The sequence below is a fragment of the Ctenopharyngodon idella genome, chromosome 5 (genome assembly GCF_019924925.1).
Source record: "Ctenopharyngodon idella isolate HZGC_01 chromosome 5, HZGC01, whole genome shotgun sequence".
NCBI lineage: Eukaryota > Metazoa > Chordata > Actinopteri > Cypriniformes > Xenocyprididae > Ctenopharyngodon > Ctenopharyngodon idella.
This window is the reverse complement of record NC_067224.1, coordinates 13,751,890-13,884,357: the sequence shown is the minus strand read 5'-3', so window position 1 is coordinate 13,884,357 and position 132,468 is coordinate 13,751,890. Positions and strand designations below refer to the sequence as shown.

The window sequence follows — 132,468 nt, the reverse complement described above, 5'->3', positions numbered from 1 at the left end:
TGTATATGACTTTCTTCTTTTTGATGAACACATTTGGAGTTATATTAATAAATATCCTGACACATCCAAGCTTTATAATGGAAGTGAACAGGGGTCACAAGTATGAAGCTGAAGAAAGTGCCTCCATCCACTTCCATCCATACTCCACACGGCTCTGGGGGTTAATAAAGGCCTTCTGAAGTGAAGCGATGCATATCCATATTTAACAAGTTGTGAAGTAAAATATCTAGCTTCTGCCAGACGGGTTTTTGTGCGCCAAACCCCCTCCCCCAAAATAACGACTTTATTCAACAATATCTAGTGATGGACGATTTCAAAACACTGCTTCATGAAGCTTCGAAGCTTTACGAATCTTTTGTTTTGATTCAGTGGTTCGGAGTGCGTATCAAATTGCTAAAGTCACTGCCCCCCAGTGGTGAACCATTGAAATTTCGAAACACTTATCACGTAACAAAGCCTCGTTTACTGAAATCACGTGACTTTTGCGCTCCGAATCCCTGATTCGAAACAAAAGATTCGTAAAGCTTCATGAATCAATGTTTTGAAATCGCCCATCTCTAGATATTGTCATGTCATTATTTTGTTGTTTTTTTGGCACACAAAAAGTATTCTCGTCGCTTCATAACATTAAGTTTGAACCACTGTAGTCACATGAACTGTTTTAAATATGTCTTTAGTAGCTTTCTTGGCATTGAAAGTGTTAACTGTCCTGCTGGCTATGCAGGCCTCACTGAGCCATCGGATTTTATGAAAAATGTCTTAATTTGTGTTCCGAAGAACGAAGGTCTTACGGGTGTAGAACGACATGAGGGTGAGTAATAAATGACAGAATTTTCATTTTTGGGTGAACTAACCTTTTAACTGACGTGATGCCAGTTCTGTTTTTTTTTTTTTTCGTAAGCTGAATACGGAAGGTGATCTGGTGGAAGCTAGATATTTTACTTTATATATGTTATATTTATATATTATTACTAAATATATGGATTTTTTTTTTTTTACATAAACGCTTCGCTTCAGAAGGACTTTTAATATTTTATTTTGTCAGTTTCTCAGTCTCAATGCTGTCAAATGCTTGTTCTTCAATACATGACAAGTTGATTTAATTAACTGTAGTCATATGAGCCAGAGGGAGGCTCATATGGCTAGAGTTAAATAAATCAGCTTGTCATACTGACCAAACAGCTCAGAGGAACACACAGTCAGAATGTGACTCAAGTTACATGAAACATGTGGAGAGATGCAGTGAGATAATGATGCTGTTGAAAAATCTATTCTCTCTATATAGGTTTGTCAAGGGCTTCATATAGGAAACCAGTGGTTAATACATTTCAGCCATGTGAACAAAAACAGACAGTGAAGATAGAGTATTCTGTATTTAGATATATTCAGAGAACCTATTCTGTCATGTGCATAACAGCTGTGTGATTGTAAGTATGTGGCATTTTTCTAATTCTTGACATTATTTTCATTGTCGTTAATAAAATGCTGACATCATCTTTGAGATGGAAAAAGGAGAAAAAAAACATTGTAAGGATCTGTGTTTGATGACTGAAACATTTTATTAAATCATTTCATGCTTACTGAGCTTCAGGACATCCTTCAGGAAAAAAAAAAAAAGATAGCGAGAGAATTTTGAAACATGATGTGCTTTCTTGGAAAAACTGAGCGATGTCATTTGCTCTGGCAGCTGAGCAAATTCTGTGGGACGGGGATTATGCGGTCCACTCATTTTGACTGCCCCACAAGAACACAAATGGACAGAGAAAGGTATTTTTGCAGCTTCACTATGCAAATGTGTTAGAAGACAAAGTGCATGTATATTTGATGAGGAACAAGGCAGGCTTGTCAGTTTTCTGTGTGAGAGACAGAGCTTGAAGTGCACTGAAGAAGAAGAAGCGACCTCCGGCCACACTGAAAGTAATACGCCATGTCTGCAGACAGACAGTTTTTAGAGTTGAGATTAAATCTGTTTATAATTCCAAAATTATTAGATTATGATTTAAAAATTGAGACTTATCATAATCTTAGGGCGACCCAATTGATACTGTGGGGTTGTAATAAATGGTAAGGTGTTATTTAGCACTGATTAAAGGCCATACAGAAGGGCCATTTAACTTCCGCCCTGGGCAGCAACGGTCCTGCAGAATTTACTTTCATCCTGAATCATCTTGAAATCTGCCTGTAACCCTGAAGACCATAACTAACTATTTCAGATGTATTTGAAGAGGGTTTAAGTTTAACTGAATTGAAATTTAATTTATGGTTTAAAAAAAAACCTGACAGTGGTAGTTGCAAAAATTTGACTGTAAACATACACTTATGTTTCAGGCATTACAGAATGTAATTTTGGTCCCTCTATATTTTACACTTTATGTTTTTCATAATCTTGCATTATTCACTGTAAAAAAAATCCTCATAAAATTTTACGGTAAAAAAACGGCAGCCGTGGTTGCCAGAACTTTACCGTAAAAAAATACGCTAGCAACATTTTAGGTTTTATGGTACAGCACTTAGGTTACTGTCTATTTTACAGTTCAAACCGTATAATTAAAAGGTTTATATTGTAATAATTACGGTTCATAACTGTTTATTTTACACACTGTAAAAAAAATCCATTAAATTTACGGTAAAAAACTGTATTTCATTAACTGATATAGTGTTAATTTACCAACCTATTGAAGTACTAATATCTGTTTTTTTTTACCTTTGTTATACACTGACAACCACCAAAAACAGCAGTGATGAGAGTTACATGATGAATCAAAGTTCATCACAAGCATCTTTTCCACAAGCTGAGAAGGACAATACTAATATATAGAAGGTGCACACAGTGTCATTCACACAAACACTAAACACCATCATGGTAACACACATGAAATGTTAAAAATGCAATAAACATTAATTTAACAACATTAGATGTAACATAAAACCCTAATGTACATAAATGATTAGAAAAAACTAAGAAACCGTTATTTCAACAAAAATACATTACATGTGAAGTGTCGCAGGGAATTGTGGGAATGTCAGTTTATGGTTTTTCACTGTAAATTATACAATGACTTATTTTTCACTTCCAAAAACTGTAAATTTAACGGCATTTTACTGTAAAATTACATTAATGTACCATTAGATCTATTACAGTTATACACCGTATATAGTACGGAAACTTTCTGTAAACCAATTAACTGTTTTCCACCATAGCATTTTTACAGTCTTTTACTGTTAAAATCACGGTCATTTTTTAAAGTGTTTGCAATTAATTATTATTATTATTATGTCCACCATTTAGAGATAAAATTACATTGTTTTGTCTAAAAACATTTTTACCATATGGTAAAGTAAATTACAGTTAATCACTTTACATTTTAATGTAGCAGTTTTGCATCAGTTTTTTCTGTTTTTTCTAATATTTTTAGTGACACTCAAATATTTTAACAACCAGATAACAATGCCCTGGAAACCACTGAACACCCAGGCAACATGGTGGTGATTTCTGCAAAATTGTCCTGTACAAAAAAAGGCAAAAAGCACAAAAAAAATATAAATTATTTAAAATAATTTTAGATAAAAAAAAATACATAATGTTCTTTGCTTTATCCGCCCGTAAATGTAACTTCTAAGTCTTCTAAACATTAGGAGACTGGAAACAGGTGCATTAGCCCATAGTACCTATAGCAGTGATACTGAGTTGTTCAGAAAGGAGAAGAGAGGAAAGAGGGTGATACTGAGCACACCTTTACCATTATTCCACATGAGGGACAATTTACTGAAGCATTTCATATCTGTAAGGAGCGTAAGAGCAATCTTTTATTTATTGCTTCAGAAATGCAGCAGGTATAGAATCATTTGCTGAAAAAGCACTCATGGCTTTCTATCTCATACTAGATCATCCATCAACCATAGTACTTCAAAGATCTGTTAACGCTCAGTATGTCAGGAGGAGTTTCTGTAAATGACATCCCGAATCAGATACTGTAAGTCTAGACCCATAACATATTATTATTATTATTATTATTATTAATATATCTAATATCAGAAGAAATAAATTTACATTGCTGTTTGTCAATTTGAATGCAGTTTAGTCATGTCAAGTGGTCAAGGAAAGGATAAAAGAGGACTGGAAGTTATGTTCTGAACTTTATGCTTCTTTAACTGAGCTCTTTTTGGGAAATGGGTTACAAGCTCCAGTATTTCTCTTTCTCTCTTCTGATTTGTGGACTCTTTATTCCCAGTGGCTTTTATGAGGCTTTCATGCACCCAAAAGGACACAAAAGCACCATAAAAGTTTCATTTAAAAAAATAGTTCATATGACTCCTGCCCTTCTTCTGCCATGATAGTTTTGTGTGAGGAACCACAATTTAAGTTATTCACTGAAAATCTGTCCTTGACACAGTTATGAGAGTTCATGACAGAAGTACTTGATTCATGAACAAAGCATTATTTTGAGTCGGATCTTTTCAATGAATTGTTTAGTCTGATTGAAAACAGTGACCACTACATGATCCAGCTTTTATGTTTCACAGAATAAGTCAGAAGGGTTTTGAACAACATGAGGTAAGAAATGATAGAATGGCAAAGCTTTCCCACACCTCTGCTAAAAAAAATTGATATATTTTATTCCATGATTTATGTCATTAATTAAATGTTAACATTTATCTTACTTCATTCCAGTGCTACATCAAGGAGTACAGGAGTGAAAGCACTTTACAAGCACTTTTTGAAACCTTGTGTTGTGCATGTAGCATAGCATAAAGCATAATAATACAAGATGTGAAATGCAGAAGATCAAGCAGTATAGTCTTTGCCTACCTTAAACCACACAGCATACTGTTACTGTTTCTTCTAAGCAAAAGACTCGGTTGAGAGTTCACATTTGAGTTCAGTATGTTATTCTGTGATATCGCACCCTGCTGTTCACATATATGCATTTTAGTTTAATAAAGTGTGCTTTTCAGGAAATGAAAATTTATTTATTTATTTATTAATAATTCAACACTGTGTTGGAATGGTTGATATTGTGGCTTTATATATGGTCACTTGCATGTGTCATCATATTATTAACAAATTTTCCAAAATCAAGCTCAGATGGAGTTATGAAGTTTTACTAGCGACTGTCGAAGTGTCGCTTATTAGAACGGCTGCATTTGAGGCAGTAGTGTTTATCTGAAGCAGTAAACGTATTATGTTTTCATCAACTTACAGGTTATAAATTTTATTGTATCTGTGTGGGCACTCAGTTTTTTCTATCATTTGGCCAAAATCTCTTGTTACAAAAGATGAAGTGCTGTGCACAGGCTAAGTAGACAGTATTGGCTATGACTCAATGCTAGACTAATATGAAATTAGATTTGTGCCAAATGTTTTGAATGTAACGTCTCTCAAAGAGCTCTAAAATACCTCTCTGTCTGAAAAGGCAAGTACTTTTTTTTTTCATTTCTTTTTTTTACAAGGGTTTTTAACTTAAAATACTGATTTAGTCTCTGATAAGGATGAGGATTGATGATTTATGATGATGATGATGGCATTAGCCTGTGCTGTTCATGAGAGCTTATCTCAACAATGTAATGTAGCAGTAGATGAAACAAAACTCCTACCTTTATCTCTAAAATGAAGAAGGAAGCCGCTTGCAGCTGCTTCAAATGCTGGTCCTTTCAAAAGAATGCTTATACTGACTGTATGTAAAGTAGATGAAAGTCACAATCATTCATGATCCAATTTGTTCCAGTTTGATGTATTTACGGTCAAAGAGTTAATGTCATCTAAAAGAACTTAGCCTGCATTTAGTGGCTATTCACTGGTGATTGCCACATGACTTCACACCAGATGATGGCGCCACTGTCCATGAATCCATATCTCCTATCACAACATCGGGATTCTTTGATGAACAGAAAGTAAAAAACAAACAAAACAAACAAACAAACAAACAAAACATGCATGTATTTAAAATAGAATTTTTTTGTTGTTGTTTTTTTGGAACAATGTAAAAGTCTACTGTCACTTATTAATTTAATGCATAATTGCTGAATAAAAGTATTCATTTAAAAATTTATTCATTCCTTACTGACCCTAAACTTTTGAAAAGTATGCAATTGTATTATATATCCTTATATATATATATATATATATATATACACACACACACACAGTATCTAACAGAAGTGAGTACACCCCTCACATTTTTGTAAATATTTTATTATATCTTTTCATGTGACAACACTGAAGAAATTACACTTTGCTACAATGTAAAATAGTGAGTGTACAGCTTGTATAACAGTGTAAATTTTCTGTCCCCTCAGAATAACTCAACACACAGCCATTAATGTCTAAACTGCTGGCCACAAAAGTGAGTACACCCCTAGGTGAAAATGTCCAAATTGGGCCCAAAGTGTCAATATTTTGTGTGGCCACCATTATTTTCCAGCACTGCCTTAACCCTCTTGGTCATGGAGTTCACCAGAGCTTCACAGGTTGCCACTGGAGTCCTCTTCCACTCCTCCATGACGACATCACAGAGCTGGTGGATGTTAGAGACCTTGCGCTCCTCCACCTTCCGTTTGAGGATGCCCCACAGATGCTCAATAGGGTTTAGATATCCTCAGCTTCTTTAGCAAGGCAGTGGTCATCTTGGAGGTGTGTTTGGTTTCGTTATCATGTTGGAATACTGCCCTGCGGCCCAGTCTCCGAAGGGAGGGGATCATGCTCTGCCTCAGTATGTCACAGTACATGTTAGCATTCATGGTTCCCTCAGTGAACTGTAGCTCCCCAGTGCCAGCAGCACTCATGCAGCCCCAGACCATGACACTCCCACCACCATGCTTGACTGTAGGCAAGACACACTTGTCTTTGTACTCCTCACCTGGTTGCCGCCACACACGCTTGACACCATCTGAATCAAATAAGTTCATCTTGTAGAGCAACAATTATTTTTTTTCAGATCCTCAGAGAGTTCTTTGCCATGAGGTGCCATGTTGAACTTCCAGTGACCAGTATGAGAGAGTGAGAGCGATAACACCAAATTTAACACACCTCCTCCCCATTCACACCTGAGACCTTGTAACACTAATGAGTCACATGACACCAGGGAGAGAAAATGACTAATTGGGCCCAATTTGGACATTTTCACTTAGGGGTGTACTCACTTTTGTGGTCAGCGGTTTAGACATTATTGGCTGTGTGTTGAGTTATTTTGAGGGGACAGCATATTTACACTGTTATACAAGCTGTACACTCACTACTTTACATTGTAGCAAAGTGTCATTTCTTCAGTGTTGTCACATGAAAAGATATAATAAAATATTTACAAAAATGTGAGGAGTGTACTCACTTCTGTGAGATACTGTATATATACTTTTGAAATACCAATATATTTCCCTAAATATCTATAGGGTATAAATATCACTTTGTGTCATTGCATTGTTGGAAGAAAAGTGTCAAACACCAACTTCTAACTCAATACATCAAAGAAGATGATGTAAACTCTTTGAGCCAGAGAGACATGCATTACCATTAAGAGCAATATGGAGCACTAGTGAGGATCTGTCCCAACCTGCCCTAAGCCCCCCGCAGCCTTAACTCAGCTAGCATGTAAGAACAGGTCTCAAGGCCTGCCTGAGGTGAGAAATAGAGGGTGCTCGAGGGACTCCTCCCTCATCTCTTGCCATACGGCGTATCTGTTATTACTATGCGTCCTGGCAGGCAACTCATATCTTAACAGTTGATCATTCGCACTATCCCATCCACCCATCCCCTTATGCAAACACATGCAAACTACCAGCAGACTCCATCTGCAGTAAATTATAACTGTCCCTGAAGGGTAAATCTATTTCCTCAGTGATTTTGGACTGTTTTGGACCCTTTCTTGCTGATCAGAATGGAGTTTTGTCTGCAGAAATGAACCCAAATACAATTGTTATGACTCTGATGTAGTACAAACACAAGTATAAGTGATAATGACTGTGAAGTTAGCACCTCTAGGATTTGCTTGTGTTGTGTGAGGTAAATATTGACTTAAAGGACTGAATGGCTTGTCCTGCTCCTGGACACCACTCTTCCTCTGTGTGTGTCATTTTGGCTGAGATAAGAGTGAACAGATCAGTAAATATACCAGCAGACCATGTGGTCTCATCCAGATGTCTGTAAAACCCCCATTTTACCATCACACTAACTGAGCACACAATGTACTGTAAATCAACATAAATATGGAAATTGTATTGCAAAAACCTCTATTCTCAATCAGTATCTTGCCTTATTAAAATAACCAAAAACCTTAAAGCAATAGTTTAAAAGGCCACTAAGGGCTTATACAACGTGCTTTCCTACAAATTATATTATAGGCTAAAAGTTATAAAAGAAGAAATCAAAAGAAAATAAGTGTCTTTGTTGACTTTTAAAAAGGAGAAAAATAAAAAGCCCATAATACTTTCCCACAAATCAAGATTTAGATTTAGATATCAAATAATTACAATTGTATATCATAATGAAACAATAAAAGAAGAAACTAAATAAAAAATAAAAATGTATATATCCATATCTGTGTATAGTAGAACTGCACTCACAAAGAATCATTAAAAGATTGCAATCTTAATTCAAACATCCACGCGATCTTATTCCTAAATGATTATGATTCGCCTGCATCTATTAAACTTTTGTCAAAATCACACCAGAACATTCAAACAGTCTTTGATTAAAACCTGTGTTCATGCTGCCGCTGATCCAGAGAAAGCAGTATATCATGTATAGGTATGAAAAAGCTTCACAAACAGTCTTTTCAACATCACAGTATGGTTATTTCTGTTACAAATATTCAAATTATCATAGAAGTACTGGGATAAAAATGTATAGTTTAGATATAAACAAGTCATCATGGCAACTACGGTAGAGATAAAAATAGAGAAAATCACCTTTCGAAAGTAACTTGGCGCTTCAAATAACAATTGTATCGATCACTTAGTTACACCAGTAGGTGGCGACAAGTGACTGTAAAAATTGATTTGTCATTGAATCATTCATTCAAAAGAGATTCAAAAACACTGTCTATGCAGTAGGAAGGTGGAGCCTGACAGAGCTAAAGGGGTGGAAGGACGAGGCACAGCCAAAGGCCTGGAAGTCTGTGGTGTAGGCAGAGTGATGACTGACCAAAGTGAAGCCGGAGGGACGAGGGAGCCATAAGGATGATGGTCTCAGGTGGAGCTGAGGGGACGAGGAGCCAAGGTGGAGACAACTTGTCGATGGACCGAGGCGGAGTTACGGGCTCGGCGGCCTGAGGCAGAGTCAGGTGATCCAATGCCAAGATGAAGCTGGAGACCAGAAGACCCAAGGCGGATCCATGCAGCAGAGTGGTACAAGCAGAGGAGGAGCCGAGGAACTGAAGGGGGCCAGCGGAGGCGGGAGTGAAGAACTGGCTGTCGTAGGTAGAGGAGGCAGAAGAGGGAGGCTGGTGGGGCTGGTGGATCAGCAATGAGAGACTTGGAGCTGGGCAGGACCAGCAGAGACGCAGGAGACTTGGAGGTGGGCAAGACCAGCCGCGACGGGAGGCTTTTAGAGAATAACCTCTTCTATTAATTTTAAGGTTTTATAGGTAGAGGACGAAGGTGAGGGAGGCTGGTGGGACAATCAGCGACGAAGGAGACTTGGAGCTGGACTGGACCATTGGCGATGCAGGACGCATGAGATTTAGAGCTGGGCAGGACCGGCTGTGGTGGGAGGCTTTGGGGAATAACCTCTTCTACTTCCTCATTAAACAGTACAGAGGCCAGGTACAGCTCACCCTTAGTGGTGAGAGTATGGGTGGGGCTCCAATCCATCCCCTGATACTCCACGAGGACACCCACAGGAACGGATGATGTTGCCTGCTCACATTCCTGGTCAGACTTTCCGTTGGGCTCAGGCTTCAGGACAATGATTGGTTCAGGTGTCGGCTCTGACACTGGCATCAAGGTGGGCTCAGGCTGTCTGCATTAGTTGGTGGCTGGCTGGGCTCTGGATCTGGAGTGGGGCTGGTGACGCCTTTTTCTGCAGTGCAGACAGTGAATGAAGATCCACAATTCACCATCACCCACTCCAGATTTGTGGTGAAATTTTACTGAGGACCTACTCGCTGATCAAGGCTGGTGTAGAAAAATACGCAGAGCGACCAGTTCGAATAGTGGGTGAGGAATGCGAGATCTAAAAATTCCTTCTTGTGGTCCTTGAGGGAGCTCTCTCCTCGCTCCAGCAAAAGGAGGCACACGACAGGCAGTGTAAATCCATGTTTTTTCCTGATTTAAGGAAATTTCAAACTGGATGACTACAAAATCAGTGTTTAAGGCCAAACACAGTTAGGGAAAAAAACGGAAAGAAAAATTGCCATTCCGTCAGTAACACTCGAAGCAAAACTGTCACATACTGTACAGGTAAGAAAGCTGTTGCCATAGCGTTCCAATTTTACCAATGCTGTTTAAAGAACAGACAAAGTACAATAACATTTTCAGTACTAAACTTACTCTTACAATAACTGTTTTGTTAATAGCCTGTTGTTGATCTGACTGTCCTGGGGCGGGATACAAAAATGTGGAAGTATAATCTGTAGTTTTCACGAAAGTCCTGAAGTTGCCAAAAGTCTGACTTTTGCTGACAAATAAACTGTAAATTCTTGGTCCAGGTAACACAGAGAAAGAGTAAATATAGTCTTTTACATATACTACTGACATTGTAACAATAGAAAGTGGGTTGAAAATCGGCAAAGTTACACTTTAAATGGCTCTTTCTCTCTCATATGTGTCTTCGGAAAGTCTGGTGAATTGGTTTGTTCAGACAGTTCTTGAATAGATAAATAATAAAAAGTAAATTAATAGATTCCAAAAAGATTTGTACGTTTTGAGTCCTTACATTTCATTTGATGTCTTTTTTTTTTTTTGTATCAAAATGTCTTTGACTAAGTTATATAAATTAGAGAGTATTCTAGTTTTCTATATATAAATATGTATATATATATATATATATATATATATATATTTAATGTAAATGTATCTTTTTGGGATTGAAGAAACCACATTGATATACCTGGCCATCCCTAGCATGTGGCGGGTCCCAGTGCAGGTAGAAGATGTGCAATGGATGGCCATGTTCATACTGTTACAAATAATATCATTGGATAGAGTCCTAAAGTGTGGTTTCACTAGGTGATTTCTGTTGATGAATGATAAATAACTGAATGTTCTTTTTTTAGTATACTATTTCTTTAAAAAAATATATACATTTATCTGAGAAGCACTTCATACAATATTATTTTCAGAGAGTTCATCTTGAATACTTTGTATTTTTCAAATAGATTTTTTTCACTTCTCACTATAAACAATTATCTATAATTTTGTAATATTATTTATCATTTCTAACAGACATATTTAGCAAATCCAAAACAGACTGTCAGAAAAGAACAATGTTTTTGTAAAACTTTTTCTTTGCACAGTTATCAAAATGTTCTCTCTCTTTTCTTTGGCAGTGAGTAAGAGGGAAATCGATCCACTGACATTAGAGGCCGTCTAACAAGGATAAGAAATATCTTAATAAAGAATCATAATCCTTTCCTAATCCCTCATTACAGCAGGAGCACCATTCACAACTCCTGCCTCCATCATGACAGCAGCTCCTCTCATTCTCTCGCTATTGTTCTGATTCTTAAGCACATCTCTCCACAGGTCCAGAGCTCTTTGTCTTTCTTCAGCGTTAGTTTTACTTCATCTGCTCATTGCTCTATGAGACCAGATATGTTTTAGAGGGAAATATTGAGCTTTTGTGTGGTGTTGGGTATAAGATGATTAAAATGAAACATAAGACATATGTTTAATGACTCCAAACCTGTAGGGATATTTTTAAAAGACACTGGTGGGTTTGGTTTCAGGGTGAGAATGATTAAGCCCTTAAAGAAAGTGCTCAATTAGCTAGTTAGTTAGCTGTTGTCCTATCCCAATGCAGCAGATTACACATGAACAGTAAAAGGTTGATCTCAAATCACTGCACATGCCCTGAGATGCTTAATGCATGTGGGTTCCTTTGATTTATTAAGTGTAACACAATTTTCTATATTTTATAAATGACAAAAAGCATATAAAGGCTTGTCTGCTGGACTTTAAATATAACAAATAAAATCTGAGTAACATACGCCTAAGTTAAATATAAGAAGAGTGATTACTGCTGGACCAGACAGAGGAATATAAGAATGCTTGTAATGAAATGTGATGAAGAAAATCAGAAGAGCATTGTTGCTGAAAAAAGGTCTTCTTGAATAAACAAAAGGAGTGGGGGAGTTAGTAACCAGTCCATTGGAAAGCAACCCAACCCAAACCTATAGCCATGTGTTTAATTAAGACTAGTCAATAAGTATCTTGTGTTTTTGTTTTCCTTCCTCCTTATGAAGGTGCATTCATGTGTGATATCAAAAAAAAGAGCTGCCTGGATTCAGACTCACTTAAATATAAAATATTCTTTGAGAAATCTCAGTTGTTTTCTGTCTAATATTATGCTTTTATTTTGTTTGACATTGTCAGCAATAATTCATACAGAAAATCAGAGATGAAACTACTTTATTTGATTTTTTCCAGATTAACAGGTCATATGCATTGTTATGGACTGATATACTGGATTGTGCCTGTTATAAATTGAAAAAGGACTAGTTCACCCATAATCACCAAAGTCATCATTTACTCACCCTCAAGTCATTCCAAACATATAAGTTTCTTCAAAACGGGATATTTTGCAGAATGTCCTGAGTGTATTTACCCTTTTTAATGACATAACATTGAGAGCCAACTGAAAAGTCATTTTTGCCATTTAATCATAAAATGGTCTGGTCTGAGATAAAAACAATCTTAAAGGGATAGTTCACCCAAAAATGAAAATTCTGTCATCATTTACTCACCCTCAAGTTATTCCAAACCTGTAAAAATTTCTTTGTTCTGTTGAACATAAAGGAAGATATTTTGAAGAAAGTTTGTAACCAGGCCACTTTGGGGCACCATTGACTTCCATAGTAGGAAAAAAAATACTATGGAAGTCAATGGTGTCCCAAAACTACTCAGTTTCCCACATTCTTTAAAACATCTTCGTGTTCAACATTACAAAAAAATGTATACAAGTTTGGAACAACCTGAGGGTGAGTAAATGATGACAATTTTCATTTTTGGGTGAACTATCCCTTTAACTCCAGTCCTTAAAACTTCAGGGTTACAGTGCAGCAGATCTAACAGATGTCGTTTGACATTTACTGAACAGTTAAAGCTAAGGTGACAGTTGCTTCTGAGGCATGTGAAAACAGGGCTAAAGTAATTGTTACTGTGCCTTCAAAGAAGATTAGAGAATTGATTATAGATAGCAGGGGCCCATAACCGCCTACAACAGTGTGTTTAGGTCAGATCTGTTCAAGCATCGTTGGCTCTGCAATAACACCAAACACAGTCATAAGAAACTAAATTTAAGCAACAAACTATGTGACAATCACAGCTATTGGAGTTCAGAACATTAGACTGTTTAAAGGATTAGTTCACTTCTGAATGAAAATTTCCTAATAATTTACTCACCCCATATGTCATCCAGGATGTTAATGTCTTTCTTTCTTCAGTCGAAAAGAAATTAAGGTTTTTGAGGAAAACATTCCAGAATTCTTCTCCATATAGTGAACTTCAGTGGGGTTCACTGGGTGGAAGGTCCAAATTGCAGTTTCAATGCAGCTTCAAAGCGCTCTACACGATCCCAGCCAAGGAATAAAGGTCTTATCTGGAGAAACGATCTGTCAATTTCTAAACAAAATTAAAATTTATATACTTTTTAACCACAAATGCTCGTCTTGCACTAGCTCTGCGATCTGCACGCGTGACGTAATCATGTTACAAAGGTAATGCGTGACATAGACGGAAGTACCAATCCAGTGTCTACAAAGCGAACGTGCAAAGATTAAGCCAAACGGCCTTTACAAAAACCAGATCATTTTGAAGTTGGAGGAGAAAATTAGATGAATTTTTTTCACCCTGCAAATTTTTTCGTACTTCCGCCTACGTCACGTGTGACCTTTCAATGTAATGTGTGGCACATCCAGAGCAGTGCAAGACAAGCATTTGTGGGTAAAAAGTATATACATTTTCATTTTTTAAAAGAAATAACAGATTGTTTCGATCCCATTGAAATTTGGACCTTCCACCTGGTGAACCCCACTGAAGTCCACTATATGGAGAAGAATCCTGGAATGTTTTCCTCAAAAACCTTAATTTCTTTTCGACGGAGGAAAGAAAGACATGAACATCTTGGATAACATGGGGGTGAGTAAATTATCAGGAAATTTTCATTCAGAAGTGAACTAATCCTTTAATGGGTCATTTTGTTTGTGAATATAATAACAATTTAATTTAATTAGTTATTTAGAACCTTAAATATTTATTATTCATTGTATGCTAACAATTTTTCAAAACCATACTTTTTTCCCCCATGTGTAGCCCTGTAGGTGGATTTTTGGAATGAATGAATAAATATGTATGAAATCATATGGTTTAATTAAAAATATAATGAAAGCTCTATTCCATAATATTTTATAATGATTAAAAAGCTTAATAAAAGCCAAATCATTGTATTTTCATCTGTTCTTTTTCACATACATTCCGCAACTGCAGACAGAATAAAACTCAATCACTAGTCACTCAGTCATTGCACATTTAACCAGGTGTATTTAATGAATGGAAAGTACCCCTCCTTTTTGATACTTTCTCTATTCATCCGTATCTCCTGAACTCTCCAACCTTCAGTCATCCTGCAAGTGTTTGCCTTGTGTAAAGAGAAGAGCAGGTGCAGATCAGACTCCTTTAGGCTATTTGTGTTTGTAAACGTGAAGACTTAACCGCAATCACCGTCTGCAAGTGGCGGTGAACTCTGTGTAGTCTAATCAGAGATGATAGCGCTGGCAGCAGACGCCAGGCGCACGTTACACCCTGAGGCTCTGATCAGGCTGCCCTCTGCTCATGTAATGAGGCGTGGCGGAGAAATCTCACTGAGTCATGCCTTGCATTTTCTGTCTTCTAAACCGAATAAAGGAAACAGGGTGTACAGTTTAAATTATATCTGCTACATGTTATATTTTTTTTAGTAGCTTTAGCCTTCTTGATTTGGAATCACGTACAGACGAGTATATCTCTGAATGACTGCAGTATTTGGTTCCTGATTTTGCACGTATCTAATGTGAAGAGGGATCAGATGTTCAGATATGGACAATTATAGATAAAACAAGTCAGACCAAAACATCCAACACAATTGCATAATCCAAGTGTGTTCATCAGCACGCAGCTTGTTGCTTAACAAAATAACTTTACAAAGTAATCTACTTTTTTCTTCTCTTACAAGAAAATGTTGTTTCTGCTGATTTGTGCATTTCTCAGTTATCATTTTAGAACTAGAATTAATCTCTGTATATAGAAGAAACGGTTACACTTTATTTTAAGGTGTCTAATTATACATTCAAGTACCAATTAATATTAATTAACATGTAATTACTATTGGGATAGAATTAAGGTTTGGTTTAGGGTTAATTGCATATAATTATGTATAACTTATTGTTCATAAAAAACATTTGTAACAAAGTCACTGTAAAACAGTGTTACTGATCTTTACCATTAAAAAGAAAAACTTATAGACATAATTTAAAAAAAAAAGAAAGAAAGAAAGAAAGAAAGAAAGAAAGAAAGAAAGAAAGAAAGAAAGAAAGAAAGAAAGAAAGAAAGAAAATAATTGTAATTTTCAAGCAATATTCCTAGGATAAGAAGTTGAAACATTACCTGTAAATGACCTTTTTAAAGCTACAGTCAAACCAAAATTTATTCAGACACCTTGAACATTTCATTCATTAATACAGTTTATTCACTATAGTTTAAAAAAAAAAATGGTAATAAAATATGACAAGATCTCAGAGTTACACTGTGTCAGAAAAAAATTTATCTTAATTATGTCAGATAACACTTACAGGGATATTTCACCCAAAAATGAAAATTTGATGTTTATCTGCTTACCCCCAGGGCATCCAAGATGTAGGTGACTTTGTTTCTTCAGTAGAACACAAATGATGATTTTTAACTCCAACCGTTACGGTCTATCAGTCGTACCGAACAGTATTTATATAATTTTTTACCTCTAAAACACCACTATGTCCAACTGCAACAGACCGCAACGGTTGGAGTTAAAAATCATCATTTGTGTTCTACTGAAGAAACAAAGTCACCTACATCTTGGATGCCCTGGGGGTAAGCAGATAAACATCAAATTTTCATTTTTGGGTGAACTATCCCTTTAAGCAAAACATGGTCAGCTCAAAGTGTAATAATTTTTGGTTCCAAATTTTTATCAATTTTACTGGTAGTCCACTGTATGAAAATGTTTTGGGTATAATATGTCACAGTTTACTTTATTTTGCTATCGTCACTTACATAAATCCTGTACCCACTAGTAAAAATATATCAAAAATATCAAAAATGTCTGAATAATTTTTGGTTTGACTGTATATATGAACAAAGCACAAGATTACCGGTAATGACCATGTACAAGGATTGGATGCGCGTAAATAAGAAGTCTCCTTTAGACCAATCATAAAGATTAAACCGAGATGATACGAATATTCTGCTGCATTCAAATATGCATACTCCCCTAATCCCTGCTATATAGTATGTAAAAGAGTACACTGTAAAAAAGAATTGTTGGTTTAACTTATTCTGTTTAATCAACAGAAACTCAAAATATTGTTATCTGAACCACATTAATTAATCAAGTTGATTTGACAAAAGAAAAAATGTTGTGATAACAAATCATGAAAATATTTTTTACAGTGTAGCATGTCCAAATACATAGTATTCATAAAACAGGCAGATGAATTGACGGCAGCTGCATTGACACTTGTCCATTTGCATCTGCAAATGCGCCTCACACCACCTCTTGAAATGTTTTTTGCGATGTGATTGCAATCTGTCTCAAATGTGTTTCGGAGGGCATTAACACTGTCATTTCACAATCGCATAGCTATTTGATCAGCGAAAATGCATGAAGTGGCCAAGTGTAAATAGGCCAATGACAAAACAACATGATGAATATAGTACATGGCATCCACTGTAAAAAGCTGTATGGTTTTAGAAAGCTGTGTGATTTTAGAAAGTAGCTGACTGAGTGAGAAATCCTCTCCCAGTGTATAACAGTGTATAACTTTAAAGAATATTAACAGCACATGGAGGTGCATTTCCTCAACCAAAATGTTTAGCTGTTTGTGTAAAGACAAGCTGTTCTCCAGTAGGGTGCAGTGTATCAACCACTAACAATAGGAGAAAATTCAGGTACTGACTGTCCTCAGGAGCAGTCAAGGAGGTCTATAATACCCAAAGGAAGCTGTCCATTAGCATTTGCATTCATCTCAATGAAGTGCACGATTTGATATCTGACATCTTTGCTCATGAAAATTTATGTCAAATAAATGAGACTTGTGTAGCTGTAGCTAAAAATCAGCTTCTGTCTCTTCTATCAGAGGGTGGAGTGAAGTCAGGGAAACCCAATCTCACTGATTTACTAAAGGATGGAGGTCTGGTGGAAGTCTCTTTTGTCTACATGATCTATGCCCGGTGATCCTGCTTTGCCAAAAGACAATAGAGTCAGATTGCAGTGTGTAACATGCCCTTTGATAAACCACACAACTTGAATGTGCCCCAAATTTTCTTCTTCAAAGGCAATAATGGCTTGTCTGAGGAAGAATGAAACATGGAGTGACTTCATCTTATTTCAGAGGTGTTGTCGCTTAAAATCTAGTGGGACTTACAGAGATGGAAACTAATTCCCTCCCAAAAGACTGTAGGCCAGAGTTCTTGCCTGCTGAACACTCACTAAAACCATATTTATTTCAAAGGCATTTTCTGAAAAATGGGCTCACTCAAGTGTTTTAGCTCTTTTTTGTTTGACTATACATTGTAAATCTCTTTTAGCTATTCAGTCAAGGTCTGGTGTCTAGCACGTTAAAAGAGAGCAAGAACAACAGGCTGAAAGGTGACACTGTAATAGAAGCTCAGGAGTTTATTCAATAATTCACAGAAGGCTACAACAATAAACACATAACTGATTCATGCACATTTTTAATTAACTAATTAATTAACTAATTAATTTTCAGCTGATTTCAAGTGTTTACGAGATTAACAAGATCTATAAAATTCTTTAAAACAATCTATAAAACAGATCTATAAAACATGACTACTTGACTACTATGGTCCAGAATACTTTAGATACCAGCTAACAGAGAGCGTTCTTAGAACTTTGGCTAATGTTTTGGTAAGGTTCTCTCAAAGTTATGAACATTATTCCAGTAATGTTAACAGAATGTTCGTTCAAAGTTATCTAGCCTGTAATAATGTTCTCAAAATGTTAGCACAAAAACCTTACTTATAACACAGTTCATGGAATGTTTTTTTTTTCCTGAAACGTTTTAGTTCGGCATTTGTCATTTTTAAAATGTTACTCCTTCACCAAAACAACAACAACAAAAAAAAAACATTTTGAACGTACAGAGAACATTCAGAAATAACATTTTCATAACTTAATATGAACATTAGCAAAACATTCTTAGAACATATTTTTGTTAAAACTGACCCTTTTTTCACTGTTTCACAGTGAACGGCATCAAGATATCATAAATCCAAATGGAATTTTGCTGGCAGGTCAATTTAAGACGCTAATTGGTTGTAATTTAATAAATGTTGACTGTTGAATGTAGATTGTACACATGACAAATAGCAATAAAGCTTGCAAGAAAATTGCCATAGAATTTTTAGCACACAAATACAAAGCAGCAGTCAAGTCAAGTCAAGCCACCTTTATTTTTATAGTGCTTTATACGATACAGATTATTTCAAAGCAGCTTTATAGTAATCAACAGGAAAGTAATGATTCTATGATCATGCAAACATTTCAATTTGACTGTAAAGCAGCTCTAAATAGAAAAAAAAGTGTCATTGTTCAGCTAAAGTCAGTTTAGTGTTGATTCAGTTCCACTGTAAAGATCATGAATTATTAATTATTGTCATCGGGACAGTCTCATTTAAGAAAAGTAACTCTTCAATTACAAAGTAAAAAAGAAATTACAGTATTTTACATCTCACATTGTATAACAGTCAATTTTATTACGGTTACTTTTCTTAAATAAAACATCCTTGATGACGTATGCAGCCTACAAGTGTGACCTCGCAGCCATACACACACACACACACACACACACACAAGAATCAGAGTCTGAATCAACATAGCATTCATTGAATGACTCACTGAATAAGTCGTCTGATTCATTTGTCTGCGTCAGTAATGTACACAGCATTCAGTGACCGTGGCCGTAAATTTTCATTCTTATGACAAGGAAAATAAAAACTGCTCTGTAAATGAGGGTGCGTTTTTCCCCATATTTCGATTTAAAAATATTATGGTGGGTCTTGAGATTGATTGTACTTGTCTAGGTGGGTCCTGGAATTAAACAGTTTGGGAACCCCTGCTGTAGTAGACGGTTGCATGGTTATAATCAATCTTGCAATTAAAGAAAGTCATTACTACTGTGCTGTTTGTAAACGTCCAAACTTGTTGAAGCTATATTTCTCGTTAATTTAGCCACCGTATCAAATAAATACCTAGGGATGTGTTTGTTTTCTCCTAAGATAGTCAAGGAGATCTAACAGTTTTTACTGTGTTTCTATATGCATTAACACTGTCCTTCCAAGCAATGCAAAATACCTCTAGTTTTGTTTTGTTCCAGCTGTGATTTCATTTTCCGGGTTGCTCTCTTGAGGGTGCGAGTGTTCTCATTATATTACTGCATTGGACTGTTTTCCTTTAAGTGCAAAGGAGCAACTGTGTCTAAAGTGCTAGAAAAGAGAGAGTCGATGGTTTCTGTTGCAACATCATGTTCTTCTGTTCTTCTAAGATATATGGTATTCTGAGGAGTTGAAACAAATCAGGAAAATTATTTATAAAGCAATCTTTAGTGGTAGAAATGATAGTTCTACCATATTTGTAACAATGAGATGGTTTTGCAGCCTTGGCTAAATGTAGTATACATGAGACTATATAATTTTCTGAGATGTCATCACTCTGCTGCAGAATTTCAACATCATTGTATGATTACGACATTGAGTGGGTTCTGACACGTTGTCACATGTTGTACTTAAAAATAAAAGTTTTTCATATGTGTTTTTCGCATACAGACAACAACATTGTCAAAATGATCCCCATTCAAACAGATCCACAAAAACGTTTAAAAATGCTGTATTAAGCATGCCAGGCCAGTAGTTGGCGATGTCACATTTGTAAAAAAGAAAAACTATGCACCTATAGACTTATACATGTACATGACGTCATCGTTTTCACAAATTCGCATTCACACGAAAACACTAATGGTATCGTTTTCAAAAGTTTGAGTATTCAGGCCCCCAAAATGCAGTTGTTGTGTAATTGAATGGCCAAAGTGCATAAAAAGTTTTCATGTAAACGCCCACTTACTCCAATAGAGTTTAGAATGTCTACAGGTGCTGGTCATATAATTAGAATATCATCAAAAAGTTGATTTATTTCACTAATTCCATTCAAAAAGTGAAACTTGTATATTATATTCATTCATTACACACAGACTGATATATTTCAAATGTTTATTTCTTTTAATTTTGATGATTATAACTGACAACTAAGGAAAATCCCAAATTCAGTATCTCAGAAAATTAGAATATTACTTAAGACCAATACAAAGAAAGGATTTTTAGAAATCTTGGCCAACTGAAAAGTATGAACATGAAAAGTATGAGCATGTACAGCACTCAATACTTAGTTGGGGCTCCTTTTGCCTGAATTACTGCAGCAATGTGGCGTGGCATTGAGTCGATCAGTCTGTGGCACTGCTCAGGTGTTATAAGAGCCCAGGTTGCTCTGATAGTGGCCTTCAGCTCTTCTGCATTGTTGGGTCTGGCATATCGCATCTTCCTCTTCACAATACCCCATAGATTTTCTATGGGGTTAAGGTCAGGCGAGTTTGCTGGCCAATTAAGAACAGGGATACCATGGTCCTTAAACCAGGTACTGGCAGCTTTGGCACTGTGTGCAGGTGCCAAGTCCTGTTGGAAAATGAAATCTGCATCTCCATAAAGTTGGTCAACAGCAGGAAGCATGAAGTGCTCCAAAACTTCCTGGTATACTGGCTGTGTTGACCTTGGACCTCAGAAAACACAGTGGACCAACACCAGCAGATGACATGGCACCCCAAACCATCACTGACTGTGGAAACTTTACACTGGACCTCAAGCAACGTGGATTGTGTGCCTCTCCTCTCTTCCTCCAGACTCTGGGACCCTGATTTCCAAAGGAAATGCAAAATTTACTTTCATCAGAGAACATAACTTTGGACCACTCAGCAGCAGTCCAGTCCTTTTTGTCTTTAGCCCAGGCGAGACGCTTCTGACGCTGTCTGTTGTTCAAGAGTGGCTTGACACAAGGAATGCGACAGCTGAAACCCACGTCTTGCATACGTCTGTGCGTAGTGGTTCTTGAAGCACTGACTCCAGCTGCAGTCCACTCTTTGTGAATCTCCCCCACATTTTTGAATGGGTTTTGTTTCACAATCCTCTCCAGGGTGCGGTTATCGCTATTGCTTGTACACTTTTTTCTACCACATCTTTTTTCTTCCCTTCGCCTCTCTATTAATGTGCTTGGACACAGAGCTCTGTGAACAGCCAGCCTCTTTTGCAATGACCTTTTGTGTCTTGCCCTCCTTGTGCAAGGTGTCAATGGTCGTCTTTTGGACAACTGTCAAGTCAGCAGTCTTCCCCATGATTGTGTAGCCTACAGAACTAGACTGAGAGACCATTTAAAGGCCTTTGCAGGTGTTTTGAGTTAATTAGCTGATTAGAGTGTGGCACCAGGTGTCTTCAATATTGAACCTTTTCACAATATTCTAATTTTCTGAGATACTGAATTTGGGATTTTCCTTAGTTGTCAGTTATAATCATCAAAATTAAAAGAAATAAACATTTGAAATATATCAGTCTGTGTGTAATGAATGAATAAAATATACAAGTTTCACTTTTTGAATGGAATTAGTGAAATAAATCAACTTTTTGATGATATTCTAATTATATGACCAGCACCTGTATAAATGTCAATCCCAGGGTATCTTTTTTATTATCTACATGGATATTAAAATCATCAACAATTAAGACTTTAACAATTAAGACAGAAACAACCCAACCCAGGATTATTGGGAAAAACATTCCTGTGGTGACATTTCTGCAAAATTTTGTGCAGTTTTGCAAAACAGATGAATTTGGCAGTCACATTTAAAAATAACATAGATCTACAATTAAACTAACTGATATATATCAGTTTTGGGGGTAATGTATTACAAGTAACGCGAGTTACGTAATAAGATTACTTTTTTCAAGTAACAAGTTTTTTGTTAAAAAATTTACAACAAAATATCTTATTCTTTCTTTCTTTTTCAAATAAGTAAAGCAAGTTAATTTGTTTTTCCATTTATTGATTGACGTCTCCTGTAGAGGTGATGTGTGCGCTGTCTAAACCTGTCGGTTATTGTAGTTCTAGACTAAATGTGACCATGCATTTACTCATCTCACTTACACAAAAACTTTCAGTATTCCTCAAAATGAATAAACCATGAACAGTGAACAGTGAAATGCAAGAAGTCAGAATATTACGCAAACCTGCAATAATTAATGTTAAATAATACAAATGTACTTTAAATTTAATCTCACTCTATTAACCAATGTCTTAGCTGCTGACCTTCAATGATTCAATGAACTAATCCAACCTTATTAATAAGCAAAAATGACTTTAGATAAACATCACATTTGTGTTTCATCTTTTTGTTGTTATTGCTTAAGAGTGTTGAACTGTCTTCTCCTGCGTCCTATTGTTCTGCAATGCAGAATGGCAGCATAGCTGAAAGGTTTATTTGAGCTGTGCCCTCTACTGGAGTTCAATATTCTCTTTGTAAATCTCAGACATATTGCAAATTGTTGATCCACCTTCCATTTTGTCTTTTCCCCCAAATTTTCACAAGTATTTCTGAACTCTTAAGTCCACCCTTTCCACACTATCTCTCAACTCCAGTGTCTGCTTCCTATGAAAGCATGGGAAATGTCTTGGTTGTAGTTTTTTTTTTGTCTTTCTCATGGCCTCCACCCAGTCATAGTTCAGTGACACACTTATTAGGTTCAGAGGTTTATTACTCAATCACTGTGTCAAGCAGTCCATCGCCTATGGATACACATCTTAAGGCCTTGGATTGGCCTGGCATCTCAGCAGACATGCAGTTAGATAGTGTTTGATGACTGTCGACAGCTTCTCTCAGGCTTCAAAGAAAATGTGATGGCTAAAGATGTGTGACTGCTCACACCATAATCTATTTAAAGAAAGAACCGATCCAAATCTTTTTCATCCACCCTCACAGGAGTGAAGCATTTTCCAAGGACTCTGTAATACAGTGCATTAGGAGATAAAGGCCTTCTCCACACAGCTGCTTTATGCTGACAGCTTCTTGGAAAACTTTTCTCCCTCTATTTCCATCTGTCACTTTCTCTTGCCTTCATATTTAAATTAATATTGCACTGAACAATGAAAAATCATGTCATTCCATTCCAATGACTAATTTCTGTTGAACACAAAATAAGATGTTGAGCAAAATGCTGCTCTTTTCCATTCAGTGAAAGTGAAGGAGACTGGGTCTGTCAAGTCTTCAGTGACAGACTGAAATCCAAGTCATTATTTCACTGAAAATCTTAACCGTCAGTTAAGTCAAACATTATTATTGTTTCACATGCTACTTTGTGATGTAATGAACTTGAAAGATTTATGCGAGGATTTGAAACCTACAATGGATTTTATGGGCAAAAATTTCTACAAATAAAGAAAAAAAAAAGAGATCTGTTTCTAATACTGTGTCAACACCAGACGCAAGTGGCACGACGTGACATGACAAAAGCAAATAGAACCCATTATAATCAGCGATGCTGTCTACTCTGATGCGACACAACAAATTCCCGAAAATAAACTGATGCCCCATTCTATTGCTGACATACTTCAAGCGCTCACACTATTTCTGACACGAAGAACAAATGGATTTGGCAGCTCATGCTCGTGCACGTTTCGCGACAGTTTCAAAGTGAAATGTCCAGTGAGTGGCGCTAAAAGCGTGTTTAGTTTTTCCGGAACAGATGAACGTGAATATGGCAACGTTTTATTATATTGGAGTTTGTACGTATCACTGCATTTCTGAATTGAAATGTCCGGTGAGTGACGCTAAAAGCTTAATGCTCCATCACGTTTAATAAAGTCAACCTACAATAAATCCTAAACCTACCCGATAGCAAAAGCAAATGTGACATAAAAATGCAATCGTAACCGTGGCATTTTGAATTGTTTTTGAACTCTCGTCTTTGAACTCTTCTACCGTGACTCGTCTTTCACAGGATTTGTACCCGAGCTCTTCGCATCGCAAGTACAATTCTGTACCAGCTGAGCTACTGAGCAAGGTTGTTACATCACTAAAACTGAACATCTGGAGCTGGGTAAGTGATGCAAACTCCAAAATATATTCGTTTACAAATCATGCACTATGGTAAAAAGTGTTTTGAGGTCATTACATTATTGTATAAGGATCTGCGTAAAAACAAGTCTTTATTAATCCATAATCTAGACCTGTAATCATAAATGTGTGTGAAAACGATTAAAAGTGCTTGCTGTTTTACTGCCTCTAGTGTTCAATTCTGTTAGAAACTGCAGTGATATGTACGTATTGGTATGTATTTTGCATTTTGCAAAAATGTTGACACAGGTACGTTTTTCCAGTGAGCCTGTGTTGGGATTTGCAATGGTCACTTTGTTGCATCCAGCACGGTCTAACACAAATCTATATATAAAAAAAAAAAAAAAAAAATTGTTTTTGTAGTTTTATTATATTTTGTGGTACTGGTTTCTTCTTTTTGGAGCTTGACAGCCTCAGTGACCATATACTTTCATAGTATGAAAAGAGCAGCCTGGACGTTCTGCTAAATCTCTCCTTTTGTTTTCCAACGAAGAAAGTAAATACATATTTGTATCTGCATCTCTCTGTTAGAACAGCCTGTGAATGTCAAATGGAGTAACATGTCTCAACAAGTACATTAACTTCAGATCTATTCTAGGTTTCTGTGGGTGTTGCATATGCAATGTTAAGCTGAGCTTAGACTCACTGCATGGATATTTGCTCTTATGTCCTTTTGGCTTGATTTGATACTCTCAAAATGAACTTTTCACCTTTTCATGTGTTTTTCCATCCCCAAATCTCTCCATATTCCCAGAATTATGACTACTAAACATAGACATGTCTTTTTAGGGTATGTTTACGAGATGATAACGGGATATGTTTTGTATAATGTGTGTGAATTTTACTGCAGATTCTTTGGAGCTGTGGTTGATGGATAATATCTTTTCCATAGTGGTCTTTGCAGGATGGGGACCCAGACGTCACATCTGCCATTGCTGCTCTCAAGAGGGCCCCAGGGCATGGGAACCTCGATCCTCCCTGTGGTCTGGGACTCTGCTCTGTCCCTCCCACCCGCACTAATTCAGCATGTTTCTCTCTCTCTCAGTCTTCCTGTCTCTGCCACCACATTGCTCTATGCCATTCTTACATCACTCACTCTTCTCTCTCGCGCGCGCTATCCATAGCTCTTCCTTTTCCCTGTTCTGTGCTCTTTTTTACCACCCCCTACCCCCACAATGGTTATTTTATAAGCATTTATTTGAGGCTGTGAAGTGAAAAATGGGAAAAACTAGGGTTACTGTGGGGCAGAGGTGATTCTCTCACAGGCTCCCTGGTGACTACAGGTGAAAATTAGTTTGTAAATTGTTCTATTTCAAAAACTAGTGTCAACATGGGCAAACAAAACAGACATCCTGTTGAATACAATGATTGTACAACTTCCACTCCATGCTCTTCAGTTCCCTGTCACATTTCTCTTCCTGCATTTGACCATATTTATTTTGTTTCCTTTTAAAATAATAAAAGAACAGAAAAAAATGGCATGTTTTTATAAACAAATAATGCAAGTACAAACCCAAAGACATCAACTGATCAACTTGACATCAACAGAAAACTTGAGAACTTCTTAAACTGCCTAAACCTGGCATTGTTTTATCCCATTCTTTAAACCTTTCCTTTATGCTTTCTATCATTATCTCACTGTATAATTGTCTACATGTTGCTGTTAGTTTCTTTCACATTTAAATTTAAATTTACATTACATGTTTTCAGTAACAACCACTCTGTAATCAATTGTAAGGAATGTTCTCTTTTCTATTTGTAGACAATTTCCCAGAAATCTTGCAACATATTTTTTCTTCAGACTGATTAATCAGGGCATGGTTCATGGTTCAGGTCCTTTTTTGTCATTTTTCTGTTTTTATTTGGCAGATGTAGTAGAGAGTGGCAGGAAATTGTTGGGGAAAAAAGAGGGAAAATTGCATTGGGAATTTTAAATGTCACATGAATTAGTGAGTGTCTGGTTGTGATTTTTTATCCATGCCTGTTGATTTTTAAGTCAGTGTATGCTGAAATAAAAAAAAAAAAACTTTTAGCAGATAATCAAAAAAAGTTTCTTTTACATAAGACAGCTGACATCCTTGTAACAGTATATGACATAACAGTGCAAATTAAATTAACAATGAATGAACACATTCTTGATGCATCTTAGGATTCAAAAACAAAGGTTAAATAGAGCCGGCAATGGAGTCCACTACAACAAATGCTTTTAGGGGCCATTGTGCCCTCCAGTTAGTAGATGCTGTTAACAACGTCAAACACGCCCTTGAGGACAGTAAAAAAAAAAAAAAAAAAAAAGCTTTTACCAGAAATGTGACCCTTCAGCTCCTGCCTTTAGTTTTATTTGTGACTAGTGTGTCATGCAATTTTGTATTTGTATTTCCATATTGTATTTCCCAGACATCCTTTGTAATTTCCTTTTGGACAGATACAGTCAATTGATGGAAAACTTAGATTTAAAAAATTTGTCAATGCACTATAGTCAGCCCACTTCCAGCTTATCATTGAAGAGAACAATATACTTATTCATCCGGAGAACAAAAACAAGCAGGAAATCAGCCTAGTACAGGGAAGAATACAAGATCCAGAGCTCTCCAGTGTAGATACGTTTTAATTCATTAATTCATTAAAGTAGCAAATAAAACATGTTTGAATTAACTTCATCACATATTTTCCCCCCTTAACACAGTCACCTCTGGCTTAGTAAACAGTAAATATCTGATACTCTTTTTATTAGGCTATAGAAAGAAGTTCAACTTTAAGTGCCGGCACTAAAGCCCTCAGCTCAAGCTCTGCTCACCTGTCGCTCTTGTTAAAAACAACAACTGGATGTCCATCTAAGGCCACAACAATCTCTCAGCTTGTCAAGGCTGTTCCTCAGGGGCCTTCAAATGAGGCTGAACACATGGCCCTCCACGTACAACCACCCTTATCTGTCAGCAAACACATACATGGATTAGCCTGTGCTTTTATCCAAAGCTTCTACGGATGCTGTCATCTAACAAAATATCCTTTCACAGCTTCTTAAACTCCACATGAACAGAATCATGAAGACACAACAAACATTCTGAGTTATTGTTCACAATTCTTAAACTAAAAATGTTCAAAGGTAAATCAAAGTTATGGAAAGCACCTGTGATATGCTGTCCTTTAGATTTAAAAATAAACTTTATGTATAATAATTACAGTCAAAGTCTAAGAGGCAAGAAATGACAACAGAATCAATGTTACTGGCTTTTTTGTGTCATTGTATTCGAAGCCGAAGCAAATATAAAAATTAAATATATATCTGGAAAAAAATATACTGTATTGAGTTGGTACCCACAATTAGAATAGCTGTAAAAATCTTGTTTAGTTCAGAAAACATGTTCAGTTCAGTTTATTTACAATGCTTAATGTGTGCATACAGTATACATAAGCGTTAATATTGTTTCAAGTATTTACAGACTTCATGCCATAAAATCCTCAGTGAGCAGCTAAAGGTGACAGTGTCAATGAATAGCTCCCTTAAAAGACATAACAAAACACACACACACACACACACACACACACACACACACACACACACACACACACACAGAGATTAAAGATTTAGAGTAAAGATTTACTGTTAAAACTGTGACTGCCAATAGAAAATAAAATATGTAAATGTGTTAAAATTATGTTAAACATATTTATTGAAAAACTGTAAATGGTTTAACATCACATTATATGTAATTTTACTGTAAAACACTGTCACATGTATGGAAAGGAAAAACTAAATTACCCAATTAACAGTTAAAAGAAACAGTAAAAGGACATTCCCAAAAGTCCCCAACATGACACATCACATGAGATTATATTTTATATAAATATTTCTTTTCTTGTTATTTTTGTTATCAGTAATGTACATTTGGTGTTTTGTGTTACATTTTTTATCATTTAGATTATATTGTGGCTCATATTGTGGCTCATGTGGCTTTTGCGTTGCCATTGCTGTGTTGTCATCAATACATTTTAAAGTAAAAAGCAGATTTTGGCAGTTTGATACACTGGTAAATTAACATTATACAGGCACCAAAAATATACAGGTGCCAGTGTGCCATCCTGTAATACCTGAAACATTGTCACCATAACCACAGCTATTGTTTGTTTTTTTTTTACTGTAAATTTAACAGGATGGGTTTTTTTTTTTTTACAGTAAACAATGACATTTTGCAATAAAATTTTTTAATTGCTTTAAAAGTCTCAGGACTAATTTCGAGATTCAGAAATGTCACTGGAAATTTTCATAGAAATCTTGTTGCAGCCTAAGGCACAGAGAAAGTTCCCTGATATATGTTTTTCTGCATGAATTTGCATTTTACAATATCTGTTCCGATGAGACCGTTTTGAACAACAAACACAGTTTTACATATAATTTGACATTATCTCTAGACTTTTGAAACCACAACACACATTCACAGAGAAAACATCTCCGGGCTTCTGGATGTTTACTGTAAATAGAAAGGTTGGCTAGTTGTCATTTTCCACTAATAACACTTAGTTCCCAGGCTCTGGAGGAATTTGGCTCAGTTGCTGAACTAGTTGAACTAAGCTGGGAAAAGAGATATCAGGTTGGATAATAAACACTGTTTGCTGCCTCTAGCTGGCTTTCTTTGTTTCACAGAGAAGCCGTTTGCTCTGATGGTGTATAAGGGTTGGTGACAGGTGAGGCAAATCTGAGAGCGGTTCACAAAGACACACACACACACACACACACACACACACACACACACACAGCTAAGTCAGGAAAATGGAAAGCAGCTCTGACAGAAACACTTTGTTTGTTTGTTTGGTTGGTTGGTTGGTTGGTTAGTGTGGGGGCTGATGCAGATGCCGTTTTTCTCGATCAGTCACGTCATTAAGATCATGCTCACGTCATTAATATTATGTTACTCTAAATCAGATGAAATGTCACACTGTAAACCCAAATAAGTTGGCAAAACTCAAAGAAATTGAGATAATCAGTTACATCAAAAATTTAAGTTAAGGGATTCAAGGTTGATGTAAGCAGAACTGGCAGATTTTTATTTTGTACTCATACATTTTGATTGCTGTTAACTTAAAATATTTGAGTAAGCTCATTCATTTATTTAAGTGGAACCTTGACTAGCTATAATTAGCTAGTTCAGTAAAAGCTGACTTGTTAATTGGTGACACAATGCTTTGATAGCATTAGCATAGCATCACAATTGCTGAATCAGTAAGGCAATATAGACAATTTAACCTGTTCTCAAACCAAGCTCATACTCCATGTAATTAACATTACTTAATGTGTCAGTTTTGTGAACTCAAAAGAAAAATAAATTTCTAAATATTCATAAAAGTTAATTGGATTGAACTGAACTAATTTGTTTAATTTAAGTTTGCCCTATTCAAATGAATTATTTTGTGTGTTAGGATTTACAGAATATTCTATTAAATCTTTCTATAGTGGGGTCCAAAAGTGACTGAAACTGAAGAGACTGACAATGTTACTATTTTGCATTAGTTTTTTATTTTTATTTTTATTTTTTTAGTTACAAATTATATTATCAGTATGATAATCTGAGTGAAAAGTTGAACTGAAAAATCATCATGAATTTCATATGTCTTAATATGTGATTTGTCTCTCTTTGGCTTTAATAATAATAACTTTAATAAATAATGATACATTTCAGCTGCTTAAACTCCATAGATTTGTCAAAAAATACTTTTATACTTTAAAAATTACTTTTAAAAGTAACGCATTAAAATATAACATAAAAAGTATCTACAGTATCTCACAGAAGTGAGTGCACCCCTCACATTTTTGTAAATATTTTACTTTTCATGTGACAACACTGAAGAAATGACACTTTGCTACAATGTAAAGTAGTGAGTGTACAGCTTGTTTAAATTTGCTGTCCCCTCAAAATAACTCAACACCCAGCCATTAATGTCTAAACCGCTGGCCACAACAGTGAATACACCCCTAAGTGAAAATGTCCAAATTGGGCCCAAAGTGTCAATATTTTGTGTGGCCACCATTATTTTCCAGCACTGCCTTAACCCTCTTGGGCATGGAGTTCACCAGAGCTTCACAGGTTGCCACTGGAGTCCTCTTCCACTCCTCCATGACGGCATCACGGAGCTGGTGGATGTTAGAGACCTTGCGCTCCTCCACCTTCCGTTTGAGGATGCCCCACAGATGCTCAATAGGGTTTAGATACCCTCAGCTTCTTTAGCAAGGCAGTGGTTGTCTTGGAGGTGTGTTTGGGGTCGTTATCATGTTGGAATACTGCCCTGCAGCCCAATCTCCGAAGGGAGGTGATCATGCTCTGCTTCAGTATGTCACAGTACATGTTGGCATTCATGGTTCCCTCAATGAACTGTAGCTCCCCAGTGCCGGCAGCATTCATGCAGCCCCAGACCATGACACTCCCACCACCATGCTTGACTGTAGGCAAGACACACTTGTCTTTGTACTCCTCACCTGGTTGCTACCACACACGCTTGACACCATCTGAACCAAATAAGTTTATCTTGGTCTCATCAGACCACAGGACATGGTTCCAGTAATCCATGTCCTTAGTCTGCTTGTCTTCAGCAAACTGTTTGCGGGCTTTCTTGTGCATCATCTTTAGAAGAGGCTTCCTTCTGGGACAACAGCCATGCAGACCAATTTGATGCAGTGTGTGGCGCATGGTCTGAGCACTGACAGGCTGACCCCCCACCCCTTCAACCTCTGCAGCAATGCTGGCAGCACTCATATGTCTATTTCCCAAACACAACCTCTGGATATGATGCTGAGCACGTGCACTCAACTTCTTTGGTCGACCATGGCGAGGCCTGTTCTGAGTGGAACCTGTCCTGTTAAACCGCTGTATGGTCTTGGCCACCATGCTGCAGCTCAGTTTCAGGGTCTTGGCAATCTTCTTATAGCCTACGCCATCTTTTTTTGAGCAACAATTCTTTTTTTCAGATCCTCAGAGAGTTCTTTGCCATGAGGTGCCATGTTGAACTTCCAGTGACCAGGTATGAGAGAGTGAGAGCGATAATACCAAATTTGACACACCTGCTCCCCATTCACACCTGAGACCTTGTAACACTAACGAGTCACATGACACCGGGTAGAGAAAATGGCTAATTGGGCCCAATTTGGACATTTTCACTTAGGGGTGTACTCACTTTTGTGGCCAGCGGTTTAGACATTAATGGCTGTGTGTTGAGTTATTTTGAGGGGACAGCATATTTACACTGTTATACAAGCTGTACACTCACTACTTTACATTGTAGCAAAGTGTCATTTCTTCAGTGTTGTTGTCACAGACAAGCCAGGCTCTACACTCTCACAGACACAGCGCACGTCATCACCAGAGTTTTAATCACTCACACCTGCAGTCCATCAGCACCCTCATCACCAGCAGCACAAAAGGCTCACCCTCTCACTCAGTCACTGTCTGGTCTCGTTTGCACATGGTACTCACCACTCTGCTTACCTCAAGGACTCCTCTGAAGATACTTACCCGTCTCCAGTGTGTTCCCTCGTGTTCTCCTGTTCAACCGTGAGTTCGTCAGTGTCTGCTCAAGCTCCAAGTCTGTCTGTCTGCCATTCCTGCAACACAAGACAAGTATCAGTTCCTCATCTACATCTGCCAACGTATCTACCTGCATTCACTTACCTGCACTCTGTTCACTCTTCTGGTTGTTCAATAAACATCATTACCTTTATTCCTGTGTCGCTGTCCCCTTCTGTACTTGTAACAGTTGTCACATGAAAAGATATAATAAAATATTTACAAAAATGTGAGGGGTGTACTCACTTCTGTGAGATTCTGTAATTGCGTTACTTAGTTACTTTTTATTGAAAATAATGTGTTATACATTACTTTTGTGTTACTTGTCCTCACCTGGGCTGATCTTGTTTGTTTGTTTTTTTAAAAACAAAAGTTCTATTTTTGGCAAATGTAAAGACCCTTTCACACCAAAAGTGAAATGAATGAAGGCACCCATGCACACACTATAAGATAATTGGGCCATTTTTGGGCCCAATTCTCACCTTCCGACAATCCTAGGTAAAGTCCCTATTATCTTGATGGTTCTACAGATTATCTTATCAGATTTATCCTGTGGTGTGATGTGTGTTAAGAGTGCTTGAATCTGCTCTGAAGAACGTCGGGGTTGCACCGATCTCAAACCATAAATATCCAACATGTTGAATATTTACGATCAGAAATCCTGTTGTGTGGGGAAACCCCAAGGACAAACATGCACAAACTCTGTAGACTGTCACGTGGAACGAAACAATACCCAATCAGATAGCGAGCTGATGGAAGACAGAACCATAACATGACTTCATTCAAAACTTTTTTTTTCTGCAAATTTTCTGTGAAAAGCAGTCCAGACACTATTATCACCATTTCTTCTTGTCTGTCATGTGTGTTTACTCTAAAGTCATGCTTGACTGCAAGCGATTTTGAGAGATTTCCCATGTTCACAGGCGGGATTCTGGTTGTTTGTGAATCGAATGTTAGTGTGTGGTTTGCGGTCTTGGTCACATCACGGCACTCCACCCACTATAGGAACAAAACTGTTAAATCTATGATTTTTTATCATCATGTATGCGGTCTCTCACATTTTGAAAATCTAATAAGATTTAAAAATCTTTTAGTGTGGCCAGAATTAAGCCTTAAGCTGAAGAAAATGCAAATTCATGCCTGTACAGTACAGGGCGCTGCTCAAACAAATCTTTCAGTTGACTGAATTGGTTGAATTGGATCATCGAAGGTCAGCAGCAAAGACATTGGTTAATAAAGTGAGATTAAATACATAAAGGCCTGGTTTTACAGACAGGTCTTAGATTAAGCCAGGATTAGGCCTTATTTCAATTAGGACATTTAAGTATCTTTTTATAAATGTGCCTTAGAAAAAAAAAACATGTCAGTGCAAGTTGCTTTCAGTTAAAACAGCTCAGGTATTTTAGTCTGGGACTAGGTTTAAGCCTTGTCTGTGAAACCGGGGGTATGTGTATTTGTATTATTTAATATATTTAATTATTGCGGGTTTGCGTAATATTCTGAGTTCACATTTCGCTGTTTTTATTAATTTACTGAATCTGTTTATGTGCAAGTGAGATGAGTAAATGCATGCTCACATTTAGTCTAGAACTACAATAACCATCGTGTTTAGACAGCGCATACAACAACCCAATTTCTCTCAACGTGGGGACAGGAGAGGTGTCAGTCAATAAATGGGAAAACAAAGTATATTGCATTATACTTATTTGAAAAAAAAAAAAAATTGTTGTAAAATGCATTAAATATATTGCATTACTTTACTAGTTACTTGAAAAAAGTAATCTGATTACATATAACTTGCGATACTTGTAATGATTTTCAGTGGAAGAACTTCTGACCATCTGTACAATCACATGATCAATGTCACTAATTTACTTATTTGATGACCTAGGAATAGTGCAGAATCTGAAATACTTCATATGAATTTTACATTTTCTTTTTGTTTACAATTTTTCAAAATCTTTGTTTTAAGGTTTAAATGAAAAAATAAATAAATAAAAAATCCATCAGATGTTTGAATGCTAAAAAATATTTTTGGATTAGCTTGCATATACAACCTTTCAGGGATTCCAAACATGGGATTTTATTAAAATTTTTGTTTGTTGTTTCAGTGACAGAATATTTCATGGATATATGAATTACAGATAATATCAATAGATATTTGATCGCTATAATAAATTTAAATTGTCATATGCATAACACATTAAAGTATTATTTAATAAAGCCTAAAGTGTTATTTGACTTTTTCCCCAAAGAACTCTTTCATGCCAGAAAGGTTCTTTGTTTTGTTTTTTTGTTTTTTGCATAAAGAGTTCTTTGGAGTTGAGTAAAGAATCCTAATGAACCTTTTATCCTAAAGGTACCTGTGTGTTTAGTGAGAAAGAGGTAGACAATTGAAAACAGAGGCTTTTTACATGGACATTGAATAGAAGATGTTGTAATACAGAATGATTACACAGGATTAGTGAACGTAAATTAGCCTTTTGTCTCCGTCCACCTTTCTCACAGTCACACTCCCTCCCACATTCTTTATTAAAGATTTTCCTCTGTGGTTTCCCATCTGAACAACATTTCCTTCACAAGACTTCACACACTCCCTGCTGAACATGAATAGACCTGAATGGTGTCAAAAACTAAAATTGACATTGTTTGCCCAGCATCTTCATGGACATTTGAGGAGCCTGTGAAAACGTTAACTGCACCGCCACAGGAATATCTGAGAAACGTGGCTCACGTGTGATAAGAATTAGATAACAGAGACTTAAGTAAACAGAGAAGACTTCATAGGCAATTCAACAAGAACATTTTACATATGCTGTGCTTTTTTTGAACCATGACATCAGTCTTATCATCTAGTGAGACAGGGGCATCTTTGATCTTGCCATAGTGAGTGATAACAGAAGGAAAGAAGAGGAAGTTGCATCACTGATTCCTCATGGACCAATGATATGTTTTGGACAAAGCAGGTATGTTTTATCCCATTTAGCTAGGCTAGCCTAACAACCAAAATCTTTGCGATAACGTCTCATATTCCCTGCCCAAATGTCCCTGGAGTATCGTGACCTCAGATGTCAACAGGGAACTACATCAACAACATCTGAATTGCAGTAACATTATACTTGCATAATAACACTCAGGGGTTAGCAAAGTTTATAGACAACTGTGTATGTTCACGTCTGTTATTTGTTATTTATACACAGAGAGCAATAAGTCAAACTGCATAAAATTACAGTGAAATCAAATTTAGCTGAAGTCAATAGGGAAAACAAGTTAAAGATAGGGCCATTTGAATGTCATCTCTGTTATGGGGCCATGTGTCACCCAGTCCCAGCAGTGGAACTTTATTTAAGCTTCATTCCCATGAATGAACTGTAGTTATTTACCCAGAGTTCCAGACTGCATGGAGCCAATGTGTTTTCTCTGATCAGTGATCTTTTCAGGCTCCTATGACATACAGACCTCAGGCTGACTCGCTACTTCATTCAGTTCTAAAATAATGTTGAACTTTGAACATATTGTTGAAAACTGCTTGTTATAATTGTGAACTGGATTCCGTATTTATACCATGTTTATACCACTGGCTACGTTTTATATTAAGTGTCTGTGAAAAGTGATTTATTGGATTATTAGAGAAAATTGAAGATTACTGGAGTATGTTTTACAAGAAAATACTTTTTCAGTCTTTCTACTTCAAAATCCCATGTTTAATTCAATATATTACTTGTCGTTTCTTTGTAATTAATTGTGAAATTTACTAGCAATTTCTGAGTGAAAATTGTTTCTACATAATTTTTTTCAGTGCTAACATTTAAATTAATAATATAATACAATGCACTTATTATGCACACACATGTATTTACATTGTACATACCTGCGTGTAATTGCATTGTACAGTATGTAACTACATCTGTAATAAATTTCTGTAATTACATCTATGATTACACTGTTGACCATTCGCTTACGCCTTAACCCACCATTAAACCTACCCATACCACCAAACCTGCCCCTAATCTGACCTGTATCCCACCTCAATAGCAGCAAAAGTGTTTTTCATAAAGTACATTGTATAGACAATTTTGTTTGTTTGGTTCATGTAAGTACATTAACACAAGTTAAAGACACCTAATATAAAGAGGAACCATACCACTTAATGTTTTAAGTTTTTAGTTTTAAGTTTTAAGAAACAACAGGCCATTTGTGTGTGCATTTGATTTTGAGATATCGTATATATCTTCTCAGGACACGTTATTTACAGTTGAGCAGATGTTTTGGTTTCAGGTGGACATCAGAGCCAGAAGTGATGTTAATTCTCATGAGCTACTGCACCAATTATTTCTGTTCTTTAGCGCCACTCCTGGAGATTTACTTGCCTGCAAGGTTTATTTTTGTAATCAAACACACCTGAGTCAGGCCATCAGGGTTTTGAAGTTCATCTGATACAGGCATGGTTGGAGCTGAACTCTGCAGTAAGGAGAAAGGCCAGGATCAGGGCAGTGCAACCTTGCATTAAACTGAGATCAATTCTACATTCTAAGAAAAGTATGTATAAATAGGGCCTAATGTACTGTGTTAATTTTCCATATTGATTTTTCACAGGTGTTTTACCCGTATTTTGAATTATGCATTGTATTGTGTTGTGTTTTAGGGTTACAAGAAATAAAAGAAAAGAAAATGTTCTGGCAGAAAATTGCTATTGTGTATCATTATGTGTAGTGAGTTGGCTCACCTGATTTGTTTCACGCTTCAGCACTTCCGTTAAGGGAACATAGTGAGCATCGATGCTCCCTGGTTTTCATGTTGCATTGTGGGACTTTTTAGGGAGTGAACGTTTCTGTCACCGTTCTGTTATGTTTGGACTTTTAGTTTGTTTATCTTCAGTCACATGTTTCCTTTGTTCTAGTTTCCCACCACTCTTTACTGTGATTATTAATTCAGTTCAGCTGTGTGTCATTAATTACCCTCGTTTGCCTTACTATTTCAGTTGCAGTCTTTTCAGTGTTCAGCTGTCCAGTCACGTCTATGTTAAACGGTTGTGTTTGTTTGCCAGCCTTTATTTAAGTTGCCTTTCGTGTGGATTATTGAAGTCTTTTGAATCTGTTCTTCATCTTGTGCTCTTCCTGCAACCTAGTGTGACAGATGACCGGACCAAGACGTACAATAATGGACATTGTGTCCATCAACATTGCCTCAATGAGGGACTTTTCTAAGAAACTATTGTTTTTATTCTTCAAGGAAGCAGAAGTCTGGAGGCTTGATGGAGAGATTTAGGTATGGACTGGATGAAGATAACCTCTTCATCATGCCCCAGGGTGACCCCTGCTGGACCCTGGAAAAGTACATCAGTTTTGCGCTGTGGATGAATGGATCCGCATTCACAGTGTGTGAAGCGGAGGACAACATCAACCTCATCCAGCCCTACTTCGCAGATGTCTCGCATCTGAACCCACAGCCCAGCCCGTCACCACCCTGATTGACAGTGCCTGAGCCCCCCACAGTCTGGAAGCTTACATCTGCCGCGACGAGTAAGCCTGTGCCCAAGGAACGGAAGGCAGAGCACACCATCACCCTGAAGTCAAAGCAGCTTAAAGAATCTGACCAGGGTGTGAGCCGGCAACACCGTTCATTGCCATGGGATGGAAGGGAGATAGAAGTGAGCACTGCCCACACCCCCACCACTGAGAGTGAGTACCGGCTGGACCTTATGGACAGTATGGACTTCTGTGAATAGATAAATTCTCTGTATCCCTTGATCAAGCGAGAATCAGTTTTGTCTTCTTCAGTCTTATTTACCCTGCCCAGCATCCCTCTCCCACCACCACTTCAGATTGCCATTCGCAACACTCTGTTCTCGTCAGGCTCCCTCAGTACGTTGGGTCCACCTGGGTTAGACATCGCCACACCTTCGCTGCGGATTTGCGGGCCTTTCGCTGCCCTCCACCCCTTCGGCTCCGGAAAGCTCTGCCCTCCCTCAGGCTCGACCTCCACCCTCAGTCACACGTCACTATGGCTTTTTCGCTGCCGTCCTGGTCATTAGCATCCCCTCATTCCCTTGGACTTCCGTCTGTGACATGGGTTTCAGTCCCTAAAGCTTCTTTGCTGTCGATAGTTGCTCTCATCAGCAGGGATTCCCCCATGGCTCCTCCCTCCATCCACTCCGCCTTGGACTAGCTGACCGTCAACTGGCTCCTTCCTTCATCTCAACCATGGTTTCCTCCACTGTCATCACCACCCTGGTTTCATCTGCCTGCCTTCTCCAGTCCTTTGCATGCTCCTCGTCCACCTCGTTCAGTTTCAGTGCAATAGAAGGATTTTGAAAATGGCCGACTCCCTTATCAGTTCCCTGACTATTGACTAACTAGAGAGCTGATTAAGATGCACCCAAAACCGGCCTCTTGAGCAATATTAGTAATAAACGAGACTGTCCTCCAAAAAAACACGACCCTATAGGTCGTTTTTCAAGCACCTTATTACGACCTATATTTACGTTTTAAAGTCATGCGCCCTCTAGCTGGCGTAAAAATAATGACAGTGTCGTGTTACGTCTGTCGTCATGAAATGACGTATGACTGTCATTACCAATCAAAATGCGTGTTCATTTAAATGCATTGTGTGGACTTTTTACACCATTTGTCCTATTTTCATTTAGCAAAGCTCATTTTTTTATTAACGACTACACCCACCCCATCCCTAAACCTAACCTTAGTGATTTATAGTGCATATACACTTTATGAGCACGTGCAATCCCTGGGATCGAACCCACAATCGCATGATCACATGACTGCATATTGTTATATATTGCAATGCTCTGCCAATTGAGCTACGCGAAACCCAAAATGTGACGCAGATAAAAGGGAACAATGCATTAAAATTAAAACGTCCTGTTGTCGATAGGGGCGCAACTTTAGTAAACGCTCCTATGGGTCATATTTCAGGGAAGTGACAAACGACCCATATGGTCGTATTGGTTGGAGAGCATGTTGTAATATACAAATCACCATGTTACCCACACAAATGAAAAACACAATCAGGTTAAAACACTATGAAAAAATACTTCAACTAAAACAATTTTAAATATGATGGCTCACACAGGGATTCATACTTTTTACATATAAAAAGTTAATTTAAAATATAATTTAATATATATAAAATCTAAATTCTCATTAATTATTAGGTAATTAATATATTTTACTTCTGAAAATATTTTTATTGCAATATTTTACAGACATTTTTACTATAATATGGTATGGTAACTTAGCTAACCAATCAACAGATGTTTACTGTAGCATTTTTGTTAAAATAACATTACTGTAAACATTTTTACAGTGTATTTTTAGAATATTAAATCTCAATTTTATTACATGATTGTAACTTGACCAAAAACAATCTTGTCTTGTGTTAGCATAAGTCAGAAGAGGACTTTGATAAACCTGTATAAGATCCATTTAAAACTGTGAAGCGCATTTTAGAGTCACTGATTTTGGTCGATCAGCTTTTTCTGTAAGAGCTGTTAATAACTGGAATAATTTACAATTAATATTAGACATTGTACTACTTTTGCACAGTTTAAATTAAATTTGAAAAAATGGTTAAAGAAGAGTCAGGTTTGTGATCATTGAATATTTAATGTAATATTGATTTTTTTTTTTTTTTTTTTTTTTTTTGTATTTGTATTAAGTGATGGGTTATATGTCATATATTTTGTATTTGTAGGGGTATATTGCATTTGTGGGGGGATTTTATTGTAGGCCTATATATTGTTATATCGATAATTTGGTCTTAGTTCACTCCTGCCTCAGGACAGCAGATGAAATTTAGCTTTGTAGATAATTCTGGGGCAGTTTTTATACTGTCCAAATAAATAAGTCAGAAGAGGACTTAAAATAGTCTCAACAGATTTCGGTTATGCTGGTTTTACATTAGTCAGATTTGTTTTACTGATAACAAAAGAAAAAGCTTCTAAATCTGAGCCATGTACTGGGTTCACAGTCAAGAAATGTAGTTAAAACATAATCTTCTTTATTAGTCCAAAATTATACTCAACATAGTAACAGGTGGAAATCTGTCAGAAAAGATTGCTATCATGCATTTACAAATCAGAAAGTGAGATATACTGACCTCACATTTTGATCTTTAAATGATCAAGGATGCATGCAGAGATTGTTGAGAATTAAGAGAAATGGGGCGACGTGGGGTCTGTACCACAAACTTTCACACAACCTCCAACAAACAAAAGGGGGAAGTACCTCTGTGTGACTGGCCCAAAGAAACTTCCTGTTTGTGATTATGTAGCCAAAAACAAAGCGTGTAAGGGAACTGTCCTGCAGTTACAGCTCTATGGTGCATTACATGTGTGCTGGGTGTCTGTCTGCACGCTGTATCTCTGTACAATGCTGGGAAGCAGCTGTGGCCTCCCTAAAACAGACAAGCATTTAGAACAACCAGCTGGTAAACATGTCACAGGCATTTGGGGTTGAAATGTTTGGGCTGAAACTTTTGAATTCTACATTTTACTATTTGGTTCACTCATATCTTCCCTCTTGCAACGCAGGCTCTACATCTACCTTGTCTTAAAATGTTCTCATTTCAAACAATAAGACGCCAAACATCTATTGTGAGACGAATCCAGAGGAGCAGGATGCATAAATCAATCGCTGATTCACTAAGGAAGCTATTAGACTACAATAGAACCACAATAGGACATTGTAGCAATTTTTGGTGGGCTGTCCTCCAGCAACACCAGGAACACTTATATGAAGATCCCACAGACAGCCTTGAAGCTACAATGGCAGGATTCATTCAGTAAAATTAGAGACGTCAGCTGACATAAACCTGATACTAAGTGTTGTCATTGCATGCTGTATATTAACGTTCAAAATTTTGGGGTCTGTAAGATTTTTTTATTTTTTTAAAGAAATTAATACTTTCATTCATCAAAGATACATTACTGTAATTTTTATGACAGTAAAGACTTTTACATTGTTTCAGAAGATTTCTATTTCAAATACATGCCGTTTATTTACTTTCTATTTATTAAAGGGGGAAAAACAGCACAGTTAACACAAAATATTAAGCAGCACAAATAAGAAATGTTTCTTGACCACGAAATCATCATATTAGAATGATTTTTGAAGAATTATGTGACACTCCAGACAGCAACATAGTGTCGACCCAGATCCGGCCCACATCTGGTACGTCACACGTACCACATGTTGGTCGGATCTGGGTCGACACTATGTTGCTGTCTGAACAGTTATTTTATATTGTATTGATATTTCATATTATTACTGTTTTGCTGTATTTTGGATCAAATAAATGCAGTCTTGGTGAGCACAAGAAACTTCTTTTAAAACATTAAAAAAATCTTATAGAGCCCAAACTTTTGAACAGGAGGTTGTCTATGACAAACTTCTCATAAAATCAATAGGATGTCCATGTTGAAGCCATACAACAATGCAAAAGAATTGCTTTTATGGTCCTTGTCCTATAAAACAGACATCAGTATGGCATCAGATTTCTCAATGTTAAGCGAAGTAGACTGAAAATGTAATCCATAGTTCTGTAACAGCATCTTTGAGGTTCCTGCAATTTAAAGTATTGAGTTTAAGTAAATACTGTAAATAACACCCTGTCTTTTGGCACAAACAGTAATAAAGCCTTTTGCACATTCTAAAGCTATTTACACCTCTGACCCTCTGTGAAGTGTGAGGTGATTAGTGGCATTTTGCCAGCCTAGAGTGTGAACACAGCAAGAGAGACCATCACCTATTTTGTCCACGTTCCCCATCCGTCTATTGGTTTTAACCAAGGTTTCTCAATCCATTCCTCCAGGACCCCCTGCATGGCACATTATTACGCCTCACTAATTTTACACAGGCAACTACTAACAAGCTGATGATTTGAATCAGGTGTGCTAAAGCTGCAGTAATGGACAGAGAAACCCAAGGTCTAAATCAAGACAAAACACTAAATCCCTACTAGTCTGTTTACCTCTAATCATCCGCTGCAGCAATAATACAATAATTTACATATAATATGTCTGCTAAGCATCAAATATAATCAGTTTATTTATGAAAATACAGAGGCAAGTGGAAATGAACTGTAAACTGGTCTGATATCTTTGTCTCAGTGTTTTCTTTATGCAGGACATTCACACTGAGTGCTTCATCTGTCTTTGACCATCACAATGGCTTCTCAACCACACTAATATAGCTTCCTCAGTGCTTAAAGGATTAGTTGACTTTCAAATGAAAATTACCCCAAGCTTTACTCACCCTCAAGCCATCCTAGGTGTATATGACTTTCTTTTTTCTGATGAACACAATCTGAGATATATTAATAAATCCTGACGCATGCAAGCTTTATAATGGCAGTGAACAGGTTTCACGAGTTTGAGCTGAATAAAGTTCTTCCATCCATCATAAACGTGTACTCCACATGGCTCCGGGGGGTTAATAAAGGCCTTCTGAAGCGACGCAATGCGTTTGTGTAAAAAAATTATCCATATTTAACAAGTTATGAAGTAAAATATCTAGCTTCCGCCAGACTGCCTTCTGTATTCAAGTTATTAAGAAAGTGTAAGCCGGCGTCGCATCAGTTACACTTTTTCCGTAAGTTGAATAGGGAAGGCGTAGGATGTAGCATAAGCTTTTTGAACTGCGAGAGTTTTACACTTACTGCGTACGTTGTATACGGAAGGTGGTCTAGTGGAAGCTAGATATTTTACTTCATAACTTGTTAAATATGGATATTTTTTTTACACAAATGCATTGCTTCGCTTCAGAAGGCCTTTATTAAGCCCTCGGAGCCGCGTGGAGTACATGTTTATGGATGGATGTGGATGGAAGAACTTTATTCAGCTCATACTCGTGAACCCTGTTCACTGCCATTATAAAGCTTGCATGCGTCAAGATATTTATTAATATTTCTCAGATTGTGTTCATCAGAAAGAAGAAAGTCATATACACCTAGGATGGCTTGAGGGTTAGTAAAGCTTGGGGTAATTTTTATTTGAAGGTGAACAAATCCTTTAAAGGGGTGATTCAGTGTTTTTTTTTCTAGGCTTGATTGTGTTTTTGGGGCACAGTTTAACATGTCTTAATGCTTCGTTTTTTAAAAAACGCTGTATTTTTCATATATTTTACCTTTATTCTACACCTCTGTTTCCACTGTGATATGAACGGCTCGTTCGACTTCCTGCTTCTATGAAGCCACTCCCTCCGAATGGCTTCGCAATGTGCTCAGATTGGTTAGCTGGCCCAGTGTATCCAGAGCCATCGTGATTCGCTGAAGCGTCCGGAAACGCCACGCCCCTAACCATTAGTGGTTACCGGTTACGTGGGCTTTGGTGGAAATGTAAATAATGGCGTCTATATTGCTGTATCAAACTGAGCCCGAATCAGACCCAGATGAAGAGGGTCAAGCAGAACCTCTGCAATTGCGGCCTTTAAAGGACGTTTATGAATGGTATTTCATTTAGTATTTGTGTCAAAGTGTTTAGATATGCGGTCACTGCTGTTTGTTAGCTTTCAATATACGGTTTTATCCTGATTAAAGCTTTACTGTAGCCGAATACATGACTGAGTAGTAGCATTTTTGTAAAGGTATCGTTTAATTTATAGTACGAACAACTGTTTCTCTATGAACATAGAAGTTTGTTGGTGTTTGATGGAGAAGTATGCAATAGAATTTAGCTAACTGGCCAGCGAAGCAAAAACGCATTGGTCTTTGTTTACGTCTTTGATGCAACCAAAAATAGCAACAGAACTATACGTTTAAAAGACATGTACAAACAATAAAACGTACTTACAGTTTGAAGCCAATAAACAGCAGCTTCTGCTTTTAAAGTAGGAACAGCTTCTTGCAGTAAAGGTCTTTGTGCAAATCCAGCATTGAACTCGTGTAGATTCTGGAAGCTGTCTTCAGCGGCGCATCCAGTGTAGAAAATATCACAGATTGTAATGGGTTCTATTATCTTTTGACGCGTCGCTCGCGTCCGGTGTACACAACTCTTCTGCTTCCATTATGCTGTGCGACATGGCCTCGCCCACTTTGTTGCGTGTTCCCGGGGGGGTGTTTTGCAGGGTTTATGATGTCACCCACCCGGGAAGAAGCTCGTTGTAGTCCAAACCAGTCGTTTTTGTAGGCATTAAACTGCCATAACTTTAAAAGACAATATCTCTGTTTGCGTTGAACTTTCAGCACTGTAACTTTGCAGATACTGTTTATGCTCAAGCAGCAACATTACACACTAACTAAAGTTAAAAAAAGTGAAATTGCAATGAACCACCCCTTTAAGTTTCATAAATAAGCATTTACTATGAATGTTGATAACCAAACAGTTTTGGTTACCATTGACTTCCACTGTCTGAAGGAGGAAAAAATATCTTAAGTAATACGGCTTTGGAACTACACGAGGGAGAGTGAATGATTACATAATTTTTTATTTCTGGGTGAACAATCCCTTTATAGATTTTTACATGATTTACATTTATGCATTAAAATCACTATGGTACCATATGGCCTTTTAACATTCCTTTTATTGTATAAAACTTGTCATATTGTCAGTTTAATGTTTTTATTAATAATATATCATTGTTGCTAATAAACAGTATGAGTCCAAAACAATTGTGGGAAACATTGATTTTTATCTCTGATATACCACCTATGAGCAGTACTTCACACGAGAGTTTTCTTTCCACTACAATACAATAATTACTTTGCAGTATGTTACTTCCATATTGACTTATTTGTCAACAAAGCCCAGTAATGTAAATGAGATTGTATCTTCGTAAAATTAAACCCACACTGATCAGAAGGGTTGTAGTGGCGATATTTGTCTGCATGTGTTTACAAACAATCATACTGTCAGACATTTTTGGAGTGCTATTGTGAGGAAAAATATTATAAATGTTTTCAAGTGGCCCATTATACCATTTGAGTGGCTTGCTAGCCTCACTTTCACATCTAATGGATTATGATGGATTATCCGGACACATAAAACCTCCATAAATATCCAATTAGAGGGTCTTTAGTCATAGAAAACTGTAGTAGTGCACAGTGCCGACTGGAATGTTGTGGTTTGTGGGTTTCACTTGATCCCCCACAGATATGCACAGAAGTCCACAACAGACTTTACTCACATGAGAAACCCTACTATTTTGTTTAGGTGTGAACGCATATTGAAACTCTCTGCAATTTCCCCACAGAGATAATAAAAGTCACTACTACTGTTTTTTAGCATTACAAATGAAAAACATAACAAATAATTTTAATAGACTCACAGAGCACATTTTGTTCAGGACTTTTGGGTTTTTTGAGCTTCATGATTTCTGGTTGATTTTGAAATAAAAAATGGGGGTATTTAACATTTCCCTGAATCACATTTAGGGAGGCCTTATCTGTGTCCTCTGAAATGATTCATCAGAATTAAAGAATCACATTTGAAATGATTCTTTAAAACTGAGCTGATTAGTGTGTAGTCTGATTAGTGTTAGAAACTCATGGAATTAAGACAAGCTGCTTACTTGACAAAATGAAAAACGCAAATCGAAACGCAAACAAAAGTCAAACACTGCAAGAACATGCAGGTGCCAGATAGGATGTCAGTTCTCACGCTTCTGATGCCAGCTTTGAGTGTGGGAAGTGTTTTTGCATGTCCACACACAACTCCAATTATCTCCTTATCGTGAGCACCTCCTCTATAGCCTCTTAGTTTTCCCTGGCCCTCAGGTCACACTACATCTTGAGACATTTCCCGCACACCCTCACCTTACCTGAAGCCTTTTGACATACAGAAACAAATACGCAAACACACACAAACAAAGGTTTATAGGACACCACAAGGATTTGAAACACAAAACTGCCTGCGGGTGCTAAAATATGCAAGTCACGCCCTTTGCTTACTAACTCTACATCAATCTTCTTATGTGTTATTATATTAAACAGGATTCAAATGAAAATGCTGTCATCGATTACTCACCCTCATGTTGTTCTTTCTTCAGCAGAACACAAAAGAAGATATTTTGAAGAATGTTTTGGTTGCCATTGACTGAAAAAAAAAAAATCAATATCTTAGACATTTTTCTAAATGTCTTTCTCGAAAGAACAGTTTATAACCATAATTTCCAGAAGATTCAATATTTTAGCTGTTGTGTACATGCTAAACAGGACAAAGATATTGGAATGTGGCTTATTCAACCTAATCTCATGAGAAAACGTAACTATTTATGTTTTGGTGGTGAATTAAATCAAATCAACTGTTCTAGCAAGTAAACTAATCATTAATAATGTTTCTTTTCACTGCTTTTAGCTTTAGGAATGGCTCTTGGACATCAGGACGATGCTTTTACACTCATACACCAACTAGTTTTTTAGGTTATTGGACTGAAGGAACTACAGTTTTTTGGATCCAGTGGCTACAGGAAGTAGTCTAAAACAACGAGGCATTATTTTTCCAATTTGAATCTCTGTTCCAATTGTCATTGCTAAGGAAATTTTCCAATCCACAAACTTTAAATCTAGCCCAGCAGTGGTGTAACAGATTCAGCGTTTTCTCTTGAGAATGATGATGACTCACATTGAAAGGCTTCACCGCACCTTACACAATAAAAATAATGAAAGTCCCCTTTAAAGGCAAGCCAGTCAGTGGTTATCTGGTTCTAGTCATGTAAGAACATCTCATTTCTACTTGAGTGGGAAAATACTAAAACTGTTTATCAAAATTAGGTCGAGCTCATGCATGTACGCATTCGAGAGCAAACAGTTAGGCAACGTTGCAATTTCCCCCATTGTTTTTATATGATAAGTCCATCTACCTGTTTAATAACAATACATTAATTCTCTGCATTAGGAGGTATTCTGAAAAAAAAAAAAAAAAAAAAAAAAAACTTTAGAAAGTATTCTAAAAAAAAGTTGATTAAATGCATGTGACTGAAAGGACACTGTAAATTTGTATACTGTATGGGGTCTCGAGCAGGCTTACTACAAGCCAGATCATTCACAATCTGAGAGTCTGTAGTTGATTCTGTCATTTTTCTCCCCCTGTCACTCCCAACATTAGCTATATTCCTCCTGTGGTTGACAGCTATGGAGCACAGGGACTTTCCATTTGTGTTTCGATAAAAAAAATGAATAACCTTTGTGTTTTGTGATTCATTACTGCATGTTCTGGCTTTGTATTGCACAATTCTTTTAAAAAAATAGATTGCAGCAGCCTAATTTTGTAGGTCCACAGAGATGCAATTAGGACCTGACTAGAGTTCTCACCTCTTAATGAAATTAAAGACCTTTTCCCTTTTGAGCTTTGTTGTTATTTTCATTCTTATAATATTGGCTAGTGTCAAAAACAAACTTTTTTCTTTAGGGGCAATATTTGAACCATGGTTTTTCAGAGGCATTCTTAACTCGAGGGCTTATAAAACATACAGTAGCACATCCTGCATTTATGTTAAATACTTCAACTGAATCAGTTAATTAAAACTTGTGATGTTACTGATAACATCAAATACAGCTCTCTGCTTCTCTGTTTAACAACAGTCACATCTGAGATGGTTGAACGCTACAAGCCATCTAGTGTCTGCAGAGGCACGTTAATTCCCAAACTGGAGAGAGAATAGAATAGGATAGCCTATATAATGTAACTATGGGGGTATTTTTGCCCCCAAATTGTAAATGTTTGGAGCATTTTTGTCCTAAGCTTGCTTTTTTTTTTTTACCCTAAAGTTGGATACCTTTCTGAACATAAAAATCTGGCTCAGAACTAAATCAGTACATAATAAAAATGTACGATTCGACAAATAAAATGTCAAACCCCCAAACCTCATCATGCAAATCAAATTGAGAAAAATCTGTAGCCTTAAACTGTTTCTATAAGAGATGGACAATAATAAGTCTTTGTTAGAGTTTCTGTACTAAAAGTAATTTTCTCATCAATAAACAAGCAGAATGAAAACTGTTTAGTGTAAATGGATGACAAAATATCCCATAATAATAATAATAATAATGTTTAGATTGATAAATAAGATATGAATTGGTAAATAAATTAATTAAAATTGTGTACTAAATTAAAAAATAATTACACTTTTTAAAAAAAGACTCATTTAGCAGATTTAATCCCCCATAGGTGCTGGTGTAGGCTTTAGATAAGGAATACATAAAAAAAAAAAAAAAAAAAAAAAAAAGAAAAGAAAAAAGTTATCTTTCGATGGTGACTGAAGTTTTACTATAGGCTAATTTAAACAACAGCACTGAGTAGCTCATTCAAATTTTGGAGCTGAGATTTTCCCGCTTACATGTTTTGAAATCCACAACCGAGTTTAAAGGGAGGGCGTGTTTTTCCCACTGCCATTTCAGAAAGTTTGTCAAGTAAATGAATAGCTAAGGCTACAGCTCGTGAAGTTGTGTGGCGGAAGGAGCCTCTGGATGAGAGCAGGAGAATGAAGACTTGAATACATGATTTCATTCACTCAGCTGAGACTGCACGAGCAGCACCGGAGCTCTCGAGGACAAGCCACAAGTGCCATTTTTTGGATCTATTCTTTATACTTTCGTGATTTATTTCCTTTTCTTGAACAGACCAATGTTGGATATATGTTAAGCCTGCGTGGAATCCCACAACTATCCATAAGAAGGAATGCATCTTTTCCTCGTGAAACTAATTCTTCTGATATCACTCATTACTTTGACGCAAGGTACGTTTTATTGGAAGATGCTTTCTTCATTATCCGATAGTAGCAATTTCTACTCGATCAAACATTATGATTAACACGATTACTAATTAACTGCTTAAGATTATTTCTGATATTTACTGTAAAATGAAACACTTTGTTCGAGAAAAAGTCACTTGTTGCGCACTGATGTCAGTACGCAGCCTACTCACTTATTTCAAATCACAGAAAGCAGGCATGTTCGGGCATCATCCTTTGATATTAGGTAGACTGAAGTCTAACTTCAGTCTACCTAATATCAACTCCTACATATCACAAATTATGTAGGCTATCAAAAGATGTTGGACTACGGTTTCTAACTTGTAACTAGTGTAACTTTTACGCAAACTATACATATTCATCTTTTTAGTAAACTCGGGATATTGTATTTTTCGTACGTTACTCGTTATGATTTAGATTTGAACGCATCGAAAGGTGTTTTTGAATATCTGTCACTCCGCATGGCGGTTCATAAGTAGTATTCGGGGCAAATGTTTGAGTGAAGTTTCAACACTTTTGCAGTGAGATGCTACCTAACGTGCATTTATGGCAAGCCGTTTGTATTACTTGCCACTAACTAGCATATTAATGTTAGTAGCCTACTAATTTTTAAATACTAAGTAATCCATTATACTTTTCAATTTCATTGGTAACTATTTCCACCATGCTTATTCCAGTTTCGACAATCATCAATTCAGTTGCTCACAATTAGCCTACATATTCATTACATACCCTACTGATACTTATTCCATTGCTTTTAGTCACTATCTTAATGCTGTATATGACCAAAAAAAAAAAAAAAAAAAAAAAAAAAAAAAAAATATATATATATATATATATATATGTATAATAAAATAAAATAAAAAATACAAATCAATTTAACTAATAAGATAAGAAATAGTACTAGTATAGGCAATAAATACAAGTAACAAAATAGATATTAGTTGGTTTTAAGTAATAAATGTTAAAGCAGCTTGCCATAGTACATTCCCAGAACAGCTGCAGAATGAAGAATGCTGTCCAGTCCCTCTGTCCACAAACATCACTTTAAGGTGTTAGGAGTCACACTTTCTTTCTGGATTCTACCCAGTATCTTACTCACTTTTGCACAGTTTGGAACCAAATTGACAATTCAAGATTATGTAATAAATATATTATTATTTAAATATTTAATTTTAAAAATCAAGCTTTCAATACTAGTATTTCTAAATCAAGGTTGACACTACTTTGGGCAAGATATAATAGATTGAGATGATATCAAATCATGTAACACTCAATAGAAATTAATTACCCTGTTTCTGTGTTTCCAGGCCTGGAATGTTCGGAAAAATGCCAAAATGAGGGTACATGTGAACCTACTGCTGATGGGAGAGGAGAATGCAAGTGAGTAATTAGAACTCAATTACATAAAATTGCTGTGTCTGAACCAAACTGATACCCTGGAGGAATTTAATACAATGTTTTTGAATAGCACACATCACTAATATGAGATTTCCTTTTGATCCGGTCCCAAAAGTTTTGAATGCCGTATACAAACAATTGCATACCAGAACACATGCGATCAATTTGAATTCCAACCTTGCAAACAAAAGCAAAGTGTGCTTCTCTCCTTGAAGAACATGGCCTCAACTAATGAACGACATACACAACCTCTGATGAAGAGAGTCTAGGGCATCACCCTCCAACCCCCTCCGGCTGGTTGTGAGTACGGGCCACTTCTCCAGCCCAAGTCTCGGAGACACCCGAGGCCCTAAATCTTATTTCGCTTTTCTTTTATGAAACGACAGCTGGGGTTTGCCAGGAGCCCGGCGATCATTGTTCTCCAGTCTAGATTAATTCTGTGTGACTAATCTGTTTGAGGCTTCCCAGAATGCCTGAGTCCCCCCCACCCTGCGCGCCCTGCCCCTGCTCGGGTGTTTTGTCCTATTTTGAATGCCCATTCACTCTCTGTGATTTACATTAGAAGGACAGATGGCAGTAGAGTGTAATTGGACTGGATGTTTTCATAATTGGTAGCATTGCACCAGTGGAAAATCACGAGCAAACAGGTTGCCTCAGCGCGCATAGCATCACACAACTCTCCTTTCTCTGTTGCACCCAAATGTATGCTCTCACACAAAAGCGATGGTTGACTGCTACTTTCTTCTGATTGTGTTGGTTGATTTTCTAATAGGGTTAACTTCTCTTTGGCCCTCTGTACTTTTTTACTTGCATTCAGCAGTGATGTGAATGCAGGATTGGGTTGCAAGCATTTGGCCAGGGTAGCATTGTCTTTCTCCGGCTATCAATGAGTTTATCAGGGTGGCTATGAAGGAGCACACTGGCAGGGCTTATTTGAAATGGGACGGTGGCGGCTCTGTTTTTGGCCTCCCTCAGTGGACTGCGAGCACATGGAGCCGCGCTGGCGGTGGGCCACATCTTAATTCTGTCTGGCAGCCTCCCTGCCTCAGTCGGGCCACAAAGCCACCATTGTGCCCTATCATACTCAGACTCCTCTAATTAAACATGGAGATACAAACGAAGGCCGCTCTCCCACTCAGGATGGCACGTTACTTTGTCTAGTACCTTTTATCTATTGTTTAGATTCAACTGGTGGACAGACCGCTTGGGTCCTGCAACATGTCTGACAAACTTTGGCAAAAAGTGAGTTCGTAGGTCAGCTTTGGCCACACTGTCCCTCTAATCAAATGGATCCATTGTGAATGTCCTCAAATGCTTTGTGACATACTTTGCGCTTTTAGTAGCCTCACTGTAAATAGTGAAAATGTGTAGAGGTTCCCTTAAAGGTCTAGTTCACCCAAAAATGAAAATTACACCATGATTTACTCACCCTCAAGCCATCCTAGGTGTATATGACTATATACACACAATCTGAGATATATTTAAAAATATCCTTAGTCCTCCAAGGTTTATTATGGTTGTGAATGGGAACCCAAATTTAAAAAATCATGGGATAATAAATCATGGGCTAATTTTCATTTTTGGGTGAACTATCCCTTTAAAGGTAGAGTTCACCCCAAAATAAGTATTCAGTCAATATTTATTTACCATGTTATTCAAAACCTGACTTTTTTCTTCTGTGGAATATAAAGAAGGCATTTTGAAAAATGTCTGTGTTTTTTGTCCATAAATGAAAGTAATTGTGGCCCAATGTGGTTTTGACTTTCATTAGTTGTACAAAAACTGTTATTATTCCTCAAAATATTTTCTTTAAAATGACTGAATGTAGTCAGGTTGATTCAGTCATATTAAAATATTTGTAAATAATATTAAATATTACACACTAATTATTATTAATAATAATAATAATAATAATAATTTTAATAATAGTAATAATATTTACATATGAAATAATATTTACATACATCAAACTAGTTAATTGTCCCTTAAGAGACAATTTACGTTGTCTGACCAAATTGTTTACTGATCATGGGCTCCTGACACGCAATAGTTTTTATTGTGAAAATGCACAGGTTTATTTTTTATTTTTTATTTTTTTAAACTGACTTCCATTGGTTTAATTTAGTCAGTCACATTAAATGTTTTTTTTTAATTGATTAAAATTACTAAGAATGAATAATACTTTTACCGTATTTGTCAATCTTAGTTAATGTTAATTTCAACATTTACTAATATTAAAACATTTACTCATTATTAAAATCAAATATTGTATTTGTTAACATTAGTTAATACACTGTGAACTAACATGAACAAAGAGTGAACAGATGGATTTTTATTATCTAACATTAACAAAGATTAATAAACACTGTAACAAATGCACTGCTCATTGTTAGTTCATGTTAGTTAACATATTAACATATGTTAACAAATGAGACCTTATTGTTAAGTGTTACCAAATTAGTTAATTTAAATGCAAAGTACATATTATTTACCTGACAAACAGTTTATTACAGTGCAGTAATTGAATGTGCCACATCAAGGGTAAAATGTAAAATTTAAATCAAGTGCTGTTAATCTAGTCTTAAATTGTTTTGGAAAAATATGTTGGTTCTACTTGACATTCCATGCCAGGAATACCAAACACTCATATCTGGCACTCGGACAGGCTCGTAAAGGAGTGAGCCGTTATCTCTGACACTTTGGCAAGGCCTGAAGTCTAACTGACAATAATACAAACCAGCTTCCACATCTGAATTCCTTGTATGTATGAGGGACGGCAGATTCGAATCAAAAGGATTAGTGTTCGACAAGGAGATGAGAGATGCAAGACTGGAGGGAGATGAGTAAAAGTTCACATGCGAACTTCAGACCTTCCGACTGAGTCTTTGATGGGCGGCTGTTGATGTAATGTGCAAAAAGAGCTCACTGTCTTCCGATTGGGTCCCTGTAGAGTCATAAAGATTTGAATACAGACCTAAAGTGACTGATATAAGTGGGATACATATTGTTTTAACATATCACTAACATATTATCTAATAAATAATCTCACACTTGAGGCTTAGTTGTGTTGTAGTTTAGTTCTATTTTTGTAGTTTGGGATTATGACATCTTGTGTTGCAGGATTAAGCCCTTCGACCTGAAAAATATCTATAGAAGTCAACTGTTGCTAAGCATGGACATTTGTTTCTGAACTCCTGATTTGTTGTTTTATTTTTTTTTAACTAGATGTTTCAAGACTTGCTGCAACATTTAAGCTTGCTGCATACTTAATATTTTGTGGAGACTTTAATACATCAGGATTCTTTGATTAATAGAAAGTTCAAAAGATTAGCATTTATTTGAAATAGAAATCTTCTGTGACATTATAAATGTCTTTAACATCACTTTTGATCAATTTAATGTGTCCTTGCTGGATAAAAGTATTATTTTTTTTATTAAAAATTTGCAAGTTGCCAAAAAGATTGTAATTTACACCCTGGGTATTACCATGTGTGGTGTGTCTAATGAATTAAACCAGAATGGCCACTTGTTTGTGCAGGACAGTTTCAATACAAGTTCTGTTTGCTTTCTAGAGATGAGTTCCTCCGAGTTCCTCACTGTATTTAGATACAGGAAATGAACACCAGTGCCAAAGGAAGAGAAGTTGTAGTCTCTTATCATATCACTACAGAGGCCTAATGTCTTGACTGACTAAAGTGGCTTGTGTTGGCAAGTTGAAATCTGATTCTTCCTTATTTCTATCAGGAATTCGGCAAACTTTGATTGTACATTTTGTTATTGCTAGATTGTGTTCTGTATGTACAGCTGGCCAAGCACAAAAAAGCTGCAAAACACACCATGCGTGTGTTGTTTTTGTTTGATGCTTTTGACCTGAGCCATCTGTCTGTGGAACACTGCATTACAAGTGATCAGTATCAAGGTAAATAATTCACCGTGTACAATGGCTGCTACTTACAGCATAATAGCTGCTAATGCCTGTGGTTTTGCCATTCATCCCTGGCAGTGGCAGATGTTTGAAAGTTTCTCACATTGTCACACTGTCAGAGGGGTTGATGAGTATATTTGAATAAATAAATCCTCTTCCTGTTAAATGTCCGGCATCATTCCACTCAAAATGACTACTAGTGCCATGAAGAGGATCTGAAAACATTAATCTAGTCCCTTGCGTCATAAAACCACCAGCAGTAGCACTCATTAGAAAGGTATTGGGTCCTTTAATGGCTGCTCTCTGTCCCTTGCTGTCGTTCCCATAGGGTCCCGCAGTACAAGGGACAAATAAACACAGGCGTAATGAACACTAACAGATGTGGGCCTGAAGGATCAGGTCTCCTCCAGTGATTACAGAGAGAGTGCGAAGAGCCCCGGGCCATTGTTTCATAAAGAACAGACAAGACTCAAAGACTCCTCAGAGTTAACTTCCCCTCTACAGGAAATTAGGGTTTAAAAGAGAGTAGATTTTGTGTTATTGTTGTGTTGCTTAAGGGGACAAAACAGGCCAGTGGTGCAGCCACCTCCCTAACAAAACGTACAGGTAACCTCATCACACAAGCAACTAATGCTAGTTAATTGCCTGTAGGAATGTTCTGGGTTCATTACAATCTAAGCTCTATTGAAGGCATTTGAGGTATAATTTTGACAACCACAGTAAGTCATTTTTAACTCGTTTATCAGTTGTTGTTGTTTTTTGTAATAAAACAATAGGAACCTGTGAATATAGTTTAAATTAACGTAAAAATTATTGTAAAATAAAGTAGGTACAGGTTAAAAAATGAATCAAAAGCACTATAAAAGTATCACAAAGATGGTCCATACAGCTTGTGTTCGGGCTTCTAAAGTCATATGATAGCTTTCTGTTATAAACAGACCAAAATTTAAATTGTTACTGATAATCTTCCCCTCCAGTGAGCTGTTAACTTGAGAAGCTCTGCAACCGGATCAGTCGGATACATGAAAGAATCATTCAGATCAGTTTTGTGAACTGGATCATGGCTACTTCTCTTATGAAGAACTAGGACAGACTTCAAAATTTTCTGTCTATAGCAGATGCAGTTGCAAAAATCATATTGACTACTGGTATGGGAGTAATATGGATCAATATTTTGTTATAAAATATACTTTTACAGTATGGTGCTTTTGTGTCCTTTTTTGATAAGAGAAAATTACTTTATATAGAGAATAATCCTAACATAGGAGTAGTCCCACCACAAAAAGTGTCTCAAATAATAAACATTTAACCAAGAATTCATGTAAATGCTTTAAAGGGTGAGTTCACCCAAAAATGAAAATTCTGTCATTAATTACTCACCCTCATGTCATTCCAAACACATAAGACATTCGTTCATCTTGAGAACACAAATGAAGATCTTTTTGATGAAATCTGAGAGATTTCTGTTTGTCCATTGAGTCTACGCAACTACCACTTTGACGCTTCAAAAAGTTCATAAATAGATCGTAAAACTAATCCAACGGTTTAGTCCAAATTTTCTAAAGAGACATGATCGCTTTATATGATAAACAGATTGAATTAAGGCTTTTATTCACATATAAACATTTATCAACTCACATATCAGGTGTGGTAAACAGAAGCTCATACATGTTCGCTTTACGTGCGAGAGCCAATGAGGTTCATTCTCGTGTGTTACGCAGCACGTTTGAGCCAGAGAGTTTGAGCTTCGGCAAGAACCAAAGAGGTTTGTTCTTGTGCATCAAACAGGTTCAGTTGAGCTTCTGTTTAAAGTTCGCTGATCAATGTTTTATATGTGAAAAAAAGACTAAAAATAAATCTGTTCATCATATAAATATATTTGGACTAAAACGCTCAACTAGTTTTTTTTAGATTTCTTTTTGAACTTTTTGAAGTGTCAAAGTGGTAGTTGCGTAGACTCAATGGAGGGACAGAAAGCTCTCAGATTTCATCAAAAAGATCTTTATTTGTGTTCCGAAGATGAATGAAAGTTTTTGGTTGAACTATCCATTTAACCAAAATACTAGATTAATTTTGAATTTTGTACCTTCAGGCTTTGTTTACATCCATTTAGGGTTGTCAAAAGTACCGGTACTTCGGTACTGAAATTATAATAATTATTTAATATTATTTGTAAATGCTATTAAATTTGAAAATACTATTAAATGGACACTGTAATAAGGTGTAACCTTAAATATGTGACAGTACATTTTTGCAGTAGTGGTAGTACCGAGTACAGAGTATATTTGGTGCCCTCTTATAGGCACTGCTTTCAAACGCTCCCATGTATCTGTGCAAGCGCTCGGTGAAGAGCATCAAAGGTTTCTATTTGCAACATGTTTTTGAAGCACTGATCATTGTAGCCAATCACAGAAATAGCTGTTAAATGCGAGAATGCAATGGGTTTAAGTTAGTCAGAAAACGCTCAAAACAAAGTTTTCGTTCACTTTTTTCGTTCATTTTGTGCGCTTTAGAGTTCTGAACGCTCGCAAATTCTTTCATTATCACCAACAAAGTGTAAACACAATCTAAATAAGAGATTCATTGTGCAGTGTAGACAGCTTTTCTGATTATAGCTGTATAGTTTTCGCAGGAGTGTAGATCTCAGTGAGGCACTGAACGGCACTGAACGTAGCCTAGTGATTGACAGCTTCAGTGATTAAAAAAGGGAGCACTCTTTGCTCGCTTTCTGTTTATAACCCATATACAAATAAAAAAAGTTTTGTTTTTCACGCAGCTCAGTACGCTGCAAAGTTTCTGTATTTACAACTGCATTTAAATGTGCGATTGAATCCGGAACTGCAATGATTAACAGTGATATAACTATAGCAACATACGGGACAAAACAATCTGATACTGTATGTCAAAATATGCACTGTCTAACCCTAGCCAATATTTACAGTGTTCTGTATTCAGTCTTGTTTCTTTCCTGGAGTTCAACCATGAAAGGGCTTCTAAGTTAGACTTTAACTTTTTTGTTGTTAGAGACAACCCCCTTCACTTTGTGACCTTTCAATGGCAGATGGCAGATTGGAGCGCAGTGGGTGGAAACCCCCTGTGTTTCATCTGGCTGAGGGTCAGGTGTCAACAAAACATCTGCTCTGGCCTGGGCGAGCATTGCAGCACCAGTACAACACTGTTGTCATGGGCTACCGGTGGCCACAGAATGAATCCCATCATAGTGAAGGTAGAATAACAGTATGGGGTCATTCTCTGGTCACAGAATCAAACACGAACTAGGGCTGTTTACAGAACCTGTGATTTATTTTTATGGGCTTTTTCTGTCTGAGTTGGATGGAGATTTGTAAACGGAGAGATTTTCACTAAGGTTAAACAGACTTGGAGGATGCTGCAGTTTTAATGTGCACAATTGTAAACCTTATTTTCATGAAAATGCACTGATTGTGTTTTATAGGAAACAAGCAAAACAACAACTATAAACGAAGCAAAAAATCTTGTTTATATCCTGTTTGGGGAAGAGATTTGAGATGAGAATGTTAAATACACTTTAATCATCACATTATATCTTTAGCGATCATACATACTTGCACGACTATATGCTGTTGATTACCAATAAAAATAATTTTGATGTGTCAGTTGTCAACAAACGAGAAAAGCATTCATTGGAGGAACTTCTATGGAGCAAGAAAATTCCTTTAAAAGATTTTACAACCAGTAAATATGGGCCAAACAGACCCGGTCTCAATGCTTTTGTCCTCTTTAATGTATTTATCCTAGTAGGCTACTCTTTTGTGGCCTTATGCCACTTTAAGTAGCTTGATTGCTAATGTGACAAGCATTTGCCAAGTTAAAGAGCAAACTGGCAGGGTTTCCTACTGAGGTCCTCAGTGTACTCACCCTAATTCCCTAATGTGTGCTTTACTATCAGGAGCCAGCGCTGACTAAGTGCCCTATGTATTTACCCCTCCAGAAGCAGGACTGTTTGCCAGGACAGGCAGGTCTAGTAGACTTTCAAAGGTGGTGTGATTTTCCACAGGGTTCTGTTAAGTGCGGCTGCCAGGACTCTCCATTGAGGAGTGCTGTCAGGGATGGGGACACAAAACGGGGTGAATTTTTAATGTAAACGGTAACATTCCAGCAAGACCACAGACTCCTCCTCTCAGGCAATGCAAAAATCCTTTAAAACAGGTTCATATTCTTTCTTTCAGAAAGCTTGTGAGTCAAAGGTCTATCCATCATGGAATCCTACTAGACTTGTTTGGGGAAATTAAACTGAAGAACAAAAGAATTTGGGCTTTTAGAGATCTAGTCAGACTGATGGGTACTATGGAAAGTTGTCTTCATTCCACACAACAGAAAATATTGTATATGTTAAGTTTTTAATTCTAAGTGTATTTAATTATTAATTACTATACTCAAGGCGAGCATCAACAACTCCTCTCTGAACACCTCTATTGTAAAATTATGATTTTTGTCAAACAGATGATAAAACAGAAAAAACACCCTAGCAACTGCATAGCAACACACTAAAAACACTCAGAACAGTGTCCTGGCAACCACCAACACCCTAGCAACATGGAAGTAACTTTAGCACCACTCATTCTTTCTTTAGGCAAAGTACAAATCAAGTTCCTCTACTGTATCAAGTTATTTCATGAAATAAATAATTACAGATTGTTATATCATCCATCCCAAATAGTTAGCCGATAGTTGGTAGTTTTGAACTTACCAGCATCATATGGTTAACGGTTATGTGATAATAACCCCTTTTGTCAGTGCCAATATCTACTGAGTAGTGTTGTCACGATACTGGAATTTCTAACTTCGAAACGATACCTTGAAAAATATCGATATTCGATACCATTTTCGATACTACGGGGAAAACTGCCATATATACTGCCATACAGATATTTTAATTATCATCTCATAATTTTTTGATAATTTGGGTAATTTTGCTGCAAAAGCTTTCACACAGCACAGGGAGGCTTTATTTGAAACTGAACTAAATTTAGTAAATTACTGAACTAAAAAAAAAAGAAGTAAACAGTCAGTAATAAATTAAAAACAAATAAACAAATTGCAAATGATAGAACATATAAATAGACTGACTGTGTTTACCTAAATACTCGCCAAGACGGCATTTTGACATAATGTTGTGTGCATTTGACTGTTTAAGTGCAATACGCCACAAAAAACAACTCAATGTGGTACTCATAGGCTGTTTGATATGCGGCTTTATGTGCGTGCCACTTATATAGATCAGTGGTTTGCGTGCTTATGGTGTGAGTGTGAAACCTGTGAAAATGAGTAAATTTATGCGGAGCAAATGAGACGAGTGAGTGACAGGAGGCAGGTGTGTGTCAAACTGTAAATTCGCAGTCGGAGAGATGAGAGAGCGAGAACATGCAGCTGGTATTGGTGTATCAATACTGCAGAAAAGGAGTATTGGAACCATTTCAACTATTTCAGTATCAATGCATATCGAAATATCAGTATTTTTGACAACACTATAACTTTGTCAATGGATAAAACACATTTTCTTTTTGTTTTTTTTTCTTTTTCATTCTACAATTGAATTAACTCCCGAAAAATGCAGGTAGTGACAACCGCATTTACCAAAATTCTATGCAGTGTGTACAGAACTGAACTGTACATCTAGTTGTTAATGTCGTATTTTAACATCCATCAGAAATGTTTCTCTCTTCTTTACTTGCGGTGCAAGAAATCACAAGGAAAGCGGTATGAGCCTTAACTCATTCATGTTGCCAGATCTAGCTAGAAAAACAATGAAAAAGAACAAGCCCACAATAAACTGAAATAAATCCAAATGCTTTATGCTGAAAATATGAACAAAATATCATGATCCGCAGCTGCTCATTTTAAAAACTCCGCAAACTTGATCGCTTTATGAGCCAAGCTTAAACAACAAGCCCAAAGCACTTATAATAAGTGGACACGACGACACTGCAAGAACTGCTCTGTGAAGCAGCCTTTACAAGCATAAGCAAAACACAACATCTCCATCGACTGTGCTTTAGTTAAAAGTTTAGCTAAAAACAGTCTTTTGTCACTGTATTACTTAGTCAGAATAATATTACTTAGTCAGAATAGCGCATACCAAACACGCTAGACCCCAGAACGTTGCTATGGTTACTGTTGTGTCAATCATCGCAGTTTTGGGAGTGAGTTGTGTTCTGTACACTCATAGAACGAAAATTTAGGGAACTCACTCCACGCATTTAAATGCGGTTGTCACTCCTGAAACTTTACAGTGTGTACATATATGTATATTGTGCATCCCAAGTTAATACTGATTGCACAATATATTTGAGAAATATACTGAATCTAAAATAAGTGGCAATTTAATCTCATCAGTATTGTTTATATCTCATTTATATATATGGTAACTCTTTAGTTTATGGTCCAATTCTCACTATTAACGAGTTTCTTATTAGCATGCATATTACTTATTGGCTGTTTAGTACTTATAAAGCACATATTAATGCCTTATTCTGCATGACCATATTCTACATTCCTTAATCCTACCCAATACCTAAACTTAACAACTACCTTACTAACTATTAATGAGCAGTAATTAGGAGTTTATTGAGGCAAAAGTCATAGTTAATAGTGAGAATCAGACCCTAAACTAAAGTGTGACCATATATATATATATTTTTTTTTTTAATACATGCAAAAAACATGAAAAAATCTTACCAATCCCAAACTTTTGAACAGTAGAGTATATATTTTATATAATATAAAAAATACTATGAATGTAGTATGCAAATAGATATTGCCAATGGCCGTTGAAGAACCCATAAAGCTTAGAAGCTTTTACAATCTTTCAGCCCAGTGCTGAGGTGTGTGATTCAATAATGACCTTATCATCCAGATATACCAGGAACTGCTGAAGATTGGAGGAGAAGGTGGGAGGTAGTGAAAGGCATACGTGGAGGAGTGCGACTACAGCTCTAGCCCAGCCAAGTAGGAAGGAAGTGAAGGGGAGGCTGGAAGATTAAAAAGGGAGGCCATGATGAGAACAAGAGGAATAGAGAGGTGACCGAGGGATGGGATGGGATGGAAGGGAGGGGAAAGAAGAGGAGGTTTAACAGCTGAATGCTCACTCAGAAGGGTTAGAGGCACCCAGACTGCGCTCAGCTCTGCTCTGAATGGCGGCAGGAACAATGGGCCTTCTCATGGAGCCTGTCTGCTCTGCTCTGTGGTGGGCAAACCATTCAACTGCCTGCTGCCTCGGCCCTCTTATTCTCTTTGGGAAAGTGTGGGGGGAGTTTATGAGTAGGGAGTCGGGTGCGCTGTGACCAGCAGCTGCCGCTCCCTCATTAGCATGCGCACCTGCTCCCTGAGGCCTTTTTGGAAGGCCGATACAGGCCCTCATTGCATTATTCCAGCTCAGTACAGATCATAACTGCACACAGCGATGTGTTGTCTGGGTTAAATCAGCCTAATTTTTCTGTATAAGATCTCAATTCTTGTTGAAAACAATCTGTTATAATTTTTTTTGTGAGACGAGAGCTTGATAAACTATGAAAACATACTGTAACTTTGAAAATGCAAATACTAAAACCAAGCTGAAACTGAAACCCCCCCTACAAAAACATCAAAAACAAATCATAAGAAAAGATTGGCACGGTCCTAATTAATTCTGTCAAATCTTTTGCTGTTCCTGGCTGTTTAGCACCTGCTGCTCTGCATGTCCTTCTAAAAGAAGTTAGAAACGACTGGCTGAATGTTATGAATCTGTCATTTTGCAGAGAAGCCATTATGGAAGGATGGGGAAGTCAAACTATATTCAAAGACTATAGATAAAGAAAGACGGTTCACTCCTATTAGTTATGAATGGGAGAAACTGCAACGCGCAATATGGTGGAATACTTCCCGCCTTCTAAGTAAAAGAGCCAATCGCTGATTGATAAAGTCATTGCATCACTGCAGCTGCCGTTAGAAGCTCCGGTTCCCATAGAAACCTGAGACTCGCACTTAGGACTGCACATGCACATTGGCTCATCTAGCCTGAAAAATAAGCTTTTTTAACGCTTTTTGAGCATAAGAAACAACATTTGTGGGACAGTTTGTGTCAGATTTTGTTGCTGATTTGAAATATGTTATTGAATTGTGAGTTGGGGAAGCAGTTTTTGAGATTTCAGGATTCAAATAGATAGGACTTGGCCTTGGATGTCCGAAATAGAGGCGTTGCACATATGGCTGCCGAGTGTACAGACTTTCCTTGAAAGGGACTTTGCTATATTATTACCTAACAGCAAACCAGCAGCAGTGTTTCTTGAAGTCAGCATGAAATTAAAATTTGAGTTCTATAATGAAAATTCGAGAATCAAGTTCTTTTTTGATATTTATATGGAAGACAATATGGAATATAAAAGAAAAGATCTGTCGCTACTTTCATTTCATCACAACTTTAAGGGTACAGCAGAAAAAAAACACTGTTTAATTCTCAGGGTCAGAGAGGGAGTGAAAATTGGTCATAACAATTTTTGTGCAAACTAACTTGTGTATGTATGATATGACCCTTTACATATAATCGGATTTGAACTCATGGTAATTTCTGCCTGTTTTACAGTCTAGAAACCAATTCTCTACTAAGGAAATCTTTTACGACATCAAGATTTATAAGAATTATGTAACTTTAGAGAGTTTGTTGTTGTGCTGCTGATGTATAAGATGTTTGTGTAATACCGCAAAAACCTAAACAAACCTCTAGAAATGTGTCGGAGTGGCCATGGGACAATGAGAGGAAAGGTAGCATTGTGGGCAGCAGTGCAGTTCCCACCACACACTTAATGGTTTTGTCGTGCCTGGTTCTCAGTCCCCTGTGTTTTCTTTTCTTGGTTGAAGTTATTGGCCATCCTAATCCTGGGAGAGACACAGTAAAAACACTCACCCCACTGAGGGGGGCCCTGTTTGGATCAGAGAACAGTGCACTGGGAATGTGTTGAGATATTCCGGCTGCCCCCCGGGGCCAAAAACATGGCTTAGGTATTCCAGAGGCTCTCGATGGCTTTAGCTTTTTGCAAAAGGTTATTTCAGCATAGTAATGTCGAGGGAGGGCCCCTTTTGTGTCGCCGAGTAAAATCGGCAAAAGATTACTTTCAAGCCAACCCAGGAAAAACCTGTTATGAAGTCTGTACGGCTCTTTTACAAAGTTTTTTGCTGTGCCGGCTCTGTATTCCCAAGGTCCTGATTGATGCTGTGGAGACTCTCTACTGTAGAAGAATAGCAGGCATTGAGGTGGAGGAAGACAGCTTTGAAGTCCTGATAATGTTAGCCCTGGGTTCAAAGACCCTTGTATAGACACTGCCTTGTCTTTGGAGTGAATGAATTCAGATTCATTCAGAAAGGCTGAGGTGCTCGATTTTCCCCTAAGAGCCGCTGATGGATGGCTGACTTTCATAAATCCGTTTGAAACAGGATTAGACTTGTGAACCAGAATCCAAATCTGTGAAAGAACTATAAACATTCAGAAAAGCACTGTCATTTTCCTTTCTTATGCTTTAAAACGGCCAGATATTTGATCTCAATTCAATGCAAATTACAATAAAATAAATATGTACTTCTTACACTTTTGTTACTGCTGTATGTATGTTTTTCTCAAGCATACATTATATATGTAAGGCAGGGACGTTTCCTCCGAGGAGGCAAGGGAGGCAGTGCCTCCTCAAAAAAATTGGATGAGAAAATAATCCATATTACAAAAATAAAATAACGCAAATATTACAAAATAAAGTAAAGCTAAAGTCTAAAGTAACATTGTCCAACAGCGACACCTACAGGTAAAGTTACAGTGAGAGTCCACATCTCTCGTGCCTCCTCTGAGCCCATAGAGTTTCAACAGACCCCCTAAAGCATGTGGTGTGTTTGGTGGGGGGTAATTGAGAATGAATGGGGAAAGTCATATGAGAGGAGTCAATGCATCCATCGCGCTATGATTGAATGTGATTGGTTGTGAAGGTAATCTAAATAAGTGAAAATAAGTGCAGCAATAATGTGCAAGCACATTTTATTAAATGCTCAACATTGTCTTATTTAAAAACAACAACTAATATTTGCAATTCCACACCAGTATGTATATGATAGTTCAGTGGTGCACTAAGTAAATAAAAGTCAGCGAAACTGAATTCCTTAGAGGCCCCATTTTTGCATTACACTGTGCTGCATTTCCATTGTTTTTCTAAATAAATATGTGCTAGATGGACGTGTTTGACTGTTGCACTCTAAAAGAAGTTGAGCTTTTAAAAACATGTCTCTAGTCTTTGTGTTTTTTTCAATTCCACTACCCTGCGTCTCAAGTTTTTAAACGTAAAAACATGTTCTGTTTGAATGGTCCCTTAAAGCTGTGTTGTGTAATAGTTTCAACGTTAAAATGCTATCCCAGCTTAGTATGCAACTATTAGCAAGCTGTTTATAGGTTGATTCCAATAAAAAGTGTAAAGACTGTGATGTTTTTTTCTTTTTCCATTAGTATGAGCATCCCGACAAGTTAGACACAGTAACATTACTGGTTACAATTTGTTAAAAGATACTAAAACTTAAAAATATAAAAGTTAAAAATGTTGTGGTTTCACATCATTGAATCAGTTGATTCAAGAGACCTACTGATGTCCAGCCCTCTCAAAATTCTTTCTCAATACAGTTTTTTTTTTCTTTACTCCAAACTGTAAGATGTTTGGTAATTTCCATATAAAACCACAAATAAAGTCTAATAGTCTAAAAGGATTTGCAATACAGCCCAGTTACCTCAATTTATACTGCCACTTTATTCAGTACTAGGTTATAGCCAATGAAAGTTGTGAAAGTTATGACTATGAAGCTCAAATCATATACTGAGTGCAGTTAACTAACTGTTAATAAATTATGGTTGCTTTCCACTCTTCAGGTGTCTCGATCAGTATGCTGGCCCAGCATGCCAGTTCCGCAACCCTTGCTTCCACTCTCCATGCAGAAATGGCGGCGTGTGCCATTTGATTACTTCTGCCAACAAGGTGGACTTTGTCTGCAACTGCAGCTTGGGCTACACGGACCGACTGTGCCTCACTCCCACCAATAACGTGTGCCTTAGCGCCCCGTGCCGAAACGGAGGCACATGTGAACTCACCAGCATCTACAATTACAGGTGTAAATGCCCACCAGGCTGGTCAGGTAAGACCACAATCCAGTTTTAAAAGAGGCATTTGAGAAGTATGAACTAAAATTCTGCAGAGCATATTCTGACCTTAAAACACTCTTATTCACTAGGTAAAAACTGCCAGCAAGCTGATCCTTGTGCCTCAAATCCTTGTGCCAACGGAGGTCAGTGTAGTCCCTTTGATTTTGACTACCTCTGCCACTGCACACCGTTCTTCTCAGGCCAAACCTGCAAACAAGACGTCAACGAGTGTGCCCAGATTCCCTCTCCTTGCAAGAACGGTGGTGTGTGTGAGAATGAGGTGGGCACGTATCGCTGCAACTGCCCTGCAGAGTACACCGGGAAACACTGCGAGACCCTCTATCAGCCATGTAACCCCTCACCATGCTACCACGGGGGCACCTGTGTACAGAAGGGAGAGACGAGCTACGAGTGCTCCTGTTTGCCAGGTAGGCATCCTTAATTCTTTAATAACCATTACCATTAATTACAAGTAATAGCATTGAACTCATCATGCTACATGCTTCACCCAAACTAGCAAAGCAAAGTAAAGGTTCCTTTCTAAATCACAAAATAATAAGAGTCTGCCAAATGTAATTAAGTAATTAAGTTGGTTTTGACTGCTGGGCAAAAAAAAAAAAGAAAAAAGAATGAATATAAAAAACATGTAAATAAAAAATTAGGGGTGGGAATCTTTAGTCACCTCACGATCCGATCCGATTCCGATTCTGGGAGTCACGATCCAATTCCAAAATTATTCTTGATCTACCTGTACTTTTTTTCTTATTAATTAATTAGTTTACCGACTTTAAAATCTTAAAGCTGCAGTCCGGCATTTTTCCTCTTTGTCGCCATCTCTGTTTGAAACCTGCCATTGCAGTCATATGCGGAATTGTTATCGTTACGTGCATTGTGCATCGGCATGACTCCTCAGCAGATGAATCTAATGTTTGCTGTCAATCACTACACCGGTGTGGATACTGTGCTTCAGAATCGTCTTAAAAAGTATGACCAATATAAGAATTTTCACTGGAAAATATCATCTGAACAAGTAAGTAACATTTCTGCTACTTTTGTTCTGACCAACTGAGGAAAAAACATTAGGCCTACAATAAATTGTGCTGCCAATGATTATTAAATCTAACGATCGCTTAGCTCGGATCACGCCAAACCGTGCAAATTATTATTACTGTTATACTTTGTTCTCAGATTGTTAATGTTAACAACATGTGTATTTAGTGTGTATTAGTGTTACCTGTAGATTTCAATTTCTGTAGCCACTCCGCAGTCCAAAGTCTTTTGCTTTTTGACTACGGATGAAGCTGCTGTGAGAATAGACTATAATCTGCTACAAGCAGCATCCTCACATGATAAAGCCGACTAGCCTGGACTCCTTCCTTTCTGTTTACAGACGTGACGTAATGACGCAAAGACGAACTGCTGCATGCTCGAATTTCCCGCGGAAATCCACCAGGTCGCTCTTATTATAAAACATTATTACAAGCTTACCGTTGTGAATCGAGCTAAGATAAGGAGATAGTTTTGAACACTGGCTGGATATGTACTTGCTCAACAATTGATTTTGGATAATTTTTAACCAAAAAAAGTTACAGACAGCAGCTTTAAAATCCTTAAATCCTATCCTTACATAAGTAATTATAAGTACTTTTTAAAATAATTACAGATGGAAAAAATTAAATTAAAACAATTGTATGTTAAGAATTACTAATATAACTTCAAAACATACAAGCAAGAAGCAAATAATAAAGAGGAGCAAAGAAACATATTACAAGCAATAAACAAAGAGTGCTTTCAGTATTTAAAGTTATCTGAACGTTTTCCATTCAAGAACTGTGAGTGATCTTTCTTTCTGATCTTCATTGTTGTTTGATTGTTACTATGACAACGAAGACAGCTTGAGATCTAGCTAATAAGCTGGATTCATGCACGGATCTCTTTTGAAATATAAGAAGTAATGTTGTTTATCCTGTCCATTTTATCCATTAAGACATAATTGGCTGTGTTTACATTAATTTTGCGTCATAAAACTATTTTGAGACTCAAGTACATTAAACCACTTACACAGTCGCGCAAAGCCGCATGCGCGAGCACTCTTCACAAAGCGCACGTCAGCATTGAAAGCAGCCTTCTGTTAGTGAGTTTCATGTTTTAAATATATAAGTCCAATGCATTCCAAACAACATAAATGATGACTTCGTAGAGCATTTGTAATTTTGTAAGGGCGAGACCACGCACTGCATGTGTAACATCAAATAAATTGCGTCTCTCACAGCGCTTCCTGTGCAGTGAAGCCCGCAAATGTCCTTGTAATTCGCTTCAACCTTTCCGTACTTCATGAAAGATTATTTTACGGAAGGTTCGAGAGGTGTATGTGTGTGAGGAATTGGAAGCAAGCAGAATACGGGTGTTTCTAAAGCACACTCAGCGTCATCGTGTATCTGATTAAAAACTAAGCTCAGAATCGATTCTAAAATTCTCCGAATCGATCCAGAATCATTGGAGAGAATCGTTGGACTTTTTCTCCCACCCCTATAAAAAATACAGTTACAATGCAGTTTGGCGTCGCAACAGAAAGTAGTGACGAAAGTAGTGACGAAAGTAAGCTACATGACATGGGTTGTCATGTTTTATTGGTCAAAATATTAATTACTTTAAAATAATTGCGATATTCACAGTGTTGCCTTATTTATATGGCCAGCTAAGTCACCATGAATATACTTTGAATATCTGATAAATTGTCTGAGTCTAATGCTTATGTGATTATGTATGTATTATGTAGCAGACTTGTTCTAACATATTCCCTTTCCTGGCTTAAGAGCTGTTTACCATGCTAACAATTCAAAGACATGATATCTTAAATACCCATGATTATGGGGTATATGGCTTGAATCTTGAATCTTTTTAATCATGATGAGGGCTTTAACTGACATTAGTTACATAACAAATGAGTTCATTAAATGACGGATCAATGGCAGCCTCTTAACTTTGATCACTCAGAGGAAATCCACTCAGCTTATTTTGACTCACAAGTGTCCTGTTGACGACATCTGTTCCAGCAGCAAGACAAATGATATCGGCCTTCTATCCGGGTTAACATTGAAGGTAGAGATTTTAGATGAGCTCAGTGAGTTTGCAATAACAACGCAGTATCAGTGTTTCCCACAACTTTGGAACATGGGATAGGCTACGTTTTCCAGCATGCCCTTCTCTTAGCCTCATTTAAACCCAGTCTAGTCATAGTATCTGCACTCCCACTGCAGCTCTGTGTATGTGTGTGTGTGAACAGGCCAGCAGGAAAATATTTGCGCTTATCATGAGGAAATGTCTGAACGACAACATCCTTATGCTGGTGTCCCTAGGTTAGAGTCAGCGTTGGGAGAATTAGTATGTGTGTGTGCTTGTCTCCCGTCACTACTTTGGACCTTAATGGAACTCGTATCATGCCAGACAACATAACCTAAACCTCAGCTGTGAGGAAACATCACTAAAATCATTTCTTCCTTTTTCTATTCCATGCATTCATGGGCTTTGAAGGAAGAATTCATTTCATATAATGTGATCAGTTACGAAACATATCCTAACTGAAATTTTTGGAGTTAAATCGTAGGAAATTGTGGTTAGTGTCGGTTAAGTCGTTGTCGTTGGTGCCTCTAACAGAACCCTGGTACTGCCAGTCTTCTCAGAAAAGGAAGACTGTTGACCGCAACAACAATAACGACTGTTTTCGAATGTAATAGGGAGTTTCACAACATTTTATCCCTCTGTTTATACTGGGAAACAATCGAATTTTCATGTTTGTGTTAAAGGATCTCTACTATGCAATCTGATATAAATATTTAGTTCTTCGCGAGGCGACATGAATTCTAAGGCAAACAGTTGCTCAAATATTTATCCATGTCTAGTATATTTGAAATTGTGGGTTATGTGTCCAGTGCTGTTTTTTTTTTTTTTATTTCACACTGCTCAAAAGTTACAGGCTATGTTCACATTTTTTTGTATGATAGTATGAACTGCAAAAATCACTGACATTCTGAAAAATCAGAATCCATTCTTCAGTGTCACATGACCCTTCAGAAATCATTCTAATATGCTGATTTGCTGCTCAAATCAGCAGTGCCTGATACGGGCATGTAAACAATCTTGTCGCTTCTGGCTTTTGAAACTAGATTTTTAAGAACATTTTTGATGAAATTGCTTCTTTCTTTCCAGGCTTTAGTGGCCAGAACTGCGAGGAGAACATTGATGACTGTCCAGACCATCGCTGCCTTAACGGAGGGACCTGTGTGGATGGAGTGAACACTTACAATTGTCAATGCAAGCCAGAGTGGACAGGTACCAACTGCCTACTCAAACCCTACACTTCTATTACAGTTAAAAACAAAGACATTTTTGAATCAGTAAGGCTAACAAAGCTATAGTGGGTAAAATCTCCTTATTGGCATTTGATCTCTGTTTAGAAAGATACATGTTGTATTTTGGAGTGAAGTTAACGGCTGTATGTGTGTATATATATATATATATATATATATATATATATTAATTCCTCAGGTCAGTTTTGTACCGAAGACGTCAACGAGTGCGATTTGATGCCCAATTCCTGCCAGAACGGTGGTACGTGCTTGAACACGCAGGGTGGATACAACTGTGTGTGTGTGAACGGCTGGACAGGAGATGACTGCAGCGAGAACATCGATGACTGCGCAGATGCTGCCTGCCACGCAGGAGCCACGTGTCATGATCGGGTGGCCTCCTTCCTCTGTGAATGTCCTCACGGGCGCACAGGTGTGCATAGTTTTTTTCACATGCAACTGAATCATGGTTTGAGGCACTCCTTTCTTTTATTAGAGCATTAGCTTTGTGGGAGCTTTGAGCAAAACCACTGAAGTTAATTTAAAGACCCTATTTTCAGTTTAATGAACCACGTATTTCACTTATTTTCTTTCGAAACACAAGTTAAGATGGGGCATATCAATTTGATTTTTTAATCTGCAAAAATGTATTTAGTCTGTGCACTTAGGAGTAAACTTGTACATAGATGATGTAAAGCTAATAGCCATGGTCTAAGTGCCACAAAACATTGTTTTGTACCAAAACATCATGTAGTTACGCAAGTACATGTAGTTAATTACTATTACTCAGTACTTAAAGGGATAGTTCATCCAATAATGAAAACAAAGAAATTCATACAGGTTTAGAGCAGCTTAATGATGATGATCATGTGTATTGATGTCTTAGGTCTGCTGTGTCACCTTGATGATGCTTGCATTAGTAACCCGTGTCAGAAAGGCTCCAACTGTGACACCAACCCTGTCAACGGCAAGGCCATCTGTACCTGTCCTCTGGGTTATGTTGGCCCAGCCTGTGACCAAGATGTTGACGAATGCTCACTGGGTGAGGAATGGCTTCTTTAAAAAAAATACACTTGAATAAAATGAACACTTGAACACCACAGCAACCACCCAGAACACCCTGGGTGAACAACCACATAGCAACATGCTATGAAGCATTTTGAACACCTTAGCAACTGCATAGCAACACCCTGGAAACCTGAATAGATGGAATATTTTAAAGGAAAATTTTTAAGGGTGTTTTGTGTCTCTCTTACAGGTGCAAACCCTTGTGAACATGCTGGAAAGTGTATAAACACAAAAGGTTCCTTCCAGTGTAAATGTCTGCAGGGATATGTAGGAGCTCGATGTGAACTGGACATAAACGAGTGCATGTCCAACCCATGCCAGAATGATGCTACCTGTTTGGATCAAATTGGAGGCTTCCATTGCATCTGTATGCCAGGTAACCCAGAAGACCTGCTGCAATTGGTTTAGGACATAGCCTATATCTAAATGCTCATTATATATGAACTCATACTGGTAATGTCATTACCTCACATGACCAACTTGTGATCCAGTAAATTGCTTCTTTTGGCTGTAGCACTAATGATACTGAAGCCTGTCTATGAAAAGCTCAAATATTCTGTTTATTATAGACAAAAGAAACTAACATCGCTAAGACAGGCTGAATTCTCTTGCTAAATCTGGAGCTTATTCCCCTATGCTAATTGGCAGGGTACGAGGGAGTCTTCTGCCAGATCAATGCTGATGAGTGCAATAGCATGCCCTGCCTCAACAATGGGAAGTGCATCGACAAGATCAACAACTACCAATGCGAGTGCCCCACAGGTGAGCATGCAGGGGTCAATCACCTCCCAGGACAGAACAGAGAGAAGAACACTAATCCCTGCCCTGAGGCAGGCTTACACAGCCAGGGCTAAAATGCTTCGAATAATCCATATGAAAGCTTCTGGAAAGTTAGAATTTCAGACAGTTTTTGCTTGAATAAGTGGATATATTTCATTTATGCATTGCAAAAACCTGCTTATGGCATTTATAGTGTTCATAAGACTTTCAGTGTTTTAAGTTTGAATTTTCCTGAAATTAATGGAATCAGATATAAAATTCTGAATTTAAAACGGAATACATTTACAAAATAAGAACACATTTTTAATTATTTATTTATTTTATGTTTTAATATTAATTTAATTTTAAACATAAAATCTAAAAATATATTTAAAATGTTTCTTAAACTAAGAAATTTGTTTAATTTTAATTTAATTAATTTAATTTAATATTTAATGACTACATATTAAAATGTTTTTAACAGTAGATATCTAACATTTTATTATTATTCTACTCTACTTTGATCTTTTGTCCTGTTCCAATGATGCAAAAGTAATTTAGTTGAAAATGTAGGTTTGTGAAAAAGGCTCTTCTTGTAGGAAAACAGCACATTTAGGATGCAGAGGAATTCATGTATAGATAAAAGGGAGTGGAGCGGAAGTGCAATATTAGGCATGATGAGGTTGTGTAAGTAAAGGGGCCTATGGAGACTATAACACCCAAGAGTGGTGTAGAGGAGTTTGGAAGGTGGTAAGCTGAAGAAGTGGAAGCTAGGCCTCTTCGCTGTTTCAGATGGAAATCAGAGCTCCTTTTCAGCATGCGGCGCAGGGATCCCTTTCAGTAGTTTACACACTGAATCCATAGCAACTACAATGGCCGCTTTTTGTAATGTGGCATTTTAGCGGCTCAGAAGAAATTCCTGTTTTTCTGAAGATGCATGAGACAGACCTTGATTACAGATGCCAGGGGGTCTTTGGGAATGGCATGAGCAAGTTAAGAATTTGTTATCAGGATTATCATGGTTTGTTATTATAAAAGATGTGAAATTATGTTTCTGTCGTGATCCGACTTGGGATTTTAACCAGGCGTACAATAAACAGCCCAGAAAAATCCTATAGATTTACACTAAAGCCGTATATAGGGAACGAAATATCATAGAGGCTGGAGGTGGGCTAGGCAAGAACTGCATAGCAACACTTTTCTTTTAAAAAAAAGTTTTATTGTTTAAGAACTTTAGTCTCAAACTGTGATATATTTCCCATAAGTCTCTGCACTGATGGATTTGTAGCCCTTAATGTGGTCAGACTGTATATTTGAACAGCAGACGTCTTTAGCGAGGGATTAAAATAACTGAGGGAGAAAGCACAAATGTTGGGGGTTCCTGAGCGGCGGGGTTGCTGAATAGCATGAGGTCAGGGGTTGCATGGGGCTCTTTTGGTGAGACAGACTCAGAGAGGGGGGCATAGGCTGGATGGGAGAATGCACATTGTGATGGAAAACTTCTATGGGACAAAGGAGGCAACCGGCATGGCTTGGCGTTCCACTGAATAGACAGTTCCTCTTTGTCTGGTGCCCTTGGTCAGGAGGCCTTGGAAGGTTTTTACCGCCATTTTACCCCCTTCTCCCCCTCTCACCATGATGGTTTGTTGAAAAGCAGCTTGAAAACCCGAGAAAAAAAGAGAGAGGGGGAAAGCTTGCAGCCGTGTATTAATGAACACTGGAGTAGTTGTATAGATGAGTGTGGAGGAATGAAGCGAGTGCAAACCGGAGGAATGATTGTAATGACCCCCTACTCTTTCCTCTTACCTCCCTCTCAGGATTCTCGGGCAGCCAGTGCCAGTTCGACATTGATGAGTGCGCTAGCACCCCATGTAAAAATGGGGCCAAGTGTATTGATGGACCCAACATGTACACCTGCCAGTGCACTGAAGGTATGAAGACATTGTCTGCTTGTTTCAGTTTTTTAAAGCCTGAAAAAGTCATGAAAAATATTAAATACATAAAAAATCATGGAAAAGTTGTATTTCAGCTCTAAAATATTTATTTGGCTATAAATTGCTTTAAAAGTCATGCACTCTCAGAAAAAAGGTACAAAAGCTGTGACTGGGCCAGTACCAATATATAATGTAGGTACTAATTTGTATTAAAATGTAACTTTAAGGTACTAAAATGCACCTTTTAGGGTTAAATAAGGTATAAAGATGCACCTTTGGAAAAGGTACCATCCCAGTGACAGCTTTTGTATAATTTTTTTTCTGAAAGTGTGAAAAAACATGGAAGTTCCAGGGCCAGAATGTGAGGAAACGCTGTGTCATAATAAATACAATAAATGAATCTGTTTTCTTTTTAGGTTACACAGGGCAGCACTGTGAGACAGATGTAGATGAGTGTCTTTCCAACCCATGTCACTATGGCACCTGTAAAGACGGCCTGGCGTCCTTCACCTGTTCCTGCCGTGCAGGTTTCACGGGCCGTCTGTGTGAGATCAACATTAATGAGTGTCTCAGTCAGCCGTGCCAAAATGGAGGCACCTGCCAGGACCGTGAGAATGCCTACTTATGCATCTGCCCAAAAGGAACCGCAGGTGCCACTTTTACTGTAATGGCCAAAAATGAGTAAATTCCTGCCTGTCATAAGCTCTTCTGGTCATTTACTTTAATTGTATTGTGTTTTAACAGGTGCTAACTGCGAGGTTAACCTAGATGACTGTCAGAGCAATCCCTGCGATTATGGAAGGTGCATTGACAAGATAAATGGTTACGAGTGTGCCTGTGAACCAGGATACACAGGTGAGTTGTCTCAGATCATGTACTTAATACACCAATTAACGGAAACTGTGCTGAAATATAAAAATAGTAATAACGTGTGAAATGAGAGTTTGATTGAATAGCTTACCAAGCAATGAAAATGGATTAATTATTTACTCACCCTCATGCCATTCCAAACCCGTATGCTGTTATTTATCTTTGAAACACGAAAGGAGGCGTCACAGAAAAGTATCTTTACAAATATCTATTCGATACAATAATAGTTCATAATGGCCATGGCCTGTCAAGCTTCAGAAAGGACTTTAAAATATGAAAGGGCTACAAAAGTCGGCAAGTGTGAAAAACAGATTAGGTAGTTGTTATATCTTTTCAAAAAGATCAGAGTTATTGTTTTCGAATAATTATTTATCAAAGTTCATTTTTTTTCCCATAGACTTGCATGGATTTGATGAAAATGCGCCTCCAGAGGAGCAGTTCCGTCCAATAGAGGGCACGCCGACATAAGAAATCATTCGCTCATGCATTCACTTTCGATTTCGTCAGTTCGTCATTTCTGTGTTTTAACCCTTTGACGCGTACGATCACACCAGTGTGATCAGTCTTTGCTGGTCCCAGGAGCGTACGATCACACCGATGTGATTAGAACGTTCAGCGCGTCACGTGATCAACTGCCAAATTAAAATGTGCGTGCGCGCTTTGGCTGGCGCTAAACCAGAGACTGACGCGCGCAGAGCTATATCACATATATGCAGTGTTTTCAACCAAATAATGTTTATTTTAGGTTTCAGACATTTAAATACACGAGTACTAACAAAACAATATATTTAGAGTTTGTATAATACACGATGATGTCGCTCATGCTTTCGGGCAGATGAGAGAAAGATAGAGAGACAGCTGCACGGAGCGATAAAAACTTTAATATAGAGTGAAAAGTGATTAAATACGACTGAAAGATCAGATTTCTGAATGGATGCGACAACAGGAAGCTTTGCACGTCTTACACCTTGTATGAGTAAGTTAATCACTGTTCAATTCGCTCATGCATTCGGGCAGATGAGAGAGAGATAGAGAGAGAGAGACACGAGACAATTTTGAATCCGTCCTTAGTTTGTCAAGATTCATTATATCTTTGTTTATACCATCTAGAATCTCAGTATTGATTGGGTGACTGCATGTTTTAAACAGTTTATTGAACAGCTTTAGTTAATTGTTTAGTTAACCTGTTATGTTACACGCACACACATTCAGAGAGTTGACGAGGCAAGCCGCGCCACTTAAAGCGGCCGTGAGTTGAACTGTTCCTTCATATATATGTATTGAAGCAGATAGCCTACTTTAATCTTCTGAATGAAGAAAACATTTCAAAACTCACATGTAAGCATATGCTGCATGCATATTTGTAAATTTGTATTACTGATATATTACTGTTTTAATTATCGCACATTATTTTCCATGTTGGGATGTTTTTTTTATTATTATTATGACAAAATGTTTAAATAAACCTTGAAATATTAACAACATAAATTAGTTATTATTTATTGGTAGGTTAATTAAGGTTATACTGGTAGCCACTATATTTGACTAATCAGAAAATAATAAATAGAAATATAAGAAATTTCTATGTGCGTTGGCTCTTTTGCCTCAGGCTGCCCATCAAGGCTTTCTCAAGCCAACATCAAAGTTTGATTTCAAAGTTTATTTTCTAATTATGTTGGCTTGGCAAAGAAAAACATCTAACTAAATTTTCTGACTGCTACTCCTCCTAGAGCTTTAATGCTACAAGCCCCAAACTGTCCACAGACCTGGGTCCTGGTCTCTAGTTAGTTGCTATATCTTTTCAGAAAGATCAGAGTTATAGTTTTCGAATAATAATTTATCAAAGTTAATTTTTTTCCCATTGACTTCCATTCATTTAATAAAAATGCGCCTTTTTTAACCTTTTTAAATAAAACATTCCAGCGATTCGACAAGATTAGATCACAAGAACGCATTAAAGAGTTACATTTAGTAAATGCAAGCTGTTTTGATGACATAAAGAGACGCGACTGCCTGTCTCTGAACGCGACTGCCCACAGCAGCGCGTTCTCACTATGGTTGTCATTCACGTGTTTCTTAACCTTTTTAAATAAAACATTCAAGCGAATCGACAAGTTTCGATCACAAGAACGCATTAAAGAGGTACATTTGAGTTTGCATGCGGTTTTAAAGGGATAGTTCACCCAAAAATGAAAATTCTGTCATCATTTACTCCCCCTCAGGTTGTTCCAAACCGGTATAAATTTATTTGTTCTGTTGAACAAAAAGGAAGATATTTTGAAGAATGTGAGAAACTGAACAGTTCTGGGGCACCGTTGACTTCCATAGTATTTTTTTTTCCCTACTATGGAAGTCAATGGTGCCCCAAAGCAGTCTGCTACAAACTTTCTTCAAAATATCTTCCTTTATGTTCAGCAGAACAAAGAAATTTATACAGGTTTGGAACAACTTGGGGGTGGGTAAATGATAACAGAATTTTCATTTTTGGGTGAACTATCTCTTTAAGTGACATAGAGACGACTCGCGTCTCTAATGAAGCTCGCGCTCTGGAGCTCGTCCATTCTCGCTTCATCATGTCCAAAATGGCGAACCTCATTCAAGCGAGCACAAGAACACATCAAAGAGCTTCTTTCTTTGAATGTTTATGTGTATGACTGTGTTACTGTGTTAATGATGTGTGGCATCTGTGCAAAGATTTGTGCATTAAAGAGGTGCGTCGTGTCGCCGGCGCTGCCGCTCCTAGCATGAGTAGATGAGAGAGAGATACAAGACTGTTTCGATTCTGTCCTCAGTTTGTCAAGATTCATTATATCTTTGTTTATACCATCTAGAATCTCAGTATTGATCCGGTGGTTGCATGCTTTACAAAGTTTATTGAACAGGTTGATCGCCTGATACGATGTTACACACACACACACACACACACACACACACACATTCAGAGAGTTGACGAGCTGAGCCGCGCCTCTTAAAGGGGCCGTGACTTCATTTTCTTCATAGATGTATTCAAGCAGATATTTAATCTTCTGAATGAACACAACATTTGAACATTTGAATGAACACAATAATTAAATGATTACTTTAAATGTTATTACTTAGTAGTTTAAGACACCTAATAAGTGGGGCCAAAAAATAATAGATAGAAATATTGATAGATCCATTGATCCTCAAAACAATTGTTTGTTACAGCTCTAAATACAAGAAGTCCTTTCTTTCTTTCTTTATTTTATTTTCGGCAAGGCCACTTCCAGAACACAGAACAAACATGCGTTGGCTCTTTTGCCTTGGGCTGCCCATCAAGGCTTTGCCAAGCCAACATCAAAGTTTGTTTACAAACTTTATCTTCTAGTTATATAGAACTGCAGCTCTAAAAGAGCTCAAAGACTTAGAGAAACAAGCTAAAATGGCACTCACCAGATTATGTTTTTTTTGTGTTCTATGTATGCGGGTTTGACTGATGAGGGTGAGGAAATAATGAATGTTACATGATTAAACCTAACAATTGCAATCACAGTTGATCTTTTGCTTTAAAATTAAAGAAAGAGATCTATGTGGAAAACAGCTAATTCTGATGTTTATGTTTTGCTTACTCAGAGACAAAACAAATGAGATAAAATATTATGGGGGGGGGTGTAAATCTCAATATTTTCTTGTAGATAGCATTAAAGAAGCTATAAAGGTGATTTTATGTAATACACATCAATTGTACCTATTATCAGGCACATATCACTGAAATGTTTTATTTTTTTCCAAACCAGTTAAGCACAAACCCCACCATTTAGCAGATTTCATTGGTCAACTCAATCACTCATTCACCTGTCATGAAAAGTTCAGAATTCATGGATTCAGTTCAGAGTTCAGAAAGATCACATATGGATCCGAATGGGACAAACAGTAACGCTCTGTATCAGGATATGTTACCAACACTATACTAAGGTTAAGGTTAGGGTTAGTATTTGTTTCAGTGTTGTGTAAGCAATCAACACTGCGATTTACATAACTAGTGAAATCTTTAGAATCGGGTGGGGTTTGTGCTTAACTGGTTCTGGGTAAAAAATAAAGCCACTAAGATTTGTGTCCTGAGAATGACTGACTCACTGACTGACTGACTGACTGACTGACTGACTGACTGACTGACTGACTCACTCACTCACTCAGTCAATCAATAAAATTGTTAGGGTGGGTGCCTTTGTACATGTTTGGGATTGCTGACATCTGATTGGCTGACATTTCTTGGGAGGGCGGGGCTTTGGAGAGAAGGAAGCATATGAAAAAGCAAATGGAGACTTTTGCTAAAGTCTTTTGTACTCAAATTTTTATTTTGTTTTCTTTTACTTTTATTTATCTCCACTAGAGTTTCATAAGAGATCTAAACACTGTCTCAAACTGTGCTCTGAGTTACCAAGATACCAAAAAGATTTCAGTATGAACACAAACATCAAATTCTTCCTAGACCAAAGCTATACTAGCCACATCCATTGCATAACTCTAAAATGCATGTCAACAAATGTCTTATTTTTGTCTTTTAGTAGATGAATTTTGGACAAACTTGATACTTAAATGAAACATACTCCACTAAGTCTTCTGAGCTTTGAAAAAGCCACTGCATATGTGGTGGTATCAAGGCAGTCTAGGTGGTATACTGAGCCCAGGTCTTTATCAGTGTAGAAGAGATGGGGAGTCAACAAAGAGTTCAACAGGTGAGACAGGCAACAAAGCAGGGTGGGGAGAGACAGCTGGCCAGCGAGCAGACACTCGGCCTGGGCTGCGGTGTTGGCTTACAGTCTCGCCCAATCCCCCGCCTGCCGAGCAAACACGCAAGCCAGCCCGCTCCCCCATTCAGCCAGAGATCTCTAGGACATCTGGGAGTTTGAAAGGAGAAAAGATTTGCAAAAGATTTGTGAAAGTCGATCTTTTAAAAGGGGGAAGTTGGCCAGTGCTTTAAAGACAAGTGACAAATGAAACCTCTGCCTTTATGCTGGGCATTGCGTTTGGTGAATAGTGGTGCTGCCTAAAGTGGAGTCTAAAAACTGGGCCTTGAGCCTAGGATTTCAAGAAAAACAAGGAATAGCCTAATGAATGCTGTCGATTCAGAAGTTATTTTGACTACCATACAACATGTGACACTAACCATTTTCATAATTCTTTCTTGTTTTGTAGGGAAAATGTGTAACATCAATATTGATGAATGTGCCATCAACCCCTGTCACAATGGTGGAACCTGCGTTGATCGAGTCAATGGCTTTACATGCCTGTGCAGAGAGGGGTATCATGACACTACCTGCCAGTCACAGCTCAACGAATGCCTTAGCAACCCCTGTATTCATGGACACTGTGAAGACAAAGTCAATGGGTGTGTATTATTTACATACATAACCATTCAAAAGTTTTGGGTCAGTAAATTTTTTTAAAGAAAAATATACTTTTATTCAGCAAGAGCGCATTAAATTGATCAAACTGACAGTAGAGTCATTTATAAAGTTTCAAAAGATTTTGAATAAATTATGTTTTTGCTTCTCAAGCACCAAATCAGCATATTAGAATGATTTCTGAAGGATCATGTGACACTTACTGAAGTAATGGCTGCTGAAAATTCACGGGAATGTATTACATTTTAAAATATGTTAAAATAGAAAAAAGTTGTTTAAATTGTGATAATTTTTCACAATATTAACGTTTTACTGTATTTTTTATCAATTAAATGCAGTCTTGGTGAGCATAAGAGACTTCTTTAAAAATCATTAAATAAATTTTACTGACCCTAAACTTTTCAAAGGTAGTGCATATCAAATCTAATAAACAAACATATAAGCAGCTAAAAGATGGCATACTGGGTCAAACCCTGCTATAAAAAAACAAAAAAAAACAAAAAAAAAACAGATTAAACCAGCCTATGCTTGCTAGAGAGCTAAACCAGCTGCAAACCATCTTGGCCAGGCTGTGAGACCTGGTTTACACCAGCTAAGACCAGCAACTCATTTTAAGATGTGACGTTTTGTTCATCAATTCCATCAGCTGGTCTAGATCAACCTATTATCAGCTAGGACCAGCCAGAAGCCATGTACTATAAAATCACTTTAAGCTGGCTTTAACTGCTGGATTTTCCAGCAGTGGGAGATAACAGGCCCAGATCTGTAAGAGAGAAAAAAAATCCTTTTAGCTAAATGTAAAATTCAGATAATGTGTCTTACAGATATAACTGTATTTGTGACTCTGGATGGAGTGGTGTCAACTGTGACATCAATAACAATGAGTGTGAGTCCAACCCCTGTATGAATGGAGGCACCTGTAAGGACATGACCAGTGGCTATGTCTGCACATGCCGCGCCGGCTTCAGTGGTTAGTATAATTAATTCTGCTGATGTTCTGTAAGTATGTGTGATGCCCTTTGACCCTCATATTAAACTCACCGTGTCTTTCTGACATTTGATTATAGGTCCCAATTGCCAAACTAACATCAATGAATGCGCCTCCAACCCTTGCTTGAATCAAGGAACCTGTATTGATGACGTGGCTGGATATAAATGCAACTGTTTGCTGCCTTACACTGGTATGAGTTTAGCTTTATTCATGACAGTTTTACCAGTATGTAGCTTTGACTGTTTAGCTGTTTAAACCAGGGTTTCCCAAACTGTGTTTTGCGAACCCCTGGGGGTTCAGGAGTTGATGAAAAGCTAATAATTAAGTCATAAAAAATGTAAAATTAAAATAAGTATTTTTTTAAATAAAAACAAAATGAAACTCTCAAAAAAGATATTAAAAATAGATATAAAAATAAAGGTATAACTTTTTTTTTTTTAGTTTACCTGTGTCATGTGACCCTTAAAGGGTTAGTTCACCCAAAAATGAAAATTCTTACATTAATTACTCACCCTCATGTCATTTCAAACCTGTAAGACTTTCGTTCATCTTCGGAACACAAATGAAGATCTTTTTGATGAAATCTGAGAGATTTCTGTCCCTCTGTTGACAGCCTACGCAACTACCACTTTTAAGCCCCAGAAAGGCAGTAAAGACATCATTAAAGTAATCCATGTGACTCCAGTGTTTTAACCTCAATTTTATGAAGAGACGCGAGTGCTTTGTTTGCACAAAAAACATAACATACATAAAATCAAAATCAAATCAAATCAAATACTTCAAGTAAATATTTTATGTCAAAATCCCTGATTTAAACTAATTTTCAAAAGTACTAACAAATATTGAAAAAAAATATCTCTTCTAGTTGTTATATTTAAAAAGCTATTGCCCCTTAAAAACCCCATGATATTTTGACAATTAGCTTTTTTTCTGTGTTGATGTATTTCCTATTGAATCAGGAAGTTGGGGTGGGCCATTTCTTTTAAACAGCCAATACCCTTTAGTTTAAGACACTTAGTGAGAAGGGGACATTTTCATTCTAGAAGCATTTTAATAAACAAAATTACACCTGAGTGTGCAAGATGATTCATCAATATTTTTAATACAAAAAAGAAAAGAAAATTAATTACATGTTTACATCTGCTAAAAGTTACATTTTAAGACCTCAAAGCTAAAAGAACAAGTTTACATAAAAATTGGTTGTAGTTATTTATTAGTTGAATCATTAAAAGCCTAAAAAACTAAAAACTTAATCTATTTCATGGATTATTTAAATAATTTTTGGTTAGTATTACTATACTTAAACCACTTTAAATGATGTGTCGTTTGTAGCCTGTTAAGTTACAATTTCAATGTCAGGAACAAGAGACCCCCCTCCATCAATCTAGTCCCTGTTTGTTGACAATGGCCCCTCAATGAGCCCTGAAAGTATCTGTTGACAATACAGGAAAATGTGATTTCAGCAGACGACACATTCTTTCCTCTCACTGTGTTATTTGACAAAACAGATAATGATGTTCTGCCTCTGGAACAGAAATCATATTAATTCCCAGTGTCTTTCTTTTTGGAAAAATCCACAGAGCATCATATCAAGAATAACAAGAATCTGTTCATACCAGGGTGGGAACAGTAGCCTGTCATGTTTCCTGTTTGCCCTACTTCCTCTCTCACAGAAACGCAAATGGCCAGACAATGGCAGGAAAACCTGCTGGCTTCCTGCAGGGTCCGGCCGTCGTGGAAACAGATAGGCCAATGTGCTTTGCTTTGCTAGAACTGACAGGCTAATCTCCAACAGAGAAAAGAGGACTCAAAACAGAACCTGTGCTGAAACATAGTGTTACCTTCTAAATTTAGGCCTCCTTAAAGGAAGAACGTCTCCTCTCAAATCCAAAAAAAAAAAAAAAAAAAAAAAAAAAAAAAAACCTTGAAAGACAGATTTATGCATAGAAAAAACATATCTAATCTGAATGGAAGGTGTTTTAATGCTTTGTATTTTGATATATTATCTTCCAGGCGAGAACTGTGAGACCCTGTTGGCCCCGTGCAGCTCTAAACCTTGTAAGAATGGAGGTGTATGTAAGGAGTCCGAAGACTACGAGAGCTTCTCTTGTGTGTGCCCTGAGGGATGGCAAGGTACAAACTTCACACCTAACAGTAAATTTTGTTCTAGCATCAATATTATGCATAACTACATTGATATTTTGTGCTTTCCCTACCTTGTAGGCCAAACATGTGAGGTGGACATTAATGAATGTGTCAAAAACCCTTGCCAAAATGATGCCATCTGTCAAAACTCTATTGGCAGCTACAAATGCAGTTGCAAATCGGGGTACACTGGCCGCAACTGTGAGACCGACATTGACGACTGCAAGCCCAGTTAGTATCCTGTTTCATCCTTATTTTTATCTAGTTTAGGGGTGTCAAGCTCAGTTACTGGAGGGCCACTGCTCCAAACCTAATTAAACAACCTGAACCAGCTAATCATGGTCTTCAGGATTACTAGAAACGTCCAGTCAAGTGTTTTGAAGCAACATTTTGCATGGATGGTGGCCCTCCATGAGCGGAATTTGACACGTGATCTAGTGTATCTTGCCTTGATGTCTAACCTTGTCCTTTTCCTCTAGACCCTTGCAGTAACGGTGGCTTCTGCAAAGACGCAGTGAACGCCTTCACTTGCACCTGCCTACCAGGTTTCCGGGGCAGCAGATGTGAGGAGGACATTAATGAATGTGATAGTAACCCGTGTAAAAATGGTGCGAACTGCACTGATTGTGTGAACAGTTACACATGTACCTGTCCACCTGGATTTAGTGGGATTCACTGTGAGAACAACACACCTGACTGTACTGAGAGGTAACAACTGCACTCTTATTTGTGGCATTTGTATAAGTTTTCAAGTGTAAATACTGGCTACAACAGACAATTGTTACAACCAAGAGGTAACAAGTCAAACCCATCTTCACTATCTTAGAAACATATCAACAAAGCAGTAATAGATACACACCAAAGAACAATTGGCTAAAATTCAAATCCAATACATGGAAGACTTTAAGAGAGAACACAGAAAAACTCACCTGTAGAACATAATTAACCCTAGGCTAATAACTAATTAAACATATGTATTTATACTTCTTACTCTAAAACTATATAAAAACCTAAAATGTTTAATACAAAATGCATAATAAAAATACTAAATTCATTGGTGAGAAACAAATTTTCCCTAAATATACTGTAGTCTGTAGACTGAAGAATACCTGTCCACTGTGACCGTTTCTTACACAAACCCAACATGCCGATACCACAAATGGAAACTACTTAAAAATACTTTTAAATGGTAGTTGTACTGTCATTCTGACATGCAAAGAAAATTTTATATTATGCCTCCAGACATAGCTATCATGAAACCACTGATCTCAGCTCAGTTTTCAGAACCTGATTGTTAAAATCAGCCAACTGATCTGCCTCATGATAAAGTGTACCAGAAAAAGGCTCTAGCACTCCTTCTTCCTCTGTTGTCCATTAGCGCCCCCTCTGGTGAACAAATGACAATGCAATCAGAGAAGCATCATACCCCATTATAAATTACCTAAGAAACTAAATTATGTTAAAATTAATGTAGTAAATATGACTGATAATCATGATTTTTTTTCAAACAGCTCTTGTTTTAATGGTGGCACATGCGTAGATGGCATCAACAGCTTTACCTGCCTGTGCCCAGCGGGGTTCACTGGAAACTACTGCCAGCATGACATCAACGAGTGTGACTCCAGACCCTGCAAGAATGGAGGCACCTGTCAGGACAGCTATGGCACATACAAGTGCACCTGCCCTCAGGGATACCATGGCGTCAACTGCCAGGTAACAAATAACAGATATGGACAAAAATTTAGTATGCATCTATCTTACATTCATTGCTTTCTCAGTGTTAAACTTGCTGCGTTTACATGGACTCTAATTAATTGTAATAAGACCAGTCGCACTTTTGTAATAAAAAAAGTCACATGTAACTATGTTAAATTTCATTCGGATAGTAAAGCATTCATGTAAACACTCTGTTCAGATTCGTCAATTTAAACACAAGGTGTCTATGTAAACGTAGCTACTGTTGTATAGTTATATTGAAAAATGAAAATATATTCTGTAGTATAACACTAAAAATGGCTGAAAATTGCTCAAAGTAAATAAACGTTTATTTTACACAATATTCTTATATATATATATATATATATATATATATATATATATATATACATATTCTGTTAATTCCATTTGTTTTAAGTAGTTGATGCCAGTAACTGATTAAGTGATCTATTAAACTATCTGGACTAACAACTTGTCTAAGCCATCTAGTTAACTGGTTAACTAATCTAGTTAAATTAGTTGTATCTGTTAACATGAATTAATGCACTGTGAACTAACATGAACATGAACATTTTTATTAACTAACATTAACAAAGGTTTATAAATGCTGTAAAACTATATTGCTTATTGTTAGCTCATGTTAGTTAATGCATTTACTAATGTTAACAAGTGAGATCTTATTGTAAAGTCTTACTGATCTATCCTTAATTCATATCAGCACTTTCAGACATTTCACCAAAAAATAAAATAAAATAAAATGAGATTTTAACTCATGGATGTTAAAATACAACCACTGGATGAATTCTTGTCTTGCAGGAGCTGGTTAACTGGTGTAAGCCGTCTCCCTGTAAGAATGGTGGTATCTGCAGACAGAGCGGCACTAAGTACAGCTGCCAGTGTCAGACAGGCTGGACTGGTTTATACTGTGACGTCCCCAGCGTTTCTTGCGAGGTGGCCGCCAAACAGCAAGGTAGTTTTTTTTGTATAAAAAAAAAAAATCTTTGCCGCTTACCACATATTGGTGAAGCTGTTCAGGGTTTAACCCTCTGCTGTGATGTTTGATTCTCCCACTTTTAGGTGTAGATGTGGTGCGGTTATGTCGTAACTCTGGACAGTGTCTGGATGCTGGAAACACACACTACTGTCACTGTCAGGCCGGATACACAGGTAGCTACTGTGAGGAGCAGGTGGATGAATGCATTCCCAATCCTTGCCAGAACGGAGCAACCTGCACCGACTACCTGGGTGGCTATTCCTGTGAAGTAAGTAAAGAATATCTGGTGGTTAGGGAGAGGAATGACTAGAAGAAGACACTTTAGGTTAATGCCCGCTAAATCTCCCTTCTTTGTGAAAGAAATGCTTGTTTGGCAAAGAAGGAAGAAACCGCCAAGTAAACAGAAACAGGCTTGTTTTATGTTTGCCATTAATTCGCCTCACTCTTTCTCTGGTTTCTTGAAGTGCGTGCCAGGTTATCATGGAGTGAACTGCTCTGATGAGATCAATGAGTGTCTGTCTCAGCCTTGCCAGAACGGGGGCACATGCATCGACCTGATCAATACCTACAAATGCTCCTGTCCCCGGGGAACACAAGGTCGGATATCACTTCCTCTGTTTTGCTCTTTTTGCCCATTCCACACTTCATTAATTAGGTCTTAACTGTTATCAGCAGGCTTAGATGTTTCTATTTGATTGATGTAGTCATGCTTAATTACATCTCAAAGATGGAGTTTTATTTCATAAAATGGACAGAAACTTTTAAGCACTGTGTTATATTACTCAGTTGTATGAAAGTTAACTGTGCTTTCTCTTTGTCTGTAGTTCTGTGATTTTAAGGCATCATAGGGACACTCAATATTAGAGGAACGTCAATATAAATATATATTGATCTTAATTTCTTTATTTTTAACTTAATTTCTTTCTTTATATTATGTTTAATTTAAAAGTTTTACCGAGCAAGATTTATGTTTGCTCTGTATTTTTATGCTTGTATCACATTGTTAGCTTAGCAACATGCTAACATCAAATTCTAACATCATAACTAGGGTAAATAACAACATTACAAACTTTGATTTGAAGTAAAAAATATTTGAAAAATGCGACAAAAACACAAAGGTACAAGACTGTACATAACTGCTTTAATGAGGGAAATAACTACAATCCCATGAAGCATTGCGAATGACAATCAAAATAAAAACGACATATAAATATAGACATGTAGATTTAAAGATGTTGATTATGTACATAGATAATGAGATCGTTTTTCACCAGGAATTCTGCTGTTAATTGATAATTAATACATGATTATTTAAAAAAATAAGTTGAAATAATGCACACTGATGGCTTCAACAACTAGCATATAACATCGATTACAACCTTGTAGCTCACAGTTGGTCTGTCTGTAAGGATTTATGAGTTATCCTTAAAAATCAATTTCCCTATGAAGAAAATGAATGGGATTTTGACTTCCAGAACCCGACAGTTGCACTCTGTTTCTGTATTCCAAATCAGTCAGTAATGACTATTATGCTACCTTAGAGGACAGCCTGCTATGTAGGCAGTATACTGCAAGACAGCTCACTAGGTTTTGGAATAGAGCCTATATTTACATCTCTGCTAGAATGTGTAAGAGCAGCTTTTATTACACCTTTCCCCTCTGCTCCTCTCTCAGGTGTGCACTGCGAGATCAACATTGACGACTGCACACCCTTCACCGACCCCGTCACCCATGAGCCCAAATGCTTTAACCAGGGTCGCTGTGTGGACCGTGTGGGCGGGTACCACTGTATCTGCCCAGCCGGATATGTGGGGGAACGCTGTGAGGGTGATGTCAATGAATGCTTGTCCAACCCTTGTGACCCCCGTGGCACGCACAGCTGCATCCAGCTCACAAACAACTACCGCTGCGAGTGTCGCACAGGATACACAGGTACAGCACAGGCTACTATGGACCATTTTGCTTTGATTAAGAGAGAATAACACTACACTCTGATCATGGTGTCAAAATGTTTAATAACCTTGTTTGTGTATCCCTACAGGTCCGCGCTGTGACAAAGTGTTTGATGGCTGTAAGGGGAAACCTTGTCGTAATGGAGGAACCTGTGCTGTGGCTAGCAACACACCTCATGGCTTCATCTGCAAATGTCCACCGGTTGGTCACATTATCTGATACATTTAGCCAGTGGTCCTTTGATTTCTTTGCATCATTTTGATCCTGTTCTCATCTCTTCTGCCTTATTATTTCATATTCATTACATAGGCTATCAACTAATCAGGCAGATCCTATACACATCATCCACATAAATGCGGCATAAAATAATTAATTAAGTTTAACTTTCTCTTTAGCTTTTCCATTTTAGTCACAAGGCTGCAGATTCATTTTAATATAATTTTCTAAAGTAATTTAGAAGGCCAGTAAGACTTTTTACGTTTGAAGAAATTAATACTTTTAATGAGCAAGGATGCATTACATTGATAAAAAGTAACAATGTAAGTCTTTACTATTTAAAAAAAAAAAAATGCTTTTAAACTTTCTATTAATCAAAGAATCCTGACGTTTTTTACTATAGTACATAGTTTCCACAAAAATATTAAGCAGCACAACTGTTTTCAACAATGATAATAATAATAATGTTTCTTCAAAACCAATTCAGTATATTAGAATGATTTCTGAAGGATGTGACACTGAAGAGTAATGATGTTGAAAATTCAGCTTTGACATCAAAGGGATGCATTACATTTGTTTATATTTGTTTATTATATTTGCAATTGTAATAATATTTCACAGTATTACTGTTTTTACTGTAATTTGATGAAATAAATGTAGCCTTGGTGAGCAAATGAGACTTCTTTAAAAAAAACATTTAAAAAATCTTACAGAACCTAAACTTTTTTTTTTTGGAAAAAAAAAAAAAAAAGAAGTCACTAAACTGTAATAAATAAATTTGGCAATGTTTGTGTCTCGTTTAGGGTTTTACAGGCTCAACCTGCGAGTATGACGCTCATGCTTGTGGGAGCCTCCACTGCAAAAATGGCGGTACATGCGTTTCTGGTCACAAGAGCCCCAAATGCCTGTGCACCCCTGCCTTCACTGGTCCTGAGTGCCAGTATCCCACTGAGGGTCACTGCACCACCAATCCCTGCTACAACGGAGGCACGTGCGAGTATATCTCAGAGGCCCCGTACTACCACTGCATCTGTCCTACTGGCTTCAATGGCCTCTTCTGCCACATCTTGGACTACAGCTTCCCAGGTGGATCTGGTCGAGACATCACACCTGCTCCAGAAGTGACGGCGAGCTGTGAGATAGCAGAGTGTGAAAACAAGAAAGGCAATAAGATCTGTGACAGCGCATGTAATAATTATGCCTGCGATTGGGATGGAGGGGACTGCTCACTGAACTTCAATGACCCATGGAAGAACTGTTCGGCCGCGCTGCAGTGCTGGCGCTATTTTAATAACGGGAAGTGTGATGAACAATGTCACAATGCTGGATGCCTCTATGACGGATTTGACTGCCAGAGAATGGAGGGCCAGTGCAAGTGAGTGCTGTCTGAGAGCTTGGTGTTACCCATTTTTACACAAGTATCAATGACTACGTTTACATGTGCACCAATAATGCAATGATTTATTTATAATCAGAGCAAGGTCTTAATCGCAGTAAGATGTTTACATGACACTAGCAGAACTCTTCACTCCAGTTTACATGCAGTTTTCATTACTCTGATTATTCGCTAGTAAGTATGGTTATACCACGATCAGATAGGCATACAGTATGGATGTTAGCGGCCATTGTTTTAATGTACTCACATCAAATTCAAAATACATTTTTATGGACGTACTGGATACTGGATCGCAATGCTGGGTTTGTCTATGCTACTGTCCTGTTCTTCGCGCCATCTGGATGAAGATGACTTTAGAATAATGTCACAGATTTCATTTATGCAGTTGTATGAACAACACACGGCGTCCGTGTACATCCAAGCACATGCGCACTTTTGTCAGAGCGGTAATAATGCGATTAAGGTGTTTACATGCCTGTTTATTTTGATTAAAATAGGCATATACTGACCACCTAGTTTAATGTGATTATGGTTACTATGATTATGAGCTTAATCGCATTCATTTGATCGAAGTATTGCATTTACATGAGGGAAAGTTTAATCGCAATATTGCCAAAATCCCATTATAATCGCATTATGAGGGTGCATGTAAAAGCAGCCAGTGTAAGGTCTAAGTTACAAATTGAATCAATGGGTATCTTGTTTGAACTTCAATTTGGGCAAACAAGTTGAAGCTAAAAGGATCATGCTGAATTTGTTGGAGAGTTTTAAAATTGTGATTCCAGGTCTGATTTTTTTTTTTTTTTCTAGTTAAGCTCAGCTATGAAATATTTTTTTTTTGTTGCTAGAATTATCTATTAAATGCTTTTTAATATCTAAATATTTATTAAATGATTTTTAAAATCCAGTCTTAGCTGGTGTTTTTAAAATGGCTATTCAAAATGATCACATTTTGATTTATTACAAAATATGTCGGAGCCGATGGCCTTCCGAGCAGTGCTTCGACATGGTAGCATGGTTGCGCTTCAGGTGACTCGAGTTTGAGTCCTGGCTTGTTCTTCTTTCCTAACCCCGCCCCCTCTCTCTCCCACTTCGCTTCTTGTCCTCTCTCCAGCTATTCTAACTAAATAAAGGCACAAGCTTGAAGTCCAGCCATCAAGATCAGCTTGGGAAAGCTAATGGCCATAAATAGCCATCTAGAAACTTTGTAAAAGCAGAATCAGAAGCTTTTTTATCTCTGTTTTCCAGCTTGAATGCCATTTCTAAACTATGCTCTCCTCTCTCATAGTCCACTCTACGACCAGTATTGCAAAGACCACTATGCAGACGGCCACTGTGACCAGGGCTGCAATAATGCAGAGTGCGAATGGGACGGGCTGGACTGTGCCAACAACATACCCGAGAAGTTAGCTGCTGGACTCCTGGTTGTGGTGGTCCACATAATGCCCGACCAGCTCCGAAACAACTCCTTTGGATTTCTGCGGGAGCTCAGCAGAGTGCTCCACACCAACGTAGTTTTCCGGCGCGACAGCAAGGGAGAGGAAATGATCTACCCATATTACGGCAACGAGCAGGAGCTGAGGAAGCACAACATCAAACGATCACTAGATGGCTGGAACGATGTTTCTAGCAACGTCGTGAGCTCGGTAAAAAGCAGTATTTACAATATAGTAGTGGAAGGAGGGAGAAAACGCAGAGAACTGGATGAGATGCAGATCAAAGGGTATGTATGTTACAACAGAGCCCTCATCTGCTTTAAAAAATACGTTTTAATAAAAATCAATAAAAATCATGCTTTTGATTTCAGCTCGGTGGTATACTTGGAGATAGACAACCGCCAGTGCTACCAGCAAACCTCAGAGTGCTTCCAGAGTGCGAATGATGTGGCGGCTTTCCTCGGAGCCCTGGCTTCCAGCGGCAATCTTAATATGCCTTACGTCATCGAGGCCGTCACAAGTGAGTGTTTGGCACGAGCATTGTCGTGTGCCTCACGTCTTCCTATAATGCCCTTAATCAAGACTAGGCCTCCTATCTTACTGCATGTATTCAGTAGCAACCCCCCTCCCTAACCTTTAACCCCACCGCCTCCTACCGCGGATTACAGGGATCACTTTGAAGTTTGCGCGTTTCTTCCTTATAACAATGAAGCAAATGTTCTTTGTGCATTAGACAGACTAAACAATCAATGCGGCAGTCTGAGGGCAGATCCACTGGCTCCAGGCACCGAAAATAGCTAATTGATGCAAATCATGTTAACTCGTTTGGCCCAACAAGACACTCTCACATACATGCATATAACCCATACATGGCATGAATCTAAAATGATGGGGGCTGCTGCAACCTTAACCTTGTTGAATGTACCAGGACTTAATGCATCTCCAAGGGTTTAGGTGAGCAGAGTTTATCATTTCAAAATCGTTAGTGGAGAGAGCTTGAAAAAAAGAGAGGAGAAAAATTGATCGGGAGTGTGCTAGAAGTTGGGAGTCTTTGTTATCTCGAAAATCCTAATAAATCCTTCGTCTTTACAGCTTAAAGTGTGCGCGGTAATTTGAAGTTCATTAATCCCTCCCTTTTTTTCCCTTAAAGAAGAACGGGTAAAGTTGTCTCCTGGTACCCTGGGCTGAGAAAGGGGAGAGGAGGTGTTCTTTCTTTTCTCTTTTTTCTGTCCTCCTCCTTTTCTTATTTGCCAGCTCCTTCTTTTTGATGAGAAGCGGTTAGCAATTCTGATTACCACAAACGCGTGCCTCGCACTAGTTTGTCCATCCATCTCCAGCAATTTGTGGCTCATCGTTGCGTGAGGAACATATTCTTGTCCCTTCTGTGGGTCTGACATGTCAACTGTCCTTCCTGTGGCAGGTAAGATTGATGGACCGTCGCCCATAGAGCTCTATCCCGTCTACGTGGTTTTGGCAGGACTGGCGCTGCTGGCCTTTGTCGCCGTGGGAATGGTCGCTTCCCGTAAACGCCGCCGTGAACACGGTCAACTCTGGTTTCCGGAGGGTTTCAAGACCAGCGAGCCCAGCAAGAAGAAGAGGAGGGAGCCAGTTGGCGAAGACTCTGTTGGTCTGAGGTGAGTTCGCCGCGTCATCTTTGGATGTCAAGTTTGAAGGGACAAAATTATAATGGAGGAAAACTTTTTCATTTGAAGTTATGATCATTTTGTTGAGTTTAATTTAATTGAGTAGTTTTAGGAAGAAAGTGGAGGCTGATCATCAGTGTTAGCTTTTGGTGTTGGAGCACAAAAGTAGTTTTGCTGAGATGTAGTAAAGTGCTAAAAAAAAGTTATTTCAGCATGTGTAATGGGTTATTTTTCTGAAAACAGGCCACTTAAGAACTGTTCAGACATTTCATTAATGGATGACAACCAGAATGAATGGGGAGAGGAGGAACCATCAGACACCAAACGGTTCAGGGTGAGCAGAGCAACACTTCACATTTCTCACTGGCGAGATAAAAGAAAAAAAACACAAAGCGCTAACATCAAATTTACAATTAATATTCTTTCATTAACTAATAGAATTAATTAAAACATCTTTTTCAATTTGTTAATGTCTCATTCTCCTCTTTTAGTCTGAGGAGCAGGCGATTCTTGATTTAGATGATCAGCCAGATCACCGGCAGTGGACACAGCAGCACTTGGATGCAGCTGATCTGCGCATCCCATCCATCGCTCCCACACCCCCTCAGGGCGAGATAGAGAGCGACTGCATGGACGTCAATGCCCGAGGACCAGGTTAGGCATTGTTGTATGATTTTTTTTTTTTTCCCCCCATGTAATTTTTTTCCCCCACTGGTTTTGTTATTGGGTATTGCTGATTTTTCAGTAACAAGAGAACAGTAATTATAATGTGAATTTAATTCATTATAATATATATATATATATATATATATATATATATATATATATATATATATATGTGTGTGTGTGTGTGTGTGTGTGTGTGTGTGTGTGTAATGTTATAATAAATATATAATGTATAATAAAATGTTATTTATTCAAATTTAAATAACATTTTAAAATTTTATATAACATTTATTATTATATAATTTGATATACAAAAGCTTTCTATTTCAGATAAATGCTGTTCTTTTGAACTTTCTGTTTATCAAAGAATCCTGAATAATGATAAATGTAATAAATAAGTTACATTTTAAAATATATTCAAATAGAAAAGAGTTATTTTAAATTGTAATTAATAAACATTAAAATTAATAAACATTAAAAATCTAACCGAACTTTTGAACGGCTGTGTGTGGGTGTGTGTGTGTGTGTGTGTGTGTGTGTGTGTGTGTGTGTGTGTTTGTAATTTATGAGGACACTAATTTGTATAATGACATGGGTATTACACTGGTATTATGACATAAACATGAAATATGAGGACATTTCATGAGTCCTCATATTTAAAATAGCTTTAAAAACATACTAAACAATGTTATTAAAAATGTAAAAATGCAGAATGTTTTCTGTGATGGGTAGGTTTAGGGGTAAGGGGTAGTGTATGGGGATAGAATGTACAGTTTGTACAGTATAAAAACCATTACGCCTATGGAATGTCCTCACTTTGATAGCAAAACAAACCTGTGTGTGTGTGTGTGTGTGTGTGTGTGTGTGTGTGTGTGTGTGTGTGTGTGTGTGTGTGTGTGTGTGTGTGTGTGTGTGTGTGTGTATATATATATTAAAATGTGGCCTCATTGATCAGATAATTAAGTAATAATTAAGCAGTATTAACTAGTAGACTTTTGCGGATTTTTGTAAATTTTCACAACCACATATCTATGCAGGGAAATCATTTTATTTATTTAGCTAACACAGATATGGAGATATTCATTCAAAAAACTATATTTATATTTTTATATATATATATATATATATATATATATATATATATATATATATATATATATATAGAAAGACGCTTCACTCCTATTAGTTATGAATAGGAGAAACTGCAACGCGCAATATGGTGGAATACTTCCCGCCTTCCAAGTAAAAGAGCCAATCGCTGATTGATAAAGTCATTGCATCACTGCAGCTGCCGTTAGAAGCTCTGGTTCCCATAGAAACCTGAGACTCGGGATTAGGACCTCACATGCGCATTGGCTCGTCTAGCCTGAAAAATAAGCTTTTTTAATGCTATTTGACCACAAGAAACAAACACATATGGGACAGTTCATGTCAGTTTTTGAGATTTCAGGATTCCCCCATTCAAACAGATAGGACTTGGTCTTGGATGCCCGAAATAGCTGCCCAGAGGCATTGCAAATATGGCCGCCGAGTGAACAGACTTTCCTTGAAAGGAACTTTGATTCATTCTAATTTTTTTATGAGAACTCAACCTGCATAAAAGGCATTCTTTGCTTATGGATTACACCTGTTCCCCAGTTTGCACACAGTATGTGTGCACACTGTCGAGTGCTGGGATGAGGAACTGAATTGAGCTCTAAGTAGGAGTTAATGCTCAGGGCCCTGTGGGAAAAGGAATCCACTTCAAAGGCTCTGACTGAAAGCTGTAAACCCTGAGGACTGAGCACATTTTTACCAGTCTTAACGATTCATCCTGTGATATTCTGCTTACATGTGTTTTGTTAATTAAAACTCTTTATGAAATGCTCTTCTCTTTCTATAAGCACCAATATACCCCTGACAACTCTTTAAGATAGTCAAAGCCAACATTCTTTTAGGATCTCTTTGCAAGCCATTTTTCCTTTTTTTCCTCTTTGTGTGGATTGATGTTTTTAAATCGACCAAATCAGGCCTGATTTGGGAATAGCTATTCTTTTGAAGCCAAGAAGCCCCTGTCGAAGTCAGCAAAGAAAGCATCTTCTCAGAGGTGATAATACTCAGTTTTACCAGCGGTTGAAATTTCAAAGTGTGGCCTGCATCCCTGAGCTTTACCAAACCACCACGCTTGATTACAATCCGTTATCGAAGCAATCTGGGGTGATTCAGGAAGGCAGCGCGTCAAATCCAACTTCGATTTGTTTGTTTTTTTGCCGTTGCTTTTGTCCATCACTTTAAAGAAAACATTTCTTTAGATTGCCGTTAGACTAGTCCTACTCAAAGGAAAGATTTTGGTCCTTCAATGGAGTTTCATTTGTCTTAGGTTTTTCTCTTCAAACTGTTTTATACATTAAAATAAATTCTGAAGTTGGTCTTCATGGAATTTAGAATTTGAAAAATGAAAGTTAGTATAAAGCATCAGCTACATACATAAACGTAAAGGTAATTCTCTTTTTCCTCTCTAGATGGCTTTACTCCTCTCATGATCGCTTCCTGTAGTGGAGGAGGGCTAGAAACAGGGAACAGCGAGGAAGAGGAGGATGCTTCAGCAAACGTCATCAACGACTTTATCTACCAAGGTGCCAATCTTCACAACCAGACAGACCGTACAGGTGAGACGGCTCTACATCTGGCTGCCCGCTATGCCCGCTCAGATGCTGCCAAAAGGCTCCTGGAGGCTAGTGCAGATGCCAACATCCAGGACAATATGGGACGTACTCCATTACATGCAGCTGTGGCTGCAGATGCACAAGGAGTCTTCCAGGTATGTGAACCAGGACTGTATTGGGAAAACAGTATAAAGGAGGTTTAATATTCTGTATTTCCATTGACTGATGATTATCTCTGTTTTCCTTTCATTTGCCCCTTATGCAGATTTTGATACGGAACCGTGCCACAGACCTAGATGCCCGCATGCATGATGGCACCACACCTCTGATACTGGCAGCAAGACTGGCGGTCGAGGGCATGGTGGAGGAACTCATCAACTGCCATGCTGATGTCAATGCCATTGATGATTTTGGTATGACTATTACACTGCCTTAGTTAATTCATTCACTTGTATGTGGCATACACTACCAGTCAAAAGTTTGGAAATGCTTGTTATTTATGCTTCTTATCTTTAAAATCTTTCTAAATGATCTAATCTAAAGTTAATTTTAAAATGCTTGAAAATAATTTTGCTGACAAAGAACAATTGTGTAAATAAATAAATAATACATACATACATACTTTTTTATTATTAATATTAATATTTAATGTATGAGATTATTATTCTTATTATTACATAATGTATTAAAACAGCCCAGATAATAAAAAAAAATAAAAAAAGTGTGCAGCAAAGGCCAGGTGGCACCTCATGAAGTTGATTGAGAGAAGATAAGATAGGCGTATATCTATGATATACCATTGAAAAGTTTGGGTAATTAAGATTTGTTTTTATTAAATACATTTGTCTGCATTCAGTTGATCAAAAGTGACTGTAAAGTAATTTACAATCTTTTGAACTTTCTATATTCTTAAGAATCCTGAAAAAAATTATGGGCTCCACAAAAAATATTTAGCAGCACAACTGTTTTCAACATTGATAATAATAAGAAATGTTTCTTAAGCACCAAATCAGCATATTAGATCATGTGACACTGAATTGTTTTACTGCTTTTACTATACTTTTGATCAAACAAATGCAGCCTTGGTGATGATAAGAGAGTTCTTTAAAAAACTTAAAGTTTGGGGTTGGTAAAGTTTTTTTTGGGGGGGGTTTTAAATAATTTACGTTTTTTGTTTTGTCTATTAATTTTGATGACTTGACCATATTCTTAAAAATGTGGAAAAAAATAATAATTAAAGTTGAGTCCAAACATTTGACTGTTAATGTATATACTATAGCAAGATAAATGTCATATTTATTGCTATTGTATGTTTTTCTCAGTGAATGTACAGTAAAGTGAGCACATGTTGAAGCAATTTCTGTTTGTGCTACAGGTAAATCTGCTCTTCACTGGGCAGCAGCTGTGAACAACGTAGATGCGGCGATGGTGTTGCTTAAGAATGGAGCAAATAAAGATATGCAGAACAATAAGGTAAGCAGCACTTGATTTTTTAAATCACAAATAACGCTTTCTGTTATTGAAGACATTCGCGTTATACTCAGATTAACTTCATAGTACAAAACCGTTGTCATTTTCAAAATTCTTTTGGCTTACCAATTATGTTCCCATATTCAGGAGGAGACTCCTCTATTCTTGGCAGCAAGAGAAGGAAGTTACGAGACTGCTAAAGTTCTGCTCGAGCATTTTGCTAATCGGGAGATCACAGACCATATGGATCGGCTCCCACGGGATATCGCTCAGGACAGAATGCATCACGACATTGTGCGGCTCATCGACGAATATAACCTGGTCCGCAGCCCTCCCATGCACAGCGCCCCCCTCTGCACCACCCTCTCCCCACCTCTCTGCTCTCCCAACGCCTTCATGGGCAGCATGAAGCACTCCGTACAAAGTAAAAAGCCCCGCAAGCCGAGCGCAAAAGGCATCGGTTGCAAGGATGGCAAAGATATGAAAGTCAAGAAGAAGAAGGCACAGGATGGAAAGGGAAACTTGCTCGACAGCTCGGCTGTGCTCTCGCCGGTAGATTCCTTGGAGTCGCCCCACGGGTACATATCTGATGTCGCCTCCCCACCCCTATTGACATCACCCTTCCAACAATCCCCCTCCATGTCGCTCAATCACTTACAAGGCATCTCAGATACCCACATGGGCGTCAACCATCTGGGCATGGGCAACAAGCAGGACCTGGCCCACATACAGTTTGATCCGTTACCCCCACGTCTCACCCATCTGCCAGTGGCCAGCTCTAATGGCTCAAACGTCATGAACGGCCAATGCGAATGGCTTGGACGGATGCACAATAGTATGGGTTCGCAAAATCAATTCGGAGCCATGAGGAATGGCTCAGGTCAGGCCAACCTTCACCAATCCGGCATGATGACGTCTCTCCACAATGGCCGCCCCACTACCCTGTCTCAGATGATGAACTATCAAAGCCTGCAGAACGCGCACCTCACCACGCAGCCGCATCTACTGCAGCAGATGCAGCAGAACATGCAACAGAGACCGCAGCAGACAGGCGTCCAGCTGCAGCACCAGAGCTCGAATGCACCCAGTGGCGTGAACCAGAACTTCATCGGCAGTGAGCTGGGTGGCCCGGAGCTCCAGCAGAGCGCAGGGAACAGCATGCCCATCCACACGATAATCCCCCAGGAGACCCAGTTGCTGAACCCGTCCTCTCTGGGCCCCAGCATGGCAGGCACACAGTTCCTGACGCCACCCTCCCAGCACAGTTACTCAGCCACCATGGACCCCAACACCCCCAGCCACCAACTCCAAGGGCCTGACCACCCATTCCTCACACCGTCTCCAGGTTCACCGGACCAGTGGTCCAGCTCGTCGCCCCATTCCAACATGTCTGACTGGTCGGAGGGCATTTCCAGCCCTCCTACCAGCATGCAGTCACAAATCGGACACATACCTGAGCAGTTTAAATAGAACAATAATAATCACACTCCATAAACCTGCTTACTGAAGAGTCATTAATATGCCTCTTGTACTAACCATATATTTTTTTTTAATTTATTGATATTTTGTTATTTATACTTTTTTTTTTTTTTTTCGCCATTTATTTTTAAATTTGGGCAAAAGAAATTATCTTAAAAATAATGAAGAAGAAGGTAAATTTTTATAATGTAATGCTATTGACCACAATACACTGTACTCAAATGTACACACTGGGTATTTATTGGTCTTAAAATATGCCTGTTTTTTGTTTTTGTTTTTTCAGTTAATCGTCATTTTTTTTTTTTTTATAAGATTGATTTATCAAACCTAATATTGTATAAATTTGTAAAAATGCAAAAGTTCTTGTACGGGCATTTTAGAGAGCACGTTTTTATACAACAAACTTCAGTGTTAAAGTAGATTTGTGTTGTTTGCAACAAGCTGCTTTTCCGTTATTAGAAGACGAATGATTGAATTTGTTACACGTTATTATGTTTGATATTTGTTTTGGTTAGGTTCTCATTTTTGTGTGTTTGTTACAAGGTTTATACTACAAATAAGTAGTGGTTTTATAATTGAACATTTGTATAGTTCAAAGTGATTTTGCTCTTTCTTTTTCTTTCTTTCTCTCTTTCTTGTATATTAAATTCCTGCAAAAAGCAGATTTCTAAATGTCCACTGTGAACGTGGATGTGAAAGTGAGGATCTGAACTAATTACAGGAAATTCTTGATATTTACCTGTATAAAACAGGTACCAATATCAAGTGCTTTGTATCTTTCCTCCAGTCTTGTAGAACTGGTCATGTGGCCAAAAGTGTCTGGGGTTTTATGGAGGTGTTTCAAATTGAACTTCTCTTTACTGTACTTCCAGTTTTGTATCTTTGTTTGAGCCTATGGCTAATGTAAATAGATATATTGTATGCGTTTGTCATGTAAACAGGATTTTGTTTCAGAAATCTTAAGTGTGCCATGGAAATTTGAAATATTTTAATGCTACGTAGTTATGTTTTCTATCATACGCAGAACGTATATATATATTTTTTTTCTCAGTATCACTGGGGTAGAGACAAATATAATAAATGTATACACACAAACGACTAGAGGATATGCCATATAAAATAACACAATTAGATGATTTATGACTCACTATTTATTGACCACCAATAGTTTTCCACAAAATCACAAAAACAAGTTAAAAGGTCCCCATAAAGGGCTGTGGTGGTGTCATATATCCTCTTTAAGCCATCAGTACTTCAGAGTTCATCAGATTTGAACAGCACTGAGTATACAATATCTGTAAATGTTACCTATCTGCAAATGTGTAGTTTACATGCAGAATATTTTCTGTCAGTTCTACTGTCTGTACAAGTTTCTTTGAATAATAAAAGATACCAATGTGTATTCAGATTTCAGTCTTCTTGTATTTCTGTCTTTTTTCCTCTTTTCCACTTTATTTTATGGCCTATTTAGCTTATTTATCAAGCATTTTCCCCCCACAATTTAGCTTGATTAATATCAAAGTAGTGCCCTTACAGACAGCAACTCAAAACAGATATTGACTAAGCAAACAAAGCAATACCAAGCTGGATTTGAATATCAGAGAAAAAGGTTTAATTTTTCCTTGTATTATAACGAATATTTACAGCATATCTGGGGCTGCTAATCGTTTATTGGCCTGCAGCGCCATCTGCTGAAGTGCAATAACTCAACAGCGCCATCTGCTGCTGAGAGGACAAATGCATGTAATGCAGACAACGCAACTAAAACTAGGCTGTTGCCAACTAGGCCTTCAAACTAAGGTCCAGTTTAGGTAAGTACTCATCTTGTTAGGCTCACCCATAAAACTTTGTTCTGGGCCCCACAACAAAACTCTTTGTGACTACTGCAGTCAAACTAAGTCAAGCAAATTCTTTATTTGCTTTAGATTTAATTCTTCCTGCACTGAATGATTCCAAATCCTTCAAATCTAGTGAGTCACACAGACCTTGAAATTGGGGGATAGGCTTGCTTGTTGATGTCACAAGAAGAAAGCATGGATTTAATTAATTAAAATGAATTAATTAAAATAAAAAAATAGCAGATTAAACTTTTCGGCCCATCCTTTCAATATTCTTGAGGAAATACTAGACATACTAGACAATACTAGAATTTCATTAATGGCTTTTCTGACTATAGCATCTACTTAAAAGTCAGTATGAAACAGAAGTTGTGATAGTCTTTTCTACCCTATTTCTACCCTATTTGATTGGATCGTTGGATTGTTGTGGTTTGTTATTGCAGTGATTGACAGGTTGTCCCGCCCTCACACCTGTAAACGCATCATCAGGGAAGGGATGTCGTTGCAAGAGGGAGGGGAATTAATGTTGATTAAAGATTACGATGATTTTTTTTTTTTTTTTTTTTTTTTTTAAACGTGCACGAACAAATAATTTATAATAAAACCTGTAATATTCCATTTTAAAAAATAAAATATTGTCAATTGATTTATGGACTTTACACGTCAGCCTTTTAACAGTTCAGGCCCTTCAACTTGATTCATGCCAGTGTTCCCCAATACACTATACTCTGCACTGTAAAAAGTAATACGCTCTATCTACTTAATAAAATTGTGGCAACAGATTACACACAATATTATTAATTGAATTCAACATATAAGAATTGAGTTAGAATTAATCAAATTAATTCCTTAAAAGTCAACCATTTAAAATGTGTAAAATTAGCAAACAACATTACAAAAACCACAAACTGACATAAAAAGCAAAGAGTCAAACTAAATGAAACACTGATCTCCATAATGGCGACGAAACATTTTCAATAAAATCATCATCAACATCTAAACCTCTGTTAATTCTTGTGTTTCTCGTTCCTTCAGTGATTCTGCTTATCATCAGGTACCTTCAATGTTGGCAATAAAAAATAAAGAGTTCTTAATTCATCTTTGACGTCTGTCTGTTATTCAGATATTTTTGTTTAAATTCTACTTACATTTTTACTTGTTTTAAATGGTTGACATTTAAGGAATTAATTTGATTAATTCTAACTCAGTTCTATTTGCTGAATTTAATTAATAATATTGCTTGTAATCTGTTGCCAAAATTTTATGGAGTAGATATAGCATATACTTTTTACAGTGTGTGGAGTGAAGCGTCAAACTGCTCGTGATGCATTGCACATAGATTATGTGTTGTAGATACCACCTTTTGAGATACAGCTAATAAATAACAGAAAAATCACATAAAAAAAACCCAAAAACAAATAAATATGGAATAGAAACTGATTCTGCACAACCCTAGGTACAGTGATTTATAACATGTTACATAACTCTTCTGCAAAACTATCTGCAATGCAGGCAAATGCAAATATCATCTAATGTACAGTAATTAACTGCCGAATGTTCACGGTTTTTGTTTTGTCCCATATGACACAAAAACCATATAAATATGACATATAAAAACATATAAATATGACATGAGTACTACTGTCTACCCACCTCATATAGCAGCTTATTGTACCATGCATCTTATTTTACAATTGATATACTGTCAAATACATATTCTATTGAGCATTCTGTGTCACACAATTGTCCTGCGTGTACTGATACTACCATTCAAAAGTTTGGGGTTGGCAAGAATTTTTTAATGTCTTTAAAAGAGGTCTCTAATGTTTATCGAAGCAGCATTTATTTGATAAAAAAATGGTTTTCTTTTTAAAAAATAATTTCCTGTGATGACAAAGCTGAATTTTTTTTTAGCATCATTCAGTGTCACATGATCCTTCAGAAATCATTCTAATATGCTGATTTGGTGCTCAAGAACCATTTCTTATTATTATCAATGTTGAAAATGGTTGTGCTGCTTAATATTTATGTGGAAATTGGGTTATATTTTTTTAAGGAATCTTTGATAAATAGAAAGTTTGAAAGAAAAGCTTTTTTTGTAATTATGCAAAAGTCTTTACTTCTTCACTTTTGATCAATTTAATGCACTCTGGCCGAATAAAAGCATTCATTTCTTCACAAAAAAATCTTTTGAATGGTTCCAGCTGAATAACTATGCAAGGGTGTTACTGCCACTCCCTGGTTTAAGGACGATAAACACCTTCTTGATACATGTAGCACAGGATCCTCCTCACTCAAGCAAGCATGAAATTCATGCAAGCTCATTTATTATAAAATATCAGCATATGTATAAAACAATAAAACAAACATTAGGCATAAATTCCCACAAGGTGTTTTTTGTAGCGATGCAATACAAGCACTATTTTTGGTTCCTGGAATCTTTCAGTGAACAGTGAACCATTTTTTTCTATTGTGAACAACAGTTTAATAATCTAAAGAAACTTCCATTATAAATAATTTTTGTCAAATAGAAAGGTTCTATGGATGTTGAAGGTTCTTCATGGAACCATCAATGTCAATAAACCTTTATATTTAAGAGTGTAGCTTGAATCTGTCATTACAACCTGCCCAACAAACAGGCCTCCACACCTTCACTGCGTGGTATACTGTAAGTATACTGTATATGGCAATGCTATTTTAATTTATTTACCATCATTTTGTGAGCTCCCTGTCAAGTCTTAAGAGATATGGATTTCTTAGCATTAATCTAAACACTCAGATTTTTTGAGTCAGACAAGCATAAAGTTACATAATCCACAATGACCACACCTATGTGTCTGCAGCATTTTTTACATAGGGTATATACTTTGGGCAAAGATTTTTATCTTCACATTAATAAATACTTCAAAGGCAGTGTTTTGTAGTGTTTGTTATTACCCTGCCTGTAAGACTCAGAGCAGGGCAGTGCAGGGAGGTGAATGTTTGTTCAATGAAAGTCTTTTCAAGATGAATCAGTGTTGGGTGTGACTTTTTAAATGAAGTAGATGATCACCCCTGATTTAAAAAACAAACAAACAAAAACATATAACATACAAAAATATTACATATAAAATATTCAATTTGCTTGAGAAAGTGCAAACTTTAATGTTTTTAAATATTATTATTATTATAATATTATTATAAAATGACTGTAATGAGATATGATGGATTAGCTGAAGGAATGTGTGTGTGTGTGTGTGTGTGTGTGTGTGTGTGTGTGTGTGTGTGTGTAGTGTTTATACATTTATTTATTTATTGCACTTAAAAGACTGCAAGAAAATGAGAAAAAAATGCATTCTTTAAATGTTCTTGATGGACAAAATGGCAGTAGTGTTTAGCCTTTCAGTGAGCAAACAAACAAACAAACTATTACGTCTCCCTGTTACCATTGTATATTCCTGTTACTTCATAAATTCACCAGGCATCTGGTGTTTTTCCTTAAAACAAGCAAGATAATCTGCCATTTTTATTATTTTGCTTGTTTTAAGGAAAAACTCACTTAATTTTGACTTACAGTATCTCACAAAAGTGAGTACACCCCTCACATTTCAGCAACCAATTTAGTATATCTTCTCAATCGACAATACTATAGAAATGAAAATTGTATATACTTTAGAGTAGTCAATGTGCTGCTTGTATAGCAGTACAGATTTACTGTCCTCTAAAAATAACTCAACATACAGCCATTATTGTCTAAATAACTGGCAACAAATGTGAGTACACCCTAAGTGAACATGTCAAAATTGTGACCAAAGTGTCAATATTTTGTGTGAGCACCGCTGTTATCTAGCACTGCCTTAATCCTCCTGGGCATGGAATTCACCAGAGCTGCACAGGTTGTTGCTGGGATCCTCTTTCACTCCTCCATAATGACATCACAGAGCTGCTGGATGTTAGACACATGGCGCTTCTCCACCTTCCGCTTGAGGATGCCCCACAGGTGCTCAATAGGGTTCAGGTCTGGAGACATACTTGGCCACTCCATCGCCTTCACCTTCAGCTTCCTCAGCAAGGCAGTTGTCATCTTGGCGGTGTTTTTGGGGTCATTATCATGCCGTTCGGCCCAGTTTCTGAAGGGATGGCATCATGTTCTGCTTCAGAATGTCACAGTACATGTTGGAATCCATGTTTCCCTCAATGAAGTGCAGTTCCCCAGTCCCAGCAGCGCTCATGCAGCCTCAGACTATGATGCTACCACCACCATGCCTGACTAGGCAAGACACAATTTTCTTGGTACTCCTCACCATGGCGTCGCCACACATGCTAGACACCATCTGAGTCAAACAAGTTTATCTTAGTCTCATCAGACCACAGGACATGGTTACAGTAATTCATGCTCTTGGACAGGTTGTCTTCAGCAAACTGTTTGCAGGCTTTCTTGTGAGCCAGCTTCAGAAGAGGCTTCTTTCTGGGACGACAGCCATGTAAACCGACTTGTTGCAGTGTGCGGAGTATGGTCTGAGCACTGACAAGCTGACCTTCCGCTTCTGCAACCTCTAAAGCAATGCTGGCAGCACTCGTGCGTGTTTTTTTAAGCCAGCTTCTGCACTTGACGCACAGTACGAGGACTCAACAACTTTGATCGACCCTTGTGAGGCCTGTTCCGAGTGGAACACGTCTTGGAAAACCTCTGTATGACCCTGGCCACTGTGCTGTAACTCAGTTTCAGGGTGTTACCGATCTTCTTATAGCCTAGGCCATCTTTGTGGAGAGCAACAATTCTAATTCTCAAATCCTCAGAGAGTTCTTTGCCATGAGGTGCCATGTTGAACATCCAGTGATCAGTATGAGAGAATTGTACTCAAAGCACCAAATTTTAACTGCTCTAATACAATATACACAAATTTGTATGGTCCTATCAAGCAGACAAAAACATGAACATGATGAATAGGACATATGGCTTTGTATGGTTAAAAGATGTAGAGCTGTTATCACTTAGGGTGTACTCACTTTTGTTGCCAGCTATTTTGACAATAATGGCTGTATGTTAAGTTATTTTCAGAGGACAGTAAACCTATACTGAGCAGCACATTGACTACTCTAAAATATATACAACTTTCATTTCCCTTGAGAAATGAAATATTGTCCCTTGAGAAGATATACTAAAATAGTGACTGAAATGTGAGGGGTGTACTCACTTTTGTGAGATACTGTATTTCTTCTGAAAACAAGACAATCATTTTTTACTTGTCTAGAAAACACTTCTTGATTTAAGAATTTTTAGATATTTGGACTGGAAAAGAGACAAAAAATAAGTAAGAAAAGCATTTTTTTTTGCAGTGTATGTGTAATCTACACTGATTTCATGCCACTATGGCGGGAATGCCAATTTAAACTTGAAAAAATAATATTTATTATTAAATTACTGTAATATATTTAAGAAATATATCAGTTAAGCTCACTTCCATAAGAATTTAGCCTTATCCTAGAAGTATTAAATGTTATCTTTTAAAGACACGGGTAAAACAATATAAAACAGGTGTGTGCTTTTCTTAAAAAAAAAACAAAAAAAAACAGGCCTAATAACAATATCTGTCTACATAATTCTCATTCACAACAGCACATCGTGAGTAACTAGCATTTTAAACTGTGTTTAGACTTTTTTGCTGTTATTTTGAAGTGTGTTAGTAATGAAGGCTGTTACACACTCACTAGGGTTTGTCATTCATCCACCGACACTCGTATCTGCTCGGACTAAACGTGGCCTCATGATTCCCACAGGAGCCTTTTACCTTTTTCTTTCATTTCTCACCCACAGATTTTTAACAGTGGATTGTTGATAGTTCATTATATGGAAGGTACGTTGCGGTAAATATGGCTGTTTTCATTAATTGCTGACAAAGGGGCTGTAGTTTAGGTGCGGGTTGCTAGTCCTCATCTCATTAAGCAGCATTAGCTGTTAGCCGCTGGTAACTGTGTTTCAGTCAAAACATGCAAACCAGTTTGTGGTCAGGACAGCAGCTCTCACAGATGGTTAAATCTACCTTTCCGTGTGTGTGTTTGAACATTTAGTAAATGTATTTGGTTGTTTATTAGCTACCTGGGCGATGGCTAGCTAGTTACTTTGCATATAAACTAATCAGAGACTAGCTTATCTTGTTTTGTCAGGTTCCAGGCGGTTAGGTTTGTTTTGTTCATTAGCTGTTTGTAAGAAGTGTCCATGTCGTTTATGTCTGGGATTAGTATTATTACATATTTGAGAGGATAGTGTTGCTACTCGTGTGCTATAGCTAGCTTGGACGCTAAAGAACTGAATTGCTGCTTCAAAGCTCCAGACACATTGACATATAGCTTATGAAACAGCATATGCCCTCATAAGAGAGCCGTTAAGGTTGTTTGAAAGTGCTTTTGCTTGTGTGTTTGCAGACGGTGGTCGCAGGATGGACGCGGAGCTGGGTGCTGACTGCGCCCGCAGAAAGATGGAGGCGGCGGGCGAGGCGCTGGAGATCGTGCCGCTGGAGATGTATGATTCAGCCCGAGCCAAAATAGCGGCTAATCTGCGATGGCTGTTCGCCAAAGCCTTCGGTATCGGTGAGCTGATTTAACTGTGTTCATGAATGAAAACAGGACTGAAGAGAAAGACTATTGAAGCGACTCTGTGTGATATGTGATCAAAGACAGTTGGCTAGACAGCCAGAAAAATGTGTTGCTCCCCTTACTGTGATATTACCACCTGACACCATCACTGTACCTTGATACTGGGTAATGTAATGATTATGATAATGATAAACCATATACCATATTCTTATTTAGGCGTTGTCATGGTACATGTCCATAAATGGTATTTCCATACTACACATTTATGATGGTCTTTACATACTACTTGAAATGAATCAATGCTATATGTACCACAGCAAAATTATCCAGTGGCAGAAACATTGGATCAAACTGGTATCAGATGATAGTACTGGGGTACTTTGATGGATGCTACTGAAAATTATGTACCAGGGTATTTACATAGTACCCAATACATCAATATATTATCCCCGCCCTAATAATAATAATCGAATTCAGTTGAATAATCGATTCAAACTCCCATGCGGTCTCATTTATAAATGACAATGATTCAGCTTTGTCTATTAAACCCTTGACAAGTACAATTATAACAAACATTCAAAATTTTGGTATGGAGATAAAGGTTAGGATTATAACTTGGCACTATTACATCACATCATGAGTATATATTAGCACCGTTATTTTTGAGGGGCATCTGGTATAGCTTTTGGACCCCGAAGCGGTAACGCATGACGTTAGACTTAAGAAGCGGATTGAGTACATCACCATTTTAAAAGAAACTTGAAGCTTCGAATAAAGATTTTATCAATTAAATCGTTACACCAATAGGTGGCGACAAGTGACTTTTAAAATATGTATTTGTCATTGAATCATTCATTCAAGAGATTTGTTCAAAAATGCTGATTCATCTAGCAATGAAACAAGTGAAGTCTTTATGAGTGATTCATTGAATCATTCATTCAAACAGATTTTCATAATAATAATAATAATAATTTTTAAATAGACTTCAGCAATTAACATTTTGCCAGAATCTCTAGTAAATTACATATTTTGTTTAGTTGTCCATTCAGAATTGTGGCAGAATCATGATCTTTAATTTAAACAAAAAAGCAAGATTCTCAATTTATCCAGAATTTTGCAGCTCTAACTTGTATATGGCCCTACAAATGTTTTAGCCAGGAGGGCAGCAGTCTGAGTCCACTGTTGTTGTATTTGACAGCCAGGATCAAAAACATTTGTCCCATTTGCAGTGCTTGCACAATTGAAATGTTGTGGATGAACAGGAAGGGTTTTCCTAATTCCACCAACTCCCTGTCAGCAGATAGAGACTGGCTGTATGCAGCAGATATAGACTGGCTGTATGCAGGGCACCAAGATTTTTTGTTAGTCCTGTCCAAAGAAGTATTTTATGTATGTTATCTAAAAAAAAAAAGTCAAGCATTCAGACTGTTGAATGAATAATTCTCTCAAAATTCTGTCATAATTTCCTGTCCCTTGATCGAGAATTTCTCTCTTCCGTGGAACACAAATGAAGCAGAATGTCCAGGCTGCTATTTTGCATGTAAAAGTGAATGGGAGAGAGGCTTGTGCACTGTATTGCAATACTTCTGAAGACGTTCATTGTCATTGACATCAAACCTGGTGCAAGTTCAATACATCTTGATGCACATTTTATTCATAAAAATAAAACTTTCCTATTTCTTTGAAGTGTGCATAATGAACAAATACACATTAGCACTGTTTAAAATGCAATTGAATTGTGATCATGAAGACTGATAACTCTTCAGTAATGAGGCATAATTATTAATTTCTCTAGTCAGTCAGGGTTAACAGTTTGAGTACCTGCATATGGAAAGAGCAGTGACCAGCGGACATATTTGCTCCAGGTATATTTTTAGCCTCTGCTCTAGTATCAGTCACTAATGACTGTTACAAATGAGCGCTGCAGTGTGTGGCCAAATGCGATCAAACTTCTAATGGGGTGGACTTTTTTGTTTTGTGACATGTATTCATTTATTTCTTTTGTTTGACGGATTTAGTGTTGATTCTTGGGTGGTACCAGAAAAGTTGCACACAAGATCTATCTTGAGCATATGGCTCCTATTAGATCATCTCATAAGACTGGCAGAGTGGAAAGGGATCCTATTGGAGGATGTATTCAAGCATGTTCTGATATGTAGCCTGTACCCCCTCTAACAAAAAGGCACCCCAGTCTGCCATTATCAGTGGCTGAAACAAAAAAGTGGCGTGTAAGACTCCTGACCTCGTTTTAAAGCTGAGGAAACTGTCTCTCTGCTGTTGAATGTTTAATTATCTGAACTGTCTTTGCAGGGTGTGTCAGTTTGCCATAATAGTGATGGGTAATAATAATAACATGGCTGTCAATAATTATGTTAATATGGGAGTTATTTCCTTACTGAATGGGTCGGATATGCGCTTGTCTGTGGGTTGAGGTTCAAATACAGTTTGTTATCCCACTGTTATTGCTGAGTTCTTTGTCCTCCCTCCCCATCCTGCCTCTGTTATTCAGGATATTCCCTTCAGTAAAGCTGTGGTAGAAGCGGAGTTGTTTCAGCCCAGCAATTGGCCTAAATGGAGATGAAGGCCATGTGCCTCTTTACTGCCAGAAGTGGCCCAGATTTGGAGGGTTTCTTTGCATTCTGATAATTTCTGCTTTGAATGTCCTTTTTAATGTCCAGGTCACTTTTAATCTGAGTTTTAAAAAAACAACAACAACAACCTTTGAATGCTGCTGGATAAATGCAAAAGCTTACAACTGGGGCTCTTATTTAAGGCTGTTGTATCCTCTTCTTCTGCTCCTTGCACTTGGAAGTAGATATATATCACCACAACCATTTCAGATGAATTAGTAAAGGCACAAGGTGTGTTGAAATGGTAGACATACTATATATTCATTTATAAATGCTTAAAATCTTTAAACTGTAAGTAGGTATCCCTGTGCACATTAATGCAATGCTAAGATCATTGTCTTGTGTTGTCATAATTGTATTTGTATAATATTCATGCTTTGAATCTGCTGTATTAAAACACAAGACTTTGCTCACTATTTTGTACCAGTCTTTAACAACTCATGCATGTGGCAGACGGACTGGTTTGGAACAAAGCAGACAGCTCCACGTGGTTCATCAGAGGGGGCAGGTGTGTGTGCATAAATGCATGATAGATGATTGGAGCCACTGCCTTCACATTTAATGATATGGTTCTCCTGGGGGATACCGGTGCAGAGGGTGTGGAAGTATTTGTTGTTGTTGTGGATGGAGCAATAGCTGCCCAGACTAGGACATGTTTGGCCTTCTTGCCTGTGTTTTAGCCTCATGGTTGTAGCCGCACCCCAGCTGCCACAGCACATCTGCGTCTGCACAGGAGATCTCGTGATGAGAGTAAGGCCCTATGGCTTGCTTTTCACACCATCACGCTATTGTCTAGCACATAGTGCCGTAGATGGCAACAAAGCAAGGGGATCCCTGGCAGATTGCATCTGATACCAGACATAGAAACTGTAGCGACAGTAACAGTTGAAAACACCGGTATTTCATCAGTATCTCAATTTGTTTATTTCTTAATTTATTGTTTTCTCCTCCTGTCAGATCACATCCCAGAGGACCTTCAAGACCCTTTCTACACAGATCAGTATGACCAGGAGCACATTAAGCCCCCGGTGATCCGGTTACTGCTGTCCTGTGAGCTGTACTGTCGCGTGTGTGCCCTCATCCTCAAAGGAGACCAGGTGGCTTCTCTGCAGTCCCACCAGTCAGTCATACAGGCCCTGTCTCGCAAAGGCATCTATGTCATGGAGGGCGATGACACGCCTGTCACAGATTCAGATCTGAACTGCCAACCAATCAAAATGGTGCGTTGTATTATGTCATTCTGTATTTTTGGATGTGCTTGGAATATAGTACTACTCATACAATTTTTGCAGTATGTTGAATATATAACGTGAGTGTATATGTGGTGTGATTGTATATATTTATTAATATATGATATATATTTAATAATATATGATGTACATATATTAATGAATGTAATTTAAGTATTACATAAAATGTGTATTTTTATATAACATTTATATTAATGCACATCATAAAATTTTATATATTTAATATTTATTATAGTGGGTTTTGTTCTCTGACTTTGCCGTTCGCTTGGACAAATACTGCCTGTTTAGAATGCGCAGAGACAAGCGGAGTGATTTAAACAGTGTATAGTCATCAGCCAATCAGATTCAAAGACCAGATCTAACTGTTGTATAAATATATATATTCTAGTGGTGTAACGGATCACAAAACTCACAGTTCAGATAACAATACGTTTTTTGTGTCATGGATCGAATAATTTTTCAGATCGGCAAACAACAAACCAACAATAAATAAATATAACTTGGTGGGTGGGCAAATGTCACTTTGCTTTCCATTTATTACTTAAAGCACACTTTATGTACTTTGATACCATAGCATCTACTACAAATCTACTAGCCTAAATAATAAAGTTCAGAGATTAGGCTATAAAAGACAAGTGAACAGTCAGTAATAAAATGAGAACAAATGCACAAATTAAGCATAGATAAATACAATAGAACATAGTATTCAGGTACAGAAATGTAATTACATATACAGAGACACAATATTGTCTGTATAGTTAATATAGATTAATCTTAGATTAATCTTTGTTGTTTAATTAACATTAATGACATAGACAGAAGCAGGTATTTATGGGCTGCTTTCACTTTAAGACCTAATTCACAGATCCAATATAATGATACCCATCCAATTTCTTTCTGTTTACATTCATTTAAGACATAACAGACTGTGTTTTGGAGATTACTTGCCGGGACAGGTATGTTGGCATAATTTTGTGTGTCTGTTCAAGTGCAAGTACATGCGAAAGTGGAATCAATTCGGTGTTCGCGATGATTACAGCTCGTGAGTCCAGAAGTGATTTCTCTTTTGCCTCGTACTGCGCTTGAATGGTTTAAAATTGCTTGAATGTGTAAATTGGTAAGACAACACAACTTTCATTCTATGATGGTTAAACTTTGCAATTAATCCGCGAATCACATAAGTGCTGAACCGTGGGGCCTGGTCCATATGGATCACGGATCAACTACGATCCGTTACACCCTTAATATATTCATTAATATATGATTTACATATTTATATATAAAATAAGGATAATCCGCTGCTAGGTGTGCATTAACAGTTGTGTAGGCAAAAAAACACTACGCAGTGTGTTATTTTGGTCAGCTATGACTCGTTAAATCTGCCATTCTAACTTACTATTGAATTTATTATGGCTAATCTGTTAAGGGAATAGATTTTTCACTATTTATATTACAACTGTGGCATGTTGTAGCTATAGTTTCTAAGTGTGTAGGCTGCTATTTTTCATAAAAATGCTATAGATTAATATTAAAAAAAAAGTCAACATCAGTCTAATCATGGTACAGAGAAGCCATAAATGGTCTTATCTGTAATTTATAGCCTTAACAAATGCTACAGTTGAACTATTACAAGAACTATTGTACATTTTCGTAAGGGCAAGTACAAGTTAGAATCAAGAGCTTGTCTGGACCTTCTTGATATATTGACCAAACAATCCGTTTTCCCCATGTAAACGTGTTCCGTGATCACTGATAGGAAAAACCTGGCCTTCAGATATTCCAAGAGATGACACAGCTGAAATCATTAAGAGCCTGGTGAACTGATAAGGAGTAGAAATAAACAATTTCAATAATAATAAAATGTTAAGTGAAGTTAGTTTGACTTCTCATGGCACTTTTTGAACTGAAAAAGTTCCAGGTGCTTAAATAATATAAAACACATAATGTATGTAAATAAGTAATTGTTAACTAGGCTATTATTTTTAGCTGTTATGTTATCAACCAACTTTGCATGTGTGGATGATACCACAAATGACCTTTTTGCAAAAAATAAATCAATAAATAATCCCATGCCATGGGACCCTGCTAAAACGGTTCACACGTCAACCCCCCCCAGTGTTAAAACCAAAATACGACCTTGATTTAATCAATTAAAAAATCAGCAACGCTACCACCTTGCTGAGTAATATAATGTAGCCATACAGTAGCAAAGTTAATTTATTAATTAGTCACATTGACAACAACTTTCTGTGCTCTTGAATATTTCTGTGTATGTGCAGTGTGATCTCCCATCTCTGATGTGTGTGTGTGTGTGTGTGTGTGTGTGTGTGTGTTTGTGCAAAAGTCACCGCCAGGGTGTTTGATTTTGTTTTTGTACATTGCCGTTAGTCAAAAGAGCCCTACCCCCATAACTCTGATATTCTGCTGCCAAGATATGGCAGGGGTCCCGTATGGACCTCTGTACTCAGCCCCAGGTCAAAAGAGCCCATCCCCAGCTCTGCATGATATTCTGCTGCCAATATATGGCTGGGTAATATCACTTTGCTAGGGTGTTATAGGGGATTGCTAGGATGGTTTGTAGGTAGTTGCTTATAGCCCCAAGTTAAGACATTCCTAGATATGATCTAGGATTTATATTTCTTATTTAAAGAAGTAATGGCTTGATTTGAAGTATTATTCGCATCCATAGCACACGCACCAGCATTTTGTCTGGAGGAAGAAATGATAATCATGATGGTTGCCTTAGCAAGCGCTAATTACAGTCCAGAACCAGACAAAGAAAAAGCAAATGTGATATGGAAACTGTGGTTTGTAGAGATCTTCCTGTTGTAGATATCTCTGCACTGACAGGAGAAAGCTGCTATTGTTGGCATATCCAGCGTGTGTTTTTCCCTTCATGTATAACCACTACAATCACCTGTCCAAATAATTAGTGAGATCAGTGCTTGAACTAAAGTAGCACAGAGCGGAGTGGATTTCATTGATTCACAGCCGTATTTTTTTAGCTAGTGATGTGCTTTCTCCAGTGAATGGCAATCACTGATGTTGGTGAATCAGCGTTGTACACTCAACTGTGCTTTTATCACTTCAAATTCAAATCTTTGTGGTCAAGCCCACACCCTGTACAGAGCCTAGTGCAGTCTGATCCACACAAACCTGTTAGACCAAACAGAATGGCTTTGTGAGGTGTGTACTGTGTAGGTACAGCTGGTTGACTTTAGGAGGTGTAGGTGTCATTTGTTTGCTTTGAACCAGTGTTATGGCATCAGTGCTACATATGTGGCATTACGTTGTCAGAGTGGAGTACCATCACTAGTAAAAGTAATAACAGGGATTTACAAATGATAAATTTTCACATTAAGCCCCCGGATTACTTTCGGTTTGCTTTTCCACTGCAGTTTAGTACCACTTCAAAGTTGGTGGGATTAGACTGATTGTTATAGTTGTGCCGCCTTTACTGCCGTGGATCCGCTCCTTGGCTACCAATGAGTCTGCACCTCATCTACTGACCACGATACAGCCATTTCTTTTTTTCAAGTTGCGTGCGATGTCATTTAAAGCAAGTTGTTTAAAAAAAAAAAGTCGCAAACAAACGATACTGCGGTGGCTGTTACTGACTATTTAAATCTAGCGGGGTTTGGTGTCTCGTGTTTCAAATCTAATGACGCTGCTAGTGACAAATCTCTCTGACCAATCCGTGATCTGCAATGTTTACACATCACATTTACTATCGGTACGGCACCCTTGGAGCCTTAACTGAGGTGGTACAATTTAAGCGAGCCGTACCGTTCCGTACTGAGCTGTCCCATGCAGTGGAAAAGCACCAAAAAGTGAGCTGTACAATGCAGTGGAAAAGCACCAATGGTTTCCAAAAAATATTAAGCTGCACAGCTATTTTCAACTTTGATAATAATAAGAAATGTTTCTTGAGCAGCAAATAAATTCAATAAATTTTAGATCAAATAAATGCAGCATTGGTGAGCATAAGAGACATAAAAACCTTACCGTTTAAAAGTCTGGAGTCTGTAAGATTTTTTTTTAGTGTATACTTTAAAGAATGATTGCAGTTATTTTGCATTTTTAATTGGTGTAAAATATCTTAACTCTTCGTTGTCTGAAAAAATTTTGAGATTTAAAAAAATCACGGTTGATATTGCTTCTGGTTCATTTGTTACATGCTGGTTCATTACACAGTTTGACAGTATTTCATTGTGGGATTTGGTTATATGGAATATATTGGCAAATGCAGTTGGTAATTTTGGTGTTCCATGCAAGTTGCATACTGTGCACAGTACACATACTGAAGAGATAGTGTGTAGTGTGATAGAGTGCTTTTCTGCTTTAGTACAATGTTTATCTGAGTCCAAAGCCTATCACGCTCCAATCTTCTGGTTTATAGTTGTCAGACATGACATGCGTATCTGAGAAAAAGACTGTTCACTGATGCTGTTGGCTTGAGTCAGGAAACAGTCTGCTGAGATTGTGCTGACATGTGCTGTGCGCCCGTATGAACAAGTCAGTGGTTGACTGTTGTTGGGGTTGCCATGGTAACTGGATGGGCTTTGTATAACAGTTCATAGTCTCATAGACTAAGATTTTGAAGTGCTTGGTGTATTTTGTAATACTAGGTTATCCAAATCATGAGGTAGTGTACAAAGTTGTAGCCAGCATGTGGAATGAAAGGTTTTACATTTCATGACAAATGTGAAATATTTTGTAGCCTACTTCATCTTGACTGTGCTTTATTTTGGCAGATTAATTAGGCTGAGTGTTTTTGTTAGCAAGAGCAGTATGACCTTCTTTGGGCTAAATGGGAGATTATTTCCACAAAGCGTTGTGCACATTTTTACCTTTCTTAGTCTGAGAAGGAGCAGCACCCTTAAACATTTGGAATTTCTGAGTATAGGGACATTTCTTTTACTAGGTTAACGGTTAATGATCTGTTAACAAGCTTTGCTTGTTGGTTGGGGAAAAAAATGAAATGAGCATCCCTAGTAGTATTACATTGACAAATGTACAAATGTTTTTTATTTTATTTTGAAAGTCAGTTGATAAAATGTAGTTCATTTTCTTGTTCTTTATGCTGCATGAAAGTGCAGTAGTGTGACTTTTCTTTCACCTCTGTTTTGTGGCACAGAGTTCTCACATCCCCATGATTGATGCTTTGATGATGGCCTACACTGTGGAGATGATCAGCATTGAGAAGGTTGTGACCTGTGTGAAGCGTTTCTCCACGTTCAGTGCCTCCAAGGAGCTCCCCTTTGACCTTGAGGATGCTATGGTCTTCTGGATCAACAAGGTGTGTTTGTTTGAAGGGTTTGGCCTTTTAGTCAAGTCATGTTTGTCTAGCCCCGAAGGGGGCCTTTCAGTGCTTGGTCAGATTGCTAGCATGGAGACCTCTGCCAGCACTTTTAAAAGAAGGCTGCAAAAGCAGATGTTTATTATGAATTCTTTTATATGTATCATAGCAGTCCCTTCGTTGTGCTGCAGGTGAACCTGAAAATGAGGGAGATTACAGAGAAGGAGCACAAATCAAAGCAGCATCTGCTGGAATCTCCAAGCCATCAGAAGGTACCAGATATCCCAGAACAAGTGTTTAACTCATAGATTGTAAAACTCTCTAATTCTCAGGCGCTGTTTAAGCTGGGGACACACTTAACAACAAGCTAAAGCATTCTAAGACTGAGCTCAACACACAAATACTGTTTCCTTCGACTGAAGGAAAATACACAGAATTTAAACACCGACTGGACGCAACTGGTTCTGACTCAGCGCGTTTGGGCATGATCAGTCGTATCAAATTACCTTCATAATCGGCCTTATAATCGTTAAGTGTGTCCCTGGCTTTAGACCTAGTTTTAACATCTGTCTTGAGGAATCCATTCACAAGTGAACATCGTTAAAGACTAGTGTAAACAGGGTTGTATGTCTAGAAAACATTATTCAAACTGCATTGGAGGAAATCTTTTCTTTTCGACTGTGTTTGCAGTTTGCGTTTCGAATTTTGTTTTAAAATATAACGATTAGATTTCTTTTTTTTTCTTTTTTTTCTTTTTTTTCCTCCACAAATTATGCAGCCCTAGTTTCTGATTTCAAGTGTTCACTCACTGGAGATGTGTTTGAGTCAGAGACACAATCGACTGCCCACTTGTTTGGATCAAATGCAACAGTTGTTAATACCAGGTGTAAACAGGACCTCAGGTGTGAACTGAAATGTCTGGACTCATCTGAATAGATAGTACTAATGTAACAACAACAGCCTTGTGGAAATGATCTAATATCTTTAGTGGCATCACTCCTTCTGTTTCTCCTTTAACCTCATAGCAGGGTCACATCTGTCTGCTCTTTTCTTCCCTGACTTTACATCCTCTCTGCTCCTCTTCCCGTCTCTTTCCCTCTAACCTCCTCCCTTGCTACTGGGATAGTCTCCCTCAAAATGGTATTGGAAACTAGTACCTGTAAGTTGGCTGTGAGTGCTTCCTCTTCACTGCACGCATAGTATGTGTCAGTCCCGACGTACGCCATCACCACTCAGGCTACGCTTTTATCTAATCAGTGCACACTGGGAGACGCTGCTGTCCAGTGGCTCACGCTGTAATCACACAAAATGATCTGCCTTTCACCCTTTGAGCACATGCAGTTATGGGCTAACATATGCCGCTGGGCGTACGTGTGTGTGTTTGTGTGTTAGAGTCTCTAACTTCGGCTTTCGTCTCTTAATTTTTTGCAGTCATTTCCATCTTCATTTGTCTATTTCTTGTTCTGTCTGTCTCTCGGCTGTGTACGTTCTTTAGCCTGATCTTATGTTTGTACCTGCCCATTGCATGCTGAATCTTGTGGGGGTTTCATGAATGGCACAGAGATACTCTGTCTCCATTCTGCTGTCTTTACCTTTTAGATGTGTCTAGCTTTCACTGTGTCCTTACTGATACCTAGACTTGGTGTCTGCTAGGACTGCACAATTGAATACATTTACAAGATTGCGATTATGGCTGCTGTGATTAAAGGATTAGTTCACTTTAAAATGAAAATTACCCCATGATTTACTCACCCTCAAGCCATCTAAGGTGTATATGACTTTCTTCTTTCAGACGAATACAATCGGAGTTATACTAAAAATCTTCCTGTTGCTCCTAATAGGGGTGTAACGGTACGCGTTACAGGTACAGGGCTTTCAGTACGGTGCACATGTGTACCGAATGTGTTACATTGCAACATTGTAGCCTAACCACCAATAATCGCAATAAGCTCTGCGTTTTGTTACTTTTCATAAGAAACAAAGTGTCATCCTTCAAATGCTGTCCACGAAATCACGAAATTCGAACAGAAAGTGCCGTTTTGACGCGCTTTGATGTGGCGTGACAGATCACTGTATTGGCAGCTCAGTTCAACCGCCAGCGATCATCTCTTCCTCACTAGTTACAGAATAAACTTTAATGAACATCTGAAGGTATGTTGAAAGATACAGTACAACTTACTGAAACGTATAATCTCGTGTTATCGCTTATTCAGTGTTTCAACGGCGGAAAGACGTCAATAAAACAGCTTGTAAACAATATCATGTAGCATTTACCTCAGATATGCCATTTAGTATCCACAGCTTGTTAGTTCGCCAGAGAAATGAACTCTTTCGCTTAATATATGCACTGTATTAGCCCATAGATTCATTATATTTTACTTAACCTGTTAGTCTTGATTAATGTATGTTTAAAAACATCTGCCATGACAGATAATATCTGTGTAAATGATTATATTTCAACAACGAATTGGAGTAAAACTTAATTTTATAATTGGATTTGGAAGTTAATGCAAAAACTGCCTTATGTGCAGCTTACATATTTGCATACAATTTGTTATTTGAGTGTTGATTATTATATCTAAAAAAGTAAATTCATACTCATACTCGTTGGTCCCGTTCACTGCCATTATAAAGCTCAGATGCATCAGGATATTTATTAATAAATCTCCGATTGTGTTCATCAGAAAGAAGTTATATACACCTAGGATGTCTTGAGGGTGAGTAAATCTTGGGGTAATTTTCATTTTAAAGTGAACTAATCCTTTAATTTATTGTCGTTTAACATATGTCTAATATAAATTAAAATGCTATAATACTTTTTTTTGCATACATGTACCTCTGTGCATGACGGCATTATTTTAGTAAATATGTCAAATAAATATATTTTTCATTACAGAAATTTGTTCATGTATTATTGGCTGTCTTTAAATGTGATATCTTGCATATTGGCTTTATATCGGCCATCTGCTTCCCTGCTCTCTAAGCCTGGGGACCCACCGCTCTGCACATTTTGTGTCTCCCTTATCTGATACTCTGACACTTAGTTAAGTTCATGGAGCTCTTTTCTAACATGCTGCTGATCTGAATCAGGTGTGATAAATAAAGAAGACATACAAAATGTGCAGAGCGGTGTGTCCCCGGGACTGGAGTTGAGAACCACTGCTCTATGATATTGGCATTGGCCTGCAAATATTCCACATCAGTTGACCACTACTTTTGCGGATTGTTTGTATTTTGGGTTCTTGTTTTTTTTTTTTTTGTTTTTTTTTTTTTGTTGGTTTACACAAGTGTATTATGTATCCATAAGAATGTGTAGTTGTAGTCCTATAAGTATCAACTGTGTATCAATGTTCCTTGCTTTTAGGATTTATATCATTAGTTGTTAAGTTTGTTGTGATAAACTATTTTGTGGCCAGTCACTGTTCTGCTGTTTTGTTGCTTAAAGGAGCAGTTCACCCAAAAAAAAAAAAAAAAAATCGGCATCATTTATTTACCCTCATGTTGTTCCAAATCCCTTGTGGCTTTGCTTTATCAATGGAACATAAAACTGCAGTGGAACTCAATGGAACTGTCCAAGCTGCACTTTGCCACACAACAAAAGTGAGTGAGAACCTGGATATTTTAGAGCTACAGTGGAACAGAAGATTTTTAGCAACTGATTTTTAGTTTTAAAAAATCTAAATTAACACGTTCATTTTGCGATTTAATTTTTTTTTTTCCAGTTTAATGTATTATACTGTAATGTTGAATGGCTGTAATTAATGCCTAAAACTGAGATAAAAATCCATTTAATAGAGACCTCATTATCTGATACCAGTTATCAGTGATACTAGCCTTCATTCATAGTGCTTAGTAAAAAGGTGCCATTAAACAAATATTTAAAATATACTGTTTTTATTTTGTTTCTACATTATTTTGGAGAGTCAATGAAAATATATTGCAATATAAAAATGTTAAAAACTTTAATGAAGTTGCGATTAATTACAGAAAAATGTGCAATTTAATTTTTTTTCCCTTCTTGACAGCCCCAGTCCCTTTACACTTTCATAATTTGGAGAATAGCAGCTTTGACATTCTGCTAAACATCTCTTTTTGTCTTCCTTTAAAAAAAAAACAAAACATTTTGAATGACATGAGGGTTGGTAAATGAAAACAAATTTGCTTTTTTTTGTTTGTTTTTTGATGAACTAATCCTTAAAATTGTCTGTCAGTCTTAGTCGCTTATGTTGTAACTTTTTCTTTTTTTGGGGGGGCCGAGCGGGCGGGAAGAATCTAGTTTTGCTAGACCAGCAAATACTCTTATATTAAGCCTCAAGGATAAACTATATTCCTCTTGCAAAAGTGCCACTTGCCTACACGATACCAGTGCCATATACCAAAGGTTACTTTGTGGAATAAAGCCTGTTGTTTTAGGTGGTTTTGACAATTTGGCTTTCTTTCATGTCACCTCTAGGTACGTTATCGGCGGGATCATGCCTCAGGTAGACAGCTACCCTACTTCCCCCTGCTGGAGGACCTGATCAGGGACGTGTGTGACGGTGCTGCACTGCTGACTGTGGTCCATTACTACTGCCCAGACCTGATGAAGCTTGATGGTAGAGTGAAATAACACTAGGGATACTAGACTAGTTAACTAGTCTAAAGGAATTTTAGACTGTGTGTAGTGTCTTTACCACTAGTAGCACCAAACGTAATCAGGATTTCCCAAACACTCCTCCACCCCGGCCCCGACCACCTGAATTTTATACAGAGGCCCAAACTGAGCAAAAATATGCAATTTAACATATAATTTAAACATATAATGCAATGCAATACAATGATGATTGAGACATTTACAAATAAATATTCCTTAAAAGCCTGATGTGTCATATTTAATACTCAAATTTTAACAGATTTTTCTAAAAAATCATGTATGGATAATCAAGTAAACCTAAGTTGCTTTGGTCCAGTAAATGTTTGTCTTGAAAATATAAAGTTATTTTCATGTTTACTTCTGTAAAATCAGTAAAGAATTCAAAGCAAAAAGACACATGTACCCACGACCTGAAAGGCACATTTTTAGAATTATACTAAAAGGCATTTTGCTTGCTGAAAAAGTACAAACTATCAATCAGACAATGGAAGGCATGTAGTAGATTGCGTACAACAGGTTTTTCAGCAAAGTTTTGATTGTTAATAATAGAGGCCTTACAGTAGGTATCTTGTAGTTTGCCTTTGTTAGTTTGCTTTCTCATGATATCCTCACATTGCCTCTTGAGTTAAGTAACAATTCTCTGAAATGTTCTTTTCCGATACTTCAGCTCGCAAGCAAATATTGACCTTGTTTGGATTCAGCCCTTGGTTTAGCGTTCATGAATGTCAGAGCCTGCATACCTCAGGATAGCTTGTTTGCTAACTTTGTGTTTTATGTTATCTGCAGATATCTGCTTGAAAGAGGTGACCTCAATAGCAGACAGCCTTTATAATATCCAGCTGCTGAAAGAGTTTGCCAATGAGTACCTTAACAAAAGCTTCTATTTGACTTTAGAAGACATGTTGTATGCACCTCCTGTGCTCAAGGTAAGTTATTACTTATAATGGATCTCATCATTAAAAGGATGTTTCATTTCCTTATGGGTCTATTCATGATTCTCTCGCTGTTCGTTTTCTTCTGCAGCACAACGTCATGGTATTTATAGCGGAGCTCTTCTGGTGGTTTGAGATTGTCAAGCCTGAATTTGTCCAGCCGAGAGATGTTCAGGAATTTAAAGATGGTGAAGAGTGTTTTTTTTTTTTTTTTTTTTTTTTAATTTTTGCTGTACATTTGTCATTATTATTGTGCGAAGCGCTTAAAGTTGTTGATTTGTGTTTTCTGCCTTTTTTGCTGACATCTGATTTTTTTTTTTTTTTTTTAAACCAATAAAGTTTGCAACATCCTCAAATTTAGGCTATTGTAATAATAATGTGACATGTATTATAATAATATTCTCATTGCAGCAAGAGCAATGACTCAGCCCAAGAGTGCCAGGCCTACTGTGCCCATCTCCAACGCCACCAAACGGAGCTTCCTGGTGTCTCCCGGTGTAGTTGATCCAGCTCTTCCTGTCCAGAGCAGCCCGGAAGTTTGTAACAGGTACTTCCTGCACCCTGAAGAATCTGAGCCTCTGTAAGTGCTTCATGGTTTTGTCTCTGTTCCATGTGTAAAATCATTCATTGTGGTAGTTGTGGGTGTAAATGTCAGTGATCTGGGTGAAAGATGTTTCAATGTAAAAATATGCTTTGGTCTTTCTCAGATTTCCTTGTAAATAAACTGTCTTATAATTAACATTCCCTTCTCGCTAAACTAAAACTATTTCACCAGGCAGACCCCTATTACTTCAGCTACCAGAGTAGAAAAACACCATGCATCGACCCATGAAGTGTTCACTGACATTCTTTACGAAGTAAAATTATAAAACATCTAATGCAGAAGAGTTAATTTCTCTATTAGGCTATGTTTCAAATTTTAGTTGGCCACCCTGGTAAATTACATCTTAGAGGGTGTTTCATTTTATACAGTAACTAAAAAAAAAAAAAATTTATTGCATTTCTGGCTAACTGTGTCAGGGCGATGGTTATTTAGATATCTAGAAGCATTACTGTTCTTTTTCTGTCATGTTTTTGTGAAAAAAAAAAAAAAAAAAAAATTAAGATAACCTTGAGATTATTTTATGTTGTAATTGGGAATCGGTCCAACACCCTACAAGTCAATTAGTGAGGTCAAAGTTAGATTTAGATATTTTTTTGTGTTTGTGCTTTAACTTGCTGACAAAGTTTAATCTGTAGCTGCATTCCCTTTAACGCACAAGCAGATTGCAACACGTAGTTTTGCACATCCCTAGTCATGATGTGAGCAATACAAGACGGATAAATATGACCTTTGTGGGCTTCCATATGTTGTTTGCAGTTCAGAAGTGTGTAGACATTCATGCATGCACTTTACCATGAACTTTGCTTGCATGTTTATGATTCACACCTGAATCATATTGTCTCATAATGTCTTTTGCCTTGTCATGTTGTGCCTGTGTTTTTAGGCATGCTGAGACAGCACTGCATTGCCCTGCCTAACTTAAAAGCATTTTAATAAGTTCACTGTGCTTACTTTTGTTTCACAGGCACAGTAAAAATACAAGCTACTCAGACATAAAATGCCTTTTAATGTCATGCTAGTGCCATTAATGTTGCTTTGTAATTGTAGCACTGTTTTAAATGGTCTTTTTAAGGTCCTAAACAGAGCAGAGCTGCTTGTCTATATTTGTCCATCCACATGGAAAATGTTTAGTGTCAGTTACGATTAGATTTTGGCTGGATAGACCTCTGGGGGCCTGGAGATCATTCGTCCTAGTTTTTTGTGCTGGTGGTTTGCCAACCGTGTTCTCTGCTTGCTGTTTCAGTAATAAGGGGAGTTCTGGCTTCAGCCCCTCCCATCCACTTCTGCCACTGAGACAAAGACAGAAGAAGGCTCAGCCAGGAGAGGAAAGCACAGGTATGGCATGAAGTGTCTGCTGCCATTCATAGAAAAACTCTTAACTAGTTTTGTTGTTTTTGTTTTCATGCTCACATGGAAGGTACCCAAAAATGTTCAGTCTTAGAAATAGTTAATGGTTTAGGCAGAATACTGGGGATTAGTTATTTAGAACAAACTCCTAAACAGAATGTTTAAGGAATATGAAATATATTTGGCTTAAAGAAAATTAAGTTTAGTTTTTCGCCCCATGATGATTTTTCCCCCCATTATTTTTTTATGACCTTTTAAGGCCCTTTGTCCACTCCAGTTTTCAATCGTTTTTTTAGTAATATTTTTTTGGTAATGGCATTATGGTAATGTGAATAAATTCACATAAATTGTAAAATATACTCAAATTTGTTTCATTCAGTTTATGCTTATTTACATAAAACACGTTCATTTTCATATGAAAAATGGTGCAGGGTAGACCTAGACCTAGATCAGTCAAGTCAGCACAGACGTTTTAGTGGCTGTGCTAGAGTGTGACTTAGAATAAGGTAATCAAATTCTAATTGTGCTTTTCTTATTAGCCTCTCGAAATCGCTCCAATTCTTTGACGCAAGAAGGTCACTCCAGAGGATCTGTGGCTTGGTCAGATAAACGGCAGAGGTACAACACTATTAACAAATATGAAAAACATATATTTTAAGATATTACGTTATTTTAAGATATTACATTGATTTTATATTTAGTTTGGTAATTCTTGTCTTATAATAATCAGGCCACTGTCTCAGCTGAATCGGTATGTTCTTCACTCTGCTACGGACAGTGATGCAGACTTGGCCTCGGGTGACAGCGTTAGTCTGACTTGCTCTATCAGTGAGGACAGCCTGGCTTCCACTGTCACACCCAAGCACCAGAGCCATCCAGGTCACGGCAGTGTTAAACGGGTCAATGGCCATGGTCTACTGGGCAACGTTAACATGGATGAGGAGGAAGAGCTGGTAACCATCACCAGGGCCGATTCATCCAAGAATGACATCACCCTGGTAAATTCTGAGGACGCAGAGCGACAGAGTGCTACCCCTGGTGCTAAAACAGGCATTTGGGGAAGACCGGAGGAAGCATCCTCAGATTCCCGAACAGCCAGTTTCTACCTGGAACCTTTGATGCCTGCGGTTCTCAGGCCAGCCAAAGAGAAGTCCATAAGTCTGAATAAGGAAGAAGAGTCAGGAGAAGGACGGCATCGAGGATCAGCACGAAGAGTGGCAGGAGCAGAATGCGCTGTTTCGTCTTCCAGACGGAGACCTCCACACACCCTTAACCGGACCTTTACCCCCATCACCAGCTCTGAGTTTGAGACAACTGTTGAACATAAATCCAGTGAACTTGTGCCTCCAGCCCCTGGGCAAATGCAAGCTTTCAAACCACTGGCGACAAGTAGCGTTGAGCAGTCTTCTGCTGATCAGCCACCTGGGTTTTACCTTCATTCATCTGTGCCTGAGGACAAGAGGCCTGTCCAAGCATGGGACATCCATCCAGGGTCTGATATAGAGACCGTGGAGACCATTGAGGAGCAGGATGCAGAGCTCACCAAAGAGCTTCATCCAGACAAGAAACAGTTCTATGAGGAGGACGAAGAGTCTGCCAAACTGCGCGAGGACATGAATGTAAAGGAACATGAGGATAAGGATGGTGGGAGCAGGTGCTCTAGCCCTGGCCAGCAGTCCCAAGTCAGCAGTGTGGCTAGCGGCAGTGTGCGTATGACCAGTTTTGCCGAACGAAAGATGCAGAAGTTTGGTAGCAACCAAGACATCCGGTCCAGCACAAGCAGCTCACAGCGCACAACACCTGATGGCTCAGAGAGTTGCACCCTTCCTCTGACCTCTTGGAGGATGAAAAGAGACCAGAGTCCCAACCCGCAGAACAAGGACAGTACCAACATGCTGGCCTCTGAACTTGTTCAGCTTCACATGCAACTTGAGGAAAAGAGACGTGCAATTGAATCGCAAAAGAAAAAGATGGAGGTCTTGACGGCAAGACAAAGGCTTAAGCTTGGGAAAGCAGCCTTCCTGCACATAGTAAAAAAAGGGAAGAGTGACACTCTCCCTCAGCCTACAAAGTCTGAGTTCTACTTGAAAGATGGCCAAAAACTCAATCAAGAGAAGTCATCAAAAGATGACACCTGTGTTGATTCTCTGAGAGATGGGCCAAAAGTGGCTGAAGAGCCAGAGAAGGCATCTCTCGAGTGGGCAGGTGGGGGGACTGTGTCCCCTAGTGCCTTAGATATGGACGAAGAGATGGATATTAATGAATGCAACCGCTCCATTGAGTTGCTGAATGAGGCCATAGTAAACATTCAGCAGCAAATGATGCAACTTTCGCTCCAGCAGGAAGTGCTCATGAGGCAGAATATTCAGTCTCCATCAGGTGCTGCTTCACCACCTAGCAGTGACCAAAGTAATGTATCTGAACCCAGGATCAAAGCTTCTATACATTTCACTGAACCAAGTGGCAGCCCTGTGATACGAAAGCCGCCCAAACTAAGTTCAGCACGGTCTCGTTCCAAACCTTCAGAGCTGTTGCTTAAGGAGCACAGCAAAGGGCAGAAAAGCACTACTCCTACACCTACTGACAGCCCCTCTGCCAAAGTTATTCAAGGGGCCAGGGCCCCCAAAGCAGAGCCTGAGGACATGGTGCAAAGCTCTGCAAGATCGGACTCATTCAACAAAGACAAAGGGAATCCAAAAAGCACTACATTCCACCTTAATGATGAAGCTAACTTGAGGATGGTCTCAAGGGAACCAAGTTCTGTGGCCCTTGGTGTCACTTTCGACGAATCTGTGTCCAGTACCGTACAGGCCATTGAGGCTACATTTGATGATGGGCCTGAGAGGGATAATGTCTCCTCAGAGGACATTTCTAGAGGAAAAGTCAATCTTATTGAAGTAGACTTGTCTGATTTGGCTGCCAACCCAGATGAAGAAAGCAGCAATGGATTGGATGTCACCACTGATGGAAGTGATGGGGAAAAGAAGTCTGGAATGGGCTTCTTTTTTAAGGTAAAGTCAGTGCAGTGGACAAGACATTTGAAAAGTGTTTATCTGAAGGCAAATAGTTTGTATTTTTCTGGCAAAGTGTTTATTTTATGCACTGCTTACATTTTATTAGTGCCATCCCAACAGCCCAGAAAACCCTAGCGTTTCAGAAAATGTAAAAATCTAAAAGTTTTGTTGTTAAATGTCTGTAGGATGAGCAAAAAGCAGAGGATGAATTGGCTAAAAAGCGAGCAGCGTTTCTGCTGAAACAACAGAGGAAGGCAGAGGAGGCACGGCTCCGCAAGCAGCAGATAGAGGCTGAAAGTGAGCTGAAAAGAGATGAAGCCAGGTATTGACAACCCCGGACGTGCCATCCTCCAGGAATATAAAAATGGTAAAGAGAAGCTCTGCATTTTTTCATGGACTTTGTATGTTTAAAGCCTCTCTTCTCTCCCAATTCTAGGAGGAAAGCTGAAGAGGAAAGAATCAGAAAAGAAGAGGAGAAGGCCAGGAGAGAGTTGATAAAGCAGGAATATCTTAGAAGGAAACAGCAAGAGATGTGTGAGGAGCAAGAACAGCCCCAACCCAAACCCAAGACCAAGGTCAAAAAACAAAGGCCGAAGTCTGTGCTGAAAGAAGAACCCTCAATCGATATGCTTCCCAAGTGCCCTGCTGCCAGTAAGTGTTAAATCATGCCTTCTGTTATTGCATTATTGCTGAGTTTAAAACAGAAACATTCAATGTCACTTAAACTGAAATAATGAAACCATGTCCCTCACTAGATGAGAATCTCATCAGTGCCCAGTCTGGTTCTAGTCTATCACTGGCCTCTGTGGCCACCACTGAACCAGACAGTGTCAACTCAGGAGGGGCGGGATCTCAACGGTAAGTCCTTCCCACTGACCTACAGGGTGCGTGCAGATGCGTGCTTGCATTTCATTAATTTGTTTCAGAATCAATTGAATGTGTTCAGACTGTGACCTTCAGAGGACTCTAACGTTGTTGTTGTTGTTCGTTCTTTCCATGAACAGAGGGGAATCAGTAGAGTCATTTCCAGGCCTCAGTCGCAATTCCAGTCGGACTACAGAAAGAGACTGGGACAACGGTTCCACCGCGTCTTCCATTACATCAACATCCATGGCAGAATACACCGGTGAGTTTTTCACTTTCCGTTCTGTATGAAGCAAGTGGTTTATATTTATGTTGATGCTCAATAGCTGTGGGTACAACATACTGGTCTGGTGTGCTAAATTATTTACACTGCTTTAGATTCCTCTACGCCAGGACAACATCCTGTGTTTAAAAACGGCAGCATGTTGATGTAATCTCGACCGCGCATTAGCCAATATGTTTGTCTTTGTGCTTGAGTACATAAGCGCACATCAATTTTTTGTTTGGGCAGACATTAGTAGATGAATTTGTCCTTTAAGCCTGAACTCTCTGATGTCTTTTACTTGTTTGCTCTTAAATTGACAACTAATACGTTTTACAGGGCAAATACATGCTTTTTGTTCTGTTTGTTGACTCGCATTCTAAAGCTTAAGTATGTGCACAATTAAAAGTTTTATATTTGTCCTCCATAACTTTACATTTAAATTTAAGTGTATTAAAAATCACTGCAAAAATACTTGGGTTCATGTCAGTTATTTGGGTAATGCTCAGAATGGCATAGTTACATTATCATTGATGAATTTTATCGTAACATTCACCGCAGAGCTCCTTTGAACCATGTAAGGCAAGGTATTGTTTGGAAGGAGAATAGAAAGGTTTGTGGCATTTGTCGGGTGTCAGAGTGATGGATGAGGTAGTTTAGCTTTTAATCATGGAGACTGAGAAGCTCCTGTACGCATCAATGAGAGCTGTATAGGGCTCAGAGAGGGGCACCATGTCCTAACTAAGTGACATAACAAATTGACAAGCGATAAACACAAGTTTAAAACAAAAGAAAGAAAGAGTTGTTGTCCTAACCAGCCATGACAACAAGACATTTTATCAGTCATTTGTTTTCTACATGGCCAGCCCCGTCTACAGTGAAATTCCATTGGTCCAAAAAAAAAAAAATCCTGCTCCTCATAAGTTGCATTATTAACCTCAAATATTTTGTTTAGGTGCCCCCCCCCCCCCCAATAATTTGTATTATTATTTCACAATATTACTATTTTTACTGTATTTTTGATCAAATAAATTCAACCTTGGTGAGCATAAGATACTTATTTTTAAAACATTAAGAAATCCATGCTTTTCCTTATGTGTTATATTGAAGTTTTAATAATTTTTTTTTTTTATTATCATTAATATTTTGTCACGTTAGGACCCAAGCTTTTCAAGGAGCCAAGCGCGAAGTCCAACAAGCCAATAATCCACAACGCCATCTCTCATTGCTGCTTAGCAGGAAAAGTAAATGAACCACAGAAGAACTCCATTCTTGAGGTGTGTGACCAGTTTGAAGGTTCATGGCATGCAAATAGTGTTGCCAATAAATTTTGTTATTGAACTATAGAAATTTAATTGCCTCCTTTTTGACCTGTAGGAGCTGGAGAAGTGCGAATCCAACCACTTGATGATTCTCTTCCGGGACAGTGGCTGCCAGTTCAGAGCCCTTTACTCCTACTTCCCCGACACAGAGGAGATCCACAAGCTCACCGGCACAGGGCCCAAGAGCATCACTAAGAAGATGATCGACAAACTCTATAAGTACAGCTCGGACCGCAAGCAGTTCACTGTTATCCCTGCCAAGACTGTGTCCGTTAGTGTAGATGCGCTGACTATCCATAACCACCTGTGGCAAGCCAAAAGACCTGCAGGGCCAAAAAAGAGCGGAAAGTGAAGACAGATGGCACTCGTAAGATCTGCACTTTTGCATCAAGGCCAGAAATCACTTGCCTACTTCCGTCGGAGTTTGGATGGAAGAGGCTCGCTGGACAAACAAACAGGCATGAGTCAACATGCACTTCATTTGAATGTGTTTTGGGTTGAAGTAGTCCTGTGGTCTTTTTACCTGATTAATTTTTTTGCTACTTGAAGTATTTATTAGTTTGGCACTGATTAGCTCGTTTAAACGAAGCGCTTCCCCCATGATTGTTTCTGTTTGATATGTTTCCCTCTTTTTTGCAAGGGAAATATGTTTTCCTTTAACCATCTTCAAAACATGTCTGAGGATTGCCAGAACTCGAATTAATGTAAAAAAAAATATAGCTGACTTGCCTCTCAAACAACCTTTTTTTGCCTCCGAAACATGCTGCTCCTTTGTTGTCGCTGGGACAATCCCAGGTATGCGTACTTTTGGCCTTCATGCGTTGTGGTACTATGTCTGTTTATTCGGCGCTTTAAAAAAGCAGCTCAGCTGTAGCCCATTTTTTTTTTAAAACACTATGGTTCTTTCGATAGGGAATCAAACAGACCTTGATACGTGTCAGATGCAGTTCTCTTCTCTTCTGTTCTACTCTGTAGCGGCCTCTCCACTGGACAGTCTTTACTATGGTGCACTTATGATCATGTTTTAGTGCTTTTATTATCATGCAATGTAACCATGTTGATGTTGGCACTGGAGCTTTTTCTCATGCGAAGAGCAGCATGCTCTGTTATGAAGAGTGTCGCTGTAAACGATTTGAATGACAGTATTTAATATATTCATAATCGGTTACTTCCCTTGCAGTCGCTGTCTAATTATTTACCAAGGTTTAAAACATTCCTCAGTGGAAAAAAAAAAAAAGTGTCAACACTGCCGACATCTTTGTGTCTAGACGTTCGAGAACACTCACAGAAGCCTCGTATTTGGTGTCAAGATCAATTGAGTGTTGCACATGCACTTTATTTTTTGTTTTGCTCATGAAGGTGTATAACTGGGGTAGAATTTCAAAGGGCTTACTAAACCATTTTTTGCTCTTAAAGCTGGTTGTTGAAAGGTGAAGGTACTCTGTTATACACTGAGAAACATCTCTCAAACACTAACACCGAAAAGAGCACACTGACAGGCCCTTAATGACTCTTAAACTACTGTTTCCAAATAATAGGTGTTAGATTTGTCTATACGTCGCTGCATTTTGTTTAATTTTTAATTGCAGTTTTGTATATTGTATGTTTTTATATCTTAACTAAAAGATTGTATTGATGTTGATCACCTGTTTTTTTTTTTTTGTTTTTTGTTTTTTTAAACACTACTACTCATTCTTGATCATTTTGCTTCCTTTATCATACCATTATTTATTTTAAATAAGACTGAGAATTAATAAATATTTCAAGTCAATACATTCATTCTCTTTTTTTTTTTTTTCATTGTTTACATTCTCATCTTTCTTCCACTTTATTTTTTTTAACACTTCTTGCATTATACAGTAATTAAGCTTTGCCTCATAGTAATGAATTTTAGTATCAAGTGTTGAACATTGTACATAACACTAAATTGACAGTTTTTTGGCAGTTGATAAACTTTTATATCAATAGCTTTATTGTCATTGGGTGATTGCTAGAAAAAATGGTAGTTTAATTACTGGGGGTTTCGTGATGGGCGTCCCAACTTCTGCCAACTGGAACACTGCGGCCATGCTTCATCGACAAGCACTGTATCCTTGACAGTCCACTGATGACACATTTGTGTCTTGGCAACTGGCAGTTTATCCTCAGCGGGGGGCTCTACAGGTCAGGCATTCAGTGGATGGATGGTCATTAGACGGGAACTCTGAAGACATTATATGCTGTTTTTCAGTATGCACGGTGAGTATCATTGCGCTTCAATTTGATGTTTGCTTCAAAATCAACCAAATTGTGATATGAACAGATGTTTCTTTTCTTCTACCTAGCTCTCTTTATTTTTGTGGTGTTCCAGTGCATACATGAGGCATGGTTTCAGTCCTGTATATACACAGATACAGACTATGTTTGCAAGGAGATACCAAAAGGTAGGATGGTCTCTTGATATTCATAAAGTCACTTGATATTCATAAAAATAATGTGTGGTTACACTATTTTGATGGTCCCCTTCAAACATTCTACTGTGTACTTGCGTTACTTAGTCAGTAGAATGTCTTGGTGGACCATCAAAATAAAGTGTTAGCAGATATTAAGCAGACAGACTACTAATACTCTACTAATACTAATAGCGTTAGTTGACTTGTCGTTGCAATGTTAATTATAGTCAACAAAATGTTGAAATCAGAATAAAATGTTACCAAATGTGCTTGTTATCTGCCAGAGAATACAATTCAAATAGGTCAGATAAGTGTCAACTACACTATGTTTTTGAGTGTAATAAAGTTTATTAGAAGACTTTATTTATTTATTTATTTACAAAAGACTTAGGACCAGATCTACTAACAGCTTGCGCCAGCACAAACCCACTTTTGGCATTAAAAAAACTACTGTCTGGATTTACTAAAGACGCAGTTGCAAAATTAAGACTGAAAAGACGTGGACTGAGTTGTTTTTGCGGATGACCTTATTGCATATGCATTTGTAAGAGTTACCCTTTCAGATGCAAAATGTATGGGAGAGTATTTAAATGAATCGCGCAACACGATTTACTAATGTTTGCGCTAGTCAATTTACTGGTATTTGTGACATGGCCGCAATTGTTGCTGCTAGGAGGAGAGTAGTTTGCACGTCAGTAGATCACGTGCAAGACTTGCAACTCCTATTGCCACATTTGTGGAATTGCGCTCTCATGGTAATTTGCTCCGTTTGGTAAATCTGGACCTTAAGACTGTTACTTGACATGTCATAGTAGTTATTTGTGAAATGACCAAAGGTGACATAGTGACCAGGGGCTGTCAAGCTCCTGAAAGGACAAAAAAAAAAAAAAAAAAAAAAAGCAACACTACAGAAGTGATCCGTATGACTCATGCACAATATTCAAAGTCTTCTATAGCCATACTACAGCTTTATGCGGAAAACTGACTG

At 37.7% G+C, this 132,468-nt stretch overlaps 2 protein-coding genes and 1 long non-coding RNA gene across 8 annotated transcripts; 2 read left to right on the top strand and 1 right to left on the bottom strand.

The window, feature by feature from the left end:
* Nucleotides 1–48,523: 48,523 nt before the first annotated feature.
* notch1b (notch receptor 1b) lies at nucleotides 48,524–99,890 on the top strand. Of its 2 annotated transcripts, XM_051895519.1 has the most exons (34): nucleotides 48,525–48,855; nucleotides 50,181–50,253; nucleotides 65,109–65,371; nucleotides 65,468–65,806; nucleotides 69,588–69,710; nucleotides 69,927–70,160; nucleotides 70,614–70,769; nucleotides 70,986–71,171; nucleotides 71,444–71,557; nucleotides 73,372–73,485; nucleotides 73,905–74,138; nucleotides 74,233–74,343; nucleotides 79,519–79,711; nucleotides 80,552–80,697; nucleotides 80,795–80,908; nucleotides 82,732–82,851; nucleotides 82,942–83,094; nucleotides 83,343–83,571; nucleotides 84,375–84,576; nucleotides 85,396–85,549; nucleotides 85,657–85,841; nucleotides 86,038–86,170; nucleotides 87,248–87,505; nucleotides 87,615–87,727; nucleotides 88,546–89,117; nucleotides 90,427–90,861; nucleotides 90,946–91,094; nucleotides 91,995–92,208; nucleotides 92,461–92,551; nucleotides 92,709–92,871; nucleotides 95,385–95,683; nucleotides 95,794–95,941; nucleotides 96,904–97,001; nucleotides 97,146–99,890. In XM_051895519.1, the coding sequence occupies exons 1-34, from the start codon at nucleotides 48,798–48,800 to the stop codon at nucleotides 98,466–98,468; spliced, it is 7,497 nt and encodes a 2,498-aa protein (XP_051751479.1). In that variant the 5' UTR covers nucleotides 48,525–48,797; the 3' UTR covers nucleotides 98,469–99,890. The 2 variants fall into 2 exon arrangements, with proteins under 2 accessions (XP_051751478.1, XP_051751479.1); XM_051895518.1 differs by having other exon boundaries at nucleotides 48,524–48,855; nucleotides 82,732–83,094.
* LOC127513603 (uncharacterized) lies at nucleotides 83,578–106,152 on the bottom strand. Its single transcript, XR_007930434.1, has 4 exons — nucleotides 106,007–106,152; nucleotides 85,592–85,834; nucleotides 84,423–84,491; nucleotides 83,578–84,249 (listed from the first exon to the last, which is right to left on the bottom strand). It is a non-coding gene; the product is annotated as an uncharacterized LOC127513603 (long non-coding RNA).
* On the top strand, nucleotides 106,004–130,220 carry camsap1b (calmodulin regulated spectrin-associated protein 1b). Of its 5 annotated transcripts, none has more exons than XM_051895525.1 (19): nucleotides 106,004–106,152; nucleotides 106,721–106,885; nucleotides 110,479–110,741; nucleotides 115,909–116,070; nucleotides 116,262–116,342; nucleotides 117,197–117,229; nucleotides 120,524–120,665; nucleotides 121,490–121,629; nucleotides 121,727–121,823; nucleotides 122,047–122,215; nucleotides 123,483–123,574; nucleotides 124,126–124,204; nucleotides 124,317–126,597; nucleotides 126,786–126,922; nucleotides 127,037–127,251; nucleotides 127,356–127,458; nucleotides 127,605–127,726; nucleotides 128,885–129,003; nucleotides 129,104–130,220. In XM_051895525.1, the coding sequence occupies exons 1-19, from the start codon at nucleotides 106,146–106,148 to the stop codon at nucleotides 129,398–129,400; spliced, it is 4,704 nt and encodes a 1,567-aa protein (XP_051751485.1). In that variant the 5' UTR covers nucleotides 106,004–106,145; the 3' UTR covers nucleotides 129,401–130,220. The 5 variants fall into 5 exon arrangements, with proteins under 5 accessions (XP_051751485.1, XP_051751482.1, XP_051751484.1 ...); XM_051895522.1 differs by lacking the exon at nucleotides 106,004–106,152 and adding an exon at nucleotides 106,192–106,346 and having other exon boundaries at nucleotides 122,047–122,182; XM_051895524.1 differs by lacking the exon at nucleotides 106,004–106,152 and adding an exon at nucleotides 106,192–106,346 and having other exon boundaries at nucleotides 124,365–126,597.
* The last annotated feature ends 2,248 nt before the right edge of the window (nucleotides 130,221–132,468 follow it).

Bases quoted from the DNA above. Each gene is read 5' to 3' on its own strand.
- notch1b (XM_051895518.1), top strand. From the start codon at position 48,798: ATGCATCTTTTCCTCGTGAAACTAATTCTTCTGATATCACTCATTACT. The intron at 85,842-86,037 runs GTAAGTAAAGAA...GGTTTCTTGAAG, and splicing joins TGGGTGGCTATTCCTGTGAA to TGCGTGCCAGGTTATCATGG. The intron at 95,942-96,903 runs GTATGACTATTA...TTTGTGCTACAG, and splicing joins CAATGCCATTGATGATTTTG to GTAAATCTGCTCTTCACTGG.
- camsap1b (XM_051895521.1), top strand. From the start codon at position 106,286: ATGCAAACCAGTTTGTGGTCAGGACAGCAGCTCTCACAGATGGTTAAA. The intron at 121,824-122,046 runs GTGAAGAGTGTT...TTCTCATTGCAG, and splicing joins TGTTCAGGAATTTAAAGATG to CAAGAGCAATGACTCAGCCC. The intron at 129,004-129,103 runs GTGTGTGACCAG...TTTGACCTGTAG, and splicing joins AGAAGAACTCCATTCTTGAG to GAGCTGGAGAAGTGCGAATC.